We start from the raw sequence: 129,862 nt of genomic DNA, 5'->3' as shown, positions 1-129,862 counted from the left end.
GCAGGTCAGGACGTGCATCCAGGACTATATGTCTGTTTGCTTTTGCACTAGAACGTATACACCAAAATGTGAAAAAATAAAGTAAAGTAACTATTACAGCATCACATGATGTAAATGATTTATAAATAAATGTAAAAAACTGTAAGCTGTCTACATATAAAATAATAAGTCATTGCCAAGAGGGTTTTTTGGGGAGGAGGTAATTAGGTTTACCTTTTTTATTTTTTAATGGAGGTTCTGGGGATTAAAGCCAGCACCCTGAGCAAGCTAAGTGAGTGCTCTACCACTGAGCTATATACCGCTTATACAGTATAAACACGCAGCTGAGTACCTGCTCCAAGAGGCATTTTAAAACCCTAGACTCACAGGAGCTCAGCCAAGCACATCATACCAGAGAAGACTCCGTGTTATGGTGGTTTGTAGAGTTAGTGGAATCCTGAACAAAATCCCCACCGTTTGGGGCAGGAACTTGTCAGGCTGACTCCAAAATTGTTATGAAAAAACAAAGGGCCAAGAGAAGACCGGAAGGACCGGGTGGGGCTTGCGCTGCACAGGACCCCAAGACTCCGTGCAAACGTGCAGTGGCAGCAGCGCGGGGAGGGGGCAGGCACATCCTGGACCAGTACTGCCGGCCAGTCGGAGGGGAGGCCCGCCGGTGGCAGAAGCAGCAGTGGCTCACTGAAGAACACACCGAAGTTAAGATAAAATTTGATCCCATGTCACACAAAACACAAAGATCAGTGGCACAGTGGGGAGCAGATCTAACTATGCAGCCAAATACGCGAATAATCCAGATAATCGTGTTCTTCAACATGATGTGGGAACACGCCTTCCGGCCCTCAGGGATAAGAAAGGGTTTCTTAAAAAGGACACGAAAAGCAAGAAAAGTCAAGGACAGGAGTAACACACATGAAAACATGAAAATTGAGAACATCTTTTCATCAAGACACCACCAGGCGAGGGGGAAAGTAAGGCGGAAGGAGGTCCTTGCCACACACACAGCAAGGCTCATGTCCAGAATTAACAGGGCACTTTACAAAAGTCATCCAGGAAACGCAAATTGAAGTTGCCATGAGACACCGCTGACAACAGTGAACGTTGGTGAGTACCGGGGTGACCGGGGCTCTCCCCTGTGCTGGGGATTGGGGTGCAGCCTCTGGGAGACTGTGCAGCCCCTTAGACCCAGATGCCACTCCAGTGTATATACATGATTCCGTTTCCTGGAGCTGCCCTAACAAAGCACCACAACCGGGGCTTGAACAACAGAAATGCATTCTCCCACCGTTCTGAAGGCCAGCAGTCTGCGGCCACCTTCCCCGTGCACCTTCACATCCCCTTCCCTCTGTGTATGTCTATCTGTGTCCAAATTCCCCATTTTCATAAGAACACCAGGCATATTGAATTAGGACCCACCCCAATGTCCTCAGTTTAACTTGATTGCCTCTGGAAAGGACTGTTCTCCAAATAGGGTCACATTCTGAGATACTGAGGGTTAAGACTCTACCGTATTAATTTGGCGGGACACAGTTCAACCCATAACAATACCCAAATTGTTGTGCATGCACCTGGGCACAGAGGTGTGGGAAAAATATTAAAGGCAGCATTACTCACAAGAGCAAAAATCATGAAAACAAATCAAATGTCCATTGGTGTTATGGATAAACAAAATGTGGTAGATTCCTAAAACAAAATGTTTGCAGGAAGGAAAACAGAAGCTAGACATGTTGATGGACCTCGCACACATAACGCTGATCTCAGGGCCCAGACACAAAGTAAAGCCATGACCCCATTTACATGAAGTTCAACCCCAGGCAGAAGCAAAGCAGGGGGCAGTGACAGTTCCAGAATGGGGGGCTGAGACTAAATCGCTTCCCTAAAATGCTACAACAGAAGCAAAAATGTCTGGGCTTTGGAAATTGATCAAAGGCACTGAGAGGCATTTATTCAAGAAAAACAGGCATCTCTGGGAAGAGCTGCCTTCCTTGAGTGACCTGCAGGAGCTCTGTTATCAGCCAGAGTTGCTATGATACATTATCTAAAATGTCTGGTTTTTGGAGGGGGCACAGTTCAGGAGCAGAGGGCGTGCTTAGCATGCTCGAGGGCCTAGAAGTTGGACTTAAAGATGTCACAGCAGGTATTTTAAAAATTTTCAAAGATGTAAAGGAAACTATGTAAAAAGAATTAAAGGAAAGTATGACGAAAATGATCCACTAAATAAAGAATCAATAGAGAGAAATTATTTTTTAAAAAAAGAAAGACATTCAGTGCTCACTTTGGCAGCACATACACTAGAATGGGTGCCTGTGCGAGGATGACACCCAAATTCATGAGAAAAAAAAAAAAAGAAAGAAAGAAATTGAGACTTCCGTGGAAAACAGTTTGGCAGTTACTTAAAATGTTAAAAATACAGGGGCGGGCACAGCTCGGTGGCAGAGCGCGTGCCTAGCACGCACCAGGGTCAGTCCCCAGCACTTCCACTAAAAACTTATACATAAGTACACCTGATTATCCACCCCCACCAAAAAAAAATAATATTTTTTTAAGTTAAAAATAGAGTGTCCACATGACCCAGAAAGTGTATTACCCTTTTCCAAGCTCAGGTGTTCACCTAAGAGAAATAAAAAATGTGTCCACACAAAAAACTCATACAAAAGCTCATAGCAGCACTATTCATGCTAGCCACAAAGTAGAAACAGCCCAAATGTCCACCAACTGATGAAGATACAAACACAATGTGGAATATATATGCAATGGAATATTATTCAGCCATATAAAGAATGAAATACTGGTACGTACTTGAAAATTAATGCTGAAAATGCTAAGTAAAAGCAGACAGACACAAAAGGACAAATACTGAATGACCCAGTTACAGGAATTCCCTAGGGCTGGCAGTGGGGGCAGCAAGAATAGTGGGGAGGCACAGAGTTTCTTTTTTGGAGGGCGTTGTTGAGGGCAGTTAATTAGGTATTTATTCCTAATGGAGGTGCTGGGAATTGAACCCACGACCTCATGCATCGCACTCTACCACTGAGCTATACCTTCCCCCCTCACAGGGTTTCTTTTTGAGGTGACAAAAATGTTCTAAAATTAGATTATGATGATGGTTGCACAACTTTGCAAATATACTAAAAACCACCGAATTGCGCACCTTTGATGGGTAAACCGTATGGTATGTGAATGATATCTCAATTTTTAAAAGCTTTTTTAAAAATAGATTTTTATAGTTATATGCAGTTGTCATCAGATTATTACCAAATACAGACCATCGCTAGAGAGGGCACATGGCTCCTTCCTGCTGTGAGTCTGGGTTTAGAATGTCAACTTGGTGTTAAAAGCTACAGCACACGGAGGACATCAGGGCATGGAGCACACGGTGTTTCTGCAATTCGGACATTGTGGAGTGATGCACGTACCCAATGATGCAAAACTCTTGTATCTGAAACCACTTTTGAGACACACTCAAATGTTCGTCCCCTAACTTTACAAATTGATGCCCAAATGTGTCATCAGACTTGGTCCTCAGTGACTTTGGATTACTTCAAAACCTGCAAAACATCTTCATAGGATGATGAGCATGAAGGACATGCAGAAGAATGGGCCACGGTTTGTTAAGTCCATTCCACAAAAAGTTTGAAGCATTTTGTTTATTCCTGGAAAAAAATGTCCACACAATGTTCTTTTGGGTGCATAAATTCCATCACTTTTAGAAAAAAGGTTAAGATGCTATACAGCTGCCCAGTCACCTTCAAAGGCAAGAGGGTGGAGACCAGCGGCTCAGATGCCCGGCCAGTCGCCATGTCTGGGGCGCTCTTCCACTCCTCCCCTCTTGAGCATCTTGTAGCAGAAAAGCTGCAGAAGGTCAGTGAGGAGACCCGCAGCAACGCGTGGCTGGTGCGTCTGTAGCGGAAGCCTGAGCAGATTTTGAGCTGGCGGAGGATCTGATTGCCGCTTCTCTTCCCGGGCTGTACTGACCCCTTCTGGAAACACTGAGTACTTTTGCCCGTAAAGACCTGCAGCTGCCCCACTGATCACTGCCGTCCATCTATCACAAGCTGCGTACCATCAAAGACCTTGCGCTGGTTCTGTAATACCTTCCAGGTGGTCAGGATTTGTGTGAAGAACTTTGCACTGGAAAGACCAAGAAACATCACTGGTTCCACTTCAATACGAGTCATTTTGGCTTTGGTTGATCCCTGTATCATGTAATAAGTCACATCCATTGTGATAGTGCAGCAAGTCCTGACCTCAGCTCTGGCATTCTAAAGAAAGCTTGGCTGTGCATTCCTTTATCTCAGCCACTGATGTTTCCGGAGACAAATACGATGCTTTTCCTTTGGATTGTCAGAACATTTTCGTAGGCTTCCATCATTTTCCACTGACTGCAAATATTTAAATTCTTCAGAAAGAGAAAATGCTTTGCTTCTAAAACTTTCAAGGCTGAAAGTAATAGTTTTTTTGTAACAAATAATTGTAAGATAAAAAAATCACCAAATAGAAAGTCTGGAGTTGAAAAGCACGACTGAAATGAAAAATCACAAGTTCTGATCCTAAAACAACTGGACATCCATATGCAAAAAATTAATCTAGAGTAATAATCTATAATGAAAAAAATCTAAAAAGAATACATGCATATGTGTGTATATATAACTAAATATATATATATATATTCACACACATATATAACTGAATCACTTTGCTAACACTAAATAGTTAAAACTAACACAATACTAGTTAGTTGAAACTAACACAACACTGGTTAGTTGGAACTAACACAGCATTGTAAATCAACTATACTTCAATTTAAAAATACGTAAGTCAATAAAAATAAAAGAATCAGAACAAAGTAAAAAAAATTAATGTAGGCAATATTGGCAAAATACATGTCTGATAAAGAACTGTTATCCAAAACATACAAAGATCTATTAAAACTCGTCAATAAAAGATAAAACAACCTGATTTAAAAATGAGTCAAAGACCTTTACAGACCCCTCACCAATAGAGATACACAGAAAGCAAATCAGCACATGAAAAGATTCTCCCCACCAAATGTCATCAGGAGAATGCAAATTAAAACAACACAGCACCACTGCATACCTATGAGAATGGCCAAAATGCAGGACACTGACAACACCAAGTGCTGGTGAGGATGTGGAGCAACAGGCAGTCTTATACTTTGCTGGTGGGACTGCAACATGGTACAGTCACTTTGAAGGACAGCTGGGTGGTTTCTCACAAAATTAAACATACTCTTACCTTATAACCCAGCAATGGTGCCTCTTGCTACTACAACCCAAAAGAGTTGTAAATTTATATACACGGAAAATCCACACAAGATTTTATAGCAGCTTTGTTCATAATTACCAAAACTTGGAAGCAACCAAGATGTTCTCCAGTAGGTGAATGGATAAATAAACTATGGTCAATCCAGACAATGGAATATTATCCAGCACTAAAAAGAAATGAGCTATCAGGCTGTGAAAAGACATGGAGGAAATGTAAATGATATTACTGAGTGAGAGAAGCCAATCTGAAAAGGTATGTTTTCAGAAAACATCTCATACTGTATGACCCCTATGATAACATTCTGGAAGAGATGAAACAATGGCAACAGCAAAACAAAACAAAACAAAACAAAAAATCCGGTGGTTTCCAGGAGTTAAAAGAGAGAGAAGCAGGCGAAGCACAGAGGATTTTAGGGCAGGGGAAACACTCTGTGTGATACTATACTGATGTACATATGTCACACAGACTTGTCCAAACCCACAGGATGTACAACACCGAGAGTGAACACTGGTGTAAACTATGGACTCTGAGTGATAATTACACATCAGTGTAGGTCCATCAACTGTAAATAAATGTACCATCTGGTGGGAGATGTTGAGAGTTGGGGAGGCTTTGCATCTTGAGGGCCAGGGGGTTTGTGGGAAATCTCTGTACTTCTGCTCTATTTTGCTGAGAACATAAAACTGCTCTAAATTTTTGTCTATTAAAGAAAAAGACTTTAAAAAAATTCCACTAGAGGGGATTAGAAAAGTCAAAAGAAATAATCAGTGATTCTGAAGATAGATCAATGGAAACCATCCATTCTGAAGAAAATAAAGAAAAATTAATGAAGAAAACACAGCCTTGGAGAACTGTGGGATATTATAAAGAATATCAAAATGTGTAAAAGGTGTCCCACAAGGAGAGGGAAGAGAAAAAGGAAGTGGAAAAAATTTCTGAAGAAACAATGCCCCAAATTCCCAAATTTGATGCAAAACGTTAATCCACAGATTAAAGAAGCTCAACAGGGTCTACACCTAGCACATTGCAGCCAAGACATTGAAAGTCAACGACAAGGAGAAAGCTCTATGAAGCAGCAAGGGCAGGGTGACGGGTGTGCAGGGGGAGCCCACAACGAGGTTAACAGATGACTCCTTGCAAGAAACAACTGGAAACTTGAAGGCAGTGAGATGATTTTTTTAACTGCAAAAAGGAAAAAAACTATCAATCATGAATTCTATATCCATCAAAATGATCATTAAACTTATATACTGAAAACTAAAAATAATTGCTGAAAGAAACTAAAGAAGAGCTACATAAATGGAAAGAAATACCATGTTCATGGATTAGGAGGCTTAACATTGTTAAGATGTCAGTAAACCCTAAAAGTGACCTGAAGAGTCAATGTAACCAAATTACAACTTCCAACAGGCTTTTCGGCAGAAATAGAAAATACAGAATCTGCGTCTGTGTCTACCTACAGAGTCCTAAAATAGCTCAACAACTGTGAAAGACTAGAATCTGATAGCACATCTAGAAGGATGTACTAGCTGAAACAGAAACAAAAATAGAAACAAATTTTTTCTACAAAGATTATGAAAGTATAGTATAAAAACTTTATGCTAATAAAATTAGGCAACTTAGATGAACTGGGTAAGTTCCTAGAAAGACACAAAGCATTAAAACTAACTCAGGGACTTTGCAGATGTAATTAAGGATATGGACCTTGAGATTATCCTGGGTTATTGACATGGAACCAATCTAGTCAAATGAGTCCTTAAAATAAGAGAAATTTTCTTGGCTGTGATTGAGAGACACATGATGACAGAAGAGGGGGTCAAAGGGATACAATGCTACTGGCTTTGAAATGGAGAAAGGGGCTCCTGAGTGAAGGAAGGCAGGTAGTCCCTAGAAGCTGGAAAAGACAAGGAAACAAACTCTCCCGAAGCTTCCAGAAATACACAGCCCTGCTGATACCTTGATTTTAGCCTACTTTGACCCAATTTGGACTTCTGATCCACACAATTGTAAGACTGTAACTTGAGTTGTTTTAAGCCATTAAGTTTGTGATAATTTGTTATGTCACTAATAGGAAACTACTAGTACAATTATCCTGAGGCCAAAGCCAGGCAAAGATATCAAAAGAAAACAAAACTTCAGACCAATATCCCTCCTAGATATAGACGCAAAAGTCCTCAACAAAATATTGCCAAACTGAATAAGCAGCATATAAAAAGGATTATGCCCCACGACCAATGGAATTTAATCCTGGAATGCAAGGTTGGTTTAACATCTGAAAATCAACTGATGTAATCTACCATGTTAATAAAATTAAGGATATCAACCACATGATATTCTCAGTATATGAAGTGACAAAATCCAACATGCATTCATGATAAAAACACTGAACACTCAAAGAATAGAATAAAACTTTCTCAAACTGATGGAGAACACCTGTAAGAAAATCTACAGCTAACATTCTCTTTAATGGTCAAAGACCCAGTGCTTTGCTTCTAACGCCAGGAACATCACTTCTAGTCAACATTGTACTGGGAGTGCTAGCCAGTACAACCAGGTAGGAAAAAGAACTAAAACACATACAGATTGGAAAGCAAGAAGTGTATTTACACATAGAAACATGATACTATCTGCTGAAAATCCTAAGGAATCCATAAAAAATCACTGGGACTAAGAAATGCATTCCACAGGGTCACAGGATCCAAGATCAGTATACAAAATTCAATTTTATATCTGCATGCCAGCAATGAACGACCTGAAAATCACATTGACAAAACAATTTCACTTGCAAGGGCATCAAAAAGAATAAAATGCTCAGGAATCCATAGAAGAAAAGAAGTGCCAGGCTTGCATACTGAAAACTGCAAACACTGCTGAAAGAAATTAAGGAAGACTTAAGTAATTGATGAAAAACTCTAAGTCTGTGATTCAGTATTGTCAAGAAGGCACTTCTCCCCAAATTGATCTCTAAAGACAATGAAATTTCTATCAAGACTTGGAAGTTCATTTGTTTTTTTTGTTTTTTTCAGAAAAAAAGCCAATCTTAAAAATTATACAGAAAAGCAAAGGACCCAGAAAAACAAACAAACAAACAAACAAACAAAATTTGAAAACTAAAAACAAAGTTGAAGGACTCACAATTCCCAGTTGCAAAACTGACTTTATAAAGCTAAGAAATCAAAAGAACGTTGCCTCACATAACAACAGGCATATAGATCAATGGAACAGAATTGGAAGTCCAGAAACAAATCATTGCATTCATGGCCAATTAATTTTTTACAAAGGTGTTATGATGGACAGTTTTAGGTGTCAACGTGGTTGGGCTATAGTCCCCAGCTATTCAGTCCAAACCTAGTCTAGGCATTGCTGTAAAGGCAGTCTGTAGATGATGTGATAGAAAAGAACCAATCTGACTCCAAGTTGATCTGTCCCTTTGGCTTTAACCCTGTGTTCTGTTTCCTGGGCTCAGTCTTGCTGGTTCTGCACCTTTTGTAAAAGAACGTTGCCTAGAGCCTGAAATAGACAGGAGAGCCTGTTCTCAAGGCTATAACCTTTAAGGATATTAACACTTTTCCATTCATAGGAAGATAAAAAGTTGCAGAATAGAAAATAACATTTGTTTTGTGAGAGGTTTACAGGGACACCATGATCTGACCAGTGTGGACAGCTGCAACAATAAAGGATTCTGACACCAAGAAGTCTGCAAGAACCAACCACACCCTCTCCCCTTTCTAGTATAAAAGGAGCCTGAATTCTGACTTGGGGACGATGGTTCTCCAGGACATTATTAGTCTGCCATCTTCTCGGTCTGCTGGCTTTCTGAATAAAGTCCTATTCCTCACCCCAACACCCCTTCTCATAATTTATTGAGACTGAACCCGTAATCATTTGACTTTGGGTAGAAGAGATTATCCTACATGACCTGGGTTGGGTGGAGGGGGGCCTGGTTCAATCCACTGAAAGGCCTTAAGAGCACAGCTGAGGCTTCCCTGAAGAAGAAGAAGCTCTACTTACGGATAACTCGTGCCAGATGTTCAGCCTGCTTTTTCCAGCACCTTCCGTAAGATTTTTAAAATTTTCTCCTTAGCTCCTACAGTCTTGCAAGGTGATTTCTTGTAACAAATTCCTTAATATACATACATACATCTCTCACTGATTGTTTTTCGCTGGTTGAACCCTAATGACACAGGTGTCAAGGCAAGTCAAGGAGGAAAGGGTATTTTCAAGGATGGTGCCAGGTGAGGGGAGAATATAGCTCAAGTGGTAGAGCACATGCTTAGCATGCACAGGGTCCTGGGCTCAATCCCCAGTACCACATCTAAAAATAAGCAAATAAGCCTAATCCCCCCAAAAAATAAAATTTAAAAAGCATTTTTAAATGGTGCTGAGAAAAAAATTAAATAAAATAAAAAATGGTGCTGGGGGAAAAAGGTAGGGTGGGAATTGGTGCTGGGACAACTGTAAAATGATTAACATAAAAAGATTAATTTAGATCCTCACCTCACATCATATACAAAAGCTAGTACAAAATGATCCATAGACCTAAATATAAGAGCTAAAAGCATTTAAAATAAAATATAGAAAATTCTTTAAGATTTTTAAGCAAAGAGTTCTTAGCTATAACATCAAAAGCATGATTGAAGAAAGAAAAAACTTAATAAAAATAATAAAAAAAACTTAATAAATTTGACTTCATAAAAATTAAAACCTTTTGCACTTCAAAAGACATTTTTAATTATGGAAGTTAAAAACAACTTATAGACTGGGAGGAAATACTTCCAAATCATGTATCTGATAAGGGACTTACAGCCCAAATATAAGAAGACCTCTTACAACTCAATGACAAGACAGCTCAAATAATAGAAATGGCTCATCTGCACTTGGAAAGATGCTCAGCACCGTTAGGTATCAGGGAAATGCAAATTAAAACCACACACTAGTATGGCTGTAAAAAAAAAAAAAAAAAAAAGACTGTCAGGAACAGGTGAGGCGGGAAGCCCCATAAAAAAAACCTTCAGGGTCCCCAAGTAGGTTCACTACTCTCCTGCTGGCACCATCCCATTCCCTGGCCCAGAGGCTCTATCTCACTTTTTGCCTCTGAAACAGCTTACTTACCCCTGAAATTCTTCTGGTTCCCTGAGCTCACTTCTGATTGGCTATTTCCTTCACTCCTGATTGGTTATTACTCTCACTTCTGATTGGTCCACTTCCCTAGCTTCTGATTGGTCCATTTGTAGTACTTCATTTGCATGGAGCTCGCTCCTGATTGGTTATTTCTCTCACTCCTAATTGGTCTATTTCTACAAAGCTTGTTCCTGGTTGGTCAACTCTGTTATACTTTATTTGAATATGATTTTGCAAAGTGTAAAACTGGCAGCCTATAAAGGCCTGTGTAAACCCACAGACGGGGTCCAGAGCTTGGAGTGTTAACTCTTCTGGGCCTGCTGGCGTAATAAACCTGAGTTCTCCAAGTCTCCAAGTGCTGCCTGGTCTCTCACCCGGATCCAGGTTGCTGTCACAACTGAGCTGTAACACATTTTTCCGCAACACAGGTTTTGGCAAGGATGTGGACAAACGATCACCCTTAAACACTGCTGGTAGAATGTAAAATGGTGCAGCCACTTTGGAAAACAGTCTGGCAGTTTCTTTAAAATTTAAACAAAAAAAAATTTATATGACTTAGCAATTCCCCTCCTTGGTATTTATTCAAGATAAATAAAAACATATCCACCTGAAGAAATGTTTGGCAAATGTTACTTGCACCATTTATGCATAAAAGCCAAAAACTGGAAAAAATCCAAATGTCCATTAAGTGATGAATGAGTAAACAAAAGGTCTTTGATCCATTTAATGGATGCAGTTTGGAAATAGAAAGAGTTACACCAAATGCCGAAGTGTCCCTGTTGTGTCAGTCTCAAAAACAGATTTTAAGTGAAGGAAGTCAGACACAAAAAGCTACAAAAGCTTCCATTTGTATGAAATGCTTTTTTAAAAAGGCAAACCTATACAGACAGAAAAAGGGTTAGTGGTGTCTGAGAAATGGGTGGAAACAGGGATTCACAGAAAAGGAGCAGGAAGGATCTTTCTGTGATGATGGAGATATTCTAAGCCTGAATTGTGGTGATATTGGACAACTTTGCAAATTTACTAAAAATCAGAAAATTGTCCACTTAAAATGAGCAAATTTTGCAGTGTAGAAACGCTACCTCAATCACACTGCTTTTAAAAATAAGTAAACAAGAAAACTACAACATAGAAAACAAGCTAAGCCAGACTGGTTAGGGTGGTAATGTTAACTGGTTAAAGTGTGAAGAAGACAGGCAGTAATTATTTTGAAAGTTGGGTGGTTGTCGCCTAGGATGAAGCTGGGGTACCAGGGAGGGGCAGGTTGTGGGTGCTGGTGAGGACAGCAGTGGGGGGGCTCTTCCAGGAAACAGATCATTTCCTGTTTCTTGACCTGAATGGTGAGCACATGGGTACTTGCTTTGTGATAAAACTTTAAATATAGATTTTGCTTTATACAATTTTCTTGATATAGATCGTATGACAGTAACCCTCTACAATACCAACCCAAAATACACAGTTTCTGGGAATAAATCTAACAATAATGAGCAAGACCTCTCTGCAGCAAACTCCAGAGCTCTACTGAGATGTTCAATCAGGCCTTGATAAATGTATAGCAGTAAAGGGGTAGTTGTTCCCCAAACTGATTTGTAGAGTCAGTGCCATTCTGATCAAATCCAAAAAGGTTTGTCAAAGACATTGACAAAATCAAGTTAAAAAAAAAAAAAAAAGCTCAAAAGCGCCAAGTGACTTGTCATGAATAACAATATTCTGCAAGGTGCAATGGCTTCTGCAGGCTTACGGAGCCGTCAGGACACCCGGGGTGGGGCCAGAGGAAATAAATGGATCCACAGAAGTCAACAGAGAGCCCAGAACGGATGCCCCGACACACACGGGACCTGGAAACCTGACAACGTAGTATCTGAAAAAGAAGGAACTAGTTCACAAATAAATCAATAAAACAAAATATTAAAGTCAATACAAATGATATATAATAATACTATCTGATATGCAGAGTTTAATAAAAGGGACAGTTAAAGTACTTGATAAGAACGGCCCTCAGGGTGGAGAGGGCCGACTTGGAGCTCAGGGGATGGAAAGTCTCTCAGCTGCCCAGGCGAGGATGTAAGAGGAGTCAGGTTCACGGGGAAGGTACAGCTCAGCGGTAGAGCACATGCTTAGCGTGAATGAGGTCCTGGGTTCCATTCCCTGTGCCTCCACTAAAAATAAATAAATAGATCTCCCTCCCCCAAATAATAAAAATAAAAAGATTGTTTTTAATTAAAAAAAATTTTTTAAGAGATGGGTTGGGTTAGGTTAGGTGCTCATGGCAAACTGCCAGCCAATCGGGGAGAAAAATCAAGCACTGGGCATTTGAGGGCACCACTGCAAAAAGAAGCAAGAAGTAAGGAAAAAGAAACATAGGAAGAGGAGGACAACTAAAAGGCACAAGACAAAGTTGCAAAATGAAGCTTAAAACGTGGATGAAAGGATTATAGAAACTTCAGCCGAAGTGGAAGTCAGGACAAGCCTGTAGGGGACACTCCTGCATCCACCATGCATGTCAATTACCCCAAACAGGAAGGGATCTCGCCTACATTCTGGACAGGAGAGCGCCTCTACTAACCATTCCGGAGGAGGAAGGGAACGTCTCTCTTCTTCTCCCAGGATGGCCCAACCTATCAGAGACCACAGTGGCCCAACCTTTGGGGTCCAAAGTATGGGCTCTTTGGTTGTCACAGCCCCTCCCCACTCCCCCTTTTCCCTATAAAAGCAAGTTCTTCCTCCCTGTTTTCTTGATTTCACTGTGGTCTGCCCCAGTTCATATATCCTGAACTATAGTTCCTCTATTTCCAAATAAAGTCGCTTTTGCTGGTAAAATAACTAGCCATTATAGTATTCAAGTTGACATATATGGTGTCAGAAGTGGGATGTGAAGGGACCCTGGAACTGAGTGAGGGACCCACACCAAGCCCCTCAAGCTCATCACTTCTGTGAGTCTCTTCTTGTGGATTCCAAACTGCTCTGTTTGCATTTGAGCTCTCTGACTTTATTCAGGATCTGGAAAAGTTTTGTCCTTTCAGGGAAAAGGTTTCATCTTTTCTGGTTCAAGGCTTCATCCTCGGTGGGTACTCAGTTTTTTTCCGGGGCATGCATAGTGAGGTTCTTTTAGGGGGAATCAATCTAACTAGAATCCAGTCATCTGTTTTATTTCTTTTGGAATCTGGGCTAGGACTCCAGCAACTTTCTTGACTTTCCAGGAGAACTTAGGGAAAAGAGATGCTCTGAGGGCAGCCCTCCCCCAGGGACTCTGGCCAGGTTCATGTTTAAAAGCTGTGGACCCTGACATGCTCATTTTTAACTAAGTGGGTCTAACAAATTAAAAGTAATTCAGAATTGCAATGGCCATTACGGGGAACTTCCGATCTTCCCAAATTCGTTTTTTCTTAGGACCTAATTGGAGGACTGCGCTGTAAAATTACACAGAATGAATGGTATATTTTCTTTGGTACCTGCAAGCTTCCAAACATGCACAAAAGTCTAAAATTGCATCTACTGAAAGTAACCAGGCCCTGGGAGAGCATTCCTTTTGCAGTGCGCTCCCGGGAGATGGAGACTCCAAACAGCACACTCCACAGCCTGAAGGTTCTGTGCACTGGAAAAGGCACCTCCAAGAGGACTCTTTCCACCCTCGGCAGAAGGGCCCTACTGGTCCTGTTGACTAAGCCTGTGTCACCAAACTCCAGGGAATGGAATCCGGGATCCAGTGTCACACGTAAAGGAGGCACCAAGCCCCACTGGACCTGCGCCCTGTCTGGCCACCTGAAGATAAAGCCTGTTAGGACCTGGAACAGAGGCTGTCTGGGGCCAGCAGCTTTCCCAAGATGCCCGGACCAGGCCTGTACATCTTGATTTCAATACTGTCCCTCAACTGGCTTCTTCCCTCCCTCCCACGGAAGCACAACACCCTCGCTCATATGTCCCAGGCCCTGGAGAAAGGGGGACCCTCTCTGACTGCTGGATTTGCCACCAGAAACCCTAGCCCGTCCAGGACAGCAAGGGCTCCTGGCTCACCCTGTGAGTAGTCCCACCGAGGTTCCAGATGCTGTTGTCTGTCCAGGTTGTTCTGTGGGCCTGCTTTATAGAGTTAGGGAGCCAAGTCCACCTAAATTTATTCTTTGCTCCAAGTTGACCCACCCCTGGGACAGAAAAACAAGTTCTTTTGAATATTTGCATGAAAAGCTCTGCGGAGTTGCCAATGCAAGTTGAGTGACCTGTGAACTTGCTGACACATCTGTCAGGTAGCTTCTTGTTGTGTAACAAAATCTCTGAGCCTTGCTAAGTGATGCCAGCACCTCTATGCCAATGAAGGAATCTGCAGGTACCATCACTCGTGTGGGGGCTTTATGTGCGTACACCCCCCGTCACACTTCCATATGTGGAAGGTCTGTGAGTGGCCCTTATGTTTGGGCAACCTGTTGCCTTGCTGGCCGGAGAGCACAGGGCAGTGTGCCCCGCCATATTCACTGTCCCGTTCTCCCTACATCACTGAACAGAAGCCTCATATGGATCCGTCCCATTAACCCTTTATAACTGCCTTGAGCGAGAACTTCTAGGAGGCATAAGCAGTCCTGGCTTTGCCTCCGTAGGGACAGCTTTCCCCCCAAGGGTGGGAGTGAGCACCAGCGAACCAGGGATCAGGAGCCTAGGAGAGCCAGCTGACCCTGGAGCCCGCGCAGTTTCAGCTGGGCGACCGTCACTCCACATTCTGGTCACAGTGGTTTTGGGTAACCACGCAGCCTGTGATCACCTGCTTGCTGAGAGGTGTCTGCAATCGTAAACTCGTCTTGCTGCAAGTGGTTAGATGCCTCTGGGGAAGCAGAGACCCAGTTACATACACTAAAGGGCAAGCACACTGGCCACAGCAAACACCACCCGACATCCCACTGGCTGTTCAGCTGGGTACCTTCATCTCTGGCTCCTGGTTTAGAACCATCTTGCAAACTGGCCAAATCCCCCCACCTCACCCCCTGCCGCCCCCAGGGAGCCCTGGAGCTGAGAGGCATCTGGTCCTTCTGGGCAGGACGTGCCTCCTCCCCACCCTTCCTGTCCTGGACCCAGGAACTGGCCTGCCAGGCCAGCTGCTTCCTGTCCTGGGACAGACTCCAGGGGCAGGAGGGCTCACTCTCCCTCCCCCTCTGACAGACCTCAGACCCCCAGGTCAGCAGAACCACCAGGGAGAGAATGGGTGGTGGGGAGGAGCTCTAATTACACTGGCCCTCTGGGAACCAGCCTGCCAGTGGCTCTGTTGTCCTTGAGGTCCAGGGGAGGGGAGGGGTTGGGCTGAGTTCAGAGGCAGGGGGCTAGAGCTCCTTGCTCAGCCCACTTCATCCTTGGGGTGTCCCCACTGCGACCGGCCCTCCCCTCAGCCCTCCCTTGGGATGTGTTGTTGCCCAGTTGTGGTGCTGGTGTTCCCCAAGCCCCCAGGCTGTGCCTTGTTCCTGGGTGGGTTGGTCCATGCTGACCCGTGTGCCCATCAGGCGACAACACTGAGGCCTCCCCGACCCGCTTGGGAGCCCATGCAGGAGGTGTCCCAAAACTTGGCACTCACCCTGCCCCAGGCAGTGGGCATGACGCCTGCAATCCTGCTTTGGGAGCCATGGACCTGCAGAGCGAGGGTGGGTGGAGGGGCTGCATGCCTGGAGAGGAGCCGGGACGGCAGGCCCCACTCAGGCCTGGGAAGCAGTGGCAGCCAGGGTTCTGCTTCCCTGCAGTTGAGTCTGCAGGATCCCTACTCAGATGCCGCCCCTCCAGTTCAGCACCTTGGAGCAAGTTGGTGGTCAGGGCCCCCAACTTGGACCCATCTCCTGCTGCTGCCACCCTGAGAGGCCCCCTTCCAGAGGAGTCAGGATCCCACTGGATCAGCTCATTGGGTGGAGCCCTCACCTATCCCTTTGCCTGAGGCTGTGAGAAATCCAGGCAGATCCCCCATGATGCTTGCGGTGGAGAAGCATCTGAGACTTTAGGCCCCCAGGGTGAGCACGTGTGCGGAAGGTTGGGCTATGACCCTGTGAGTAGGTGTGTGTGTTGGCTGCCGCTGCATGACCACATCAGTGCTGCAGGGAACCAGCTGTGTGACCCTGGCGTCTGCACCCCCTCTGTGGTCACCCATCCTCTGTATCGTGGGGAAAGGCTGCCCACCTGCTAGAGTGCTTGCGATGTGGGACAGTGGGGCTGAACCGGCAGGTGGCCCCCTGGGGCTGTAGGGGGTTGGAACTGGAAGGAGCTCAGAGTTGACCCAGCCCACCAGCCTCCCCAGGTCCCAGTGTAACCAGCCAGGGGCCATGGACAGATTTATTAGAGGCCTCAGAAGCCTAGGGCAAATCCATAGGGTCCCCTCCCTCCTACTGCCACGCCCCGTCGTGCCTGCCGGCGTCCACTGCGTCCAGCTGCGCCTGGGCTACAAGAGGTTCACCGTGGCCACCACCTGCTTGCAGCCGGTAACGGCGAACTCGCGTCCAGCGACGCGGTGGTAGCTGAGTTGCGCGGCCAGGAGCTCGGCCCGGGCCTGGTCCGGAAAGAAGCCCTCCCCGGCCATCTCATCCCGGAAGCAGTTGACCACATCTCGCTTGTCCAGCAGCAGGAAGGGCACGATGGCTGCGGCCTGCCACAGCGGGTGCTCGCGGACCAGGAGTGCCCGCAGGCCGGCGCGCAGCTCCTCCTCCGCCTGGGCCGCCGCCGCTGCGGCCTGGGCACCGTGGGCGCCGTCTTGGCGCAGCGCCAGCGCGCGGGACGCGTTCTGCAGTACGAAGCGCGTGACCTCCGCGCCACCGGCACCGCTGAGAAGCACGTAGATAGCGTTGTGGAAGTGGTGCGACCGCTGCGGCTGCAGGAAGCCATGCAGCTCGTCCAGCAGCGCCGGCGGCAGGAACTCCACCTCGTCCAGCACCAGGAGCGGGGTCTTCTCCTCTGCCTCGGCCCGCGCCACCACGTCGGCCACGCGCCGCGCCAGCTCCTCGCGGCAGTCCTGCGCTGCGCGGCGCTGGGGGCAGTGGTGCCGCGCGTGGTACTGCAGCACGAGCGCGCCGTCCTCGAGCACCGCACGGAAGTGGCGCGCCAGGAGGCGGCCCACGTGGCTCTTGCCCACGCCGCTGGGCCCGTGCAGCGCCAGAAGCAGCGGGCGGCTGTGCACGTGCGTGGCCAGGTAGTCCCGCAGCAGCGCCACGATGCGCCCCACAGCCGCCGGCTGGCCGAACACGGCGCGCTGTAGCGCCTTCTCCAGCCCGTCGAGGTCATAGCGCAGCGCATTATCGTCCAGGTTCTCGATGGCGTTGAGAACCTGGAAGCCCACGATGGCCACGAGCAACAGCAGGCAGCGCTGTGCGCGGCTCCGGCTTTCCGCGTGCGGCCGGTACTTGCGCGAGGTCTCGGGGTAGAGCACCACGCGGCTGCGCCGGCGCCTCTTTCGCGGCGCCTTCGAGGGCAGCTCCGCTGGGCTGTCGAAGGTGAAGAACTGAGGCTGGTCCAGGTTCGCGCGCGTCGCCCCGGGCACGTAGCCCGGCCCCACGCCCGGCGGTGGGAGGCGCCGCTTGCGCAGGAGGCACACGCGGCGTCGCAGGCGGACCACGGCGCGCACCGGCGCTATCACGCTTGGGCCGGGGACGCCGGGGACCGCGTCCGGGGGCTCCGGGCTGGGCTGGCCGCGGTCCATTGCGCACGGGTGGCGCTCGGCATGCAGGTCTTCCTTCCTGCAACGAGAAGACGGGGAGGGTCTCCAGACTTTCGCATGGCCGACTGGGATCCTTTCCCGTGGTCTCATCCCGCGGGGAGGCCCCCCGGAGTGCAGCCCACTGCCCCCAGGCCAGGGCCTGGTCCCCGCCTCGCTGGGCTGGAGGCTCGCCCCCTTGACCAGGAAGCCGCTCCCCGCGGGGCCCCAATGCAAATTGTTCGGGTCCTCCCATAAACAGCCTGGGGCCTTGAGGAAGTGACTGGGGGAAGGGGGTGCGCATCTTCTCGGGCGGCCGCCCTGACTTCCTGGAGGAGGAGTCGGTACCAACCGGGCGCCTATCAGGGGTGAAGCAGGGTCAAAGCCAGACCCCGCCCCTCGCCGCAGCTCCGACTGCCGGGCGCCAGGGGACTTCGGCCTCCCTAGAAGGGGGTCAGGGGAAGCAGAGGCCCAAGCACCCACGAACACTTGGGGGTGGGGGGGCGTTCTGGCTGGAACTTATGCTTTTGAGAATGGGCTCTAGCCCTGACCCCAAGCTGAGCCCAGGCTTCCAGCCCCCAAATTAGGAACCTCCCCACATCCCTCCAGTGAACACACTAATGGAGAGGGTGACAGGGAGCCCCTGAGAGACGGGTGGGGGTGGGGTGAAAAGACGGACAGAAAGGTAAGATCCGGACGAAGGATAAAGCTAGTGAGGAGACAGCTGGAGAAAGGTGGAATGGATGCCCCGGCCCCTGACACCCCCGTACCTGCAGCTGCGTCAGGTCAGGCCAGGCTCTTGCTGGCCCCCAGCCCCTCAGGGCAGCCCCCTGCCCACACCAGACACCGGGCCCTGCCACTCAGGAAGCAGAATGTCCAGGCTTCCTGGTGAGGGTCGAGGTGGGGTCAGGAGCCTCACTGGGTCAGCTCAAGCTTGGAGGGGTAGCGACACCTGCGGGTCCCTGGGGAGCGTCCGGAGCGGAGGAAGCTCTGGGGAGGTTTCCGCTTCTGTGCAAAGGAAGTGAGTCAGGGGTGCGGCACGGGCGGGACTTAGGCTGGACGGAGGCGCCAGAGGGGGAGGCCTGACGGGCTCTCCCAGGTCCCCTGGCCACGGCCATGGGTCACCTACCCTCTGCCCTGCAGCCCTCCCAGTCCTCCAGGCTCAGTCCAGGCCCAGGACACCCTGTGAGGCTGAGGGACCTCGCCTCCCCTAGGATCCCATGTGTCCCTTGCACCCCAGTGTACCCTGCACGGACCCCCACCTCCCAGGGTATCTCCTTCACCTGACTCCCCACGGAGTCCACGGAGAAGAGGTGGGGCTAGGTGTGCAGGTTGACTGGCAGCAAGCGCAAAGAGGGCAGGTGGGGTTCTCCGCAGCTGGGGGTTCCCCCAACCCTCCCTGTTCCCCCTTTCCACACCCCAGCCTGGGGGCCCACAGAGTGGGGCTTATTTCCTTCTCCTTTTCTACCAGGGCCTGGGGCTCCATCGGCCCCATCTCCCCCTTTCTCTTCCTCTGTACCCCAGCCTCGAGCCCCCCAAGGACAGGCAGCCCACACTGGGACAGAAGCTCTGGAACTTGGGAAGGACCCCCTCGTGTGGCCCAGGGCCCTGGCGGGAGTGCAAATTTGGAAAGAACTTGGGCCAAGAGTTTGCAGATGGAGGGTCTGGACCCTTCCCCGCCACCAGCTTCCTGTGGCCCTGCCCCCACTGCCATTCCTGCCTGCTTGATTGACCCTCAGCTCCTCTCCCTCCGGCCCAACCTGGAAGCCTCTCACCAAAGAGCAGGTCTGCCAGCCAGTAATGCCCCCAAATCAGTCCCGGCTCTGTGCCCAACTGTCCCGCTGGTGCTGGCAGTCCTGAGTACCCCCCAGATTCTACCCTGCCCGTGGCCCCCATCCTCCTGGCATCCCTATGCTTCATCCTCCACACCTTTGCCCACAGGAGTCCCTCTGCCCAGCGAATCTCTCTCCTCTCTCTCAGCTTTCCTCCACCTCCCTGCATGACCCACATCAGGCAAATGGTCATGGGCTCGGGGGTGCCTGTGCTCCCCAAAATATAGAATTCATGGCTTCTTGTCGGCACGTGGGAGTTCCTGTCTGTCCATCTGTCCACTGCCCTGGGGCAGGATCACCACACAGAAACCACTGCTTCTCTGCATCCTCCTCTCCAGCTGGGGGCCTGGCTCCCTGGGACTCGCTGCCCTTCACTGTGCAGGCACTTATGAATACCTCATCCCCCAGTAGCCTGGAGGTGCTTTCAGCCCATACCCAGGCCTTCCAGGGACCAGGACAGAAAAACATCTGTCCAGGCCCCTGCTGGTGCCCCATGGCTCTCAAGCTTCCTATAATGTCCATGTCTTCTGACACAGGGCAGACCCCAGGGGGGACCTTGAAGGCATTGCTGGGGTTGGGGACGGGGGATCAGTCCTAGCTCTGATTGATCAGCAATTGCTTCTGCCGAACCCTCTAGGGTCCAGAGCCCCATCGCTGCGGGGAAGAGGGGGCTTGTACGCAGGGTGTAGCAGTAGTCAAAAAAGTCCTTCCTCGGAGGGCCTACCCTCAGTGGGGTCAAGGGTGAACCTGAGGTCTGTGCTGAGGCCTTGCCTCCTCTGTGCTTTCTCCCCCGTCTCCAGCGGTGAAGGGGGCCCCAGGACCCCACCTCTCCCTGCTGAAGGACTAATCCCACCCACCCCATGCTCTACTCTGGGGGGCCTCCCGTCACACCCTCATCCAGCGCGGGCCCCGTGATCCAGCCCCAGCCCCGAATTCAGGTCCACGTCTTCAACTTCTTCTCTGTAGCCTCTTCACCTCGCTGCCCACACTGCCAACCCCAACAGCCCATTGGGGCTCCAAGGCTCCCAAACTGCTGGCCTGGAGGTGGACAGGTTACCCCACCACACACAGGCCCCTCCCCTTACCGAATCCCCAGCGTGGTCGCTCTCTTCCTCAGACCAGACCTCCCTCATTTCCCCACGGCTGCTGGGGTCGCTGTCTGGTCTCAGGATTCCCACCTCACAGCCTCCCAGGGCCCCTGGGCTCAGCTGCCTCCTACCCCCGTCCCTCCCAGGGCTCTCCGTTGCCCATGACTGAAGCCCCCACCCCATCCTTGCAGCTCATACCCTCCACCCAACAAGCCCCCACCCACTGGGGCCTCCAGTCCCTGTTCCCTTCATCTGGGCTGGAGGAGCCTGGCCGCACTGACTGGTCTTTGTCCCGACTGTGAGCCTCAGGTGGGTCACGCGGGTCCCTGTCCATCCACTTACTCGCTCCTCCCACAGCCAAGTTCCTTCCTTGTCCTCTCTCCTTGGCCCCGGCTCCACCCAGTCCTGCCCCCCAGCCTGGGACCTGGCTCCCTGCTTCCTAGAGGAAAAAAGCAGCAGCTGGAAGGGGACCTTCAGCGTCTGTACCCCCAGATCTGCCTTCCCTGCTCCCGGGAAGCCCCGTGGGCCCTGGCACCGCCTGCTCCCACCCACTCCGTGACACTCCAGCCACCCCACCACCCTGTCTACTTTTCACTCACTGGGTCATTGCCACCAAACACAAACGTGTTTCTCCCATACCGGTTCCTGTGGCCCCCAACACCCATGCCCCCAGGTCCCTACTTTCCCCAGTCTTCGTCTCTACCGGGGTCTCCAATCATTCCCTCCTTCTGTCCTTCCACCTGCAGAGCTGTGCCTGTCAAGGTCACGGTGACCTCCACGCAGCCTGACCTCCAGTATTGTCACCACTGACGATGGGAGCTAGGGCCCACCCAGCGCCAAATGAGTCCAGTCTCGTGGCCCCAAGTGCAGCCAGGCCCAAGCCTCACCACCCACGGCTGCTCTCCTGGGCAGGGCTGGGCATCCTGACGGTGCCCACAAAGACAGAAAAGCCAGGAGAGCGGCCACCCAGCCTGCACTGCTGCCAGCCTCGGGCATGCATGTAAACAGCTCACTGTGGATTTACCAAAATGCCTTTTATTTACGTAAGTAAAAGTCTCACTATGTGCAACAGCCGAGACCCTGCAGCCGAGCAAGAAGGAGCAAGCCCAGCGCAGCAGGGTGGGGCCTCCCTCTGCCATGCCTGCTACACGGGGTTGTCACCGGGGAGGCGCTCCTGCAAGAGGGCAGGGCTGGACTTCACCTGTGGCACCTGGCCAGCAACCACATGATCCTGTCGATCTGTGTCAACCCTGCCCACCCGCCTTCACTGCCCGCCTTCACCGCCTCTGGCCTGGGACCCTGCCCTCTCCCCTTGGAAAACGGGTGGCTTTTTTCTAATTTCAACTATTGCCCTTGTCTGACCAGCAACAGCAGAAACCACACCGCAAGGCAGGAAAAAACAGAAGCTCCCGTGGCTCGGATGCCCAGGGCCAGGTGGGGTGTGGCAGACACAGAGCAGGGCCTGCGGCACCACGGAGCCGGCCAGGGGCTCACAGCAGCAGGGACACAGGTCACAGTCACACAGAAGGCACACACCTCCTGGGACCCAGTTCTAGGAGAGGCTGAGGCGCAGAGCAGGGGTGCCCTGCCCACAGGACGGCCCCGGGGGTCTAGCTCAGCCCACCCACTGTGCTGTGAACCGTCCTCTGCCTCTAGGAGAGCCGGGTCCTGGCTCTCACTGGTCCAGGGGCCCCACCCACCCCTGAGCAGCCCCAGGCGGAGCCTCAGAGCACAGCTGGGGCAGGCACGGTGGGGAGAGGTAGCTCCAGGGCTGGGGCCTCCGGGGCCTGGGCTGGGCTAGGCTTCCGATGGTCCAGCTGCTCCAGCTTCTCACCGAGCTGGGAATAAAGTTCCTTCACCGCCTCTCCGCTCTGTAGGAAAAGCGCAGGGTTCTGGGGCCGCCCAGGCCGCTTGGTGCATGCGCCCAGATGACACACACATGGGCAGGGTCGGGCCAGCAACAGGGGTGCGGGCTGGAGAGGGGCACTCACCTGGCCCGTGGGCTCCAGCGCCTTCTGCAGGGCTTCCAGCTTGGACGGGGCCACCCGGTGGTGCAGGTGGATGAGGAGCCTCAGCACGTGCCGCTGCACGTTCTCTTTCCTGGAAGAGGCCGTGCGGGGCTGGGCTGCAGGTGCTCACAGAACCACCCACCCTCCCCAACCGTGCCTGGCACTCTGACCCCACCGCCCTGGCTGCCATGGATGTGAATCAAGAGGACGGTACCTCGGGGAGGCGGTGAGGAGGAAGCCGTCGAAGAGGCTGCTGCAGAAGTCCTCCAGGGCGAATTCGTCAGCCAGCAGCGCCAGGTTCCCCGTGAGCAGATGCAAAAAGATGTCACTGAACGCCAGGTCACCAAAGGTCTCCACTGCAAACATGGCAGGCGTCGGCCCAGCCTGGCCTGCCATCCACACACCCCGCCCGGCCCGGGCCCTGGGAATCGTGACAAGATGGCAAAGCAGCACCAGCTTCTGAGGATGGGGGGGCGGACATGGGCCTGGGCGCCAGCAGTGGTGCAGGGCGACAGCACGGGGGTGGGGGAGGGCGTGAGATCCCATCACACACAGCCCTGCCCTGTGGCCAGGGGACCGAGGACTGAGTGGCCTCCAGCAGAGGGAAACCTGAGCAGACCAGTAATTACAGAAAAACAGAGAAGTGCTGTGGGCCGGCCCAGCAAGCCCACCAGACCGCCGCCCGTGCTGGTTGAGAGGAGAGAACAGAGAAAGATGGGCCTTCTTTTTTGAATCTGCACCATCAAAACTCAAAAGAGATAGCCAGAGTAACTACTGAGGAGTCGCACTTGTCACCAGGGACAGGGCTGCCTGTGTGCACAGCCGGCAGGCCGTGTGGGCACACACACCCAGGCAGGTGGCTGTGGCAGCTGCTACAGAACCGCCAACAGGGGACTCTGACCAAGGATCTGAGACGTCCCCTGAGCCCACAGTGCACCCAACGCCGGGCGGGGCCGCGGCACCACGGGGTGTGCCCCACCGCTTAGCTGGCCAGTCCTGGCTGGCCTCACAGTCACCAAGGGATGCCACCACCAAAGTCCCGCCTGGAGAACAAATGCCCCGGTTCAGCCAACAAACCCCAAGTAGCCCTACAGACTGCGAGAGACCCGAGGCAGCCAGGAGAAGCAAGGTGGAGGGGGCCCTCGTCTGAACCCTGATTTGAACAAGCCATCTGCACAAAGATGCTATGACAGTCCTGGGAGCACGGCCACCTCCGGAACCTAGACCCAGAATAAGCTCAGCCGCGGTCGTGGTAGGTTAGAGCATCCATCTTTAGTCGAGATGCCGGCTGGGGCCATCACCGAGGGGACGGTGGCATCTGTGGACCCCACAGAGGTGGGCGATGGGCACTGGGCCTTGCTGCCCCGTGCTCTTTACTTCTGACTTTACCCAAAATCCCCAAAATAAAGACAAAAAATGAAGAGAATGTAAAGCCTGACACCTGTCCTTCCCAGAATGTACTAATAACACAGAGAAACAAGAGCGCCCTCCCTGAATGTGGAGACCTGCAGCCCAGCCCGCCGGCGGCAGCGCGTGCCTGGTGGACACCGATGCGCCTCTCACAGGACACCCCGTTCCCACAGACACAATTCAACAAGACGTGTGCAAACATTTGAAACCGAATAGGAAGGATGAGGCAAATCAAGGTTCCTTTCGACTGCACCCCCGGAAGCCTCCAAAAACAGACACGCTCTAGCCAGAGAGGCGCCCACGCCTGACCCAGAGCCTGCGAACGCGCCACCTAAGCAGGAGGGCGGGGGCCAGTCCTGCACAGCCCGGCTGGGCCCCCAGGCCGCGCAGGGGCCTTGGGTGAGGAGGTGGGAGGGCCAGAGTCAGAGAGAGACCCGAGGACGGGAGAAGCGGGAGGCTGGAGGAGACAGGGAAACGGGACCCTCCCTGGAGTCTCCAGGAGAAGCCAGCCTGCCCGCACCTTGACTTTAGCCCTGGGAGAGTCCTTGCAGACTTCTGACCTCCAGCACCACAAGAATAAGTTCGTGTTGTTCAGTTAGATGGCGGCTGGGCAAATTAACACCCACAAATACAGCATCCTCCACACAGGTAAGTCAGGAAACAGCACGTGCACCACCGTCAGACACATTGATGATTCAGAAGCACCCTTAGCAAGTAACGTGTGAGACCTTTACGCAAAAAAAAGCCACAACATCCCAGAGAAAATCTGTGAGGAGGCCCTGGACCTGCTGTGTGGCGGGCAGGCTGGGTGCTCCCAGAAGCTCCTACCCCGACTCAACCTGCAGCTGACTCTTGAAGGGATCCACTCAGACCCCTCCCTCTTCCTCCTAGCGTGTGGCAACACCTCTGCCCCCACCCGGCTCGGCCAGAGGTTCCCAGGGAAGCGGCCTCCTCACCACCTTGCTGGCGGGGCTCTCTCGATTGTCTGAGGACTTGAGGGACTCCACCCCCCTCACCAGTTAGGAAAAGGTTATGGTGGCTCTTCCACAAATGTGGACTGTGATGAGAAGAGGGTGCCTGTGAAAGGGCACCGCTGAGTTCCTGCCGCTTTTGTACCCGAATAAGCACCGGGGACAAAGACCTAGCGCGGGAGGCAGGCAGTGGGCAGAGGGCAGGCAGGACGAAGGCGCTGCCCACAGACTCCCGGAACCCCGCAGACGCCCCGAGCCCCGCAGACTCACCCAGCCCCGGCAGCAGGCGGAGGAGCGCGTTCTTGTTCCTCTGCTTAGTGATGTGCAGCACGTAGTACAGCCCCACCTCGCAGGCCATGCGCTGCTCCTGCAGGAACCTGCCCCCCACCCCACACCTGTCAGCTCTGGGGAGCACCACCGCCACCCCCCCCCAGTGGCGCCCGGAGCCCGTACTTAGTGAAACTCTCTGGGAGCGTGTTTGGGTATGTGACCGGAGCTTTCTCCTCAGCCGGGAGCTTCTGATCCACGTTGAAGGTGTGGTCGTCCACCACGAAGGACATCAGCGTGGGCAAGAACCTGGTGATGAGCTCCACCTCCTGGGGCGGAGGCCAGAGAGCTCTGTCCCGCACCGTCCCTGGGCCTCGCCCCCTTCCTCCATCGGCCTGCCTGCCCCTACCCCTGCCCCTACCCCGGTGTGGGCCTGGGGGCAGGGCCTCCTTCCCAGCCCCCCGCAAGCGCCACCCTCCTCCTCCTCCTCCTCCTCCTCCTCTTCCGCTGCCGGTGGGGCTGAGAAGGCAGCAGGAAGGACCCCTGCTGGTCCTGTTACCAGTCTGGGCTCCTTGAAGACCTGGCTGTCGATCATGTCCCACGCCCCCTGGCCCAGCGCCAGCAGCCGAAGCAGCAGCAGCAGGTCAGGGCTGTCCTGCAGGGACACGGGCCTCAGCAAGCGCTCACCTGAGCCTCCCTCACCCGGGACTTCCGCTCTCTCACAGGCTCCACCTGCCCTCTGCTGGTCAGACGTGTGCCCACCCAGGCCAGCGCAGACCTGGATGCCTGGGGTTCGCACCCACATCCACCAGAGCCGGCGTGCAGCCAGCGGGGCACTCACCCTGGGCAGCGTCTCCTGGCCGACCAGCTCCTGCAGGTGCCTGACGGTGCTCAGGGACAGGGTGTTGATGGCAAAGGGGTCACACAGGATCATGGACAGGTCCCTGTGAGGATGAACCCGGCGTGAGCAAGGGGAACCCCGACCCGGGGAGACGGCCCTCCCACGCGGACTAAGCCACCTGACCCCGGGCTGCTTTCAAACGGCTCGCAGCCCTCAGCTGACTCGGGAAGCTGGAAGTCAGACGTGCTTTTAAACCCTGAGGTCCCGTTTTGTCTGGGGAACGTGACCTGGCTCCACAGACTCAGCCAGGTGCCCTCATGGACGACTCCAGGGAGAAGCAGTCGGAGACGGGCCAAGCAGAGCCCACTCGGGGAGGGCCGTCTGGGAGCCGGGCCCCAGAGGACCCGCCCCTCAGCCCGCAGGCAGCCCCACATCACAGCAGATACCGGAGCCCCAGCCCAGGCACTCAGCTTGCCCGAGACCGCAACAGCCTCGTCCCCAGCAGCCACGTCCCTCAGGCGGTTTTCCTAAAGACACGCCAGAAGAAACAGCCCACTCCCGACTGCAGACACAGCATTCTCGACCGGAAGCCTGTGGACAGGACCCTGGGGGGCTGGGACACCACACCAGGCCAACCCTCACCCCAGGACTTGCTCCTGTCCCTTCTTCACCCCGTCCAGAAACCCCTGCAGCTCTCGGGCCCTCTTGCTGTCCACGAACCGCTCTCGGATGCAAGCGTCCAGGCACCAGGTGAACTGTGGGGAGAAAGCGCAGTCAGGACGTGCCGGAGACCGTGGCCTCCAGGCAGCACTCACCCTCACCTCCTCGCCCAGGTGCCACCGCTGCCTGAGCCTTGAGGAAGCCTCGGGACCCACCCCTTCACGTGGCCCAGGCCCGGCCTGCACCAGGAAAGGGTGGCACAAAGGAAACTGGCCCAGGGCCTGAATCCCCACAGGTCAGGCGGTACAAGAAAGAAGCAAGATACATGTTTTGTTCTAAGGGCCTCTCCAGGGACCCCACTGTGGGGAAGGGCAGTGCGGTCTCAGAGTGACACCACCTCTGGCCCCACTGTGTCCATGTTGGGACAAGGGCAGTGCAGAAAGCCCTGCTCCTGGAACATGGAGCTCGCTGGTGAGCAGCCCCGGGGGCCCCGGGGCAGGGAAAGGCCAGAGGCCCCGGAAAGACCACAGGAGGCAGAGCAAGGGTCCAGGAGCGGCCGCAGGGCCTGCCCTGGCTGGAGTGGAGGCAGAGGGGGAGCGGGCGAGGGAGGGAGACGTAGGGCAGCTGGCTCCGGGTCAGGCGCTCAGAGGACACCGCAGGTGGGCAGAGGCAGTGGAGGGGTCGGTGCAGGCAGGTGGCCAGGCAGGCAGCGGTCAGAGCCCAGGTGCTAGGACCGTAGTGTCCGAGGGAGAGGGGCAGGCAGGCCCCCACCTTGTGGCAGGGGTCTACGGAGCAGATGTCGCCGACATCCAGGTCGTGCAGGGACATGAGCAGCTCGGCCCGCAGGGTGCAGTAGTGCACGTTGCGTGTGCGCAGAAAGAGGGTGCGCAGGAACTGCAGCACCATGTCGTACAGCTTCACGTTCTTGCCCACCATCTGCGTCAGCTTCTGCACCACCTGTGGGGAGACAACCCCGCCCGCCTCGTCCCACTACATGTCTGGTGCTAAGGCTCCCCTCTGACAGGACACTGGCCCACGGGGGTGGGGCGTCCCTGGTCTTCATGGAGGTGAACTCCACAGCAGGCCCCCAGATCCCCAGCATAGCTGCCCAGGGGGCCGACCCCACCACGAGGTCGACGATGGGGAAATTCGGTCAACGAGCATGTGCAGTGCCACCAGGTGAGGCCCAGCTGCGGCCACCCACGCCTGCCTCCTCTCAGGCCCCCGTCCCGCCTCCAGCACCACACCCCGCCCACGCTGCAGCAGCCCACAGGAGGGGCTCCCCTCGGGGCTCAGCGGCCGTGCAGATGCACAGGGTGAGACACTAAGGAGGCCCAGTGGGCTGGACATAAGGAGGGGAGCAGTCAGCAGCCCACCTGGAGGACCCCTGCTGAGGACCCACAAGCAGGCCTCAGGAACCCCGACGAGCAGAGCAGCTCAGAGCACAACCCGAGTCCAGGCACCGAGTCCCAGCACCTCTAACACCGACGACAGGAATGCACCAGCCTGACCCGCCGGGCTCGCCTCACATCCGACAGGAGGGTGCGAAGCTCAGGCAGAGGACCAGGGCCCCGCAGCCGACCCACCCCTGCCACTGCTCCCTCCCCAACCCCTACCGAAGGAAGGACCCAGCCCCCAAGAGGGACCTTGGCCTGGAGGGGAGAGTGAAGCAGGGGCAGGGCCAAATCCCACAACCCTGAGACAAGGGGAAGGCAAGCAGGAAGGGCTCAGACACACTCAGCGGCCTGATCAGGAAGTGGTGCTGCAACCACTGGCCCAACACCTGAGAAGACCCTGGGTCAGAGCCCACCTCGCACCACCCGCACAGGAGACCCTGGGTGGGAAGGCTGACTGTGAGAGGCCACAGCAGAACAGCAAATGCTGCTCGGCCCACGTCTGGACTCTTGCCATTGCCTCCTCCTGGGTTGAGGGGCATCCTGGAACCAAGCCAGGGACCCCCACTTCACCAGGAAAAGTCAGAGTGTCCACAGTGGCCTCCAGACCTCCACCTCCCCCGGCCCCCTCCCCAGACACCCTCACCTGCCCACCTCAACGCCTCTGCTCACAACACCCCCCAACCGGGCCCTTCTTCCTCAAACCCCAAGACACCACCCCTACCTGGCCCACCCTGCTCCACCGCTGGAGCTCCGAGACCCACACGTGACACCAGACTGCAAGTACCCGGGCAGGCGCCCTGACCTTGGGTTACTGAAGGGTCCAGACACCTGTGGCAGTGGGTCAGCGCTCAAGAGACACGTGTTGAAGAAGGAATGACTCAAACGCAAGAACAGACAATTCCAGAGACCTTAACCAAAAAGGCCTGGTGGGCAGTGGAGTACAGAAGTACATAAGGATACCAAGACCTGCAGGGTAGTGGGCGGGACTTCACAAGCCCCTCCTGCAGCCACAGGTCAGAGCCCACCCTTCCAGGGGTGGAGGAAGCCCACCCCCAACACACAGTCCTCACCTCGCCCTGGCGCCTGGTCTTGGGGGAAGGACTGAAGAAGTTGTGCAGGACAGAGAGCTCCGTGCTGAAGAGAGCGCTCTCCTTCTCCACGATGTACTGCTTCAGCAGCGGGGAGACCTCGTCACCAAAGAGTGCCTGGTTGTCTTGCCAGATCTGCCGCTTCACCTCCACAGCGCAGGCCCGGTACAGATCCTTGTCCGCCATCACCAGCTTCAACTTCTTCTCAGGAACCTACACGACCCCACAGGCCACCTGTGAGCAGTGCCTGCCACCAGGGTCCCCCTCAAGACGAGTCAAAAGCCCTCAGTGCCCCACAGCAGAGACCTCATTCAGCCCAGCCCCACCAACAGGGGCACCTGTGGCTGGCCCCTCAGGCCCCAGCAGGTAGAGCAGCCACGCTGACCACACAGCTTTTTCCCAGAAAGGACTCCACGTGCCAAGCTCCAGGCTCTGCGAGGCTCCTCCGGGAGAAGTGAGCACAGAGAACACGCTCTGAGGCTACCCCTCCTCGGGTGGCCAGCTCAGAGAACCTCCCCGTCCCAAGCAGACGCCCAGCTAAGCGTGTGCTTGACCTCCACCAAGCAAGCGCCATGCAGGGAGGCCCCGGGTTGGGAGGGCCTTTACCTTAGGCAAGTGTTTCATGACGCACATCACCACTGGCTGCAGGGATGGCATCTTCACCAAAGAAAAGCTCTTCTCCAGAAGGTCTTCCAGTTTCTTGTACCTGGAAAGACTCGCACTCCTGAGGGACTAGCACAGGACCAAGTCATCGCAGCTGCCTGCCTGTCCCCAGACAGATGACGTCCTCAGGAGGAACAATTAGGGGAGAGGCCCTTCTTGAGTAGGGTATGTGTAGCCACGGGAACAGTGAGTCCTGCTGATGTAGACCCCAAGCTGGTAAGGGGCTGCACATCTTACCTGCCCACTTACCTTTCTTCAGCCTTCCCCTCTGAAGCAATGGCTGACACCCGCTCCAGCAGCTTGTCCCGCAGCTCGTCAAACACAGACTGGTGGAACTCCAGCCGGGGGGTCCCGTGCAGGTCCAAGAAGGGCAAGGCGGACTGCAGGGAGGGCAGCAACACGCCATTCTCTGTCTGAGGAAGCAAAGGGTCAATGTGAGGTCGACTTGGCTTCCTCCCGCGACGAGAGAAACCTCGGAGGCAGCCACGTCTGGCCAAGCACGTGGATGCCCTGAGTACACAAGGAGGCAGGTGCAAGGAACGTCCCCGCTGTTCCCAGCAGCGCTGGTTTTAACTGCAAAAACTGGAAACCACTCAGATGCCCGTCGACGGGGTCCTAGCTCAGGACACCTGGTTCCTCCATCCCGGGGAACAGACGCGCTACCAGGACGGAGAGAAATCTGCCCATTCCTCACGACCCCGCCCCGCGCCGGACTCACGCCAAGACGGCCGGCCCCTCCACCCGGCTCCACCTGGAACTGCTCGATGGCCTTGAGCGGCTCCGTGCAGTTGGTCAGCGTCTCCTTCAGGTCCTCGCCGTTGGCCACGCCCAGGTCCTGCAGCCCCGCGAACATGGCCGAGGCCCCGGCCCCCCCCCGACTCGGCGCCCCATCCCCTCCGCGCTCCACCGGCGCCGCAGGGCCCCCAGCTGCCCGCTCGCCCGGGCCTCGTGGTCCGCCCGAGCTCCGCTCCCCGACGCCCTCCAGCTCGGCCTGGTCCCGGCCGCAGCGCGGCTCCGCTCGGACCGCAGCAGCCCACTTCCGCCCCGCACAGCCGGGTCCGCCCGCCAGCCGGCTCCACGGAAACGCCGCCGCCGCCGCCGCCGCCGCCGCCGCGCAGAGGCTCCCGGGAGCTGCGCCGGGCCGGCGCCTGGCAGAGGCCGAGCGCGAAGACGGCGCCGGGATGTCGCACAGGCCGTCGACGAAACCCCGCCCCGCACGCCGGGCCACGCCCTCCTGCGCGGCCACGCCCAGCCTCACGGCAGCCGCGGCCTCCGACCTGTGCCTCTCGTTTGGCGGAGAACCCGGGTGGGCGGGAGCAGGAGGGTAGGATCCTGTAGGTCCCTGCTTTGTCCTTTGCAGTGCAACGAGCTCCTATAGGGGCGGTGGGCACTGCCTGCTCTGTACCCTCTGTGGGCTCCCCATCGCCAAGTGTGCGAGTCCTTGGACCACCCCTCCCGCCCCTCGAGGCTCAGGTCTCTGCAGCTCTCCCTCCCTCCAGCTCACCTACTTCCATCCCACCAGCCCTGTGTCCCCTGCAAGCCTGGCCACAGCAAACATTACACCCTCTCCCCTTTCAAGTGCCTTGGCTTCTGAGGTTTGTTCTGCTAGAAATTCCCTTTCTGCTTCCCGGTAAAGTAGCTCATCCTTGAAAACCCATTCCTCCACTGCTTTCTCCAGGAGGCCCTCCTTCCTCCGGGATTGCTCCATCCTTCCTGCTGCTCCCACTCCTGGCTTTGAGCCTTAGGGGTTGCTGGTGGTGCAACTGGGAGCAAGGCTCCTGGTCCCCCTACCCTGGGCCAAACTCCTAAGGCCAGAGCTTCCACAGCTCTGTCTCTGTTGCCCGCTGGCCAAGCTGGTCGGCTCAGGGCCCAGTGACAATAGTCTGCAGTCCCACTGCTCTGATTCCTGGGAGTGCTGGGACTCAACCCCCAGCTGGCTCAGCCCCAGAGGAGGTCACAGGTGCACGGCGCTTAGACTCCCTTGTCTCTGGCTTCCCTGCAGAAAGGGATGATGCCAACACCATGGGAAAAGCTCTTGCAGTCCTTTTTGAAGGGGTTGAGCTCTGGCAGAGGAGGCAGAGGAGGGGGCCTGGCCCGGGGCTGGGGTGGCACAGGGAGGACGCCTGGAGAATTTGATGCAGTGATAGGAGCCACCACAAGCTGCAGGGGAGGCCCCTGCATGGAGGCAGTCTTGGGGCCAGCCCCTGGGTGGGAGGGCAGGTCAATGGTGATAAGGCTGCTGCTGTGGGCAGGGGCAAGGCCCCAGTGGGTAAAGTCCCGGGGAGTCAACTGCCTGCAGCTTGGCCTGTATGGCCCTGGATGAATCACAGGGTCTTTGGGCAAGTGCTGGGAGAAGAGGGGCCAGGCCCTAATGAGCTGGTCCTCTGGGCCCTACCTCGTGGCTGGGCAGGTTGACCTCAAGGTGGCAACTCAGGGAGTCTGTCCACCCGCCCCCCCATCTCCACCCCAACAGTCAGTTCCTCGAATCAGCAAGCAGCCTGACTGTTGGGTAGATTGGCAGCTAGGCCTCTCCCATGGGTGGCACGGCTAGGTAAGAGTGTCCTGCACTGCCCACAAGGCCCCTCCCATCCTGTCCCAGACCAGGAAGTCTCAGGTTGCCACCCCAGCCACCCTAGAGAGAGGGCACTGAAGGGGAAGTTAAGGGAGACCCGTGGCCAAGGAAAGCCAGACATGATAGGTCAGTAGCAGGACAGCTCACTGGGCAAGGGACAGTGGCCAAGATATAGTGTGATTCGGAAGAACGAACAGCATCCCTACATAGCAAGGGGGTGGGCAGGTGGGGGGCTTCAGGCTGGGCTTCCTCATCCACAGCCCACAGAAGGGTCAACTGGTCAGAAGGGGGGTTGGGGGTACCCAGAGGGTCAGAAGGCCAGGCTGTGGACACTGAGTTCCAGAGGAAGGCCTGATCAGGCCCCCAGGGAGGCAGGGGTCTCGTGATCACTGGGGTGGCGGCTCTATATGGCGCAGAAGGGGCCAGTGTCATGGCGCTTGGGTCTTCGCACGCCTTGGATGAGCACTCCGGGCACGGAGAGGAAGCGTGAGTTGTAGCAGTCCTCCACATGGTAGGCAGCCGGGCCAGGGGTGCACGCTGCAGAGAGAGACGGTGGGAGCCCGCCATGCCACGGGTCCCTGCTTTCCCAGGGCCCAGCCCGACCCCATCGAACCCCAGCCCCCTGCCTCCTTACAGGAGCTGACCCAGGAGGCAAGCAGCGGTGAACGGCTCATGGAGAAAGCTGGCGGGCATGGACTCTTCAGGCGGCACCCAGGCAGGATGTCATAGGTGTTGGGGCTGGGGCCGGTCTTGCCAGCCGGGGCTGGCAGAAGGGCCTGAAGTGGGGGCTGGGGCAGCATCCTCAGGTGGGCTCGGGCCTCGGGTGTCCTTGAGGCAGGGCGGCCCCCAAAGCTGGAGGCCCGGCAGGCATGCAGGCTTGGCTGCTGGTAGTCAGCGGGTGATGGCCACTGCAGGGAGAAGTTGCCGCAGGCCCGCCCTCAGAGGACCTGCCCCTGCCGCCCTAGGACCTGCCAGGCCAGCCGCCAACCTTTTCCTCTCGGTTAAACTTGGCTTTCAGCGTGAAGGGGCTTTCGCTCTGGAACCACACCATCTGCCACGCCCTGCGGCTGCTGCCTTCTGCAGAGGGGACAGCATCACTAGGGGAGGCTGGTGGCAAGGGTGCCACCCCTGGGGCGAGGGGTCAGGGCGGGGTGTGGGGGAGGGCGCATGGAGTGGACACGCACCGTGAGTAGGGTGCTTGCGGCCGATGCTGAAGTGGGGGTGTGGGGAGGACTCTCGGATTGAAGCATCTGGCACCTGGTACTTGGTGGGGCCAGGGACGTCCAGGTCAATCATGATGGGGGGGCGTCGCTCCAGCACTGGCAGGAAGCAAGCTCTGTGCCTGGGTCCTCCTAGGGAGCAGCCCCCCAGCCCTGCCTACCCTTGCCTGCCTCCCCAGACCAGTCGGGGGTTGGGGGGGGTTGGGGGAGCAGGAACCCTCACTCACACAGCTCCCTCAGGCTCTGGGTGCAGATGGGATCCTGGAGGGGGCCTGTTTGCATCCTGAGGCCTGCTGGGAATTCCTGTATCCCTAGGGGACGCATTTCATCCAAGGTGGCCCCTGGCTCCTGCTCCAGGCCCGACAAGAGCACAGCAGCATTGGGTCTGCAAGAGAGACAGCCAGCCACCATCCACCCAGCCTGATGGCCACCCCATTCGGGCTGACCCCCCAGCCCACCAAGCACCCTGGGAAGTTACGGGGAAGGCACAAGGGGCTTCTGCCTCAGGGGGCCGTGGGTCCAGTGTTTGCCTCCATTGATGTAAAAATTTGCCAGGAATTTCACAGACTTCTGGTCAAAATTCATTGTCAGGGTCTCTGGCTCCCTTCCCCAGAAATGTCACATGGCTCTGTGACCTCACTGGCTGGTCCTGCCAACGCCCTGTTGCCTGGGGGAGCAGCATTGTCCAGCCCTGGCGGGGCCCCTCCCCTGACCTCCCAGGTGGGTTGCCCTGGGATCAGCCTTGCCAGAGGCTCCCCAACGTGACCCTGTGACCCCTGGCTTGGCCTCCTTTCTTCCCCTCCCCCATTCTTGTCCTCGCCCTTCCCCACTCCTGGACTGGGTCTCCTCGGGGGCTGGGGTCCACTCTCTTAGGGCTTCTGGGAGGACTGAGGCCCTGGCAGGGGGTGGAGAAGGCAGCAGGTGCTGTGGGATGCCTAGCCATGCAAGGCCAGTAGAAGGTGGGAGAGGGGTTGGTGGAGCAGTCCCTGGAGACTCCCCAGAGGAGGAGGAGCCCCTGCTGGAAACCCAGCCCTGGAAAAAGCAAACCAACAGAGGGTGGGTCTGAGTGGCCTGAGCTGACCCCAGAGGCAGCCCAGGCATGGCGGAGGCGTGGCGGCCTGTCTTCTCGGGGCACAGAGGCTGGGAGGCATCATCAACAGTTGGCGCTGCTAGGGCTGAAGTGCAAAGGAACAACGAGGCTGAGCGAGTGAGAGTCCACCTGGGCACTGGGGCCCTCGTGGTGCCCTCCAGAACTGACCAGCCTGCCAGCCCCTCCCAGGCAGGGCCCGGCCAAGAACGTCTCATCCTTCGCACCCCTGTCTCTTCTCCAGACCTTTCCATCCACACTGAACCTGTCTGGCCTCAGGATGGACAGACTGATAGAGACTTGTTTGAGGAAACACACATTTTATCAGGGTGAGGGGCTCCCAGCCTGTCACTGGACATGAGTAGCTGGATTTCTCCCTAGATGACACGCACATCCGTCTCCAGCTAAATGTGGATCATCTCCTCGGCTGGACACGTTGAGTGGAAGCAGTGGATCAAAGCACGTGTGGTCTTGGATGCACTTGACCTGAGTCCCAAATTACAGGTGGTTTTCACGCTGGCATGGAGCATTAGAAATCGCCCACATCCACACCTCATCAGTGTTTATTTGACTGAGGCTCAGCCTTCTGTCCGTATGTTCGCTGACGGGGCTCTTCCTTAAGACTTTCACGCTACATGTGCATTTTCCTGTTGGGGTGTTAATTTTTCATATGTTTGTTTTATAAGGTTGTTTCTACTGATATCATATCTGCACATAACATTTGTTGCAGACTTTTTGCCCAGGCTGTCATCTGCTGTGCAGGGTGGTTTAAGCTGTGTTTTGACGTGTACTTGAACCTGCTGATCTTTTCCTTTATGACATTTTTCTTCGTTTTTATGGTCCTCCCTATACAAAAAAAAAAAAAAAAAAAAAAGGAGAAAGAAAGAAAGAGGGAGGGAGGGAGGGAAGGAGGAAGGAAGGAAGGAAGATGGAAAGAAAAATCGAGAGTTTGTTTAAAATGGAAAATAGAGCCCAGCTCCAGGGGAAAGACCTCCAGGACAGGGTCCCGGCAGCTCTCTAGCTCAGGAACCTCACTGCTGAGACTTGTGACAGTGCCTCCCAAGCTTCCAGGTTCTCTCATCTGAGGAGGGGCTTAGGGTGGGACAAGGGCTGTTTTCCAGTTGGCTCTTGCCCTCCCATGGGTAGTAAGAGTCCAGAGCTCCAGGCCCAGCCCTGCCCCTGGCTTCCTTGCAGGGCCGACTCAGATGCAACTACAGTTCTAATTTTCCAAGATGTAGGTCCTCAGTGTGCCATGTCCCCAGCCTGTGCCCTGTCTGGGCCTCACTGTCCCAGCCGTGAAATGGGAGTGCTCACAGGGTTTAGGAAGGGGCCTGGCTCAGGTGCTGCCCAACAATGCAGGGCCTCTTCACAATGGTTGCCAGGCAACGGGGACTCCTCTCTGGGAGGAGCCAGCTGCACAGGCCGGGGCAGGAGAGGGGCTGGAGCCAGCCAAGGCAGAGCTGAGGCAAGATGACAGCCATGCAGAAACACAGCCTCTTCTCGCCAGAACCTCACTATATCCCTGGGTAAGCCCCAGAACGCTGGAGCAAGGCTGGGGTCGCCAAGGATGGGGCAGCAGGGCTGGGGCCTAAAGGCTCAAGGCCGGCTGTGAGGGGAGCCCCAGAGCTGGTCTCCGGGGAGCTGAGACCAGAAGGTGGGGAGCTTGAGCAGGAGCCGGCCTGTGGACCTGGGAGGCCGGTGAGTGGGGGTGAGGCCGAGGCCGGGGCCTGGAGCAGGTGTGAAGGGCCCAGGCCCCCTCTCCTGCCCGTACCAGGGAGCCAGGCTGTCTGTCAAGAGCAGAAACTGGGGACGGCCCGACAGCAGGAGTCTGGCTGTCAATGCTGGGCTCTGGCGTCGTGGAGGGCCCTGCATTTTAAAGACGAGATAAGCGCCCAGTAAACTGACGGCACAGGCGCCAGGCTGCGTCGCTAGGTGTCCCTCACATCCAGCGTGGGCCTGGCCCACAGCATGTGCCCACCCCGGCACACACCCAGATCCACGTGAAAGGAAAAGGCCAGGAAGAAACTGGGCCCAACTCCTGGGGGAGGTGACACCGAAGAGCCTCTTACTTTCACGTCTCAGCCTTGCTAGTCTCGCAAACTGACAGACCTGCACTCACTTGAGTCATTTTTAGAAAGAAAACAATTCACACCCCTTGGGTGCCACCCCCCCCCCTCACTGGCCGCCCCTCAGGCTTAGCCCTGATACTTAATGCACTCAACTTCCACCAGCAGCCCGCCCACCAGCCTCTGCCTCTGGGCCAAATGCCCTCCAGGCCTCCCTGGTGGGACCAGCACGTGTACAGTCAGCCCCTTGTGCCTCAGCCCCAGACTCAGACCCTATCACCATCCCTGCAATGCTTTGAGCGGGCAGAACAGCCCATCCTCTCATCTTTAAGCCCCTCATTGTTGGAAGATGGCTGGGTGCTGGGGAGATGGCGCCCCAATAGTGGTGATGACAGCTGGGCTCCCTTCCTGGGGGCCAGGCCCGTTCCTGGTGCTCAGTGTGTGCTGCTGTTCAAGCCTCAGGAGCCCCAGGAGGCAAGTGCTACTGTGACCCCCATTCTGCAGGTGAGGTCGAGTATCTTGCTCTGGCCAGCACACTGGATCCAGGGACCTGCTCCCAGGGGCCCTGCTCCCCCTCTCCCTCCACAGCTACGCGGGCTTCTATCCGCAGCTGCGCTACCAGGTGGGGAATACCTACGGGCGCACCACGGCACGGCTGCTCACGGACCCCAGTGTGCGAAAGAGCCCCTGCTCCGTGCTGTCCCCCACAGCCAAGCCCAAGTTCATCGAGGACTTCGGCAAGTCCAAGCCGCCTTGGATGCCCTGCCGTGAACTGACCGAGCCCTATGTCCCCGACTACACCGGTAAGCCGCCCGCACCCGGGCCCTGCCCCTCCCGGGCCGCCCTCCTGCCCACTCGCTCACGGCGAACCTGTCCGTACAGGTCTGAAGCTCTACAAGAACTTTGAGATCCTGGGCCGGTTCTCACCCCATGAAGTGGATGCCCAGGGGTCACTGGGGGTAGAAAATGTATCCAGGCAAGTCCCACTGCCTGCAGGCATCATGCCTTACCCGCCCTACCCGCCATGCCCGCCGGGCAGGAAGGGGGACTCCAGAGACTTTGGACACCCAGGCCTGCGGCTAGCACTGGAGGAAGAGGGCTGGAAGAGCACCACTCCTGCCCAAGAGGCGCCCGGGCAGTACCAGGTAATTGGGAGGTGCACTGAGATAGAGCCTCACCCTAGCCAGGCCTAGGTGGGGCTGGGGCGGTGACCTGCCCCTCCCCATTCCAGCTCTACCACTGCAGGAGGGACGAGTATCCACCCCCAGCCCACCAGGAGGAGACACTGGACGTGGGCAGGTTCCACAGGCTGCCCCAGCTGGACCACCCCAATCTGATCCAACGCAAGGCCATATCAGGTGGGTGCCGGGGGCCCAGCCAGGACCAGGAAAACAAGTGAGGAGGGCTGCTGGGAGGCCCTTCCAGCTCCCCAGGGGAGCTCCTGCGGCCCATTCCCTCAGTCAGCAACGTTCGGGAAGGGAGAGGGGTCCAGGCAGAGCTCCCTGACACCCCTGGAAGCAGGTGCGTGTGCCCAGGGGAAGACGGGCAACAGGGCGGGACCCTGAACACCTCCTCCCCCAGGATATGCTGGCTTTGTCCCGCGGCTTGCCTGGGTGACGGGGATGAATTACCGTGATGGAGTCACACAGGCTATGGACGAATTCGACAAGAACCAGGTAGGCTTGTGGACATCATCCCTGGGCCTGCTCCCCAGGGTTCAGCCCAGCTTGCGTGGCAGTCTCCATGCCTCTGAGCGGGCAGGAACAGAGACAGAGCTCAGGAGGCTTTCCAGAGGAACCCCCTGGAAGGGTGGCTCTGCCAGGCCCAAAGAGACTGCCCTCCCCATCCTTCTGACCAAGCCCAACTCCTTACACCCACCAGAACACTACTCACTGGTTACCAGCTGGGAAAGGCAGCACACAGCAGCACATGCCTCTTTCCCCAGTTCCTGTTCAGAAATCCCATCTGCGCCCTGGGGGAGAGGCTGCCCAGAATGCACTGGCCCAGCACCACCGTCTACAGCAGCCAGGGCCTGATACCTTTCTACATGGGGTTCATTCCATGTGAGTACCGTGGGCTTCTCATCCACCACCCAGACAAGGTCATGGTGATGGCCACTTCGGGGAGGGGTGGTGGCTGGGCCCCCTTACCTATGCTGCATCAAAGGTCCATGGCCAGCCAGGTGACCACAGGGTCCCCTTGGGGTAGGACTACTCCTAACACTGAGTCCTAGACAGAGGTCAGCCACCTCCAGACCGTGGGGACCCCCCAGGTTTACCGTGCACAGGCTGGGCCCGCCATCAGGAGGCAGGTGCGTGGGGCAGCTCCAAATCCCAAGGCACCTGCATGTTCACAGGCTGTGCTAAGCCCTTTAGCAGCCACCCGCACGCTCCCCTGAGCACCCTGCAGCCTGGCTCAGCTGCGGCCCCACCCCCCGCAGCCATGCAGGACAACTACGCGCTGACATTTGGCAACAGCACCCGCAGGGCCTATCAGAAGGAGCTGGAGAGGCGACGCCAGACACTATGAAAACGCTTTAATGGTGGTGTCTGTACAGCATGTGATGTCAAGACAGGAAGAACAAATACACACACAAGGAGACAAGGCTATCAGAGAACAGGTTGTGAGTGAATAAAGAGTTCACACGGCTTCCACACTTTACCGGCTACCAGACAGCTTTAGGCCACCTCCTCCTCTGCCTCCTCCTCAAACTCGCCCTCCTCCTCGGCCGTGGCGTCCTGGTACTGCTGGTACTCGGACACCAGGTCGTTCATGTTGCTCTCGGCCTCAGTGAACTCCATCTCGTCCATGCCCTCGCCCGTGTACCAGTGCAGGAAGGCCTTGCGCCGGAACATGGCCGTGAACTGCTCGGAGATGCGCTTGAACAGCTCCTGGATGGCTGTGCTGTTGCCAATGAAGGTGGCGGACATCTTGAGCCCCCGAGGCGGGATGTCGCACACGGCTGTCTTCACGTTGTTGGGGATCCACTCCACGAAGTAGCTGCTGTTCTTGTTCTGCACGTTCAGCATCTGCTCGTCCACCTCCTTCATGGACATGCGGCCCCGGAAGACGGCGGCCACGGTCAGGTAGCGGCCAGTGGCGCGGGTCACAGGCGGCCATCATGTTCTTGGCATCGAACATCTGCTGGGTGAGCTCAGGCACTGTCAGTGCCCGGTACTGTTGGCTACCCCGGCTGGTCAGCGGGGCAAAGCCGGGCATGAAGAAATGCAGGCGGGGGAAAGGGACCATGTTGACAGCCAGCTTTCGCAGGTCAGCATTGAGCTGGCCCGGGAAGCGCAGGCAGGTGGTGACCCCACTCATGGTGGCTGACACCAGGTGGTTGAGGTCACCGTAGGTAGGCGTAGTCAGCTTCAGGGTGCGGAAGCAGATGTCATACAGGGCCTCGTTATCTATGCAATAGGTCTCATCTGTGTTTTCTACGAGTTGGTGGACTGACAGGGTGGCGTTGTAGGGCTCCACCACGGTGTCTGACACCTTGGGTGAGGGCACCACGCTGAAGGTGTTCATGATGCGGTCGGGGTACTCCTCTCGGATCTTGCTGATGAGGAGGGTCCCCATCCCGGACCCAGTCCCCCCACCCAGGGAGTGGGTCAGCTGGAAGCCCTGCAGGCAGTCACAGCTCTCCGCCTCCTTCCTCACAACATCCAGCACGGAGTCAACAAGCTCCGCCCCTTCTGTGTAGTGCCCCTTAGCCCAGTTGTTCCCGGCACCACTCTGACCTGCAAAAGAGGGCAACTGGTCACTCCTTGGCCGAGCATGCGGTCACCCGTGCCAAAAAGGCCAAATAACAAGGTGAGGTGACACACAGAACTCATCCTGCAAGTAGAACAGACGGGCCCCCAAACTGGTAAGGCAGCATCCTACCCCACTAAAAAGCAAGCGGTCAAGCTAAAACAGCTGAACCATCAGCCCAGTGGCTCCCCTGGGAAGCCTCGGCCCATTCCCAAGAGCAGATGAGCTGCCACCGGCTCCAACTCGGCCTTCACTGCAGGAAGATTACATCTGTCTGCTCCTCCCCTGTGTGCGGACAGCTGGGCCTTCCCCCTAAAGCCGCTTTAGGCGAGGGGATTGAGTGACTCGAGAAGGGAGAAGAGCGTCCTGGAGCATAGCTGCTGACGGGGGGGGGGGGGGGGGACAGGGGGTACAGAGTGGATCAGGACCTCGGCTCTGCGGTCCTTAAGGTGGCGACCTTGGCACCCCTTGACCTTTGAGTCGTCCTATCAAGCCGCCACCCATCCCCATCCGCGGCTCACCGAAGACGAAGTTGTCCGGCCTGAAAATCTGCCCGAAGGGCCCCGAGCGCACAGAGTCCATGGTGCCGGGCTCCAGATCCACGAGCACAGCTCGGGGCACGTACTTGCCACCTGGAGAGCGGGAGAGCGTCAGTCAGCGAGGGGAGGGCCGCGGGGCGGCAGGGGGCGCGAAGGGGCGGGGGTCTCACCGGTGGCCTCGTTGTAGTACACGTTGATCCGCTCCAGCTGCAGATCGCTGTCCCCATGGTAGGTGCCGGTAGGATCGATGCCATGCTCGTCGCTGATCACCTCCCAAAACTGCGGGAGACGCGGGCGGGCCGGGGCCGGGGCTGAGTCACACCGGAGGTGCCCGGAGCCGGCCCCGCCCCGGACGGCGCGGCCCTCCCCTCCCCCGCCGCCGCCCGGCCATCCCCGCGGGCCCGCGCCGCCGCCCCCGCCCCGACCCGGGCCGCGGCGCGGTGCGGGGCCGCAATGCGGGGGCGCCGCCCGCTCACTGCCGCCATCTTTCCCGCCGCCCGCCCGCCCACCTGCCCCGCCCGGAGGACCCCGCGGGCCCCGACACCCCCGCTCACCTTGGCGCCGATCTGGTTGCCGCACTGGCCTGCCTGCAGGTGCACGATCTCCCTCATGGCGGCGGCGGCGGCGTGGGTGGCAGCGGAGGCAGAAAGTCGGAGGCGAAGGCCTACGAGCTGGCGCGCAGAGTGCTACAACCGACGCACCGCCGGTGCTTATATACCCACCGGGCCCGCCCCCGCCACCCTCGTATTGGGCTGCCAGAGTGAGGCTGGTAAGCGGCCTCGTTTGACTGGCTCCAGCCCTGTCAATCGAACCGCCTAACGCCCGCCCTTCCGAAGCCTTTTGCTCTTGATTGGACAGCCGCGGCCTTTGCTCTCCCAATCAAAATCCCCCCTCGCTTTGCGGTGCTCTGTCCATTGGGTGTTTCAAATGATTGATTTGTCCTTTCATTGGCTGGTTTCGGAGGGCACGCCGACAGGCTGGTGCTATTGGCTGCGCGGGGCCAGCGTCCTGGTAACCGCCGCAGTGCCTTGGGGACCCGCGCGGGCGGGGCCGTAGGCTCTGGGCGCGGGCGGGGGCCGGGCAGCGGAGGAGGGAGGGCCGGCCCGAGGGCCGGGAAAGGCAGGCGGGGCCGTTCCCCGTGGGCGAGCGCGCAGACCCGGTCCCCGCCGTGCGCCTTCTCGAGGGCTGCGCGGCGCACTTTGCGGGGTGTCCGAGCCGTGGAGGGGTGCGGGGCCGTTCACAGCAGGAACGCACAGGGCTCAGGGGCCAAGGGGCGGCGGCGCCGGGGCGGGCGTGTCGGTGGAGTCGAGGCCCTCTCCGCAGGGTGGCGGAAGCCTCGCTGCCCCCTGCTCCCCTCCTTGATCCGCACGCCCGCTCCCGTCGCGGGCAGGTGAGGGAGCGTGCGGGGCCTATCCTCCGAGCGGGGGAGGGGGGTGGAGGAGGGGAGAGGTGGGCGCGGGTGGGGAGAGGAGGGCAGGGCTGGGCGAGGGCCCTGCCCTGCCCGGCAGCCGCTTGTTGTGGAGATGACGCTGGCGCCGCGCCCATCACCTTGGTGCCTTGGCCCCAGGAGCGCACAGAGCTGCGTGGAAACGAGGGCGGCGCCCAGCCCTCTGGGCAGCCACGGATCAGGACACCTGGGTGGACAAATGCTTTTACCTCTCCTTGATTTTAGTTTGGGGAGTGGGAGAACTTGTAAAGGAGAAACAGTTAAATTACATGTAGTCACACCTTTAATCAATCATTTTAAAAACAGTACATTTTTGGTATATCTTCATAATAACTTAAAAATAATGAATTATGCTCTTGGGTCTGCCCTGGACAGTCTCCCTTGCCATGGCCACTGGGGCTTATGTAGATTCTGGCTTTCTCAGTGAGCTTCTTACCCTTCCTTTGCTACACAGCCCGAGGGTGTTGGGTGGGGGCTAATGCTTGGCAATTTATTTCCCTCTGGAGAGGACGTGTTCCCTGCTTCACCATATAATCCATAACACCACAGCACCGTGGCAGACTGCGGTGGACAGTGTAGTACGGTATACCTAATGGGTGGGTGAAATCCTTGGGACAAGCAACATGCTGGCATAGAGATTCATCTTCACGTCCCCTCAGAAAGGTCTGCAGCTGCCTTGTGGGGATTGCAGTACTGACCCAGAGGGTGAGTCAGCACCTCGAAGTGCTGGTCGGTCCCAGCAGGGCCTAGGGTACCAGCCCCCTCCCTTACACCCTTCCAGGAAGGTAGGCCCCAGGCCATGGCAAGTGGGATGTGCAGGGTCACTGCCTGGCACCCTGGGTCCTCACAGTGCCCTGCAAAGTAGCTCAGCTGCCCAAGCAGCAGTCTGCAAGGCCCTGGCACTGCAGCAGGGAGGCTTGGGCCTGGTAGCATGGTCTAGTCACAAATCCACAAATCACTGAGCGAAGGAGCAGCTCAGACTTTTCTCCAAGGGAGCTGGCACGAGCCTGGTGAGGTTGTCTTTGAAATGTGTATCAAAGCCTTCCTTCTTCTCCTCCCACTCCTGCCTGAGACCCCCACTGGAAAAGACCTCTGCTTCCTGTGATGGGTGGGCTGGGAGTTCCCTGTGGCATCCCCACTTTACAAGTAACAAAATAGAGATTATGTGGTGACACAGTGTGGAAAGGTGGACCTGCGTGGGGCAGGGGGGTCTGTGGCCTGGTGGGATGCCAGGCAGAGAGGGCCAGACACACAGGGAAGCCTGGGCTGGGGCAGTGGGAGTGCTGGGCACCTGGCCCTCCCGCCCCAGCCTGCAGCTGCTGGAGGCATCCACAAGGACACTGTTTACCGGTGGCCATGGTCCCAGCGGGAGGGTGCCTTACTGCCAGGCAGACTGTCCTTTGCGGCCTCAAAGGACCCAGGAGTCAGCCTTTGTGGGCGGCCTCACTCGCTCCCGGAAGGAGAGGTGCATGGGGCACTTTCTTCCCCTCTCCCCGCCTTCCCACTGAGGAGAGGGGGAGCTCCCAATATGTCCCCATGGAAGTAGCCAGGCCCAGCCCCTCCTCAGGGAACTTTCATGGGAGTGAGGCTTATGTCAGAACCACAGGAGCGTCCTGAGGTCACAAAAGTGGGGGGGAAGCCAAAAAGGGGTACATGAGCCTTCCCCAGGGGTCTTCCTCCCACGAGGCCCCTCGTGGCTCTCAGAACAGGTGGCTACCTCCTTCTGAGGCCAGAATGTGCCTCAGGTTCAGGAGACTTAGTAGCTTGTTGGCGGGCTGGGGTAGGGGAAACTGAGAGGGGTGGGGGGACATGGGGGCGCTGAGAGAACCCGAGAAGTGAAAGAACATGATCGTGGGCAGTAACTGGTTCTGGGGTCCCCTGGTCTCATCTTCCTGGCCGTTCACACCCATTCCCCCACTGGGTCTGGCGAGGCAAACCTGGGGGGGAGGCTGGGAAGGAAAGTGCCCCATCAGGGCAGCATCCCTGGACAGGAAGGAGGTGCCTGGCGGCCCCAGCAAACTAAGACATGGGGCAAATCAGACCCTGAGCGGGGTCAGCCCCTGTGCTTGCGGGTCTGCGCCTGCGCACCCCTCTCAGTGCACAAGTTCGAGGTGCAGGTTGAACGCGCTTCTGTCCCCGGGGTGCCGTGGGGTTGGGCTGGGGTTGTGGGCAGCCCTGGGCTGGAGAGGTGTCCGGTTACCAGCTGGCTGTCACACAAGCCTTCCTGTGTGGAAACCCAGCTCACTGAGAGGGGGGAACGGGGCCCGGGAGCGGCCCCCTCTCCAAGCAGGCCACCGCCAGGTGGGCACGCGGACCAGAGTCCTTTGCTTGCCTCCCGGTGGAAGTGTTTTACACAGGTAAGGGCCTCTAGGGCGAGGGCTGCCAGGAGTCTCTGGCAGGACCGGCTTCCTGCTAGGTCTGGGTGGGGAACACTGAGCACCTGCTTTGCCCAGGCCCGCAGGGTGATGCCCCTGGCAGCCGGCCAGCTGCAGGCCTGCAGGCCGGTGGACCCCGGAAACTGCTTGCTGGCTTGCCCCCATCCCCCCCACCCCCACAGCCCTGCGCTCTGCAGCCCTGTAGGGGGAGAGAGAGGGAGGTAGAAGGGTGGTGGGGAGGAGTAGGGCGCCTTGGTTCCAGCAGGCTGTTACCCGTCCCCTCCCCCAATCCCCCACGCACCTGCAGGACTCTGGCCCCGCTGCAGCCACATGACTTCCTCCAGGCAGGCTGCTGACAGTGGCGCGGGACCACACAGAAGCTGCCCACGCGACCTTGGGGTGGCGGTGGGTGGAAGCCAGCCACCTTTCCTTCCTACACCCACAGGAAAAGCCCCGGCCACCTCCAGACTCCCTGGACCCCCAGCTTCTTGCTGTGGCAAGTCCGCTGCTTAGGGCCTTCTGTCCCTGGTGGCCGCTGAGAAGATCAGAGTTACAGCTTGGGGCTTCAGGGTCAGCTGTGTACCCGCAACTCCAGGGGCGGCCAGCTCCCTCCTGGGCTCAACGCCCTCACCACGTGCCCACTAGGGGTCAGCATGGGTGCGGCCTCACCCCAGCTCCCTGCAGAGGCAGGAGGGCACGGGTGGCCCTGACTAGCCCTGGGTTATGGAAGGGAAGACCACCCACACCTGGGTGCTGCCTTGTTTATTTGCAAAGAGGGTGATCCAGGCGACTCACAAGTCCACAGTGACTGGGATCACCCAGGGCACCCAGAGGTCAGCTGAGTGAAGGGTGCCCACCCCTCACAACTGCTGGGAGGCCAGGATCTCAGGGTTCTCGTAGCAGTGGGCCTCCTTGGCCGTGGCCTCAGGGGGGCTGCAGGCCTTGCAGGGGCAGCAGTGGCTGACCAGGCGGTCCCACGGCTCCAGAGAATGGAGCCAGAGGGGCAGCCAGGCCCAGGAGCGCAGGCATCGGGGCAGCCAGGCTGGCCGGCGTTGCTGCAGGATGGTGACCAGGATGACGAGGAGCACCAGCACCACCAGAGGCCCCCCAACTGCGGCCAGCACTGTGCCCCCTGCCAGGGAGAGCCCGAAGGCGGCCAGTGGCAGCAGCAAGAAGCTCAGCAGCAGGTAGGCGACGGCCACCCAGCGGTAGCGGGCGGTCAGGTCCCCGAAGCTCTTGGCCAGCGGGATGGGCAGCCGCAGGATGGGCACCATGTACCACAACAGGATGCCAGCCAGGTTGAAGAAGAAGTGGATGAGTGCCACCTGGAGGGTGGGAGGGCAGGCAGAGGTCAGGAGTCTGGGCCCAGGGTGCCGGGCCCCCCCTTCCTGGCAGAAAGGGAGCTAAGTCCAGAGTCTGTCTGGGTTCCTGCTTGTTCACCAGGACAGCCACCCAGGAGGGCAGATTCTGGCCACGTGTGGTGGGCATGCTCCTCCCGCAGCCCCTACACACTTGAGGGTGGGGAGCCGTGTGTGTCAGTCTCCATGAGGTAAGTACATCACTTATGACCCCGTGGATTTGACTTTCCCCTGAGCTGGCTCAGCTGTCAATGCCTTGTCCACAGCCACCCTGCTCATTCTCATCCCGGAGTGGGCTTGGCTACCCAGCCCCGGGCTCTGTCCTGGCTCCTGTGGGGAGGAGTTGCAGGGCCACACATGGAGGGAACACATCTCCTGCCAGGGGTTGCCAGAGAAGGCGTGGAGTCCATGTGGTGGGTGCAGTCTGGAGGGCTTCCTGGAGGGGGTGGAGCAGGGCCCTGCACTGGGAGCTTCTGAACAGACAGAGGCAGAGCCAAGGCAGAAGAGTCAGTGGGAGTTGGGAAGGGCTGGGGCTTCTCCCGTGGGCAGCAGCCCAGAGAGATCCAGGTTGTCAGGAGCTGCACCTGTTTGGGTACCAGGGCAGAGGCAGTGGATGGGGGAAGTTCGAGTCAGAGCAGTGGACCACCCACCGAGGGAGTGATTTGGAAAGAATGAGCAGGACTATGTGGGGCTGGTGCAGAGTTGGGGGCTAGAGGGGGGTGTCCTAGAGGCAGGATTGTGATGCCGCCAGGGTTTCTGGAGTGCCCAGCATAGGTGGGGCGGTCCCTCCCAGGAGGAGGATGAGCGGTCCAGGTAGGGATCTGTTGGGTTAAGGCCAATGAGGGTGGGAGCATCCTGAAGGTGGTGGCACAGAGGGGCTGGAGGGCCCCCAGGAACAGAGGGCCTCAAAGGAACACAGCCGGGAGTACGCAGTGGTCCTTGGGGGAGAAGCTGGGGAGGAGCTGCCAGAGAGCAAGGGGGGAGAAGGCAGCCCGGGACTACACTATCGTGGACATGTTTAAGTTGCAGAGGAAGAGGAGATGGTCTGGGGTCCCCAGAGATGCCCACGGGTCCCCTGGGGTCTGAGGAGGTTTAAGTGGGCAGCCAGTGGTGGGTCCCAGAAGAGTTTGAGCCTGAGACCCCAAGGCAGGCCTTCCACCCCCAGAGCACAGGGCTGGACAGGAGAGAACTGAACCTGCGGGGAAGCCCCAGGCCTCTGTTGGGAGTGGGAGGGGCCGGGGGAATGGCCGGGGTGAGGGGGCCGGTACCTGGACGGCGCTGAGCAGCATGTCCGCAGGGCTGGCCAGGGCGGCCAGCAGGGCCGTGGTGGTGGTGCCGATGTTAGAGCCCAGGAGGAGGGGGTACGCACGCTCCAGGCTGATCACCCCGAGCCCTGGAGGAGCCGGGGTCACATCGGGCCCCGGACCCCCGCCCCCAGGGCCAGGCGCCGCCCGCCCGCGCGCTCACCCATAAGCGGCACGATGGCGGCCGTGAAGACGCTGCTGCTCTGCAGCACGAAGGTCAGGCCGGCACCCACGAGGATGGCCATGTAGCCGCCGAGCCAGCTGAACGGGAAGGGGAAGTCTGGGGAGAGGAGCCAGTCACCCGCAGCCCGGCCTCCTCGGCCCCGCTCCTGCCCGCCCGGCTTTGAGCCCCGGCGCACCAGCGTTGACGACCGTCCTCACGGCCTGGGCGACACGCCCGCGCAGCACGGAGTTGAGCAGCTTGACGATAAGGACGAGGCAGGTGCAGAGCACGAGCAGGGAGGCGGCCAGCAGGATGAAGCCCACGGCCAGGTCCGTGAGCGCGGCGCCCACGAACAGGTGGTGGCCTGGGGGCAGGGCCGGGTGGGTGAGCGGCGGCCGGCGCGCGGGGCGGGGCGGGGCTGGGGCGGGGTGGGGCGGGGCGGGGCGGGCGGGGCGGGGGGCGGGCACCAGGCCTCACAGGGCAGCCGCTCGTCGGCGGCAGAGCTGTTCCTCTCTGCGCAGGGGCTGAAAGCGGCCGCTCTGCAGTGGCTGCTGTTCCCCACAGTCTGGGAAGACGACGGACGTTGGGCTCAGGGCGGGCTCAGAGTGGCCAGGCCTGGCTGATTGAGCGGGTCGGAGGTGGGGGGTCAAAGGCACCTCACCGTCTGCCCCCTGGTGCGGCACCATCGCTTAATGAGGCTGCTGTTGGTGGCGTTGCCTGTGGCGCTGCCGGTAATCACATCAGGGTCCAGCTGGGGGACAGAGGCGTCTACCTGGCCTTGGGTCCTCAGGACTCACCTGAAGCTCAGATGCCCGCAGCCCAGCCCGCTGTGCGCGCTCGACCCCCGCCCAAAGCAGGGCCCAGGCAACGCCTCCATCCCCCACGTGCCTGGGCACGTGGGCCCTGCCCAGAGCAGCAACCGGGCTCACCTGCACGATGAGGTGTGTGAGTGGCTGTGTCAGCACCTTGAGGATGTCGGGGGCGTGGCCCCCAGGCTGCAGGCTGGTGGCGCCCAGGGCCAGCGCGCTGAGCCTCTCCAGTGGGGCCATGGCGCCCTCCAGCGGCAGCAGGATCAGCACCGTCAGCCAGTTGAAGATGCCGTGCACGGCGGAGCCACCGAAGGCCCTGAGTTCACATGGAGTGGCCCGGTCGGAGGCCTCGGCCACAGCCGCGCCTGCAGCCCCTGGCCCTGCCCTTCCCCCGACTCACCTCCGAAACTCATCCCGGTCCCCTGACTGTGCCATCGAGACAAGAGTGCTGGTGATGGATGTACCCACGTTGACGCCCATGACGATGGGCACAGATGCCCGGACGGTCAGCACTGCGGGGGTGCCACGTCAGCCTCCCACACCCCACCCAGCCACCACCATCCCGGGAGGGGAGGGGGCACTCACGCTTGGAGGCCACCATGCTGACCACGATGGAGGAGGACGTGCTGGAGCTCTGCACGAGGACCGTGACCAGCACGCCGATGACCAGTCCAGCCACGGGATTGGACAGCACCATGTTGTCCTTGAAGATGTCTCCAGCTGCTTTGCCTGCACCAGGGAGAGAGGTGCACTGAGGCTGGGGAGGGCTGGCTGCCTGCCCCGCCCGCCCCCAGCAGCCTGGCTGGCCACTCACTGCCCAGGAGCTGGAAGGCAGAGCTGAGGATGTCCAGGGAGCAGACGAAGAGGTAGAGGCTGCCCAGGAGCCCACATGCCTTGAGGAAGCTGACGGCTGCCTGGACCACCCTGCCGGCCACGCTGAGCTCTGAAGACGCAGGGAAGGGCTGTCCTCTACCAATCCCAGCCTGCCCTCCCCAGCACCCTCCAGGTCCCTTGCTCCTCTGCCCCCCAGGATAGGGCCCGAGTCCCCCTCCTCTGTTCCTTGGGAGAGTGGCCCAGCGACAGCCCCTCAGGGCCTCCCAGAAGCCTGGCTGCCAGCAGCAGGAGGAAGAGGAGCAGAGTGGGCGGGGCATGGCAGTTGAGCTGTGGGACAAGGTCCCCCTGCAGTGGTCTGCATGGTGGGTTTCCCATGGCCTGTGGGGGAAACCGCCTCCTTGCTTTCTTCCCAAGAACCCTCTCCTTGCTCAGACCCTGGTAAGTCAGAGCCTCTTTCGGCCAGTTACCCAGCATTTTCAGACCTACCTTTCCAGGACTGGCCAGTGTCCTTCAGCTGAGGGAGGGCCCAGGGGTCCGTGTCCCCCTCTTCCGAGATGGGGGCAGAACCGGAGTTCCCTGCAGGGGTTGGGGTCAGGGAGGGCCAGGGACCTAGCTGTTTCCTGGAGACCTTCAGGTGGGGGAACTGCGGCATAGGGGCTTGGGATGAGGGACCAAAGCAGGAAGCGGGAAGGGGAGAGGGGTCCACCAACTGGTCTGGCCCTGACCGGAGTTGTCATGAGCCCCCATGGGCTCTCATGAAAACAGGCTGGAGCCCCTCTCCCGGCTTACCCAGAGCCATGGTTTAGGGGCCAGGTGAGTGGGCAGGGAGGCAGGCCGAGCTGGGGACTCTGGGGCTCCTGGTACCTGCATTTCCCAGACTCCGGTCCACCAGTCCAACTGTGTCCAGAGTAGGGGTGGGGACCTGGCCATCAGTGAGGGAATTCGGCATGGATTTCAGGCAGGGACAGACCCAGGCCCAGGTCCAGATCTGCTGGGGAAAGGGCAGGTCAGACAGCTCTTCCCCCTCCCCACCAGGCTCTAGGGTACCTCACTGCTGTTCTCCTGTCCCACTCACTGTTGGCCTCGGTGACCTTCCCCTTTCTCCATCCACAGGGGGATGGCTACATTGCCTCAAGTGGCTGTCAGGCAGGCCTGGTCCAGCTTAGGGGGGCAGAGGTGAGGGAGCCCTAGATTTACTGCTGGTTCTGGCTGGAAGGAGGCCTGGTGGGCAGCCCAGGGTGCTGGGGTGTGGGCCGGAAGTGGCTGGGAGCCGGGGGCCTCTCCTATCAAGGGTCACGGAGGCCACTGCCGATGGTTGCCGCAGAAGCTTTAGCATTTGACACCCGATGGCAACGTCTCTGCCTGGTGAGGGCCCTTTGCCCGCTGATGGGTGCAGGACAAGGGGCTCAGGAGCCCCCAGCCAATCCTCAGGGCTCCCCCTTCAGCCTGCTGGACCTGGAGCCCCCGTCCAGCCCCTACCTTGACTCCCAGGCCCTGGGGCCCAGGTCCCCCTCCCTCCTGCTGCCCCTAAGCTGGTCTCTCACCCTCAGCACCTGGAGGCTCAGAGGGGAGCCGCAGCCCTGGGCCTGGAGGTCACCCAGCCCTGACCCCAGGGGCCCCCCTGGCTCTAGAAGCTCCTACCTGTGTGGGTAGTGAGGGGCACCTTCGGGGAGGAGACTCAGGGTAGGAGCAGCTGCAGGTCAAAGATCCGCTGGGCGCACACATGACCCGCTGTGTACTGAGCCCCATTAATGTTTACCCAGGAGCTGAGGCCCCCGAGGGGTACCATCGAAGCTCCAGGTGTCTGCCTCATCCAGGTCCCGCTGTCACCCAGGGTGTTGCAGGGCTGAGCAACTGGCCCTTCCTGCTGGACCTCCACAAGCAGACGCCTCTGTGGTACTACTGGACACTGCATGCTGCCTGCCAAGGCCTGGCAGGATGCTGGCCTGGGGACCCCTGAGGAAGTCTGCCCTGAGCCTTGCAGACCTTATTGTGGTCTTCCTGCCCCGGTCAGATGGCACCAAGTGGGTGGGGAGGGCGGGCCTTTCCATGTGACCCGGGAGGGCACCAGCCCCGGAGGTCATCCAGTTCAGGTCTGGGTTTGGGCAGGGCTGGCCCTGGCAGAGCTCCCAACAGGCTCATCCCCAGTGGTGGCCAGCAAGGGTCACATTCATGGGTGCCGTGCCTCTGTCTGCCAGTGGGAGGGCGAGGCCCCTCCCCAGGCCTCATTGCTGCCCAGCCCACTGCCGGACCCCACCTGGACCAGAAGGCTTGGCCCAACCTGTTCTCTCCCCGGCTGACACCTGACTGGCCCTCTTGCTTGTGGGATGCCCCCTATTGCGGTCAGTCCCCTTCCTGCCCCTGCTGGAGCTGGGCACCCCCGTCTCAGGCCTAGTCTTCCAAACACCTTGCTGGCTGCCCACCGACCGCTGTGCCCAGAGGACTTTGACCCCTGGAAGGAGGTTTCTGAGTGTCCTCTCAGCACATTCTCTTTTCCGTGTCTCCCATCCTGCCACCCACTGCCCTGGCCCAGCCCAGCAGCCCTCCCAGGGCTCCTGAGTGACAGCTCCTTCCTGTGTGGGGGCGGGGCTGTTGCAGCCGGGTTGGTGGGTGTCTGCATCCGTAGTCTCCGGCACCTGCTCTGCTCCTCTTGAACGGTCTGCATGGTGGCCACTGGGAGGTAGAAGGAAGCCGAGAGCCCAGCGTGGGGGTGGGTGGCAGCTCTGAGCAGTGCCATCTCGGGCCTGTCCCCACCTCGCTGGGCCTGGAGCTCCTTGGACACCTTTTACAGCGGTGACTGTGCCTGCAGACGACCCTCCCGAACCAGCGTCCGGCACACGGTGGGAGCTCAGTGAGCTCAGCCGAGTGAATGAACTTCACAGGGCTGCCTCACAGGCCAGAGGTGAAGGAAGTGGCCCTCCCTCCGCTGCCAGCTCACACCTCTGGGACATTTCGTTGAGGAGGGAAACTGCTCCAACATGACCAGGACTAGCCTTTTCTGGGCCCCGGCCCTCCGACCTGCAGCCCAGACCCCAGGGACTGGCCATCAGATCCTTTCAGGAGCCATGCTCTGCATTTGGTCCAGGCGAGACTCTGACGGCAGTGCCCCACCCTCTGCTGCACACAGGGGCCTGGGAATCCTGGCTGGGATTCCAGCCTCTGCAGAGTCTCCTGGTACTCTGGGCACAGCTACAGGCCTTAGGCTGTGGCCCCCGAGGGGTGGCACCCAGGACACTCTGCTCCCAGGCTGCTCCCGGCTGCCCGTGCCGCAGTCAGAGGTTCTGAGGCAGGCCTGGCGCAGGCAGCAGCTCCCCTGCTGGGAGCTCAGACCTCAGGACTGCCCAGGGGGGCCCAGCAGAGGCTGCTGCAGCTCCCGCAGCAGCATCTAGGCCGGGGGAAGTGGGGCTGGGGGCCCAAGCTGGGGCAGAGCCCGGCCGGCTGCTGAGTGATGGCAGTGCTGCCTTTGAGGGGTGTGGGTGGCTGGGGTTCCACGCGAGACGGCTCCCACTCCGCCTTGACGGCCAGGAAGGCGGCCAGGTCGAGGTCCAGCATGGCCACCCCTCCTCGGGGCGTGGGCGTGCTCTGGCGGCACTGAGGGCAGGGGATCCAGCGCTGCTCGTGGGCTGGCGTGTCAAGCCGCCGCACACACGCCTGGCAGAAGGTATGGCCACAGTAGAGGCGGCGTGGCAGGTGCCCAGCGAGGTCATAGGCCGAGTAGCAGATGATGCAGTCACCTCGTGGGGTCCCTGCGGCTGTGCCCTCTTCAGTGGCCCAGGGACCCTCTGGCTGCAGCATCCTGGGGGAGGCATGCAGGAGAGATGCAGTTCCCCCTCCCTGCCTCTGCAAGTGCCCTACATGGTTTGGGCCTCAGCACCGGGAGCTCACCCTAGAGGACAGGAGCCCAGGCCTCCACAGACCTGGAGGCTGAGTGGTGGCCACTGGGGCTAGCAGACGCCAGGGTCTGGGTGCAGCCTGGGTTCCCGTGGCTGCTGGCTGGGCAGCATCCTGGCCTGCTGTTCGCACCATCTCCGGCCCCCACCCACCCACCCCAGCCTGCCTGAGCCCCAGGCCTCTCTTACCTGCATCCGCTCTGCTGGGTGCCTATGCCCAGCCAGAGGGTGGCCAGGGTGGGGTGGAGGGGACCCAGGGTGCCCTGCGGCTCCCTCCTTGGGGCTCGCGTTACTGGTTGAGCACAGACCAGTCAGCAGGGAGGCAGGTGGTGGCTGCGGGCAGACATGGGCTCCCCTTTCAGCCACAAAGAGCTTGCAACTAGATCCATCGGCACCACCAACTCAGCAGGAGATAAGGTGCCCCCTATTCCAACCGCCCCGCCCGTCTACGCTCAGACCCCGCTCCACTAACCCCTCACCCAGGCCTCAGTGTCGCCCCTCAACACTGCCCATTTTCTCACCTTGTCCAAAACCCGCGCACTCATGCTCACTCGTGTCCCATTAACCCCTACCCCCAACAATGGGAGAGCTTTTTGTCTTTCAGTTCAAGCTCTTAATTCAGGCATCACTTTCTCCAGGAAGCCTGCCAGGACTCCCACCAGTTCAGCGCCCTGAGGGGTCCTGCTGCTCCGTGGCTCAATCACTTTGTGCATGTCCCTGTGGACTTGTCCCAGTGCCTTTGTCCCTGCCTGGGCTGGGCCTGTTGTGTTCCCATTATGGGGCAGTGGCCAGCCCCACAAGGCTCCAAGGAGGCCTTCAGGCACTGGTGTGGAGATCCCCGCTCACACACACACAGACCACCCAGAAACTCCCTGAGAGGGAGGGCACCATAGGAAGCCCTGGACGCCCCCATCAGAGGCTGCCTGCCCCTAGCATCCACCTGGCCAAAGCCCCTGGGCCAGTCCAGTTACAAGGACTGTGTGCACAGGATAATAGGGTGTGTGGGGAGGGGTTGGGACGGGGTCAGGACCTCCAGGACCCTCTCTGCCCGGCTAGGGAAGGCCAGGGGTCAGAGGGGCCCTCTCTTTATTCCTAGCACCCCAGCAGTCTGTCCCCAGCCTCCTGGACTGGTCAGATGGGTTTTTGTGGCTGGCCTGAGTAGGGCAATCTTCTTGTAGGGGCCAGCCATAGGGCAGGGGCTTGGATCCTGGCATACCTGTGTCCCTTTGCAGTCAGGCCACTGATGTGTCTGCCCACACCTGAGACCGGTCCTGCCATGTGGCCAGTCACCAGGGGTCAGAGGAGGGCCAGCACCAGGACCAGTCCTTCCTGCAAGGCCAGCTCAGCTTCCTCCTCCAGCTTTCTCCGCCTGGCCCCAAAAATGTAAGGGTGCCCAGAGCCGCCCCCCCACCGCTCACACTCCACACCAGCATCCTCGCCTCACCCCGGTGCCGAGCTGCTCAGCTCCTCCCACGTCCCCTGACACAGTTGTGCTACGCTGCTTGGACAGGTGGGAGGCGGGTCTGGTCCCACATCTTTGCCCACTCGCCCACCCCGCCAGGAAGCCCGGGCCCCAAAGGCAGGACAGCAGGGAGTCACACACAGCAGTTGTTCAGAAACTGGATGTTTTGAGGGAAACCAGAAAAATGCCCAGCTGAGGTAGGGCAGTGACTCACAGGTGGGCAGGGCTTGGTGCTGGCCGCCTGGGCACCCCTCCCAGAAACCTGCCAGTGCTGGTCCCTCCCACCACTTGGCCGCCACCCTGGTCCTCTTCCTGGAGGCTTCTCCTGGGCTCTACCCACCCAGGACCACGCACAGCATCCTTCTGCTGTCTGACCCACTGACTGACCTGTCTCCCAGGCTCAGCCTTGGCCCGGGGAACGCAGTGCAGCTCAAACCCAGGCCTGTCCAGCTTTTCTCAGGGCAGACCTGAGACCTGCAGTGCAGGTTAGGTGGTCAGGAGACAATGGCTTCCCCACCCCCAAATGTCCCGTAGAGGCTGGCAGCCCGTGATGTCTAGCCTGGGAACCCTCCCAAAAGGGGCAGCAGCAAGGGAGAAGAGTCGCCGAAACAAAGCTCACTCTGCTTTATTGCCTGGGCCCTGGGCCTTGAAGGGGTAGTCAAGAGTGTCCCCAGGGCTGCCACTGCAGCCGGCACTCAGGGCTCTGTTTTGGGGGCATGAGCTGAGATGTTAGCCTTCTTGGCAAGTAGGTGCCCCTGGCCAGGGTGGGGTGCGGCCAATGCCCATGACTGTCCCAGTGGCTGTCCCAACAGTCTGGGCACCACTGTGGTCGCCTGAGCAGAGGCCAGCCCGGCTGCTGTGCCAGGGGTCCAGCGGCAGGCCCCACGGCCTGGCGGGGGCCAGGCTAGGAGACGACGCAGCAGCAGCTGTGGCAGCGGCAGAAGCGGGGGCAGTGGCAGCAGGAGCAGCAGGGACAGCAGCAGCAGTGGTGAGCGATGTCATCGCCGCGCCCAACTGGCGGCAGGTCCGCATATGTCAGTCCTGCTGGGCGCTGCCCACTGCTGTAGGGGTTGCCGGGTGGCTGCCAGGCCTGCTGGCCCTGGATGGAGGTGGCCCCCTTGGCCCCCTTGGGCCCTGGGGCCTCCTTGGCGGGTTCCAGGGTGCAGGGCCCCAGAGGCACAGGCTGCGACTCTGAGGAGAATGGAGCCGCCTCCAGCTGCTGCCCCAGGTCAGGCCTCAGGTGAGCCCGCGGGATGCTGATGTGGGCATACGGGTTCTTGACCATCATGTCGTGGGGGTCCATGGCCCAGCCTGGCAGGGGTGGCAGAGGCTGTGGAAATGCCAAGAGTGTTCAAGGCCTGTGTGTCAGTGCACGTGCAAGGAGGCGAGTGTCTCCCAGCTGTGCCCCAGGGGTCCTCTGCCTTCCCTGAGAGGCAGTGCCTTGCGATGGAGCTGGGTTGGGGTGGGGGAGGCTGGAAGATGCAGCTAAGCTGGTCCTGGGTGGGTCGGGGGAGCCCCTCAGCTCAGGACTCACCTGAAGTGGTGATGGTAGCAAGGAGTCCTCTTGTCCTCTGGGCCAGGTCCCAGTGTCTGTGAGCTGAGGGACTGGCTGCTGCCTTTTCCCTACTGGGGAGGGGCGGGGCCATGGGCGGGGCTCCCAGACGGGGTTCCCAAGATCCCAGGAGGCCCAGCTCTTCCAGCACAGTGCCCACCCACCCTTCCTTTTTCAGATGGGTGGTGGCCAAGGCCTGGGCTCTGAGGGACATTGCCATTCGGGGTGACTCAGACTCAACGCATCTGGGGCATGTCCTGGCCCTCCTGGATTGCAGGTCACTGGGGTCAGGCCCGCGGAGGTCAGGCCCGCAGAGTCCAGGCCTGCAGGTTGTCTGGGGTCCCCGGGCAACACTCACACACCTCAAAGCCCCTGCTTTGAAGCAGAAGGAAGAGGTGCCCACTGTCACTCACAGCTTCGACCTCGCAGGCAGAGATCAAGGTGTTTGTGAACAGACTGCGCGGAGCTTTGCTGTTTTTTAACTGATAAAAAATGTTTGATTTACTTACTTTTGCCAATAAAACGTACTTAAGATTGGCGACATGGGCTTCATACACAAGTGACGCTTCTAGCTCATACAAGAAACTACGGTTTCCCTTTGCGGTCGGCTCCTGGGCCCCAAGTCCCTCCTCAGCATCCCCGTCCTTGGCCCTTGCACCCCCTCCCACCTTCATCTGTAAGGTGGCACATAGCGTGCGCCATACAGGGTCGCTGTAGACGGGGGTGACAGTGGATGTGAGCACGTGAGTTTGGGCCTGGCACTGGTAAGCTCCCTCTGGGGCGACCGGGGCAGTGGGGTGCGGCCTGGACCCACACCCCTAACCCGTGGAGCTCGCGGGGGAACCCCCAGGAAGGGTGGGATCAAACCAGACGGGGCCCAGAGGCCAGGTGATCAGAGTGGCCTGTGTGGGGCCGGTCAGACCGGTCTGGACACAAGTTCTACCGATGGGGCACCGGATACGGGGCGAAATGGGCCAGGAGACCCGGACTTAGAAGGAAGGCGACAGAGGCCCACTGCGCAGGCGCCGGAAACCCCGCCCACCACCCCTACAGACTCTGCTCCTCGCTGAGAGGCGGAGGCTGGCGCATGCGCAAAACAGATCGGGCTGGGGGTGAAGGAGGCTGGTGGGAACTTTATTCCCCAGAAGTCTCCGCGCTCGACGGTTGCCCCAAAGATCCGGTTCGGGGTCAGCTGGCCTCAGACCGTCCGGGATGGGCTTGGGCCGCCCAGCTCTGAAACGCCCGGATCGGGAGGCTTGCATTGGGCTGGACCTCATCCCTAGGGGCGGGGCCGCGGTCAGGGAGTAGGGCCTGGTGGCCGGTGCCACTTTGAATGCGTTCCCAGAGTGTGCATGAGATGAGCAAAGCCCTTGGCCGAGGCTGGACCCCCGGCCCTCCGCTGTCCGGGGCTGCCTCGGTTGCCCTATCTTCCTGCCAGGGCCCCATAAGGCCCTCGCCGCCCCTCCCACAGGCACCTGCTCTCCCTGAATGGCGGAGTAAACTGAGGCACAGGCCTGAGGTTGCAAAGAGCCGCAAATTCAAACGCTATGGGCGAGGGCTACCTCTCCAGCCCAAGTGGGCCCCTTCATCAGGAACACTGATCTCTCTGGGCTCTGCCGCTCTGCAGGACTGGGAGCTAGGTCTCTAGCCAGGTGCAGTTTGGACTGTACAGAGGAGAGGAGCTGTGGCCAGAAGAGGCTGGGGCTGTTCAGAGTCAGGTGCAGGGCCCAGTGCCAGTCAGAGGAGTGCCAGCATGCCACATGGTGGCCCTGGCAGGTCAGGAAAAGGCACTCTAGAGGCCCCTGCAGCCCTGGCCCCCTGCCCTGTAGTTGCCAGCATGTTCTCCCTCTCACTTGAGGGCTCCTCACAGGCAGAGGGTATATCCCAAGGGAGCTGGGGAGGCTGGCCTGAGGAGGAAGCAGAAAGGAATGGGGCCTCTCTGCTGGGTGGGGTCAGGTTAGCACACAATTGTGTGACAACCCAGCACTTGCTGCCCTGACGAGATGCCAGAAAGGGCCACCCCACCCTGTGTAGGTACGTGACCTCTGTGAGCTGGCCGACGGTGGCCTGACCGACTGTCTGACCTTCTGCAGACCTCTCACACCACCCATCTGTCCAGCTGCCCTGCCCTGGGAGCTTGCTCCCAACCACTGTTACTCCCTCGATGCCACCCCTGCTCATGCTCATACGGTCACATTGCCCTCTTGGAGCCTGCCAGCGCTGGAAACACCCCGGTGCACCTGTGAGCCAGAAAGCCCCGGAAGCATTCCCACTGGTGGCCAAGTGGAAAGACAAGCAGAGACCGTGACTCTCTGGCGGGACACAAGGCAGTCCCAGGGTGGGGTCCTGGGAACCAGCTTTCCTGGGACCACCCCTGGACTCTCTTCTTCCCTTCCTCCCTCTGGCACTGTGAGACCTCAGAGCAGGATTTCCCCTCCAGAACTGGGGTGGGGGTCTTGACCAGGACCCAGGGTCAGCCAGGCAGGGACGGGGTTAGGGAGACTGGAGGTGGGGACGCCGCGGGGGTCCTGACTCGCACGCTGCCAGCGGGGGTGTGGGGAGGGGGAGGGCGACCCCGAGAGCCGGCGCCAGGCCCGCGGTGGATCGAGGGGCGGCTGAGAGACTGGCCCCGCCCCGCGGACCCCGCGCGGGTCCCCAGACAGGGGGTGGCGCTGCGGGCGCGGGCGGGCGCCGCGCGCACTGCGGTCCCCGCGCCTCCGCCGCAGAGCGCGCCACGCTCCGCACGCACCTGCCGCCGCCGCGCCGAGCCCCGTGCCCCGCGCCCCCGTGAGCCGCCGCGGCCACGCCATCGCCCGAGGTCGCCGCCTGAGCCTCCGGAGCCGCCGGGCCAAGGCGCGGGCGCCGCATCCGGGCCTGCCTTTTGAGACAACCTCTGCGGCGGCGGCGCGCGGCCGGGGGACGCCAGGCTGGGGCAGGTGAGTGCGGGCGGGGCGGGACAGCGCGGGGTCGCCACTCGCCGGCCCCCACTCCTGGGCAGAGGTCGGGCTTGGGGGGCGGGGGTTGGGGAGGGGGCTGGGTTCGGAGTCCAGCGAGGGTCAGGGTCAGAGGTCGGGCGCCCTGTCTTTTGTGCAGGATGAGGGTGGGCCTGGGCGCTGCCCTCACGCTGTCTCTCACCTGCAGCTCAGGCCTCGTCCAGGCCTCTCCTCTGCTCCCACCGCCGCCCGGTTTCCTCCGCAACCAGGGCTCAGGCTAGCTGCCTTCCCTGGGCGCCCTGTCCTGGAGCCATGGGGCCCACCTAGCCCCTGCCTGCCCGGATGTCCCGGCCCCGGGACTGCTGATCTCGGCTGCAGGGGGACCCCCCCCAACGCCCCCTCGCCAGCCTCGGCAACTGGAGACCCTGGGTGAGCCCCTGGGCCCGACTGCCAGCCCAGGGCAGCCTCCCACGCCCCCCTGCCCCTGCTCCTCTCCCCCTCCCCCGCCCCTTTCTCCTCCTTCTAGGACTGGACCAGAGAAGCCACTGTGGCCACTGGGGGGGGCCCTTCCCCCCAAGTTCTTGCCAGCCACCCCCAGGAGTCCACAGGGCGGCCAGGGTCCCCACCAGGCCTGGCGGGACCAGGATGCTGCCCCCTCCCCTCCCCCCCGGCCCCACCCAACTCTCCCATCCACCCGAACACCCAGTCTGACTGGAGACAGCCGGATGCCGGCTGACCCTGGGCCAGAGGCGGGCAGTGGCTGGCCAGGGTTCCTCATGTCCTGCCTGAAGGGCCCCCATGTCATCCTCAAGATGGAGGCCATGAAGATCGTCCACCCTGAGAAGTTCCCCGAGCTGCAGGCGGCCGCCCCCTGCTTCCCACCTGCACCCCGGCCCACCCCGGCTCTGGCACCCAAGCGAGCCTGGCCCTCAGACACAGAGATCATCGTCAACCAGGCATGTGGGGGGGACATGCCTGCCTTGGAAGGGGCACCCTGTACCCCACCCCTGCCACGTCGGTCCCGCAAGGGCAGTGCGGAGCTGGGCTTCCCCCGAGTGGCACCCGCGGACGAGGTCATCGTGAATCAGTATGTGATTCGGCCTGGCCCTGCTGCCTCAGGGGCCCCGGCAGCAGCGGCACCAGCCGCGGGTGAGCCTCTCGAGTGCCCCACCTGCGGCCACACGTACAACGTCACTCAGCGGCGGCCCCGCGTGCTGTCTTGCCTGCACTCTGTGTGTGAGCAGTGCCTGCAGATTCTCTACGAGTCTTGCCCCAAGTACAAGTTCATCTCCTGTCCCACCTGCCGCCGTGAGACTGTGCTGTTCACTGACTACGGCCTGGCTGCGCTGGCTGTCAACACGTCCATCCTGAGCCGCCTGCCACCTGAGGCGCTGACCGCCCCATCCGGTGGCCAGTGGGGGGGCGAGCCTGAGGGCAGTTGCTACCAGACCTTCCGGCAGTACTGTGGGGCCTGCGTGCACCTGCCACGTGCGGAACCCGCTGTCTGCCTGTTCCATCATGTAGTGCCCACTCACCCACCGCCCACCGGTCCTCGCTCGCTGCTTCTTCAGGGATCTGGCCCTGCCCTGTTGCCCGCTGACCCCTTGCCCACCACAGCTTCTGGCCCCCACCTGCGTGGCATTGTCGCCGCAGCCAACTTTGCCATTAAAACTCTTTGCCAAAGTTTGCACCTTGTTCCCTGGACTGAAGCCTTGGTCTGTGCACGGGCCTGGGCCAGGGTGGGTACCCAGGGCTACCGCCCAGACAGGGTCCCCGCTGGAGCAGCCAGAGGAAGGCCCAGTGCTGCTTGGGGGTAGGCCTGCTCTGCTCGCTGGGGGCCAGGCTGGGCCAGGCGTGCTGCTTGGGAGGGCTGGGCCTGACTGTGTGCGTGTGTGCGTGAAGGCCCTGTGCATCTGCACAGAGCCAGCTGCTTGTATGCACCAGGCAGGACTGTGTGGGCAGGTGCGCAAAGCAGGCCCAGCCAGGCAAAGGGAGGCCATCTCCTCTGTACTGCCCGCTGAACGTGAGTGCAGCCCATAGGCAGACAGCTCCGTCCAGCCGGCTCCTGGTGCCCGCCTGGCCCTCTGAGGTGGTGTGAGAAGGGCCTACGGGCCAGTCTGAGCCGAGGCTGGGACACAGGCTGGCTGCAGTCACTGTCAGATGTGAGGCCCCCAGGGCCCTGGGTCTGGCACTCAGACAACCTGGATTTGGGGAAGGGGCTCTGTCGCCTGGTTGGTGGAGGCAGGGTGATGACGATAAGGACTCAGGACACTGTCAGGAGCAGCTGTTTATTGACAGCATCTCTTGTGCTGGGCATAGGGCTCGGCGTGCCACCAACGAGCCCACGAGGGGGGTGCTGTGACTGCGTCTGTCTCTCAAATAAAGGCCCCAGGCTCAGCCATGGGGGGCTGTAGGGGAGTGAGGGTGCCTTCGGCCCCAGGGCCCGCCCTGGTCCCTTGTGGCTGAGGGGCATGTGCTGCCACTCTCCTCCACCCCTGGGGCTGCTCAGGGCCGCCACTTGGACCCCAGCCCGGCGGCAGAGGAGGCCCTTTGTGGGCCGGGCCTGTGCAGCAGGGGCCCTCCCCTCGGCTACCCTGACCTTGGAACACACACTTGACTCTCATCTGGAACGTGGGCTGGTGCCTGCCGAGGGCCCCACCCATTCCGAGCACTTGACCCAGGCCTCTGTTCATTTTTGTGTCCGCGGTGTCTGTGCCCCTCTTGCAGACAGGCCAGGCTGGAGAGCGGGGACAGCCCAGTGTCAGCATGGGGCCTGTCCCTCGAAGGGCACTTTGGGCCCTGGTCACAGACCTCCTCTGGTGCTGTCCTTAGGCACCACTGGCTAGCGTCTGGGCAGCAGGGCAGTGTGGAGTCTCCGGCTGGGTCAGAGGCTTCCGGGTGGCCCTGGGTCCGAGCCTTGGGTCTGGGTTGAAAGTTAGTGCCCTGATCGACCTTGGGTTCTTCAGCCTGGCCATCAGGCCTCAGCGCACAATGCTCCCCAGGCCCCACGGCTCCAGGGGCTGGGCCAGTCTGGGCCTCCCATCCGTTGGTGGCCATGGCTACCTCAAGCCCAGGCCGTGCTGGTGGCAGACCTGGCGGGCTCTTCTCAGTGGCCGGAGCCGTCCAGCAGCACGAAGAGCAGCCCCAGCAGCATGAGCGGCGTGAAGATGAGCAGCAGCCCCAGCAGCTCGAGGGCTAGCAAGCCCAGCAGCGCCATGCGGCGGGCGCAGGGCCCTCGTTCCCGCAGGGCCCAGAGCCAGGCACCCAGGCAGGGCGGGCAGGGCAGGAAGGGCAGGCAGCCTCGGCCGCCTAGGGGCCTCGTCAGGAAGCGCAGCTGGTAGCGGTGCTCTAGGCAGGCCCAGGGCCCGGGGCCCTGGAGGAGGGGCCCGAGGGGAGCAGAGGGTGCGGGGCGCTGGGGCCCGTCGGCCTGCAGCAGCTCCTCCTGCAGCCGGCAGATCTCCCACTCAAGCATGGGTGTTTTCTGGCGACACAGCGGGCAGCGCACCCGGCCCAGGTCGGCACTGGGGGCCGCGCCCAGCAGCCGGTGCAGGCAGCCTGCACACAGGTTGTGACCGCAGTTCAGCAGGGCCAGCTGGTGCTCGCCGGACCGGTAGGGCTCTGTGCAGACAGGACACTCCTCCTCCTCCCCCTGCTCCCCGGCCTGCTCCTCCTTGTCTTCGTCCCCGTCCTCTGTGGGGGCCCAGGGGCAGTCTATGACTGCTGCCCCCAGCAGGGGTTCACTGTCCAGAATCCTGGCACCATGGAGGTTCGCAGGGGCCCTGCTGTCTGACCCGTCGTCTGCCAGCACCTGGCACAGTGAATCCAGGTGCTCAGGGCCCAGAGAGGCCGAAGGCGGACCGGTGAGCCCAGAGCTGAGGTCAGTGGGGCCATGAGTGGGGGCCCTAGGGCACAGTTCAGGGGTGGCAGCCCCAGGGCAGGAGTCAGGATGGGTGGGCGGGGACTCCAGGGCTGCGATGGGGGTGGGTAGGGCCATGAAGTTCAGTGTGGCCCTCTGGGGCAGGGTCTGGCACTGACCTTACAGCAATGGCCGCCTCCTCCTGGCTTCGGGCCTCACTCAACGTGAACTTCACTTAGTCCCCAGCTCCTGGGCCAGCTCCTAGGCCCTACGTTCCGTCCCCAACAGGATCTGCCCCAGCCCCGCCCCAGGTTTGGGGATCTGTGTGTCAGGGAGTGACTGCCAGCCAGCCAGCCAGCCAGCCAGCCAGCCAGCCAGATTCTAGGTGGAGGCAGGGTGCGTAGGCCCGCCCAACTTCTTCAACAAAAATTCCCCTCCCAGGGGCGGGGACTCCACTCCCACTGGCACCCCATCTTGGGCCACGCCCCTCCCGGCCCAGGGCCCAGGGCCTCTGTTTTGGGGCCCGTGGGTTGGAGCACCCTGGCCTGGTGCCTCAGGCCTCCCGCTGCTTGGCTGTAGGGGCCAGAGCGGAGCCTGTATAAGGTGGGCAAACAGCTGGACCCCAGCACGTCAGAATCAGGCACCAAAGCGCCTGGCTGAGCGGCAGTATACTTGTGCCCACCCTGGGTGGGCTATTCCCATGCAGTGAGCTGTGGGCCCACCTCCCACCTGAGGACCCTGACAACACCAGGAGGAGCAGGTGGGAAGCAGCCACCCAGAGGCCATCATTTATTGTGGGGTCTGTCCTGGAACAGGGCGACGAAGGGGTGTGCTGCTGGGGGCCTCCTCCGGCCGCTCAGGTCCTAAGCTCTGGGTGGGGTGGTGCAGCCCAGGGCGCCAACCTGACCAGGACCCAGGAACCCTAGAAGTAGGGGAGGGGCAGACTTGGAGCCATGGAGTAGGGGTAGGCTGGGTGGTGGACAGGTAGCAGGGTCAGGGTGAGGGTGGGAGCTGAGTCAGCTGTAGTGCAGGTGGTCTGTGCAGAAGAGCTGACAGTCCTCCGGCTGGGATCAGACGGGGCCCCCCTGAGACCAGTGGCGGGAGTGGCCACGGCCAGCAGGACGACTCCTCAGGCCCACGTCTCCATCTGGAAACGCAGTGTCCGCTGGAGCCGGGCCAGGTAGGCGGCCGTGTCAGGGCCAGAGAGTCCGCCCTCCTCCTGGATGATGGACATCAGGGCGTCTGACACATCTGCCGGCATGTACTTGGCGTTGCTGGAGGGACAGGCAGGATAGGGCTCAGTGTGACCGGGTCCCGGGAGGACAGATTCCCACCCACAACCCACAGCCAGGACTCACCCAGCCAGGTAGAAGTGGGCCCCCTGGCGGTCCAGTAGCTCCCACACCAGCGGCCCCAGCTCCCGGAGCCGGTGCTGCACGTACACCTTCTGCTCCTGTGGGGCAGGGGGTGGGGAAGTGAGTCTGTGATCCTCCTGCGACCCCTCCCCCTGCCCCCACCCCCTACACCCCAACCTGCTCCCGGGAGAAGGCTGTGACAAGAGTCAGGCAGCCCTGCTTCTCCAGCTCCTTCCACTCGGCCTCCCAGTAGAAGTCTTGGTCCCGCCGGCGGCAGCCAAAAAACAAGATGTTTCCTGGGGAAGCATGGGACGGGGTTGAGGGGGCCCTCGAGCCTGGACTTGGGTCCTCAGGGCTCAGCCGGGCCTCCTCCCCACCCCAGATTGTGCGCTCACCAGTCTGACCCCGGGCCACACGCTCCTGGATGGCAGCTCGGAAGGGGGCCACACCAGTGCCAGGCCCTACCATGATCACAGGTATGTCTGGCGTCTGCGGGAACGTCAGGCCTCCAGGCTGCACCCACAGGGGCACCCGGACAGGTCCTTTTGGGGGAGGGAGGTGGCATGAAGAGCTTGGAGGCGCAGGGCCCAGCCCCAGACCTGCAGAGAGCTAGGGTCACCTTGCCCAGGGTCCAGGGATGCCAGCCAGGAGGAGCAGAGGCCCCGGCGGGGCTCCTTGAGGCGTGTCTGGTACTGCACCACGGCCACGAGGATCTGCAGCCTCGAGGGGTGAGCCTGGGGGAGGGGACAGTGGGTGCCCTACCCCACTGGGCTCCCCCTGCCTGCTGCCCTGGCTTCAGGCTCCAGGCACTTCACTCAGGCAGGGTCCCCGGGAGACACTGAGGGTTGTGGGCAGCTCACTGCCTGCACGCCGGGTCCTGCCGCCCAACAGGGATGCCCCAGCCCCAGCTCCCCGGAGGCCAGCTCCTCACCAGCTGAGAGGAGGCAACAGAGAAGGCCCGTGGCCGGATTGGGGGGATGAGGTCCAACAGGTAGTCTGGGGGGATGGCGCCAGCCGTGTGTGGGAAGTCGCACAGCACCTGGGCAGAGACAGCCTCAGGAGGGCTGCGGCCAACATGGCTGCACGCAGCTATGGCCCAGAGCCCAGGCCCGCCCGCCAGCCCCTGTCCACACCTCGAGGATGTTCCTGCGGGGCCGGGTGCAGTAGCTGTGCAGCTCCTCGTGGCCTTGGGCAGAGCTGAACTCTAGCAGCTTCTCCCGCTCCCGCTCGTGGGGGGACAGACAGGCCAGGAGCTCAAAGAAGGAGCGGCGGGGCACGCTGGTGATGTCCAAGTACCGGGACACGAGGCACTGCACGGAGCAGGGCTGGGGCAGCCACTTGGGGCAGGGGACATCTGCAGCAGGGAACGGAGGCCGTGGGGGCCAGGGACATGGGTGAAGGAAACAAGGTGGGCGGGGGACATGGGGGAAGGCAGAGAGGGGGCAAGGGTGGCGGCGGCTGGGGCTCACCTGGCTCCCGGGGCTGCAGAGTGAAGTGCTGGTCAGGTTCCAGGCCCAGCACCTGGCAGAACTGCCGGATGTGGCTGGCCGCGTTCTCAGGTTGGATCAGCACCACGTCCCCGGCCGCAAAGCTGTGTGGGAAAGCAGCCAGAGGGTGTGGGAAGGACACCGAGGGCTTGGGGAGGGCCTGCTTGTGGGAGGAGGGCGCTGAGAGCTCTGGAGAAACTGCAGAGGAGGGAAGCAAGTGTTGGGGGGGGGGCGGGATGACAGTGGGGGGGTCCTCCCATCCCTGGCCTCTGTCTCCCCTCTCTGCCCTGCTGAGTACCTGCTTTGGGAGAGGATCTGCTAAACCCCGGACCACAGTCCCCCTTGCCTCGGCTGTGCCCTCCACAGGCCCCAGGACAGACCCTCACCTGAGCCCAGAGCCTGCGATGTCAAACTCGATCAGCCGAACATCCTGGAAGTGCGAGGGTCCTGTGACCCTCTGGTTGGCGACCATGGGTGCCAGGAACGGCTGTAGCTCTGAAGGGGGTCCCTGAGGGTCTGTCCTGGCCACACGCAGCTCCTCAGAGCAGGTCCTGGGGGCCTCCTGAAGGAACTGCAGGGTGAACTTGGAGGGCCAGCTGTGAGGAGGGCGGACACCTGTCAGACCTGGAGGAGTGGCACCTCGGGAGCCCCTGAGGCCAGGCCCAGCTTGCAGCGCTGACCCATGGCTCACACTTACGGGACTCCAGGTGGGTCAAGGGGCACAGGGTATGGCCCCAGCACCTTCTCCCACAGGTTGTGCAGCCAGGGGTCGATGGTGGCATCCGGCCTGCAGAAAGTATGAACACGCCAGTCTGGGGACCCTGTTCACGGCGGGTCTGTGGGAGGGCGTACCCACACTCACCCCAGCTCGTGCTGGTCATCGCCCAGGCAGACAGGCAGGAGGGCGCTGCCTCCGAGCTGCAGCAGCCGTCGGTACAGTTTCTTGGCCACAAAGTTGAACCTATGACGAGATGGAGAACGGTGTTGGCCTGGGCGCCCGGCTGGGGCGGAAGGAAAGTGCTTAGCTCGCTGCACGTGGTGGGGGGTCCTATGTCTTCCTGGGGTCACTCCCTGAATGACAGCTCCTCCTGGGGACACTGTCAGCAAGAGGGCCTCCTACCCCTCCCGTGGGTGCGCGCACCAGCGGGGACGATGGATGTCTCCATTACGCACAGAATAGAGTTCCAAAACGCCCCACAGGCGAGGGTCAGGATGCCACCCATTTTCTGTCCCGTTCATCTTGGTGCCCTCAGGCCTCATGCTGCGTCTGCCCCCTCCCTCAGCCTGTGCTTGGGAGACTTAATGCCCCGAGAACACAGAGTCCTCAGAATTTCTCTGGGAAATAACGCACGATACGATCTCTGCTTAGGACACAGGTGTGTCATGAAAACGTTAAAAGGAAAAAAGAAACACAAAGGCGGGCAGTCATGTGGCCATGCCCAGGGAACTGGGGGTGGGGGCTTCCAGGGCCTGGGGTCTCTAGTGGCCACTGCCTGTTCACACGTCACTGTGTGTTCTCTGTGCCCTCTGTGAGCCCAAGTATCTAGGGAAAGGCTTTTATAAAAGAAGGGGGAGAGCCAGGTGGGCCTTTGTTGCCCTCAGTCACATACTGACAGGTAACACTGGCTGAGATCCTGGACGTCCCGTCCCAGACATCACCTCCTGCCCTGGAAGGTATGGCCCAAAGCCAGGCCCCCTCACTGCTGCCCTGCCAGCTTCCTGTGTGTGCCGCAGGGCCTCTGGCCGTGGAGGAGGTGCCCACCAGGGAGTGTCTGTGGGACTAGGACACGTGGCCAGGGTCACATCCCAAAATCTAGGGGGAGCCCTGGGGGTGCCAGGACACCTTGTCTCTGAGCCTGAGCACAGGCCCCGCTGGCCAGCAGCTGGCCTGCCCCAACTCACCTGGCATAAGAGGAGTCCCCGAGGCCCAGGACGGCGAAGTCCATGTGGCAGAGGGAGGCCGCCGGCAGGCTCCTCCGGAAGATGAACCTCCAGAAGTTCTAGAGCCAGAAGACACCACGTTCCAGGCTGGCTCTGTGCCGCCAGGGCCCAGGCAGGGAGAGGGGCTGCCTCCTGGACCATCCCAGGGCACCGCTCTCCTGCTCCTGAGTGGCTTTGTCATTAAACAGGACTTTTTTTTATTCTATCACAGTGGAAAGAAACTTGGAAAAAGGCAGAAGTTGGCAAAGGAGAAGCGAGCTGCCCCAGAGCCACCAGCACAGAACCGGGCGCCGCTCTGTCCTGGGCAGAGGGCGCCAGGAGGAGGCTGCAGGCTGCAGGGCCTTCACCAGCCAGGCCACCGTGGCCTGTGCTCCGCCTCCCTCCGAGGGAACACCTGCCCTGAGGCAGCTCCCCCAGGGCCTGAGCAGCTCTCAGCTGCCAGCCTTCCACAACCTCTGGCCTGACAGGTCAGCCACCGAGGCCCGTCTTTGGTCCTCACTTCCCCCCAATCAGCGGAATTTTCTCTCCTTTGGAACTCCTCTCCCAGGCCCTAAGCTACCATCAGGCTACTCTGGACGCGCTCTCCACCCCCAGGGCTCCCGCTTGACCCGAGTGCTGGCTGAGGTCCACACCTGTCCCCTCTCCCAGGGAAACCCCACCTCCATGCGTCTAGCCATCCCAGGGGACCTGACACCAGACCCCCCGAGGTCCAAGCCCTCTCCTTCCCTGACCATAGGGTCATGCACTGGGCGGCCCCTGCTGCAGCGTGTCTCATTCCACACCCTGCCCTGGCCTCCCTGAGGGCCTACAGAGGCGCTTCTGAAATACAGCCCCACTTCGCCTTCGGCCTGTGGGCATCTGAGCCCTGAGACGCTGGCCCCTGCGTTCGGTCCTGACTTCGCCTCATAGCCCACCTCCCTTAGGCCTCCTGCCTCACTGGACAGAGGCCCGGTCGGCACGACTCCGGCCACCGGCCGTTGACTGCACCCTGGGCTCCTCAAGACCTTGGTGCACAGGCCACTGCTGGGGACCATGCCCACTCTGCCTCCCGAGACTCCCTGCTCACTCCTGCTGAGACCCTGTTTCCTGAGGGCTGCAGAGCCCCTCCAGGACGCCTCCTGAGAAGGGATCTTATGTCTGAAGATGCCTGGACCCTCCCTGCACACTGACCAGCAGACCGCTGGGGCACACATTAGGCTGAAGTCATCTTCCTCAAGAACCCAAGGTTTGCTCCGAGCTGGTCCAGATGGGCGGTGCTGCTAAGAAGCCAGTATCCCTCTGTGCCCTGCTCTGTCCTCCACCAGCCACCTGGGCACTCTCTGTCCCCAACAGCTGAAGCCCACATTCGACGTGAGTCACTGGGAGCTCTGCTCACGGCAGGCCCTTCCTGGGCACACGGCGGGCTCTCGGGCTGCAGACCCCTCTGTCCTTCAGTTTTGCTACTTTCCTTGATAATTCTCTCCCTGCTCCTCTTCCTGTTTTCAGGCTATGGAAGGGTCCTGGAACTCTGGTATCATGTTTCTTGTTTCCTACTTTTTTGTTACACTTTCTGGGAGAATTTCTCAACATCATCTTCTGATCTGTTATTTTAAATGGTGTTTCCTCTGCTCCAACTCATCCAAGTCTTGTGTTTTTATCCCAAGACCTCTCTCCCTTCACACGTGGAATCCTGCCTACTCTGCCTCCGCTCCTCTGGGTTCTGCTGTGTTTCTCTTGGTCTCTGTCTTTCCCAGGGGTCTTTCCTTGAAGAGTGTGTGGTGGTTCTTTGTGGCCTTTCTGCTGAAGAAGCTGAAGGGAGACTCCAAGTTCGGACCTGTCACCACTGGGTTTCATGGCTGGGAGATGGGGCAGGCCTCTGGCTGCCTGGGAGGACACGCCTGGCCGGTGTTCTGAGGGCCATGACAAGGAGGCTGGGGGCTTCCTGTTCAGTGTGTGCCCAGTCCGAGCCTGGCCTTCAGCAGGAACTGTGCCCCTGAGCCCCTGGTCTGCAGCCTCTTGAAGGAGCCTCTGATCCATGCTGTGTGGGGGAGGGCCCCCACCCTGATCACCTCCATGGGGGTCCAGCCCCACACTCTACTCTGCTTTAGCCACCCTCGACCGGGGTGACTGTCACTACCTTTGTGCTGTTGGCTTCTGATGTCAAGTCTGCACCTCTGCCCTGACTGCCCAGCCCGCTGACCTGATGGAGGTCTTCACACCCCACCTGCCCCCATGCCCTGCGTCCTGGGCATCTACCATCCTCCTGCCTGTGATCTCCCCAGACTTGCCTCCTCTCCTGTCCCTCTTCCTGTCTACAGAGACCCCTCCTGCCTGTGCAGGGTCTCCCACCTCATCCCCACTCTGGTTCCATTCATTTATCTGCTTCCCTTCCCCTAACCACCACTTAAACCCACCTGAGTTCCTCTGTCTCATAAATACCTTCTATTTAACACCCTAGCCCCATTCACAGCCAGTACCTTTTTTGAACTGTTTAATGTGTACATGTTCTTCAAAGCTTCTCTTCTGAGGTCACAGTTCCTTTTGCTAATAAACTCCACCAAGCCTCTTAAGACATGTCTTACTTTGTTCCCATCCTCTCGAAACAGTCACCTCTCTGCCCTTGACCTTGGAGATGGTGTGCTTCGCCTTCCTACCGCTGGGCTGCTTTCCTCCCTTCAGGGCTTTTCCCCGCCTTCCACGCCCCGAGTGGTTAGGATGGCCTGTCCTGGGGGAGGGAGGAGCTTCCTTTGTCACACCTCCATATTTTGGTCACTGCAACATCTCCCTCCACCCAGGATCCTCACCGGAGCTCCAGACCCACACTGTGCATCTCCACCTGGACCACTTCTAGGCACCTCACCCTCCTTACTCTTATTTCTGTGCACAGAACTACCCCCCAACCCCAGTACCTGAGCCCAAATTCCTGTCTTGAATCCACCTCCTTTCTCATCTCAGAGATGGGATTCCATGTCCTAGCAATTCTACCGTCTCCTTCTTCTTCTTCCTTTTTTTTTTTAATTGAAGTGTAGTAAGTTACAGCATGTCAATTTCTGGTGGCAATTCTACTTTCTTAATGTCTCTGGAATGTGTCCGCTTTTCTCTGCTCTGCCACAATCCTGGCTCGCAACGCCAGGCTCTTGACTGCATTGTGTACCCCCCTGGTGTTGCTCTTGCTCTCCTACAACCTGTTCCCCCACTGCAGACAAGTGCTGATTCTGCTAGAACTTACGAACATGACTGTGTCACTCCATGGATTCTGGGGGCCTTCCTTTCAAGTCCATCTGCCTCGCTGTGGCGGCAGGGCTCCTTGGGATGGGGCCTGACTTCCTGCCTATCTTCTCCCCTCCAATCTCAATTCACTCCTAGGCTCGACCATCCTCAGTGACCTTCTGTTCTTCCCAGAGGCTGCTCCCTCTTTCCTGGTCCCTGGCAAGCCCCCACTTATCCTTCAGGACTTAATCTACACTCCTTTCTTCCAGAAAGCTCTCCCTGAAGCCCCAGATTGGGCTAGACAGCCCTTATTAATGCTCCCCTAACACACAACACTTTCCCCAGCAGCAAGTATTTCCTGGCGTTGTAACTGCCTGTTAAACTCTTGCTTTTACTATATTTTGGGCTCCACAAGGATAGTTATGTGATTACTGCATTCATAGCTGGATTCCTAGCACTAGATTACGCTTAAAATACAGTATGTGCTCAAAAGATGGTCAAAGAATTGAAGAATGTCCCCTAAAGGTCAAACAGTTTTGAAATACACACAAGACCCATACCAGATTTATATATAGGCCTGAAAAAATAGGAAAGCTTAAAATGGTGGCCTGGGAAGAGTTTATTAGGGAGGACAACCAGGGCCCCCAGCTCCACCCAAAGATATCCTCCCAAATCCACAGTTAATGTGCAGCAGCCACAGGAGGGCATCTGTTTATTGTGCTTCTTCCTAGGCAATGAAAATGGGGATCTGAGCTCCCGAGAGAGATAGCCACCTCAGGTCAGCCTTACCTTCATGTTGTCAGGGGGGTCTCCTTGGCCTGTAGTTGCACAAACAAATATCACCAGGGGCTCATTAATCAGATTCACCTCAACAGAAAAACACACATGTAAGGCCTCAGGCTGTAACGGCCAGGCATCCCCCCAGCAGCCTGGCTCCCTCTCCTTCACATAGGGTGACGGGGCAAAGGGACTCCGCGCACACCCGCGAGCGCCGGGATGCCTTCTCTCTTTCAGGCTCCACCCGCCTACCTTGCCCCCTCCTCCATGTGCTACGCTGTCCGCTGTTCCCACCTTCCCCGTCCCCTAAACCCGCCGTAATGGAAGGGCCTGCTCTCAGACAAAACGCGGCTCCCTGAGGTCGAGGACTTTAAGGGCCGGCGGCCCGGGTCTGCTCGGTCTCCCCTCCGAGGCCCAGGGAGCCCTCACCACCGGGTAGGAGTCCAGGGCCTGCACCCGGCAGCCGAGCCGCCGGCGTCGAGCCTCGCGGCCCAGCCTCTCCGATACATCCTGGGCTGTGCCTGTCTGGCTGCCGAAGAGCACCAGAAGTCGCGGGCTCGGCATCGGGGCTCGCCCCAGAGAGCCCTGCATTCAGGGACCCTCCCAGCAAGCAACTCCCACAGGCCCCGGCGGCCGGCCCCGGCTCCGACTTCCGACTTCCGGCATTGACCGGAAGTGACGCCTTTGGGCCGCGCCCGGCGGGGCATGGCGTCCGAACAAGGCGGGCGTCCGCTGGCGGCCAGTGCTGGGTCCCGGGCCGGGGCCGGGGGATCGGCGGCGCGCCGGGGCCGAAGGCCGGGGCAGGCGAGGTCGCTCCCTGCCTCTCGCACGCCGCGGCTGCGACGGCGGCAGGTGCCAGTGAGGCCCGTGGGGAGTGGAGGCGCAGCCCGGCGGGTGGGACGCTCGGCCGGGCCCTGGCCCGCGCTCAACCGGCGCGATGCTTTTCTCGCTCCGGGAGCTGGTGCAGTGGCTGGGCTTCGCTACCTTCGAGATCTTTGTGCACCTGCTGGCCCTGTTGGTGTTCTCCGTGCTGCTGGCCCTGCGTGTGGACGGCCTGGCTCCCGGCCTCTCCTGGTGGAACGTGTTCGTGCCCTTCTTCGCTGCTGACGGGCTCAGTACCTACTTCACTACTATCGTCTCCGTGCGCCTCTTCCAGGACGGAGAGAAGCGTCTGGCCGTGCTCCGCCTTTTCTGGGTCCTCACGGTTCTTAGCCTCAAGTTTGTCTTCGAGATGTTGTTGTGCCAGAAGCTGGTGGAGCAGACTCGGGAGCTCTGGTTCGGCCTGATCACGTCTCCGGTTTTCATTCTCCTACAGCTGCTCATGATTCGCGCCTGCCGGGTCAACTAGCCTCGCAGAGGACATGCTGGACCCCAACCTGAGGACCCACTTCTGCCGCATCAGAGGAGAAGTCTGGGTCTGAAAGCCAGCTTGTGCCCTGCTGAGCGCCCAGTTTTCTCTATACAAATCATATCTCAAATTGTTTCCTCAGCAGGGCTAAAAAGAGCAGCCTTGATCTTTAAAATGTATTCTCTCTTATTTCATGCTTTGAATAGCTAATCCTGGATTGAGATCCTAAGAAGGGCCCCAGGCCAGACAGTCCTGAACTCATCTGACAGTTGGAAACTGCATACAAGTAAAATGTCCTGATGGACTCTTGAGTATTTTCATGGATCCTGGGAAAGTACCCCCATGCAAAGGCTGCAAAGCTGGACTCGGGGGGTCCTCTGGCCAGCAGCACTGACCTGAGAGCTAACTAACCCCATCCCTTCAGACAAGACTTCCTTAGATGCTTGAGCTCTAAAAAGTTGTAAACCAGCTTGTGTCTTCTCCTCTGTGCTACTGGGGAGGAGAGCCCTTTCTTCATTCCAACCCAGGCAGACAGGAATATGTTGAATAAGCATGATTGGGACCCTACCTGGAGAACTGTCGCTGGAGAAAAGAACTTGTTTTCATGGTGCTGCTCGGCTTCCTGTCCCAGCAGTTTGCAGTATCGCGACTTTCCCACCACCTTGTGGCCGGCGCTGTTAGTGCACCTGAGACAGATGTAGGCCTCCTTAAGGGACCAGAGAGGAACAGGTGCTCTGATGCTCACAGGACTTGAGACCTACAAATGAGAAGTTTGCAAATGACTTCAGCCCACGTTAGTCAGCCTGAGGTCTTTGGTCTGATGCCAGGCAGGTGCCAAATGAGAACATTTGCTGAGATAAAAATAAAATAAGAGAATGTTTTGCTGAAATGCATAGTGTTTGCCTGACCTCTTGAGGGTGAAACACAATGAATGCTGAGATGCCCCCTGCTCTGTCGTGGCGCTGGTTACAGAGCTGAGGTTGTAAGGAGGGCTGGAACTTGGCTAGAGTTTCATGGGCAGATGGGGGGCAGTTCCCCCAGAGAATCCTGGCTTCCTGCCTGGGGAGCCAGGGTGATGACAACACGGGGGAGGCCTGTGTTGAGAACCTGCCAAGTAGTTTGTGTGATATTGGAATCTTGGCTCTTAGCAGTGTGGTCTTTGTGGGCCTTGCTGATCTGCAGAGCAGGGGTCAGCAAACTGTGGCCTAGTGCCTGTTTTTGTACTGCCCATCAGCTAACGAAGATGTTTACATTTTCCAAGGTTTGTAAGAGCAAAGAAGAATCTGACAGCGACCGAGGGGCTGCGGTGCACAGGGTCTCAGTCTTGGCTCTGCTTGACAGCGACCCGTGGCCTGTGGTGCACAGGGCCTCAGTCTCAGCGCTGTTTAACAGTGACTCGGGGCCTGGTGCACAAGGTCATCTGACAGCGACCTGGGGGCCTGGTGCACAGGGTCATCTGACAGCCACCTGGGGCCTGGTGCACAGGGCCTCTCAGTCTCGGCGCTGCCTGCCTTTTAGGTTGGATCGTTCTTTGTTGGGGGAGGGGGAGGAGGGGTGCTGTCCTGAGCACTGTGGAAGGTTTAGCGGCGTCCCTGGCCTCCACTCACTAGATGCCAGTAGTACCCTTCACTTAATGACAGCCCAAAATCTCCAGACGTTGCCAGGTCTCCTGGAGGAAAACTGTCCCGGGTAGGAACCACTGGGCTAAAATATTTGTTGTCTGGCCCTTTACAGAACAAGCTTGTGGACTCTAATTCTAGCGAAGCAGCTTTGTGACCCTTTTCCTGGGATGGTTGCCGTGTGGCATGGAGACCACTGAGATGCCTGAGCTGGAGACTAGTCTGGTTTGTCCCCCTGCTACGAGAATGTCTCCTACCCAGGATTGGCATAATGTGTCAAAACCAGATACAAGCTGACCATTGGGAGTGGGTTTCCTTCTATTATTTTTATGTTGTGTGTTTCGTTGTTCCCTCGTTTTATTGTGGTGGCTCAGAATTAGGTAATCCTGTCGGCATAGCGTGAGGAGCATTAGAAGGACTTAGCTCCCTCTGGAAAGGTGATTTGAGGAGAGTCCTGAAGGAACACTTGAAAGGTTGAAACCCAGTTTCTCTTCTCCAGCTTAACAGACAGGGCTGTTAAAGTAGTGGTAGCTGTAGGCTGCCATGGGAGCCACCAGCTGAGAAGGGCATGCCAGGTTGAGACCAGCCCCTGGGCTCTGCAGAGCCCCATGGGCTCGTGGAGCCTAGTCCCTGAAAGGGGAGGGGCATGAGAGGCAGTAGTGTCATTACTGAACAGTTGCTGACTGTAGGGCAGGTAACAACTGTGCTCAAAGAATTTCCCTTCTCTCCTTGTGTCCAACAAACCTGAAAGAATGTGGTGGGCACTGTGCAGCCCTCCATGGGAAGTAAGCTTCCTTATGGCAAGCGAGCAGAGCAGCTGTGCCCTCAGGGTCAGTGGCACTCCTGCCAGTCTTGGGATGGGGGCGATTCAGCAGATGAAGAAGGAGTAACATGGAAAGGCAACGGTGCAATACACGCCCTGGCTTTTGTGGCTCTGTCTGCATTGGAGAGCTGTGGCCCTGCTTGTGGCCCTTCCTCTGTACCTACTCACAGCTTCTGCACTGCGGTCCGTGTTTGGTGGGCCCTGGATGACAAAGTGTGGGCAGAGCTCACTTGTCTGAGCAACAGAGTGGATTCTGGGGGTTGGGCAAAGGCTAGGGATTCCTGAGAAATTTCTCAGCACTGGGTACGGCTCCCGCATTTGGCATCTCCGTTAAGTCCCGTAGGGGACCGAGGACCGCAGGTGGGCAGTCCCTCGCCCGAGAGGGACCAAGACCGGGAGGCGGCAGGCCGGTGTGTACAGCCGGTGCACTGCCTACGGGAGCGGGACAGCCTTCTGGTCCTAGGATGGCCCTTCCTTCACCTAGCTTTCTGGAGAGGGGTAATAGGCGGGCTGAGTGCTGGCACGAAAAGGAAGGACTGAGCCCGGTCAACGGCACCCGCCACCAGGTGTCCAGGGGTATAGGTCCGCCGGCCGGTCAGGGCCCGCCTCCTCCGGGTACCGCCCCGCGGCAGCGGCGGGCCGAAGGAGCAGAGGCGGAAGTGGGGGCCTCCAAAGAGCGCTGTGAGGCGTAGGGGGCGTGTCCAATGGGGCCTCCCCAATGGGGGCCGGCTCCGGCGACGGGCGCTGTCCAGTGAGGTCTGCGGGAAGACGGGGTCGGGAGAGCTCTCCAATCAGCACCGCCGGCCATCCTACCCCGCCGTAGGTGGGCCCTCCGGGTGCGGGGCGGGTCTGAATGGGCCTCTTCCAATGGGCTGAGGCCAGAGGGGCGTGGCCGGGGCGCGAAGACCGGCGGCGGGCGGTGGCCGCAGTTCCCGGTGCGCGCTGGCTCCGGCAGCCGCTCGGCAGCATGGCTGGTTTGGGGCGGCCAGGCCCGGGCCCCCGCACCGCGATGCCTGCCTGGAAACGGGAGATCCTGGAGCGGAAGCGGGCCAAGCTGGCCGCCTTGGGTGGAGGCGCGGCGCTGGGCGCCGAAGCTGGCGAGGCGGAGCCCGCGGGGCCTGCCGCCGAGAAGCTGGTGCTGGCGGAGAGCTTGGGCCCGCTGCGCGAGAACCCGTTCATGCGGCTCGAGTCGGAGCGGCGGCGAGGGGCGCGGCGCGGCGGCAGCGCGGGCGCGGCGGGGCCGGGGGTGCGGCCGGCTGAGCAGCTGCTGGAGCTGTATCGCCTCGTGCCGGGCGTGCGCACCATCCGCGCGGACAACATCCTCATCATCGAGTCGGCTCCCGGCTTCCCGCCGGCGCCAGCACCCGCGTCCGGCCCGGATCGGAGCCCCAGCCCGGCCGCCCGCATCCGCGCTGCCGAGGTACTCGTGTACGAGGCACCGCCGCCTCCTGGCCGCGTGAGCCGCCTGCTCCAGAAGTTCGACCCGCCGGTGGTACCGCGCCGTCGCGGGAGCCCGGAGCGCGGGCGCCCCGCGCCTCCGCCCTCCCCTGGCCCCGCCGTCCCGCGCGTGGGCGAGCGCGCCGCCTGCTTGGAGCCCGAGGTCCGCGTCGCAGGTCCCGGCCCCGGGCCCCGGCGCAGCGACTTCCTGCACAAGACCAGCAGCAACTCCTTCACTGTTCATCCTCGAGGTCTGAACCGCAGCGCGGGCACTCGCCAGCTCCCCAACGGGCCCGCATCCTTGGAGTCCCGGGCCGGCGCTGCCAACGTTCTCGCGGGATCCGCGCCTGGGACGGGCGAGTGGAAGCCAAAGGTGGAGTCCGAGGAGGCCCCCGCCCACCCGTCCCCCAGTCCCGGGACCCCCAGTGCCACTCCAGCCGCGCCCCCGGCCTTGCTCACGCCCAGCCCTGCCAGTGCCACTCCCAGCCAGCGCCAGTGGGTCTCCTCGGCCACCAGCGCCAACGACTCCTTCGAGATACGGCCGGCCTCCAAGCCAGACGTGGACACGATCCCCACTGGGGACCTCCAGGCCCGGGCCCTGGCCAGCCTTCGCATGAATTCCCAAAACTCCTTCGTGTTCATCCCCAAGTGCAAGGCTTCCGGAGCCCACCCTGGGGAAGGGAGGCAGTCTGTGGGGCCTCCAGAAGGAGAGCTTGGCTGGGCCTCCCAGCAGGAGCGTGAGGCCCAGCAGGTGCCTGGAGAGGATGGTGTATTTGTCTGTGGGAGGAGCCCCTTGGAGGCTGAGGAGGGGGGCTGCCCCAGGCCAGCCAGTGCCCTTGTGGACCCGGCTGTTAGGTGGCAGAGGCCATCCTCACCACCCCCGTCCCCACTGGACGCCACTGAAGCTGAGCCTACCCAGGGCTTCAGGATTCCCGGCTTGGCCGAGAATGGTGGGGAGCCTGGGAGGCCAGGGCTGCCGGTCACCTTCATTGACGAGGTAGACTCGGAGGACGAGTTCCCCCAAGAAGCCAAACTGCCCTGCTCCGGGGCTGGTGGGCCTCCCCAGTACCACCCACAACCCACCAGGCCTGAGCAGTCCACTTTGCTCCAGCACCGAGGGAGCAACACGTTCACAGTGGTGCCCAAGAGGAAGCCAGCGGCCCGGCAGGCCAATGGGGAGGCCAGGCCTAGGGAGGCTGAGGAGGAGGGGCCAGGCAGACTTTCGGAGCCACCTGCTGCCCTGGGGACAGCACTGAAGAAGCGTTACCCCACCGTGCACGAGATTGAGGTGATTGGCGGCTACCTGGCCCTGCAGAAGTCCTGCCTCACCAAGGCTGGCTCCTCAAGAAAGAAGGTCAGTGGTGGGGCAGAGTCACCAGCAGGGAGGGGGCGAGGTGATGGGTCACAGAGCTGTGAGTGTAGCATGTACCTTGTTCCCAGGACACCTAGCCTGGGTGTGGTATAGCTTCTGTGTGGACAGAGGGGAGCTGGGGCTGGTGGCCATGCAGGCTCCAGGGGAGGCTGAGTTGGCAGGGAATCTCTGGTCTGGATTCCAGTGGAACCCTAATGACCCTGGGCCCATGGGGACAGCTTGCCTGCTCTGTACCTTGAGAGGCTGGTGGAGAGAGTCAGTCAAGCCAGTGCCAAGTCTGCCTGTTGGTTCCTGAGGCTCTGTCTGGAATTGGCTGGGCAGGCCTGTCCCATCGTTGGTCCAGCTGTTGGCCCTGCCCTCATGTGGCTTTGAGGGGGTAGCCTGGCATGTTCTTCTGGAGTCTTGGCCTATGCGAGTAACAGGTGCCAGGATGGAAGGGGAAAGGGGCAGGAGACCTTTGATTTGGGTGGGGTCAGATTCCTACCTCCCTCTCAGCCTAGGGGCACAGCACTGGGAGCCGCTCAGGATGGCTCTCAGCTCCCAGAGGCATAGTGGCCCAGAGGTTAGCAGGACTGGCCTCTTGGGAGTGTTTATCCCGCTCCTGGTGTGTGCCAGGCCTGTCTGAGCCGGGGTGTGATGCTGGGCTGTGCTGAAGACACTCCCCTCATTGGGGGGGAGAGACTTTAAGCCAGAGAGAGCCCCAGGTGCAGGGCCAGGAGCCCTCTTGGAGCCTCACTCTCCCAGCAGGGCTGCCTGGTGGCCTGGAACCCTCTGGGCACGAGGAAACGTTCCTCAGATTCTTCCTAGTCACTCTAGCAGCTAGTTCCTCAGTCTGGCCCTGGGGCAGATTCCAAGGCCATCCCCACATGACTCTAGTCAGCAGGCGCACTGGGCAGATGCACCTTCCCCTGGAGCCAAGATGGTGCCTGGCCGGCTTTTCCTGTGGCTGCCCACACCTAGGCCAACTTTGCCCCCAGCCTGTTTCCTTGGGGCAGTGGGGGTGATGTGCCCTGTGTCACCAGAGCCCCTTACCTGCTGTTCTGCTGTTGCTGTCTACTAAGACGTGCCACCTCCTTCCTCTGCTTCCTTTTGACTTCCTGCCTCAGAGTTGGCCTTGGCCCTTCCCTCTCTCCCTGTATCACCTGCCCCTTCTTGGGTGAGGGCCTTGGCCCTCCTGCCAGCTCCATCTGCCCCATCGGGCATCCACGCTCATCGCCCACAGTGCTTCCGGTGGCCCCACCCCCACCGTCCTGCGTGCCTAACCTTGCCTCACCCTCTAGGCAGTGCTGTGGTCAGCCAGTAGCCATGGTCACCAGCCCCACCCCCTGTCCTCTCCACCTTGCCTGCTCCTCCTTCTGCTTCCTGACCCTTGACCGTGGATGCTCTGGGAGGCCGTCCTTTCCCACATTGGCCTCAGGCAGTGGAGGTGATAGTGCTCCCTGCTTGGTAGATGAGGCTGCGGGGGCCGGAGGAGGTCATGGAGCTTGAGGGGCAGGAACCAAGTGCAGCTGTTCGAGGCCCTGTCCTCACCTGGCTGCCCTTATCCTGTGAGCCCGGCTGCTTTCTGGGACTGGAGGGCTGCGGCCTTAAGCCTGGTCATTCTCTTCCCAGCTGGGGTCAGAGCTATGGGGGTCACTTGTGGCCAAGTTGGGGTTAAAAGGTCAGGGCAGGGTCCTGATGGTGGTTGGGGCAGGAAGACGTGATAGGAAGAAGCAGGCCGGGCTCCAGTCTCCATGCCAGCCTGTGTGGTCGGGGGTCCAGATGGATGAGGCCTGGCATGGCCAAGCGGCCTGGCTAGGGCCCTGCCAGAGCATCGTGAGCTGCTAGGGGTGATTTTCTGCCTGGGCACGCACCAGCTGCCCTGCCCAGGAAGAGCCTGAACACCTGTTGGGTGGGATGGAGGCATGCGGCTGCCCAGCCATTCAGGGTGACCTTGGGCTGCCCTTGGGCTCTGCCCATTCCCTGTTGTCCCACTCGCCTGCTGCTCCTCCAGGCCTCGGGCTGAGGGTCTTCATCCTCACCCAGACCACCCCTGCCAGCCTGTGATTTGGATCACCATCCTGTTCCTCCAGTCCCACACTCCAGGGACGTGGTGGCCTGGAGGCCAGCAGGACCTCAGGGGCCACCCAGGACAGTGGTGGGAGGCGCTGGTGCCTTTTCCCGGGGGCAGGTGGGGTGCAGCTCTCTAGGGGTGGAGCCTTCCCCTAGGATGGCACCTCAGTGGAGGGCGCAGTGCTCTCACCTGGCCTTGGAGGGCTGCCGCCCTGCCCTGGGTGGTAGGGGCGCCCAGCCAGCCAGGCACACATCCCCACTTAGTTATCTCTTGGCAGAATTGCAGCGGCCCTATCTCCCTACCTGGATGGCCAAGCTGGCTGCTGCAAGGCGCTGCCGCCGCGCCCCCTCTTGCCCCTGCCCCTCACTGTCCCAGTGGCCGGGGCTGTCCCACAGCCCTCCACACCTGCCTCCTGTGGGGCTGGCGCTGTGGGCGTCTCCCCTTTGTGAGGTGCCTGCTGGCCAGGCTCCTGCCTGTCTGGTGGCTCCTTCCCCTCCTGTCTGCCCTCCTCACCCTCTTCCTTGGTCCTCTGCCGAGCCCAAGCAGGCCACGTCCCCAAGGCTTGAGCCTCAACACTGAGCCATTATCCTCACCTGCGGTGTAACAGCCACCCCCACGCAGACCACTCTGGTCCTCAGACCTCCCCTCAGCCCATGCTGCTGCCCTCAGGGCCTGCTCCGCACCTGCTCTTCCCCGGGATGCCGCTGCCCCTCCTGCGTGCAGCTGCATCTCCTCTCTGTTCTCCTTTTTCACCCTTTCTGCTCCCCAGCCTTTTCCTGCAGGCCACCCCACAGTGGTCTTTCTAGAGCCCCAGGACCACCGGAGCCAGCCTGGGCCTTCTGCCACTCAGCTTCCCCACCAGCGGGGGCCTGCCCTGGGCTGGGGGCTGCCCTCGACCCCGGGCATCCCACCTGGTGGCTGTGAGAGCTTTGCAGGGACTGCGTGGGGTGGTCCCGCGGGCCCCTGAACTCAGGCTGAGTGGGGGATGGGAGCAGGCTGGGGAGTGCAGGGTGGGGCAGATGTTCAGCCCAGCCTGGGGCTGGTGGAGCCCAGCTCCCAGCCCAGAGTCCAGGGTGGACGCCCTTCAGTAACCCAAGCTGGGCGTGCATAGGCAGGGTGGGGTGAGGGAACAAAGGGTGCTCTTCCCGTGAGAGGCAGGAAGTAGGCCTAGCCAGGACCCACCTGCTGGCTGCACCTTGCAGCGGGCAAAGTCCCCAGGAGCTGAGTGACAAGGTGTGTACAGGCGCCAGCTCCTGGCCACGCCCCCTCCCATTCTGTCTGCCTGGGGTCTGGAGGCTGGCCCCTGCCCATAGCATGAGTCATGGGATGTCCTGTGACCCACAGACTTGCACTCAGAGGAGGGAGACCTGTGAGCCTGGCCGGGCGGGCTCATTCAAGGAGCCTGGAGATGGAAGGGGAGGTGGGACGTGACCTGGGCCCCGGGCCCCAGCTGGGTGCAGACTGGCCTGTGAGCACTGCCCTGTCTCTGCCTGGCCAGGCTGTGCCAGGCTCGGTGCCTGTCCTCACCCAGCCCCCTCAGCCTCGCTGCTAGGCGCTGGTCACGTGGACTAATGAGGGCATGTTAATCCAGCCAGGGCCTGGCAGCTGGCCCTACCCGCCTCTTCAGTGGCGGGGGATGGGCCTAGGGGACTCCAGGTCATCAGGGACAATGCCGCATGCCCAGGAGCACCGTTCCCTGCAGGGACTTGGGGCACGGGGACATCCCTGTGCTGGTGGCCCCATCCTGCCTTGGCTCCTCCTGGGGTCTCTGTCCCTGCGTCCCAGAGGTCCAGGGTCCGAGGGGCCAGGTGACTCCATCCCTGGGCTGGCTGGCAGCAGGTGGGCTGCTGCAAGCTCTGGTGATCACCCATGCCAGGCCTCTGCCCTGCTTGGCCTCCTGTGGCGGCAGCTGGAAGTTCGGGTAGGGTCCGCTTCAGGGCAGGGCAAAGTGAGGGGGCAGCACACCTTTGAGAGAGAGGAGCGAACGTCTCAATCCTGGTTTTGCCCACCTTGGTGGTGGTCTGCCAGTCTGCTCAGGTCCCTGACTGTCCGTCTGTGCAGATGGCCAGGTCAGGGGGAGCTGTGGCTGTGCTAGTGGCTTGCGCGGTTAGTGTCCGTGTGGGAGCCGTGCTGAGACGGGGTGGTCCGGGAGAGCAGTGGGCCCTGGAGGTGCCCATGGCAGTGTGGGGCTGTGTGCACACGTGTGGCTGTGGGGGGAGCGTGGCGGCATGGCAGGAGTGTGTGCCCTTGTTTCTGGATGCTGGCACTACGGAGCGGGGCATCCTGCTCCTGGCTGGCCTGCCGTGTGTCCCCTGGGGCCAGGGCCCTTCTGCCGCCCAGGGCTGTGAGCCCAGCCCTCCTGCAAGGCCCCTGCCCGTCCTGCTGTCCCTGGGCCCCCAGATTCTTTGCCTGAGGGCCTGGCTCCTGCCTCTGGCTCCTTCCAGGGGAAGAGGAGGAACTTGAGCTGGCTGCCGGTGTCCTGTGCCCTGGAGTTTAATATTTCGAGCTCCACCGGGGCTGCTCCCATCTGCTGCAGGCGGGCAGCTCTCATGTTCATTACCGACCCGCGGGGCCTGGCTGAGCCTTGCTGAGCAGACCTCGAGGGGCGAGTGGCTCTGGTGGGGAGCCTAGTCCCGGGGCGCCGAGGGCGAGGATCCTGACCCTCAGAGCCTGTGGTCCCCCTGCTGGTGCCTGTTCCCACTGCCCCTCAGAACCAGCAGCCCAGTCTGGGCTCCGAGGCCACGGAGAGGGGGAGGATTTGCCTGGGCATGAAATTCTGGAGCCTGTAGGGTGGGCAGTGTGGACGGGGGCCACATGGGCAGCTCGGGTGGGAGGAAAGGGTCACTGGTGCAGCCCCGAGCTTCCTCTGACTCAGGCTGTGAAATGTGGTGACAGCACTTGGTGCCAGCTTCCTGTGGGGCTGGCACATGGTGACCACCTGGCTTCAGCACTTCGCTGGGCCCTTGGGGTCCTGGCTCTGACTCTGCTGGTCCCTTGCCCAGCAGCAGCGGTCCGTGTGGCGGGCAGGATCGTCCAGGTGCCCGGCTAGCTGGGATATGAACTTGGCCCTGGAGAGAGGCCCCTGCCAACAAGAGGAGCTTCTGGAAGCTAAGGCTGTGGGCTCCGCTGGAGACATAGGCCTCCCGCAAAGACAGGGGCTCCGAAGTGCAGCCTCACCTGGACCCTGCTTCCCTGAGAAGGCAGACCTCCAATCCTGGGAGGGGCCTTTCTGGAAACCCCAAGGCTTTGGGCTCCTGGTGTTGGCTGGGGTCTGCTCCTTGGGAGGGGTGGGCCACTGAGGGTGATGTGATCCTGGGGTTGGAGACAGGGAGGGGTGGCCCTGGGCCTGCACACGCTGTGTTCTCTGGTGAGGGGCAGCCCCCCACCTCTTGCAACCTCTGAAGGGCTGATGGTGGGTTTTGCTCCTGCACCCCCCACTGCACGCTTTGTGGGTCGGGGTCACCGCACCCGGCTCTGTCTGGCTGGAGGAGCCCTAGGGGCCGGGCAGCAGGGCCTTGGCTGACGTGCCTCCTGCCCCTAGATGAAGATCTCCTTTAACGACAAGAGTCTACAGACCACATTTGAGTATCCCCCAGAGAGCTCCCTGCAGGAGGAGGAGGGAGAGGCTTGAGGAGAGCGAGGAGGAGGAGCAGGAGGAGGAGGAGGACGAGGAGGAGGGGTCCGGCTCAGATGGGGCCGCGGAGCAGCCCTTCATGCTCTTCCTGCCCCGAGCCTCGTTTGTGAACAGCGCAGGGCCTGAGAACCCTCGGCCGCCAAACGGCAGCTCAGGTGGGTGCCCACCTGTTGGGATGGGTGGCCCTGTGGGAGCCTGGGCCACATGTCCACGCATCCACACATCCACCCATGTGCCACTTGGCCCGCAGGCCTGTCCAGCTACACTCCAAAACACTCCATGGCCTTCAGCAAGTGGCAGGAGCAGACGCTGGAGCAGGCTCCAAGTGAGATGGAGCCACCGTCCAAAGAGGTCATGGTGAGCAGGGCGGGGCGGGGCGGGCAGATGCCCAGGGCGGGGGTGGAGGGGGGTTCTTTAAAGTCTGGACGAGCCCCTTTGGCTGCCTCTGTGCCTTTCTCTTTCAGCTCACCCCTGCCAACCAGAACGACCTCTCGGACTTCCGAAGCGAGCCAGCCCTGTATTTCTGACTCCGGCCCTACCAGGACGGGCAAGGCTGAGCCCCAGTGGTGGGGCCCCGGGAGTTGGGCAGTGCCTGAGAGCACCACACTCATTCTGCACCCGCCCTCCCCCACCGCCCTGACCTGCCAGGCCCTGCCTTCCCAGCTCGCACTCTCTCTTCCTGAGGTCTCAACCAGGCTAGTAGTAGGGACTTGATCCTTAGGAACCTGGCACAGCTTCTTCCTATGGGGCTGTCTGGGTCTCGTTCCCTGACCCTCGTTTGGGGACACTGCCTGTGAAGGAGGGGTGGTGTCCTGCTAGACACCATGCCCAGTGGCTGTCAGGTGTGTCCAGGGTGGGGGGCTGACCCGGCTGCCTGTCCTCTGTAGGACTGCAAGGCCCTAGCCCACACCCCCAGCATGAGCCACTCCGCTTCTGGTGAATGGGAAGTCTTCCCGCCTCTGCTGATGGACTCAATAAACAGCACTGGACGAGGCTGCCTCCACCTTCCCTGCATGTTCTTCAGGCTGAGAAGGGGGAGCAGGAGTGGGGTCTGCTGGGCTACATGGAGGCACTGGCAGTGGGGAGGAGGCCACCCACACGGTGGGACGGAAGCCTAGCTTGCACTTCTGTGCCCGGGGGAGCCTGCCCCCGGCAGCTCGCAGCCCCAGTAGTCCAGGCTCTCCCCACCCCCATGGTCCTAGGTGTCCTGCTTCCCTTCCCAGCCACCCGCTTGGCCGGAATAGGGACCTCATTGTGCCTGCCCTGTTCCCTAGAGGTGGAGCTGTGGTTGGGGGTGGAGCAGCTGCTCTCTGGGGCCTGGGACTGCATGTGCAGGGGCCTAGGCTCTAGGTAACAGGGATGGGAGTGCAGGCCAAGAGCCTAGGAGTGGATCGAGAAGGTGGGCGGAGCCTCTGGGATCTCGCCTCCGGGATCAGAAGGTTCCCTTGCCCACAGGAGCCTGTGGGAAGGCTGTGGCAGGCAGACCACTCCCCTGGGGTTGTACTAGCCTGGAAATCTGATGGATTTGGAGAGGTGACAAGACAGAGCTGCCTGCTAGGGACCTGGTGCCTGGCTGGGCTGGCTGCCTCTGGAGACGTTCTCAGCTGCCTGTGCAGAGCCAGGCTGCTTACAATCTGAGCACTGGATACAAGTCTTTTCCTCTTGGAGAGTCAGGCCCATGGGAGATGCCACCTGGCCAGGCTTGGGAGGGAGCGCATTTTCCTGGGAGGGATGGGCCCAGGTTTCTCCAGACCTTCTCAGCCAACACATGCTTCCCAATCTGCCTGGCCCAGCTCCTGCACCTCCCAGACCATGGTGGCAGGAACCCCGTGGGTGCCGACAGGTCAAGACAGATGGACCCAGAAGTGACTCAGGATGGGGGGCTGAGCCCCAGGCTGCCTGGGAGGCAGGCACAACCGGGGAGGCTGCTGTGCTGTCTCGCAGAGTCGAGTTTGGAATCACAGAGCTGGGGAGCAGCCCTTGTTGGAGGACTTGAACCCAGGAAGAGCCTCTCCCTGAGCCAGGCTTCCTGCAGGACACCAGGGCATGGCAGGGAACAGGACCAGTGGCCCTGGCAGGGAAAGATAGTGGGTGATGAAGGTCACAGGAAATGCTTAGGGGCACCCTTAGTTCTGTCCCCAAGGCCAGCAAGGCCAGTCACAGGGAAAGCCACTCCAGGCGCCCCTCTCCCCTCCCAGGAGCTGCACTGTAGCTAGGTAGGGATTCTGGGTCTGGGGGTGTCTGGCACACTCCTGACACAGGCAGCAAGCCAGCACAGGTCTTTACAAACACAACTTTTATTGATAAGTCATATGCCCCGAGGGCAAGCTCTCAGGTGAAGGAGGGCCCCAGCCTGTCCCCCATTGACCTGGGCACTTGCTGGCTGAGGAACAAGATGAGGGACCTCCTATGGTGCTGAGACTAGAAGCAGGTCCTTCCTTGCAGCCCAAGGGAATGTGGGGGCCTCAGAGAGGCCCTGAGTAGGGCTGACCCAGCACCTGTGTGAGGGCAGGGCCAGGACCCCCACTTGCTGGGCCACACCAAGGGCTTTCTTGTCACCCAGAGCCAGTGGAGGTTGGCAGCTGCCTCCTGCAGCACTGAAGACACTAAAGGAAGGAAACTGCTGCCATGAGGGACCGGGGCTTTGAAAACAGACTTTCTGGGGGCTGACTACAGTGGAGGTGGGCCCTCCATCCGGGGCCCATCAGCTGTCCTTGCCTCCACTGCTCTTCTGCTCTGAAGCTGTGGCCTTGGTCAAGTTTCCTGCTTCCCTCTTCAGGACACTGAGCAGGGTCTGCGAGCTCTCCAGGATCTGAGAACAGAGATGTGAGACAGCTGTCACTGTTCCTCCTGTGGGAAAGCTCTGGAGTCCAGCCCTCATCCTATGCTGTGCCAGGGGACAGCAGGACAGGGGCTGTGGGACAAGGAAGCCTGAAGGGACGGGCGGACAGGGTCTGCAGGGCCCTTTTCCCTTTGAGTCTAGCTCAAAGTCCCTTCCTTACACTTTGGGAAGCCAGGCCCAGGTTGGCTCTGGCTCCTGCTGCCACTCTGTTGCTCAGTGTCTGGTAGAAGTGATGCAGTAACAAGCATGGTGCAAACAAAAGGACCCGGGCCACACTGACAGCCATGCTATATCTCACTCCACAGTGGGCCTATGGCCTATATGGGGGCGCCCCAGGCCAGAAAGCCTTGAGGGACTCTGCCCAGCAAGCAGGCCCCCAGCCCCACCTTGAGGTAGGCTGCCTCTGTCTCCGCAATAGTCCGATCAAACTCGTTCCGAGAGGCGATCTTGCGAGCCAGGTTCTCGTTGACTCGGGCCAGCTTCTCGGTCAGCTGTCTCACTTCATTCTGCAGCCGCTGCTTCTCATCCTCCTCCTGCTGGATCTGCCGGCACAATTCTTCCCGCTTCTGACACAACTCCTCGATGCCTAAGGTAGGCCGAGAAGGGCACGCGCTGTGGGCCCAGGGCTGGAAGAACACCACCCCTCCCACTCTGGAGCCCACCGCTTTGTGGGGAAGAGGATAGTGGAGGGCCTCAGTGCCAGCTGAGCCACCTTCCGCCCGAGCCAGGCCAGTGTCCTACGTCCCGGGGTCTCGGGGTTAAAGAAGGCACCGCGCGCGGGTGCGGGCCCAGGACACCGTGCGTGCTCACTCTCCAGATACCCAGCACTCGGGGCGGGCCACGCTGTGGCTGTGCGCTGGACAGCGCCAAACGGCGTCCGCGCCGCCCCGACCGGGACACCCACGCACGGACCGTACAACACGCTAGACCGCGCGCTGCGGGCCACCTACTGCTCAGGCCCGCAAGCCGGCGAGCCCCACTTCCTCCCAGTCTGCCCGGTGGGCCCCGCCGCGCGGCTGCTCACACTTGACCAGCTCGTTGTTGTAGTTCTGCAGCGCCGCGCCCTGCTGGGTCATGGTCGCTGCCCGGGGTCCCGTTCCCTCCAACCGCCGCTACCGCATCGCTTCCCGCGCACGCGCACGGGGGTCACCACGGCTGACGTCACCGCCGCGCGCCTCTCGCGTGCGTCATCGCTGCGCGCGCGCGCGCGCCCAGGCCTGCGTCATCACCGCGCGCCACGCCGGGCGGCTCTGGGAACTGGTGGGTGCAGATGGCGGCGGCGGTGGAGGAAGCGTCTGCTGAGGCGCACGACGACCCCGGGCCCGCACAGGAACTGCTGGTGGCCTGGAATACCGTGAGCACCGGGCTGGTGCCACCGGCCGCACTGGGACTGGTGAGGCCCGGGAAGAGGGCGGCGGGTTCATACGGCTTCCTCCGTCGTCCGCTTGTCTCGCCTCCTCTCTTTACGGTCCCTCCGTGTTCGACAGCCCTTCCCTAGCGTCGGCCCTGCATCCGTGCGAGCAAGGGCAGCGGGGTTTCCGCAGCCTCCCCTTCGCTCCATCTCTTCCTCGCCTCTCCCCACCTATCACCGCCCTCTCCACCTCTGCGCTGTATTCCCTTCTCCCCACAGTTTTCTGTACTCCAGGCATCCTCCCGGACCAGCGGCGCGGTCCCTCCAAAGGAGGAGGAGCTCCGGGCGGCGGTGGAGGTTCTCCGAGGCCACGGCCTGCACTCGGTCCTGGAGGAGTGGTTCGTAGAGGTGCTGCAGAATGACCTGCAGGCCAACATCTCCGTAGAGTTTTGGAATGCCATCTGCCAGCGCGAGAACTGTGCAGATGAGCCCCAGTGCCTTCTGCTGCTCCTTGATGCTTTCGGTCTGCTGGAGAGCCGCCTGGATCCCTACCTGCGGAGTCTAGAGCTCCTGGAGAAATGGACTCGCTTGGGCTTGCTAATGGGCACCGGCGCTCAGGGGCTTCGGGAAAAGGTCCACACCACGTTGCGGGGCGTCTTGTTTTTTTCCACCCCCAGAACTTTTCAGGAGATGATCCAGCGTCTTTATGGGCGCTTCTTGAGAGTTTATATGCAGAGTAAGAGAAAAGGGGAAGGAGGTACAGATCCAGAACTGGAGGGAGAACTGGACAGCAGGTATGCCCGCCGCCGGTACTACCGCCTTCTGCAGAGCCCCCTGTGTGCAGGCTGTGGCAGTGACAAACAGCAGTGCTGGTGCCGCCAGGCGCTGGAGCAGTTCCACCAGCTCAGCCAGATCCTGTGAGTACTCACACCTGCGTGGCCAGGCCCCTGTTCCTCCTGACTCCTCCTTGCTCTTCTGGGTCCAGCTGGCCTCTGTGGAGAGCTGGTGAGACAGGTGGCAGAGCTGGGAGTCTCTGCTACTTGTCGTGATAGCCAGGAACATGACAAAGGGAGAGTCCTCAGCATCCATGTGCTGTGAGTTTGTACCTTTTGTCCTGAACACAGGTGTGTTTCTGTCTGTTACACTAGCTCAGAGTTTCATATTTTGCTGAAACTTAGATTTAAGGGCTTCAGATTTAGATGACGTGATTCCAAATTTCTTGGGTCTTGTAGAATTCTGCTGTGCTTTTTGTAGTTTTTTGGTGGAGAAATGATATTTACTCTATTCTGTAATTGTAAAAAGGGGCTTGCTATTTCTTTTGTCTACAGCAAGTCAGAAGTTAGACCAACATGTTAGATGAACAGGTTGCCCTTCTGACCTTTTGAGGAGGAAAGGATTTTGTTGTTAGAGTCGGGTCCTGTTGTGTGGTCCCTCTGCTGCCTGACCACGTGTGATGGTCTTGTCCCATTGAGTGAAGTGGCAGCAGCGCAGCTGCTAGTCTTCCGGCTGGCCGCAGGGTGTGGCCCTGTTGCTGGCTGGGGCCGGGGAGTCCCTGAGGGCTTTTGCTGGGTGTCTTCCAGGTGACAGTTACACGGAAACGTTCTTTGTTTTCTCATGAGTCTGCAATTACTGGCCGTGGTCTGCACTGAAAAGCACAAACAGCTGCATCTCTGCATGTGTGGCCAGAGTAGTAACTCACTTAGCTGCTGTTTTAGGAGTGTTTCTGGGAGTGTTCCTGCAGCTTTGGTTCTTGTAGCTAGATATGCTGGTCCCGTGGGGAAGGCCAGTGCCCCAGCGTGGGCATGGGGGCCAGCTGGGGAGGGCAGGTGGCCCCTTGCCAGCCCTCTGTCCTCCCAGGAGCTTTTCCTTGGAGCTCTTGGTGCAGCTGTGTCCCTGCCAGGAGGGCCGTGGGGAGATATGTGCTGAGGGTGGCGGTGGGTGCCTGTTGGTGTGCTCTGTGTGCTCCATGGGCAGGGCTCTCCTCTAGACACAGGCTCAGTCTGCTGGAGCGGGTCAGTGCCGAGGCCGTGACCACCACCCTGCACCAGGTGACCCGGGAGAGGATGGAGGACCGCTGCCGGGGCGAGTATGAGCGCTCCTTCCTGCGTGAGTTCCATAAGGTGAGGACGCCTTTCAGGCCCTGTCCCTTATGGACTGGAGAATAGGTTTCTGGCAAAACGGACATCCTGGCTGTAGAAGTTGCCAGGGCATGGAGACCTGGGTGAATCAGGACCTCGCTGGTGGGTGAAGCTGGCCCTCGCTGGTGGGTGAAGCCATCTGTCTTGGTGCTAGGTGCAGGCTGGTCATTCTGGGCCCACCCTGGTGACAGCAAGGAAGAGCCCATGGTGTGCTTAGTGAGGTCCGTGCGGGATCACATGGCTGGAAGCAGTGTCACAGCCTGGGGTGTCCTGGGGGGGCCTCAGGGTGTCCACGCTGTTGGGGTGTAGTCTGAGGCTCAGCTCTGGGCTCCACAGAAGCTGGGCCCAAGCATGGGGGCTGTCAGCCTGCTCCTACCTCCCACCTGTCGTCTTTCACCACTTCCTAGCCCCTGTTTCTTGAGACTGGAGAGAAGCTGCAGTGGTGGGGAGGGGTATGCTATTCAAAGCAGGTGTATCTGTGGCAGTGGTCAGGTGCGAGCCCGGAGGCCCGTGAGGCAGATGTGCTGTCCCCAGGCGGCAAATTGGGCGGCCTTGTCAGCGGCCAGACAGCCTGTGGAGGACGTGCCCTCCCCGGGTCTGTGTGGCAGCGTCTCCTGTAGGCTCATGTGTGCGCGCTCGGAAGCGCCCTCACTGAGGGCTGCGCTGCCTGTGTGTGGAAGGGGTGGCTGTGCGTGTGCCTCCCAGGGTGCGCCTGTGCACTCGGACCTGCTGCCCTACCTCAGAGTCACTGTCACCAGAGATGAGCGTGGGCCCTGGGTGTGTGGAAAGGGCCTGGGTGTGCGTTGATGGAGGCCCTGGGAGGCCCCCTTTGAGCCCCTCATCCTGCTGACTTCGGTGTACTCTGGGCCTCCAGAGCAGGTGGCCCTGGGGCCAGCCAGCAGGGTGGGTAGCTGCGTGGCTTTTCCGAGCCCCTGTTCTGGGCTCAGCCCCCAAATCCCCACACTTGTGCTCTCCTGACAGTGGATTGAGAGGGTGGTCGGCTGGCTGGGCAAGGTGTTCCTGCAGGATGGCCCCAGCAGGCCCACGTCCCCAGAGGCTGGCAACACACTGCGCCGGTGGCGCTGCCACGTGCAGAGGTTCTTCTACCGCATCTATGCTGGCCTGCGCATCGAGGAGCTCTTCAGCATCATCCGAGGTGGGCGAGCCTGCCGGGGAGCCGCCTCCCCGAGCCTCTGCCCGTCAGCTCTCGGGGAGTCGGGGCGGGTGCACCTGGGACGTGGTGTCTCCCGTCCTGGCTCTGGGCTGGCCCTTGGGAGTTGCTGTCTGCCTGCCCTACAGGGCAGTCATGGTCAAGTGTGTGCGCACGGAAAGGTGCGAGAGCCACACGAGGCCTGCAGCAGGCGCCTCTCCCTGGGGTCAGGTGGGGGCGTGGCTGCTCACCCCCCAGCCCATCTGAGTGTCTTCTCACGTGCACAGCGGCTGTGTGCCCTGTGTGCACGTGCCAGGACCCGCCCTCTTCCTTCAGACTTCCCAGATTCGCGGCCAGCTGTCGAAGACCTCAAGTACTGCCTGGAGCGGACCGACCAGAGGCAGCAGCTGCTCGTGTCCCTCAAAGCTGCCCTGGAGACACGGCTCCTTCACCCAGGTACCTTTTAGCCTCAGGGTCCAGATCCAGGAGCCCTAGGGTCCAGCCTCCCAGCCTTGGGGCCTGTGGAGGGAATAGGTTAAGAAGCAGTTTGTGCAGTCTATAGGGAGCAAGGGCAGTGCCCGATCCCTTCAGGACAGACCCCACTCAGCGCAGGGAGAAAGTGCACGTGAGCGGGTGGGAGGTGAAGAGTGGCAGCTGGCCTCCTGAGGGGTGAGGTCACAGTGGCGGCTTGCCAGTCACCTGACCAGCGTGGCTGCCTCCTGTCCCTGTGCCCTCCCGGCCATAGGAGTGAACACGTGTGACATCATCACCCTCTACATCTCAGCTATCAAGGCGCTGCGCGTGCTGGACCCCTCCATGGTCGTCCTGGAGGTGGCCTGTGAGCCCATACGCCGCTACCTGAGGTGAGTGCTGGGCTGGCTCCCGGGAGCTGCTCAGACTCGGGAGCACTGGGCTCCCAGCTCCACTCAGCCGAGCTGCCCGCATTGGTGGTGGAGCCAGACGCGGCCCAGGGGCACCAGGGCTGCTCCATCTCCCGGGCCAGGGCTCCTCCCTTTTGCCAGTGCCGGCTCCTGTGCCCGTAACCCAGGGTCCCCATGCACACCCCCACCTCTCTCTGCCTGGTGCTGCCCCCATGGGGCCAGGGCTGACACGGAGGAGTGGACCTTTGTGCCTGGCCCTCCCTACCACAGGGAGCAGAAACCCTTAGGCTCTCTGTTGGAGAACGTGTTTGAGTGGGTGCCGTGTCTCAGCCACCCAGAGACCCCAGGGTGGGCAGTAGAGGCTCAGGACCTGGGCTGGGTAACATCTGGAGCTGCCCTGACTCACACCTACTGCCTCTTGGTCACAAATGAGTCTGTCTGATCATCTCAGCTCCTGCCCTCAGAAAATGGTGGCTCTTTGACTTTGAAGGTCATGGGAAAGTCTACTGGGCTTGCTGTTAGCATGTGGCTGACCGGAGCTGGCTGCATGGGTCAGGTGGGGTCGTGTGGTCAGGTGGGACAGGCAGTGAGGAGTCACACTTGGCAGGACACGGGAGGACACGGTGCGGCAGATTGTGGCGGGGCTGACTGGGGACTCGGATGGGACCGGGGACTTGGCTGTTGAGCTGTCCAAGACAGACCCGGCCAGCCTGGAGACCGGCCAGGACAGTGAGGATGACTCTGGCGAGCCAGAGGACTGGGTCCCTGACCCTGTGGACGCAGATCCAGGTCAGTGCCTGCCAGCCCTGCTGCGCTCTGGACTGTTGGGGGTTGTCTCCAGCTTGTTGCTGCATGTGCTGTGGTGGTGGACTGTGTCCCCATCCAGACCTGTAGGAGGGCACCCTGCCTGCCCCACCCGCCTCTGCTGTTTTCGTGGGGTTGGGGGAGGAGCAGATCTCAGGGCAGCTGGTGCACCCCCCACCCCAACCTGGGATCCAGACCTGGGCCTCATGGGCTCCGCTGGGCGGGCCCTCCCCGGGCACAGATGGCTCTGCCTCTGTCTCTGAGAGGTGCCAGTGGTGCCCATGCTGTGCAGGGAAGTCCAGCTCTAAGCGGCGCTCCTCCGACATCATCAGCCTGCTGGTCAGCATCTACGGCAGCAAGGACCTCTTCATCAACGAGTACCGCTCCCTGCTGGCTGACCGCCTGCTGCACCAGCTCAGCTTCAGCCCTGAGCGGTGAGGCCTGACAGGCCACTCTGGGTCTGGACGAGTTGTGGCCTTCAGTCCCGAGGGTTGCCCTCTGCCACCCCAGTGGTGTGGGTGACGATCTGGGCCTCCTGGGGAGGGAGTGGGCCCAGGGATGTGCAGGCTGGGTCTGGGCGGTGCTCCCTGGCTCTCCTCCTGGCTGAGGGGCATCCCTGCACTGGGGAGGGCAGTGAGGCACTGCTTCAGGTGCAGGTGGGGACGGGGGCATGCCACAGCCCTCAGAGACGCACCCTTCCAGGGAGATCCGCAACGTGGAGCTGCTGAAGCTGCGCTTCGGTGAGGCCCCGATGCACTTCTGCGAGGTCATGCTCAAGGTGGGCTCTTGGGGCTCCTGCCACTGCCCAGTCCCCGCCCCCACCAGCCCAGCCTTCAGGAGGCCTGGTCTCCCCCTCAGGACATGGCGGACTCTCGCCGCATCAATGCCAACATCCGCGAGGAGGACGAGAAGCGGCCTGTGGAGGAGCAACCGCCGTTTGGGGTCTACGCCGTCATCCTGTCCAGTGAGTTCTGGCCGCCATTTAAGGATGAGAAGCTGGAGGTCCCCGAGGACATCAGGGAGGCCCTGGACGTCTACTGCAAGAAATACGAGAAGCTGAAGGTACTGCTGCGCCTCCAGGGGGCCGATGGGGGCCGTGTCCTGACTGGGTGTCCCTCCCCGGTGCAGGCCGCCCCAGTGTCTGCGTCCTGCACTCCACCCACACCCGCCCCTCCCCTCCTGGGAGTGTGTGTGCACATGCGCTTTCTCTCCAAAAGCACTTGGGTGGGCTTGCCCCCTGGGCTGCTTCTTCCACAGTCCACACTCTTGACCTCAGGACCAGGGCCTGGGGTGCTGTGCTGTCCCGATGAAGAGTCAGGGGTGGGGGCCCCTCTGGCATGTGCCCGGGGCATGTCCAGGGCGCGTCCAGGCTGCTCTTGAGGTGTTTGACTTCTGTGCCCATCCCGCCCCTCCCCTGGCTTGTTTCTCTGGAAGCAGCTTTCTGGTCCTGGGGCACTCAAGGACCAGGACTGTGCCATCTGCTGTCAGGGCCCTGGGCCACAAGGCTCTGGTGAGGAGGAGAGAGGGGGCAGTGCCACAGGGTGTGTGGGTGGTCAGGGCCATGGGCTCAGGGTGGTCCATTGGCTGAGTTTATCGCTTGTCCCTCCGGCGGGGCCGAACCCAGCAGTCCCGGGGCAGGGGGTCCAGGCAAGAGGTGTGGGCGGATGGAGCCTGGCATGGGCAGGGGTCAGTGGCACAGAGGACCTTTCCTTCCAGGTGATGCTTAGGTGGAGGCGTGTTGGGAGAGAGAAGGGAGTTAGGACGCCTGTCTTAGGTTTCTGGGGACAGGTGGAAAAGCAGGTTCTGGGGCATTTAGTCTGAGGAGTGGGGTGTAGGGCCCAAGAGGCCACAGGCCTGAGGGGATGCAAGGCACCCGAGCAGAGAACGGAGCCACAGGTATGCAGGATGCATATCTTGAGCCCTGGGGGGACCTGGGACACCCCTGGAGGTGAGGAGCCAGAAACTGAGGCTCAGGGAGCCCTCGGGATGGAGCCCCAGGAAGGCAGCAGGTGGGGGCTAGGCCAGGCCTGGCTGCAGGAGGGGTGACAGCTTCTGGAGGTTTGCTGTGAGGTGGCCCTGGGTCTAGATGCAGCTGCTATGAAGGCCGAGGAACCTAGCATCTGAGGGTGGAGGGCTGAGCACAGGACGGCCAGTCCCTCGAGCGGCCTTACTTCCAGTGACAGATGAGGGCGGGGGGCCCCGGGGTGGGGAGGCTGGGCAGTGGCAGCACCGCAGGAGCCGGCCTGCAGCCTCTGAGAGTCTGGTGGCTCCCAGCCACCCCCTGCTTCCTGCCCCCGCTCCCGCCCCCGGAGCAGCGCCTCTGTGGGGCCTCAGCACTGCTCCCCACCTCTTCCTGGTTGAGAATAGGTACACGGCTGGCCCCACCCATGCTCGGTGCCCTCCCCCAGCCCTCTGGCTGCCCTGTTGGCACGCAGCTTCCCTCTGCTCTCCAGCACCCCTGCTGGGAGCGGCCCTGCTGGCTTCCACCTGAGTGTGACCCTGGTTCTGGCAGTATCTCAGACACGGCATGCTTCCCAGCCTGATGGACCCGACATGCCGGCCACTCCAGCACACCTCATCTCAACGCCAGCCGGACGCTGGAGTGGCCAGGGCAGGCCCCAGGGAGGCCCCAAGAGGTCGGGCCTGTGGCCAGGGTGCCTCTGCCTCCCACCGACTGGGCTCCTGGCCTGAGGACTGTGCCAAATGCGTGTGGGGGACCGTGTCGTCCGCCGCTGGGCCTTGCACCTGCCCTGCTGCAGCCTGGAGAGGCGGTTGTGGAGGGCACGGCCTTGGAGCTCGAGTGCCTGGTTATGGCCCAGGCAGGCTCCCAGCCTGGCCTCCCTTCCCTTTCTGCAAAGCGGGGTCAGTTGTTGCTTTCCCCTACAGGTTAGGGTTAGGGTTAGTGGAGGGACTCAGTGGCGCTCGGCCCAGTGGCTTTATCTGTGTCCTGGGGATGGCCACAGCTAAGTACCATGCCGGTAGGCCTTCAGAACACAGAAATTTATTGTCTCGGTGTTGGCAGCCAGAAGGCCAGGATCAAAGTGCTGGCAGGACCATGCTCCTCCTCCAGCTGCTGGGGGTGGGGGGGCGCCAGTGTTCTTGGCTTGTAGGCGCATCCCTGCAGCCCCGGCCTCTTGTCACATGGTCTCTCCCAGCATCTTTGTGTCCAGGTTTCCCTCTTCTACCAACAGACCAGTAGTAACTTGAAGAGGGGCCCACTCTACTCGCGTATGACTTCGTCTTAACTAACTACATCTGTACTGACCCGATTTCCAAATACAGTCACTGACGTTCTGAGGCCTGGGGACTAGGACTTTACTTCTTTAGAGGTCACAGTTCAACCCATAAGAGTCCACCCTCTGGCCTCCAAAATTCATGTCCTTCTCACATGCAAAGTACACTTAGCCAAGTTCAGCATCCCCAAAAGTCAGCTGTTGCAGCCCCAGTGCAGAGCCCCACAGCTCAGCGTCTAAGTAGCGTCCAGGTTGGGGCAGTGTGAGCACTGGCGTGCAGTTCTTCAGCTATGAAGCCAGGTAAGTATCTCTCTGCTTCCAGAGTCCAGTGGAGGGACAGGCACTCCCGTGGAGAATCCGGAAGGGAACAAAGGGCCCCAGGCCTAAGCAAGCCTGAAACCTAGTGGAGGAACTTCCACTCAGCTTTGTGGCCCAGCTTTGCCCTTTGAGCCACACCACCCCTCCCTTTCTGTCCAGGGCGGCATGAAATCCTCAGAAACCTCGTTGGCCTCTGTATGGCTCACGGTGCCCAGTCTGCTAGACTGGGGCTCTCACACCATTCATGGACCCTCTCTGTCCCAGCTTCCCGCACACTGCTGGTTGGCGTCACCTTGACACAGCTCCCCACTGGGACCACGCTCTTGGCTCTGTCCATGGAGTGTGTGGGCAAAGGTCCACATCACCAGGTGCTGGTTCCTTCTTGCTCACCGGCTCCTTCGGTTTCCCTCTCAGTTACTGCAGGCAGTGGGGAGAAACCAGGTTGCACCTTCCACTTTTTACTTGGAAATCTCAGCCAAATATCCAAGTCCATCCCTCAGAAGTTCTGCTTTCCACCCAACAGAACAGGTCTCTTCCACCTCTTAGTAAGGGCCACCTTTACTCCAGTTTCCAGTGATACGTTTCTTGTTTAAACAGACCTCAGCAGAATGACATTTATTGTTTGTGTTTCTACCAATAAGAGGGCATCCCAGGCTTGAGACACGTGGCCCAAAACTTTCCCGGCCTCTTCCGATCCTCCAGCACCACAGCCCTTTCCAGGTTTTTAAAAAAGGATTATTTGTACAGCAGCACCCCCTCCCAGGGCTGAGTTCTGTGCCACTTCCCTGCAGCTACTGTAGCAAAGTGCCACTAACCAGGCGGCTGAGACGGCGCTTAGCTCTGGAGGCTGGAGTCGGCTGTCAGGGTGTCAGGGCTCTGCTCCTGGAGGCTGTGGGCGAGTCCTTCCCACCTCTTCCAGCTTCTGGTGGTGCCTGCGTCCCTCCAGTCCCTGCTGCTGTCTCCCTGTGTCTGCCTGCACACCGTCTACCCTCTTACAAGGGCACCGATTGGATTAGATTAGGGCCCGTGTGACTCCAGGGTGACCTCATCTTTATGACCTCTGCAAAGACCCAGTTTCCAAGTCAGGTTCCATTCTGAGGCTCCGGGGATTAAGACGTGGACATCTCTTTCGGAGATACAGTGGCTCTCAGTAAATTGTGCTGGTTGAGGATGTGGGAACTGGAGCCCCGCCACGTGCCTGTCCACCTGCCTGCTCAGGGATGGGGAAGCAGGTCAGGGAGCCCCTTGCTCACCCGGTGCTGCATAGCCAAGCCTAGTTCAGCCAGCCCAGCCTGGCTGCCTGTGCTAACCCCAGCGCTCCACAGGCCATGCGGACGCTCAGCTGGAAGCACACCCTGGGCCTGGTGACCATGGATGTGGAGCTGGCCGACCGCACCCTGTCTGTGGCTGTCACTCCTGTGCAGGCGGTGGTCTTGCTGTACTTCCAGGACCAAGGTGAGCCCACCAGGGCACTGCTCAGTGTCTGGCAGAGGGTGGATGGCCTGGGGCCACCCCTCCCAGGCCCCTTTCTGGGCGGGTCCTGCTGAGCGGAGCTGGCGAGGCCGAGGGAGGCCCAGCCCCGCCCAGCGTGCCCACCCCTACCCGCAGCCAGCTGGACCCTGGAGGAGCTGAGCAAGGCGGTGAAGATGCCCGTGGCGCTGCTGCGGCGGCGCATGTCGGTGTGGCTGCAGCAGGGCGTGCTGCGCGAGGAGCCGGCCGGCACCTTCTCGGTGGTGGAGGAGGAGCGGCCTCAGGACCGGGACAACATGGTGCTCATCGACAGTGACGACGAGAGCGACTCGGGCATGGCTTCCCAAGCCGACCAGAAGGAGGAGGAGCTGCTGGTGCGGGGGCGGGGCTGGGGGCGGAGCGCTGGGTGGGGCGTGGGGGTGGGGCGTCAGGGGCGGTGCCAGGGCGTTGAGGCGGCAGCCAACCTGGCCGCTGTACCCCACAGCTCTTCTGGACGTACATCCAGGCCATGCTGACCAACCTGGAGAGCCTGTCGCTGGAGCGCATGTACAGCATGCTGCGCATGTTCGTGGTGACCGGCCCCGCGCTGGCCGAGATCGACCTGCCCGAGCTCCAGGCCTTCCTGCAGAAGAAGGTGCGGGACCAGCAGCTTGTCTACTCCGCCGGCGTCTACCGCCTGCCCAAGAACTGCAGCTGACCGTCCCCGCCGGGCCTACCCTGCCCGGTCCCGCTGGCGGGGGCATCCCTACATCCCGCGCAGCCCCGAGTGCCGAGTAAAGCAGGTGGTTCTTCATCCTTTCACTGTCCTGGTGGCTTTGTGGGCCCCTCGTGGGCACGTGACCGAGGTTCTCCCACCAGACCGGCCTCTCCACGTCAAGCTGGCAGAGCCTGCCCCCTCCTCCCAGGGGCAGATGAGGGGAGCCGCACACTTGTGTTGGACCTCCCACCAGGAGTCATGGCACGTGGCTTTCCCAGGCCACTCCAGCCAGCCAAGGCGCATGCCGGGCTGGTGGCTCAGGCGGGAGCTTGCTGTGGGTTGGCTGCCTGGGAGACCTTCCTGAGCTGCCCTCCAGAGGGGCCTCCTGCTCCAGCCTCACCCTTCTGACCTTTGAAGGGAGATCTATGCCTGGCCTAAGGGTCTGGTGGCCACCTGCTGGGCTGAGAGCCCCAAGGCTGCTGCTGGGACTCAGCTCCATCACCACGTATGAGGCAGCCCCTGGTGAGAATTTCTCAGTTCCAGCACCAGGGGCTGCCTGGGACACGCCTTGTGGTGAGAGGGACCAGGCATTTGCCCACCTGTCCCACACTAGTGTCAGGCAGCGGCGGTGCTCAGGGCTTAAAATGAAGTGAGCTTTCAGAAAGGCCAGTTCCTTCCACAGCCCTAGATGTGGGGCCAGGAAGCACGCCTGGGGCCTCAGTGTTCCCAGCACAAGGTGTCCTGCTGCACAGGCCTGTTGTGTCCAGGGTGCAGGGTCCTGCCAGGCCGGCACTGGGGGCCTGGCACGGCCCTCGCCCTGAGGTCCCAAGAGGTGGGGAAGGTGTTGGCTCTGCGAGGCCTGAGGCCTTCAGAGCTGTGCTGGGTGCCACAGCCTCCGTGGCCAAGACCTTTGCTTGTCTGGCGGGAACTGCTCTGTCCTGGTGGTGCTGTCCCTGCAGGTGACAAAAACTCTTTGGAACGAGTGTCTCCACTGTCCTGCTCCTGCCCTCGGTGCACTGCCAGGCCTGAGCCACGCCCGCTGCCCCCACCCTCCCTCTGGCTCCAGCCAGTCCTCTCCTCAGTGCTCACCCACACCTCTCCACTTTGGCCTGCTCTGCACAGGGGCCCTTAGTGTCGGTCTGGCTTCTAGGCCTTTCCTTCTTACTCCAGAGGATTCTGCCTGGGGGTGGGGTTGAAGGAGGAAGTGGCAGGGGTTAGGCACGTAGCCTTAGTGATCTGAGGGCAGGCTGATGGCTCTCTCCCTTGGGGTCCACCTGTCCATCTCCTCTGAGGCAGGCTGTGCCCTGGTTACAAGAAGCGGGGCTTCCTGCCTGTACCGGGCTGAGTGTACCTTTGTCACCCTAAGCAGGTTGCAGACCTGCTGGACTGGCCTAGCAGGGTGGCAGTGCCAGCCCCCGGGCTCCTGGGCCTTTGGACTCAGCTTGCGAGCGAGTGTGGTAAAACCCAGCGTCTCAGGTCACAGCATCACTCAACAGTTGCAGAGGTGTGCCAGGCACTGCCACCAGAAGAGGACACTTGTGTGAAAGTCAGGGAGGTCCCCAGTGGTGAGGACTGGCTGCGGCCCAGCTGTGCCCTCCCCCAACCCCATCCCCTGCGAGGACAAGGCGGGTATTTCCTCCTGCTGCCTAGGCGGTTTGATTGGCATGTCCTTAGGGACAAGGGAGGAGGCCTCAAAGGGGAGGAGGCAGGGAGGAGCTAGGTTAACCCCAACCATGCCAGCCTGTGACAACTCTGGGCACCACTTACCTGGTCAGGGGAAGTGGCACAAGAAACAGACCTCCGAGGGGCAGTGGGCTCTCCCCGTGAAGACACACTCGAGCCAGAGCCTCAGTTGCTGGCTGCAATCATTTCTGAGCCACCTGCTCCTACAGGGTGTTCTGGGAACATCACTGGGACCAGCATGGGGGCAGCGGGTGCAGGCCCGCCCCGGGCCCCTCAGCCCCTGCTTGTCCCAGCCTTTGGGGATGGGTGGTGACAACAGGTAGCAGGACCCCAGGCCCTGCCTCAGCTGCTGCAGCCCTTATTCTGACAGGGAAACTAAGGCCTGGGGTTGCCCACTGTGGACCTCTCTGGGTTTCCAGGCCACTTCCTCCATGAGCCTAGGGGCCTAAGTGCAGGCCCTGCCCCTTCACCACAAAGCGCCTTCCCCTGGAGGCCAGGGCAGCCCTCCAGAGTGACGCCCCATCCACCCTACCTGCCCTACCCCGGGGCTGCCTGCCCAGGGCTCTTAGGCCTAAGGGCATTGAGGCACCAGATGAGGCCCTGCCCCCACCCACCCTGCCTCACAGCTCCACTGTGAGGTCAGCGCCTTCCGACAAGTTCCGTCCAGAGGTATGGCGTGGGGCCGGGGGCTGGACATGGCCCCCTGTCCCCAGCCTGACTCCTGCCTGGTCGGCAACCCCCTCGGCCTGATATGTTTGTCCCTTTTGCTCATCCCTGCTGCAGGTGCCTCCTCATGTCCCCAAGCTCTGCCCCCCCCCCAGCCACGGCCTCTCCTATGTCCTTCTGGTGGCCGCCAGGGTGGGGGGTGGCCTCAGGAGTCAGCCACTGGCAGGTGACTACGGCCCCTTGGCCATGTGGACCCTGTCTCTGCAGCTGGAACCTACTGTGAGTGCAGCCTTGGCCTCAGCCGAGAGGCGCTCATTGCCCTGCTGGTGGTGCTGGCAGGTGTCAGTGCCAGCTGCTTCTGCGCCCTGGTCATCGTGGCAGTTGGCGTCATTCGAGCCAAGGGGTGCGTGACCCCCAGGGCCAGGGCGGGTGGGTGAGGGCCGCAGGGCCATGCTGTCCACGCTAGGCCCTTGGTCTGGCCACGAGAGGGCCCTCCCCTGGGTTGGGTCACCAGGGGCTTGGGAACGGCGTTTCCCAGACTGTGGGTTGGGGAGAGGGGTGGGGTGCGCTGTTGGGCTCCGGGGGACCAACTCCACTGTTCTGGGATTCACACCTTACCTTTTTCCCCCAGTGAAACATGCCCCGGACACGTGGACAGCAGGTGAGTGACCCTAGGGGAGGATCCAAGGGCGAGTTGTACCCCTGCCCTGAGGCGGTGTGGTTCACAGAAGTGTCAGGTGTCCTGGGTGGTCGAGGCCTCATGAGCCCACACTGATGGCTACTAGCAGCTGGCCTAACCTGGACCATGTTGTGCAGGTTGGTGGGGCACTTTGGGGTCCAGGAAGATCACATGGACCTGCACACGGTGCACGTGGAGTCCCACCTCATGGACCCTGAACTTGGGGTCCCCATGATGCCACCCCTGGAAGATCAAGGCCTCATGACCATCGCCGTAGACTCAATGGCCCCCTCCATGACCCTAGAGGATTCACCCCCTACAACCCCTGCCACCTGAGTAGGGCTTCAGGCAGCTGGGGGATGGGAAATTAAATGATATTTAATGATTCTGTGCTGTCCTCCCTGCGCCTGTGCAGATGCATCCTGTGGTGGGGGAGGGGGCTGCGCACCCCTGGGTCATCTCCTGGGTCTTCAGTGGGGGTGCCCAGTGCTTATGCTGGGCCCCTGCTGTCCACCCTCCAGGGCCGGGAGTCGCACCCTGTGTTTCCATTTCCTCCTGTCCTGTTGCGCCAAGCTCCTCCCTGCATCTTCCTGCTGCTTTGTCCCATGAAGTTGGCAGGCCCCCTGGGTCCCTGTCCACCTCACCCCCACTCTCACCCCAGCAAAGTGCCACGACAGTACCTGCAGCTCTGCTGACTCCAGAGGGAGAAGCATCTGACAGAAGGACTTGGAAGCTGGTGCCCCATCCCACCTGTGCCATCTCCTTGAAGTTCTGGGAGAGCCCTTGGAGGGCGGAGTGGGGCCAATGTGACTCTACCTCCCCTTTCTCAGGTGTGCAGCCCCCCTCCACCCACAGCCTATCCCCTGGGCTCAGGCCCCTATCCTGTGCTAGTGCCTGAACAATCGCCACCACGGGCACCGGACCACCCCTAGGCGGGGGCTACTTGGTGGGAGCTACTGGCTAGAATCACTTTGCTAAGCTGGAGACAGGCAGAGTTGCGGTGAGGAGCAGGCTGCACTGTGTTCCATTCTGCAGTCGCATCCATGAGTTCGTTGGGAGGTGAGGGGCAGGGGCTGGTGTGGTTCAGTTGCTCAGGCCTCACCTGGGCACTGGGTGGTGGACCAAGCAGGTGAGGAGGGGTGTGGAGGCTAGTCATGCTGCTGCTGGCACGGAGCCAAGAGGAGCCTGGCGCTTTGGGACAGGTGGCTGGCAGTGCCGGGTGCTGGCTAGGTGCCCAGCCTCCGCCCTAGGCGCGAGACCAGTCGTGGGACAGGAACTGAGGGTTCTCCGGTTGGAGAGTTAACATTTGTGCGGACGCTGCCGGGACGAACGGTCTCTGGGGACACGCAGGCAACTGGCCTCCCAACTGTTGCCCCCATGCGGAGACCCTCCTTTCTCTCGCAGCGGCCGCTATTGCTGCTGCTGCTGTCGCCGTGGCCAGTCTGGACCCAGACGCCTGCGGCGGCCTCCCGCTGGGGAACTCAGGGCGCCCCCCACTGCCCCGAGGCGTGCGCGTGCGCGCCAGGCGGCCAGGCCAACTGTTCGGGGCGAGCGCTGCTCGCCGTGCCAGCGGGCCTGAGCCGGCCGGTGCGCGCGCTGCTGCTGGACCACAACCGCGTGCGCGCGCTGCCGCCTGGCGCCTTCGTGGGCGCTGGCGCGCTGCTACGCCTGGACCTGCGAGAGAACGGACTGCGCTGGGTGCACGCGCGGGCTTTCTGGGGCCTGGGCGCGCTTCAGGAGCTCGACCTCGGCGCCAATCAGCTGGAGGCGCTGGTGCCCGGCACCTTCGCGCCACTGCGCGCGCTGCGCGTCCTCTCGCTGGCGGACAACCAGCTGGCGCGCCTGGAGCCCGCGGCTCTAGGCGCGCTCCCGCTGCTGGGCGCGCTCAGCCTGCAGGATAACGATCTGTCTGCGCTCGCGCCCGGCCTGCTGGCCGGCCTGCCCGCTCTCAACACGCTGGGCCTGCGCGGCAACCCCTGGGCCTGCGGCTGCGCGCTGCGCCCGCTCTGCGCCTGGCTGCGCAGGCACCCGCGGCCCGCGCCAGGTGAGCCTTTGGGGGCGAGCGCGGGCCGGCGCGGGCCGGGGCGGGCCACTGCGCGGCTGCCGCCTGACTCCGTGCCTGTGTCCCGCAGAGGCCGAGACGCTGCTCTGCGTGTCGCCCGGGCGGCTGACGCTCAGCCCCTTGACCGCCTTCTCCGAAGCCGCCTTCAGCCACTGCGGGCAGCCCCTTGCCCCGCGGGACCTGGCCGTGGTCTACGCGCTCGGGCCCCTCTCCTTCCTCGCCAGCCTGGCTGCCTGCATGGCTCTGGGCTCCGTGTTCACCGCCTGCCGCGCGCGCCGCCGCCGCCGCCGCCGCCGCGCCGCCGCCGCCCGCTGCCCGCCGAGGAGACTGCCGGATCCCAGTCGCGGCCCGGCCTCGCCTGCGGACCCGGGGAGCACGGAGAACGCCGCTGCCCAAGCCTGAGAAGGCCGCGGCTGCCCTCGAATCTTTCCCTACCCCGTGCCCACCTCCACACTCCCTGCAGGCATCAACAAGCGACACAGATCGAAATTTTCGTGACATTCCTTTAGGCATCACCACTGCACACACCGGATCGGGGCGGGGGTGGGCGGTGCGCGCCCGGCCCCTGGGGCAGATGGGTGGCCCGCGGCTGCACACAGGCTGCTGGGGGAAGGCACGCGCCGGGACACGGGAGGGGCTGGGCCTGTACAAGGTGGGGCGCAGGGCTGAGGACAGTCCTGAGCCAGCGTCTGGGGAAGCCCATCCTGGGCTGCAGGCCAGAGTAGGCAAAGAGAAGGCTCAGCCCTTGCAGAGTCCAGAGAAGGTGGGAGGCAATGGGGAGCCGGAGCACCCCCTGGGAGGCGGCTGCCAGCTGTGGGGGAGGGTCAGGGTCTGCAGAAGGGAAAAGGCAGGGCAAGCTCGGAGGATGGGGTCAGGCGGAGGAGGGGCGTGAGCAAGAAGAGGAGAGGTGGAGCAAGGCGGTGAGGTGCGGGTGCTGTGGGAGGGGGTGGCCAAGGGCCCCCACTGTGGCTCTGGTGGTGGCTGGGGGAAGGATGGGGCTTCAGTCTCTGCTCCAAGCCCCTCCGCCTGGGGCCAAGTCAGCCCGTCTCCCCACTGCTCAGAGACCCCAGGGCCCTGCCTCTGCCGGAGTGCCCTGCGGCCCTGCCCAGCCCGCTCAGCTCTGGCCCGTCCTCAGCCGCTCTGGTCCGTGCCTCAGTCCAGTAGGGGCTGCCGGCCAGCAGCAGGGCAGATGTAGGGACGGGAGGCCCAGGGTGGGCAGTCTCTGGCGGGTGGGCTTCCCTCGGGCCTTCCCGAGCTGCAGGACCCATCAGTGTCCTTGGCCGGGCTAACTGGGCAGGTGGGCGCCTCCGGGGGCCTTACACCACGGTGCTGACCGAGGGATCTGAGAGGTTGAGCGGGCCCGTGATATCAGTGGGATGGTACTGCTGCAAAATAGAAATACACAGACAAGGCGCCCATTAGCCCGACGCTCGGGGGCACGCGCGGGGCCGGGACGGGTGGACCGGCCAGCCGGCCGACCAGCAGGCAGGCGGGCGCGGCCTGGGGGAGGCTTGGGGGGCGCTCCTCCCCTGACCCCGTCGTGCTCCGGGACTCTGCGTGGGCCGGGCCGCTGTCCCGTCCGTCTGTCTGTCTGTCTGCGGGGGAGGGGGGCAGAGGAGGGCGGGCAGGGCGTCTCAGCTCTCCCTATGACGGGCACACATCTGCAGCTGGCCCTCCTCCCTCTCAATAGCGCGTCGCGGCAGCACTGTGTCTTTTTGGTTTTGCAAAGCGCCGCGTCCACCCCCGGTGCTCTATAAATAAGAACCAACAATCAATACCCGCTAACCCCGCCGGCCGCCAGGGACCCCAGCCCTGAGCGCCCAGTGCCGCCCTGGCCCGGACCGGCCACAGGACAGGGGCAGAGGATCTCAGCAGCCGGACTGACCCCACCCCTCCCGACAGAACCCCCCACCCAGGCCTCCCTCCGAGCAGGCGCCCAGCCTGGAACAGTGGGAGCTGGGCTGCCCTCCCCCACCCAGCCCCAAGCTGGCAGTGTCCCCAGTCACCCTTGCAGGGCAGGCCAGCCCCAGATGCCATGTGCCACCAGAGCTGGCCTGGAGGAGGATCCCTGGTGCCCAGGGAGGCTTGGGCAAGGAGTCTGCTGGGAGCGTGTCCCCGGAAAGGCACCGTGAGTGTCTCTGAGCTGCACCTGGACCAGCTAAGGGGCGTGTGTGTCTGCTCCAGGCTGGGGCTGGGGGGGGCACTCAGTGATGCCCTCAGGGAGTGGCTGATGGCCTGCAGGACTTTCGTGCTCCCCCTTTCAGCTGCCTGCCCCCAAAGTGCTGTCTGCTGGCGTTCTTTCTCCCTGGATTGCCTCCCCCCAGCCCTGCTCCTCTCTGGTTCTGCACCCCCTGGTGGGGTCCCTGGCTCAGGCTCTACCCACTTTCCTGGGCTTAGACAACCCCAGGCCTGTGCTCCCAGCCCCGTAGACCCTCATTGTCCACCCACCCTGCCCGTGCTGAGCTCTGGGAAGTGGAGCAGCCAGGCCTCATGGGCCCCTCTCAGTGCATCTGGTGGCTTCACCCTGGACTCACATGGCTGTGCCAAGCCCTGTCTGTGTCCTGTGTCTGCCCCTCTTCCCATGAGCTGGGGTGGGGAAGGAAGCTGCAAATCTTGCTCCCACCTTTGAGCATGACCCTGTGGGGTGATGCTGCCTATGAACTGGGGACTTCCTGTGGGCTGGAGGCCAATCTGCCCCTGGACTGCAGGGAGGCCACTGGGCTGAGGGCAGTGCTGGCTCTGGTGGCCCCTTCCTCACCCGGGGATGCTTCTAGTGGGGCTGGGTCAGGTTTGGGGTTCAAGTGCACACATCTGGGGCAGTGAGGGGCTGCCCAAGGCAGGGCAGGGAACATTGGCTCAGGCGGGAGGCCTGGCTATGAAGAGGCCAGGGGTCAGGAGATGAGGCGCTGGTCTTCTCCGGGGAGGCCTTTCCTTCCCAGGCCCCTGTCTGGGAGCCTCAGTGCCCACGGCTTGCAGGGCCACCCCTGCCTGTTCTCAGACCTCTGGTGCTGCCAGCACGCCTCTGGCAGGGCCCCTGCTCGGCCTGGGGTGGGAGCCACCCACTCAGGTCCCACCCATTCCCACCTGACGGTCCCCTGTGGCCAAGGGCCTGTTCCCACTCCAGGCCCCAGCCGTCCACCCAGATGGAGCCAGGCCCGGCCCTCAGCCCCGGCCCACACAGAGACCACATGGAGGGGGTGCAACAGGCATGGCTCTGGTGAGACACGTGAGACAGGTGTCTGGGTGGCGGGGCTGGCAGCCAGACAGATGGACGGATGGGACATCACAGCCACCCCTCCACGGACGTCGCAGGGAGGGAGAGGGCGGCGGGCCCCTCTGGGAGAGGCTGGAGAAACGGACGTGACAGAGAGGTGGTGTGGCCTCCTGACAGGTGAGGAGCCTGGAACAGGGTGGCTCTGGGCTCCTGGTGCCCCGGGCACAGCCCCGAGGCGATGAGCCTGACTGGCTGACCAACAACATGACACAGCTTCAAGATGGTGCATGGTGTCGTGGCATGGCGGGGCAGACTGACGCAGAGACACACGGGGAGAGGACCCAGTGAGGGCCAGCAGGAGAAAGGACCAAGAGAGGAAGGTCTAGAGAGTCAGAGAGAGAAGACCTAGTGTGCTGGGCAGATAGAGGTGAGGGCAGAAGGGCCAGGGCAGTCAGCGGTGGGGGTGGTGGGATGGCGAGGGAGGGGAGAGGGCACGCCTGATGCACGGGACACAGACACGGAGGGCGGGCGAGATCAGAGTTGGAGACGTGGAACTGGGCGCTCTTCCCCTTACCGTGTCTTTGGAGGACCTACGTCTCTTGAAGCTGGAAGCCAGGGTGGAGGTGATAGCCCTAAATGTGGCTTTCTTTTTAGGGTCGGGCTCTGCTCTACCACTCTTTCTATCCTAAAATGAATATGTATAAGTGATTAGACGGCTAAGGGTGGCGGCCACACCTGCCCTCGCCTGCTCCTGGGGGACTGCTGCCTGGCCTGGCTGGCCACTCAGGCCCTCGCGCCTGCCTGCCTCCATGTGCTGGATAGACCGACCGACCATTGGACATGCGCAGGTGGCCTCTGCTCCTGCCCACTTCTTGGGCCTGACCTTGCTTGAGCTGGGGCTGGGCTTAGGGTGTCCCATTTGGCTTTCTTGCTGGGAGATCCGCCTGGCTCCCTGGCTCCTAGGGGCCCCTGGTTTCCGGGCATCCCAAAGAGGAGGAGCCCTCCGAGCCCTGAAGGGGTTGCCTGCAGGCCCCACCATCGATTCTGACCCCCAAGGAAGCACACTGAGATTCAGGAAGGGGCTGAGGGGCCAAAGGCAGGTGGCGAGATGAATTGGAGCGATAGAGAGACAGAGGCAGCTCCGGGGACACTGGCCTCAGGTCTGAGGGCCAGGATGGCCTGTGCCTGCCAGCGAGAGCAGCGGGCAGCGGCCAGGTCCCAAGAGCAAGAGTGGGCAGATGAGAGGTGCAGGGGCTCTGGCAACCCCGTCCGCCCGTGGCCCTCCCTCTCGGCATCACCAGCTTCTTCCCAGGACGCGGGCTCTGGGGAGGCACCCAGAGAAAGAGAAGAGATGGGCAGACTGGGGCTGGACCATGGGGCACAAGCCCAACCCAGGTGGGCTGTGGCCACCCCACACACAGCCTGACACAGGCTGGGGTGCCAGGCAGGACCAGCCGGCTAGTTAAGACTGGAGTAGTAGGCAGCACAGGACACAGCAGGGCATCAGGGGAGGGGTCCCCAGAGGGTGCCAAGGAGGGGCTTGGGCGGCGAGGGCAGGATGCGTCTTGGAATCACGTGCTACACCCAGGTGGGTCCCTGTCTTACCCTGCCTCAGTTTGCCTTCCTATGGAATGGGTGCAGGTGGGCGACTCTGGAGACAGAGGGGCCAGGCAGATGCTTGGAGCCCGGCTTTGCAGTGGCGGCCACCTGCAGGTGGCCCTCCACCAGTGCTGCCCCTGGCTGGGCTCCTAGCTCCAGTCTTGCCCACATGGGCTCCTGGGAACCAGAGCCAGTGCTTCGGCCTGTGGGGATGGAGGAGGGCCGGGGCCAGGCCGGGCCATGGGCACCAGGCCTCAGAGGGTGTCCTGCCCTACCTGCAGGTTCTTCCTCCACACGTTCACCGCTGCGAAGGCCAGCTGCATCTGCTTCCGGCGAGCGTCCTTGTGCCTCTTGTAGGCGATCTCGATAAAGATCAGGAAGATCCCGGCCACGATGCCCCCAGCCACCAACATGAAGACCCCTGCGGGCCAGGACCCAGCGCCTCAGCTGTTGGCCTGCCAGGCTGCCGGCCCCCTGGGGCACCCACCCAGGACCAGCATGGGTGTTGAGCAAAATGGGGGGACTCACCTGCCATGTTCTCAAAGGTCAGGGTAGCAGGGGCGTTGCTGCGCGAATCACACTCCTGGTACCGTACCCACGTCTTGTCCAGGTCTTCCATGAAGCCGTTCTCGTGCGACCTGCGTGGGCAGAGCGTGTGAGCCGAGTGGAGTCTGGCACTGGGAGCCGGTGTGCCTGGGGCAGGGCTCAGGAGGGGGTCTTCGTGGGGCAGAGATACAGCAGGTGAGGAAGACTCACTTGAGGATGGACAGGGAGACATTCTGCTTCCAGGGGCTGTCCTTGCGCATGCCGATGCCAAAGCCGGAGCGGAAGAACAGCTCACCCGTGGTCACCAGGTCGCACTTCTGCGAGGCCTCAAACTCCAGCACCGCGGAGTCCCAGATGAAGGCATGCAGCTTGCTGTGGGCAGGGGCAGGGGTCACCGGAGCCTGAGCAGTTGGGCTGCCCTGGCTCCTTCTCAATCTTTCCTCCTGCCAGGCTGGAAACCTCGTTTCTAGCCCCTGCCGTGGTTCCCATCTGGTCTGGACATTCCGACTTTTACTGTAAAGGTGTCGCCTCACTTGTCCCGCCCCGCCCGGTGCCCCTCCCCCTCACTTGTCCCGAACGGCCTGGATGGCCTCGGCCGCGCTCTCGTAGTTGTGTTTCTCCATGTGCCGGTACATGGTGCTCAGCTCCACCTGCCGCCGGAAGTAGATGTCCACCGAGCTCTGCTTCACCGTTGCGTAGATGAACTTGTCAGAGGGATTCCTCAGCTGCGGTGAGAGACGGGGCTCGCAGCTACTCCCCGGCCCCACCTGCCGCAGCCGCTGACCTAACCCCCCTCCCCCTCCGGGTCGGGCCGGGCCTCACTCGTGGGTCGTTGATGCCTGTGATGCGCTCTTCCGGCCGGTCCAGCACCAGGAAGGCCGCCAGGTTGGCAGTGTAGGAGGCCACGATGATCATGGCGAACCCAGCCCACACCATACCTAGGATGCGCGCGGAGAAGCTCCGGGGGGCGCCTGCGGGCAGAGAACCCTCAGTTCCTGGCCGGTGGAGGTGGGCGGAGCAGGATGGGCCCCGGGCATGGCCTCACCTTCCCCGATGCCAGAGTTGAGCAGGACGCCCCAGGAGAACCACATGGCGGAAGACAGGGTCAGCGCGTCCTCCTCTTCCTCCTCGCTGTTCACTTTGAACCGGCCGAAGGGGCTGCGGGGCGCAGAGGGCGGGCGGGAGAGGGCGGGAGAGGCAGCCTCGCCCCACCCTCGCCCGCTGCGCCCAACCCGCAGGTGGAGGTGTCCGGCCCCCAGGCTTCGCTTACCTGAAGCGGTCCAAGAGGTAGAGCATCACGGCCACCACGTGCACTGACAGCCCGACCAACAGCCACAGCGTGCTCTGGAAGGGCTGCATGAACGAGTCCAGCGTGCTCCGGGGGATCTCCTGCAGGAGGACAGGCGGTCAGCTCCGCCCAGGCCCTCCGAGGGCCGCGCCCCACTCCGCGGGCCCCGCCCACCTTCTTGACCAGGATGGTCAGGCCCTGGTACTTGAAGGGCTTGGAGAACTCGATGTACTGCGCGCGCTCGTTGTTGATGGTGAGCGGCGCCACGATCATGTCCGCCTGCCCGCTGAGCAGCTCGCCCATCATCCCGTTCCACTCCTTCTTATTGCTGTTGTTCACCTGCGGGGCAACACAGCAGGTGGGGACTCGGACCCCGGCGGTCCCACTCCCGCCACAGGCGCCGGCCCTAACCCATCTTAGGGTTCGCCCACTCCAGACTCGGCCCCAGCTCGCAGGCCCCGCCCACCCAAGGCCCTTCCCCTAGCAAGGCCCGGTCCGCCCCACCCGGTCCCACGCCGGCTCCCAGCGGTCCACACGCACCCGCTCCTGCGTGCCGAACTTGCCATCGGCCACCAGGTGCACCTCATAAGTGAAGTTCATGGTCCGCGCCAGCTTGATGAGTAGGTCGATGCAGAAGCCGTAACAGCACTGAGGCACCGTGTGGCGTGCTGGGGGGGCAAGGGGAGGAGAGGTAACCGAGGGGCTCGCCGCCGCCCCGCCCCGCCGCGGCCCCGCGGCCCGCGCACCAGCCCGGCACTCACGACTGCCTGGCGACGTGTCGTTGGGCCCCGTGCAGATGACCTTCTTGACGGGGTCCCCATTGACCGTGAACTCCTCCTTGCACGTGCCGTCGCTCAGCGTCGGCTTGACATACACGAAGGGCTCCTGGTGGATCGTCACAATCTAGAGGGGAGAAAGATACCCAGCGTGGCCCACCCAGCCTGGGCTGCCCTGGGAGTGCTGTCCTCTCAGCGCCCAGACTCCCCTGGAGCCCCTCCAAATCTCCCACGTGCCCCCCACCCCCCACCCAACAGTGCCCCTTTCTGGAACTTCAGGGAATCAGTCCGCCTGCTGCCCGTGCACTGCAGCCTTCAGAAGGCGCCTGCCCCTCTGAAACACTGTGCTTTTGTCTCCCCCACTTTTCCTCCCTTTCTTGGCTTACACATCACTCCCTCCGTTGGAGGCACTTGCTGGAATGTCCAGTCTGCCCTGGGCGCCTCCTCTGACCTCTCAGGGACAAGAAACTCCCTGTCCTAGCCCAGGGCCTGCCCCGTCGTGAGGACAGGCGCACGTCCACTCAGAGCCTGCGCAGTCCCAGGGACCCAGAGGGTTCCCCTTGTCTGATCCCTGGGCCTCTCCCGGCCCTCAGCCTCCCCAGCAGCGGGTCTTGGTCTGGTGGTCTGTCTTTCCTCCCTTCCTCTTCCCCCTACGGAGGCTGCACTCTCTTCTGCGACCTGCCTCTTCAATCCAGGGGCTCCTTGCGGCCCGTGCTGGAACTCTCTTTCCCCCCTGTCCTTCAAGGGCCTTTAGCCTGGGGGTGGGGAGGACACAGACAGGGCAGAGGGGACTGGACCAAGCCTGGCAGAGGATGAGGAGTCCCCGGAAGCAATGCTGGGGTTAAGCATGCAAAGTAAACAGGGCTCAGCATGAGAGGTCCCATCGCCTGCAGGGTGGGCAGGCCCAAGCCTCGGCTAAGGGGTAGCATTTTGTTTTTTTTCCCGCAGGGGATTGGGAGCCCCTGAAGGAGCTTATTTGCTTTTAAAACTTTCATCATGTTTTTCTATTATACAAGCAATATGCCTGTGCTTGTAAAAACTCAGTGAAGCCCCCCCCCCCAAAAGTTATAAATAGCCATTTGCCTCGCACAGCCTGTGTGGGACCATCTGGCCATCTGTTTTGGCTGTTTTACTTTCAGACTTTTCAACATGACATGTCTGAATGGCACGAAGAGGTGTGCCAGTCGAGAGGGGTGGTGACCTGTGGGCAGGTGCTCACAAAGGGGTCCAGGTGAGCGGCCATGGGGGTGGGCTCAGAAACCAGAAAAGATCCAGAGACATTTGAGGACCTGGGGACCCCAGGAGAAGGCTGACTGAGCACATTGCATGTGAGGTCCTTGCCTTGGGTGAGCTAAGATGCCAGCTGGATCTTGTATGGGAGGGACTCACAGGAGAGCACCCTGGGAGGAGCAGGGGCCCAGGGATGAGCCCAAGGGGCATGGAAGAGTCAGGCCAAGGCAGAGAAGCTGGGAGAGATAAGTCCAACCAGGAGAGGGGGCTCCCAGAGGCCCAGAGTTATGGCGGGGACAGCCTGCCGCGGGGAGTGCTGCAGGGAGGCCAGGGTCAGAGGGACAGCTTGACCCAGTGTTGGCAGGGGGCCACGAAGGCTCGGGGGGTGAGGACCACCTGGGGGAGTGATAAAGAGTATGGAGGTCCACCCCCAGGAGCAGGACTCAGGATGGAGCATACTGAAGCTGAAGTCCACAGAATGGCCACCCATCTGTCCCTCTGTCCCCGATCAGCTCATCCCCAGGGGAGTCCTGTCCCACATAGGGTGGTCAGGAGGGACACTGGAGAGGGTCCTTGGGATGGGGAGCCAGCGGCTTCCTCTCCTCCCTCCACTCACTTCCCACTCCCCGGCAGGGCCAGGTGTGCACCGTGGCAGCCAGGCCGGTCCTGCTCCCAATTCCTTCAGTCCCTCTCATGGCCTCGCTGTCCTCTCATCTGCGCCTGAGGGGCTGGAGGGAGAACACAGGGTACGGAGGCTGTGGCACAGTGGCGGGCCCCCACCTTCAGTCTGGTGGACATCTGGTAGCCTCGGGGCTTCTCTGTCTCTCCACCAGGCCAGATGATCTTCCTGTCATTGGGGATGACCTGGGGGTGGGAGTATGAGATGGAGGGTGGCCACGCAGGGGTCTTGGCCCCAGGACCCTAAGGCCCCAGCCCCCACCCCCTCATGACCCCCACCTACGTGGGTGCCGTTGTAGACGCCGACTTGCACCAGCTTGCGGTTCTGCAGGTTCATGATGCTGTAGTTGGCGAACTTGCGGTCCCCGTCCTCATTGAACTCCACGCGGCCAGTCACTCCTTCCGCGTACTTGGAGGACATCAGTACTCTGGAGAGGGCGATGGGTTGGAGTCTCCAGGGGCACAGTCGGACCCTCGCAGGGTGAGCCTGACGGGTGGTGTGCCTGTCTGCCAGCACCGATGGACAGCACAAGCAGCTCCCGGGGTCAGGACCCTGTCTGGAGGGCTTTCCATGGGTTGGAATGTTTGATTCCCAATAGCTGTCCTGGCTGTAAAGACGAGGAGGCAGCAGCCCAGGGAGGATGCTGCAGCCCACTCAGCAGCAAGCAGGGGAGGCAGGGTTCAAGTCCTGTCTCCCTGTGTGGTCGCACCTGTGTGTGTGTGTGCGTGCCCTATATGTGTGCACACAAGGTCTTTGTGTGGGTGCAACATGTACCTGTGGCACATGTGTGATGTGCCATGTGCCTCTGAGTCTGTGTACACACACATGTGCATGTATGCACATATGGTCCCTTTATCTGCAGTGGTGTGTGTACTCCTCTTGTGGGCACCAGAGACCACGGCTCTGCACATGATACATGGGGGTGGGGATGTTGGTGATTGGTAGGGCCTCCCCACCCTAGTGGCATGGTGTCCAGGATTCTGTGAATTAACTCCTGCCCCACTGCAGCCATCCACCTGGGTCTCTGGCCAGCCCTGCCTCTCTACAGGCTTGTGTGTCATCCCTGGACTTGTGGTCTGACCTCCTGGGCCTGTAGAGTCTCACAGTCCCCCCCTGCAGCAGGATTCTCCTCCCCAGGGCTATTAGCCACCCTGGTGAGTGGGGTGGAGTCTCACGGTTGGCTGTAGTGTGAAAAGGTGGTGGCAGGAGCAATGGAGGCAGCCATGACTTCAGTGACATTCAAGGCGTGGGTGCCAGCGTTGGAAATGGGGCAGATAGATGATTATCACAGTGGAAGTGAGGGTGCAGGGGAGGTGGGGGCAGAGGAGGAAACTGGGGAAGATGGCTGTCTCTGTAGGATACAGCAGGCTGGGCTGGAGCACTGGGCGAACAGCGACTATTCCCAACCCTGGAATGGTGCCCCCCCTACTTGAGGAGAGTAGTTTTCCCGCCTTAGAAGAGCGGCCACGCCCAACTCAGAAGATTGGCCCTGCCCACTCAGAAGAGAGGCCCCGCCCCCCGGGGAGAGGCCCCGCCCACCTCTTGAAGAGCGGCCCTGTCTTCCAGATGTTGGTGTTGCCCACGCAGCCCCGTGGCGGGTCGGTGATGTTCTCCTTCTCCAGAAGCTCGTGCACCGCCTGGGCCACCACGCCCACGGCGTCGCTGATGTGAGCTGACTCGTTCTTGCCGTTGATGAGCTGCAGCCCGATGATGCCTGGGGCGAGCGTCTGCTTAGAGCCCGTGGGGGACCCCTGCCCACCGGGACCCGGGAGCCCAGCACTCACCATCCGGGGCGTAGCGCAGGGCATTCCCTGAGATCTCGCGCTCCCCCACCAGCCACACGTACCCCGAGCCCGTCATGTTCAGCATTGCGGCTGCGCGGTACACGGTGGCAGCGTCGTCCTCGCTGTGGGGCAGAGAGGGGTGACGGGCCAGGACTCCAGTCCTCCCCACCCATGGCTGGCGGCAGCTGCTCCAGATTCCCAGGGCCTCCTCCGCAGCGTGGCCTGCCCCTGCCCCTTCCCCAGCCCCTAGCCTGCCTTGAGGCCTGCAGACACTGCAGAGATGGGGGACAACTCCCATCCCAGGCCCCCGCTCTCAGCCTGCACTGCTCCTGGGCCAGGAGATTCCCACAGAAGTGATGGGGGTGGGGCAAGACCCCCAGAGCTTCACAGGGGTCTCTTGCTGGCCCCTGCCCTTGGTGGTAGGGACACATGGGATGATGATGGATGATAATTGATGGATCAGTTGCTCAGCATGTACGAGGCACCATTCCGAATGCTGCCGTGGACTATCTTATTTAATTCTCACAACATTCCTGCGAGACGGGCTTTAGTACCATCCCCATGTCAAGAGGGGAAATTGAGGCCCCCAGGACACACCAGTGGTGAATGGCAGAGACACTGTGCCAGGACAGTCCACCCCTGAGCCCATGCTCCTGCAACTTCCTGGACAAGCCATATCCTCTCTGGTCCTTCATGTCTAAACTTGTGAAATGAGGGGCTGGGGGCTTTCTGGAGGGTCAGATGCTGCTGGGGCCGAGTGCCTGGGAGCTGCCTGGGCATTGCAGCAGAAGCCACTGGAGAGATGAGGGCTTCTGCTCTCCCATTTGGATTCTGCACAAGTGGCCGTGCTGTCCCTGCCTCCCAGGGCTCAGGCCACTGGCAGGACAGAGCACAGACCTCGCCTTGCAGGCACATGTGGTCCTGAGCTCTCGGTGTGTCCTCACAGGTGAGCCCCTGTGGACCCGGTCCTCTAGGGCTGGCGTCTCCCTGGTCAGGAGAAGGACCGTGGGCCTGGTGGCACTCCCACCTTCTCTTCCCCTTTGGGCCAGACCTGGCCCCAGGTGGGCCTGGACCACAACTGGCCCTTTGCTTCTCAAATACATGGGCATTAGGGTACTGATGTCCAGAGAGGCTGGACAGATTGTCCAAGTGGTGGGTTATTTTCACAATGGCTGACTCTGGAAACCAAGGTGACTCTAGGTTCCCTAAGAGGTCTGCCCCCAGTCTTCTCAAGGATTAGCCAACGAAGAAATGCAAATCTCCAATGTTTGCTCTCAAGAAGAATGCTACTGTTGGATGTAAGCCACACAGAATAGGGTTGCTCCAGGCAGCCCCCAGCCAGGATTGCCCGGCAAGACCTACACCGTGCATGTCAGGGCGCAATGTGCCCACTCTCAGCGGTGCCCACTAGGCCTGGCAGAGAAGATTGCCTGCTTGACACCATTCAGGTCTGTGATGCTGGGTTTGGCAGCAGGAGCACACGCCTCTGCTCAAGTCCAGGGAAACTGATACCTTTAGTAAAACAGTTCCCGACAAAAGTCCGATCAACCCATCAAACTGTTTTATGAAAAGAGCGGATCCCAGTAAAGACAATTTCAGAAAGTTTTTTTTTTAAAGTTTTGGAAGCAAATTAGAAACTCGGAGGCTCCCTGTAGCAAATTTGTCAAGGACTGATCGGCTTGATGAGGCCTCTCTGCAAAACGCTCTCCTCAGCCCTCATGAAGGCGGAGCCAACATGTGCTCATTCAAGAAGACCTGTCTCTGCCCTGCCCAGGGGACAGCCTGTCTTCCTGGGCTCCCGGGAACTGGGCGTGCTGGGCAGGCACGTCTCCCTCTGCCGTGCGACTCTGGCCTCTCTGAGCCCAGCGTGGGAGGGGAAGGGTCCCTTCCTGCCCTGACGATCCAGAGGCCTTTCGTGGATTCAGGAGGGGCCATGCTGTGCCTCTGGGAACAGTATATGTGCATGGGTGGGGTTGTGTGTGTCTGGAGGGTGTGGTATGTACATGGTGTATGTACACACGTGTGAGGGCATGTGTCCTGTGATGTGCAGAGCATGTGCGTGTGGTGTGCATGCACACGTACATAGGTGAACGTGTGTCTGTGTGTAAGCGTGTGTGTTGTGTGTGTATGCCTGGTAATGTCCTGTGTGCTTTGCGTGTGTGGTGCACACACATGTATACGGCACGTGCGTGTGTATACAGCACATGCATGTCGTGTGTTCATGTGTATGCCTGTGAGTGCGTGTGGTGTGCCCATGCATGGAGGGCTGTGGGGGATCAGTGTCTGTTTGCCACACCCGGCTGGCCCCCTGGAGCGTGAGAAGGAAGCTGCTTCCTGCTGTCTAGCGCGAGGAGCCCTGGGGAGCCCTGGGAGGGCCCACCCTGTGCTCTGCCTCTGGGGGAGGGGCGCACCTGGCTCTGCACCAAAGGTTTGTTGACTGAATGTGCAAAGGACACCTGCCTGCCCTGCTACTCAGAGTACTGCTGGCTCTTTCTGGCCTGCTGCGGGGTGACCCCTGCTGTTTTCCCCTGCTTTGTTGGAGACTGCAGAGCTTCTGGGATAGGGAGACAGTGTGTGTGTGGGGGTCCACACAGGCCCTCCCATGTCCCATGGAGCAGAGCTCTTCCTGGTGGCCAGGCCTATCCCTTCCCAGGAGTTCACAGCCACTTGCAGAAAGGGAGGCTTTGACTGTGGGCTCGTGCCCACGGTCACAGCAGGGCCAGGCTGCAGCAGCCTGGTGTTACGGGTCCCCATCTGCCTCCCCACCTTATGCTGCCCATTCCAGCTGTTCTGCCTTCAGTCCCAGGACACCAGCCCTCTCCCTGCCGTGGGTCTCCCCCTCCATGCCCACAGGTCACTTCCTCGTCCCTTTCCCAGATCCCAGCTCCCAGAGCCCCGTGTCACCCTATGTATTACCTGGGCCACGTCTGCATTCACAAGGGCAGGGGCTTATCCATCTCCCATCCCCAAGTCCCGGTGTATGTGGGCGGGGGCGGGGACTGTCCTTGGCAAGAACATCTTGGAAGTTGGGAAACTCAGATCCAGCCCAGCAGTGCCCAGGCCCCAGCCCAGCAGTGGAGCAGGGGGAGGGGCGCAGCCTGGCCTCACCTGGCAGAGAGGATGATGACCCGGGCCTCCAGCTCCCGTGCCTCCATCAGTAGGGCCGTCACGTTCTTGGTCCCCGGGTCGAATTGCAGCACCTTCTCAGCCTGTGGTGTGAGCAGAAGTGTTAGCAGGTGGCCGGGGCTGGGGACATAGCGCCTCAGGGGCGAGAGTCGAGCCGCAGCTGCTAGAAACCCCGAGGCAGCTTAGCTAGGGCTGCCGCGGCCTGCACCTGCCACCTGTACTGTCCACCTGCCTTCCTGGCTCCTCGCCCAGCCGGGCCTGGCCTCGCTCGTCCTTTCTTCGGCCTGCTTGCTTTCCTGCGCTGCTCTCTGCTCTCTCTGTGTCTGTCTCTCCACCTTTCACTCCTGGCCTCACTTTTGCACTGAGCATGCAAGCTGAAGTGGACCGAGATTCAGAAAGAGGCGTGCAGCGGACAAGAAACAGAAAAGAGTTTTGGAATGCAATCGGGAGCGGAGACGGGGCCGACTTTTCCAAAACCACGGGAGTTCCTCTCAGGCCTGGTCCGCAGGCCCTGCGGGAGTGGCCCCGACCGCAGGCAGGCGGGCGGCTGGGCGGGTGGGCTCCCTCCTGGGCTCCACGAGGAAACCCGGGGGGTCCCAGAGATTCGCATGCACTTCCCAGAGAGCAGCTCCTCCTGCGGCCGGGCCTGCCTCTGGGGTGCAGGCCGAGGCCGAGGCCGCCGTGGGTGGGCCGCAGGTGCCCACTCGGCCTGCACCTGCCTTCTCCTGCCTACGGCTGCTGCCTCACGACCTCGCTCTCCTCACTGCTCGGGCCTGCGGCGCGGCGCGGCGGGGCCGGACTGCGGCCCTAGTGGCCGAGGCGCCGGAGGCCAGGGCTCCCTAGTCGGTGGGTGGCGTGCACGTCCATGCATATATACCTTGGGTCCGCGCTTGTTGTCATAGGACAGTTGGTCGAGGTTTTCATAGTTCCTTTTTTTACTCTGATGAATAATGTGCACAGAGAAAATATGCAGACACAGAAGAAGATTATAAACGGTTGAAAATGACGGCGCTAAAGCAATCACACCACCTCCTCGGCACGTCTGCAGACGGGCACGTACCTGGAGCTCGCAAACACCTAGGCCCGGGGCGGGGCTGGGGGCCGGGGTGGTGCTGGGGGACGAGGCGGCCTGGGGGCCACTGAGTCTCCCTGCCGTGGAGCTGTGCTCTTGGAGAAGGTCACACTCAGGACAAAGGGAGGCCCTGTCTGCGTCCAAGCTGAATGTGTCCCTCTGGGGTGCCACCTGCCCCCCCACCCCTGCCATGAACCTGCTACGTGGCCCCAGCAGTACCCACCCCTCCCACATCAGTCCTGAACGGGGGTGACATCCCCTCCTGGCCCTGTCCCCTCTTTCCCTTCCCTCCCAGCAGCCCCTTCTGCCTCTCTCAGAGGTCTGGGTGTTCTGCTTCCGCTGACCGGTGTGTGACGGGTGCACACTGTCTGTCAGTCTGCACTGGAGAGCTGGTGTGAGGGAGTCTGGGAGAGCACATGTCTGTGGGCATCTGCATAGGAGCGGCAGCCCACGTTAGCCTGTGGTGGGGGTGGGAGTGGGGACCAGGGCTCTCTGAGCACTTGTGTGTGTCTGTGTGTGTGTGTGTGTGCCCATGTGTGGGAGTCTGGGTGAGACTGCCCGCGGATGCATGCTGTGTGTGAGCCTGGTTGGGCCGTGGGGAGGTGTGGAAGGCACCTGTGGTCTGGTCTGTGGCAGGAGGTGTGGAGTGTGGGGCAATTGTCTTGGGGAGGGTGGCGTGTCCTTGTGAGAGTGAGTGCGTGTGGTTGGGTCCCAGGGGGTGTGCCTGATGAGCGTATGTGTGCCCTGGGCATGTGTGAGGCCACAGGTGGGCCCACCAGGAGGTGACATGCCTGCCTGGTGTTGAGGTGCTCTCTCTGGGTGGGCGGCCTGCGGTCCTGCTGGCCAGCCGCGCCTCCTAGACTCAGCCAACTCCCCCCAGCAGGACCCCCCAGGGCCCTCTGGGTCTGCTCTCTGGCTTCACCCCCACCCGGGACCCTCTATTCCCTTTGGAGCCTCTGGTGCCTTGGAGGGCCCGGGTTGGCACTCAGTTTATTGAAGCCAACTCTAATTTCACAGACAGAACATGCGCCCTGCCACCCCTTGGTCTGGCCTCCCAGGGCCCTCCCCAGCCTGGGCCTCCCTCCCTCTCTGCCCAGCTTGGCCCCCACCCAACCCGGGGGCCACGGCCTGGGTGCTGAGCGCCCAGGCCTCTGGGCTGGGTGAAGGCGGGACCCTGGGCCTCCTGTGGCAAGCACCTGCTCTTCCTCAGGCTGGCAGTGGTGGTGGGGGTCACCTGGACCCCCAGAAGTAGCACTCCAGGCTATTTCTCTCCACGCCCCCCAGATGGGGACTGGGCTGGGGCAGAGCGGTGAGTGAGAGCCAGGCGGCTAACTGGTCCCCAGGAGGAGCCTGGAGCCCAGCCTCCACAGTGGGAGGTGAGGAGAGGAGGGGCAGGGCGCTCAGTGGGGGAGCAGAGGCCTGAAGGCGCAGGGCCCAGACTCGGGGTGGGAGGTGGCAGGTGTCCGTGGATGGGGTTCCGGTGAGGGTGATGGGCAGCTGTGAGGTGGCGGCTGCGACGGAGGTGAGGCCAGCGCGAGGACATGGAATGGGTCACAGCAGAGAGGGGACTGGGTCCTGTGGGAAAGGACGTGGTGTGTGGTTCCATCTCACTGAGAGCGCCGCCCGAGGGGAGGCCGCTGAGGACCGGAGCAGTGTTAGGGGGCAGAGGCAGCGCCCGAGTTCCGAGCCTGACCTCGGCCTCGGCCTGCGTGGGCTGGGGACTTGCGAGCCGCCCGCCGGCGCTGCGGACCCGTGTGAGGGCAGGGGGCGGGGCGGGGCGGGGCGGGGTGTTTGCGGAGCTCCAGGTGGTCCTGCCCTCGCCCCGCAGGGACTGACACGAAGGAGATTTCGACTAATGGCAAAAGCGAGTGAAATGAGCCGAGGACAGGCTGGGGCGGGCGCTCGCCAGACGTAGTGGTGCTGACCATGCACGATGGAAAGAGAAGGGTGTTCACACGGGCCACAGACACAGCGGCGGCTCGCCGGCTCCTGGATCTGCGCGAGGCGCCCCGGCCCGGGCCTCACCTTGGACTCGCGCTCCTCCAGCAGCGTCTCCAGGCGCTTCTGCGCCGCCCGGCCCTCGTGGTCGTCGCTGACCAGGAGGATGATGTGGTTCCAGCTGTAGACGCGCATCATCTCGAACCAGACGCTCGACTGGTGGGAGTAGGGTGGGACGGTGCGCAGGAAGCTCAGGTGGATGCTCTGCAGCGACATGGGGAGGCTGAGGGGCCGGGCCGACACCGCCGCCAGGGGGCGCTGGCGGGCCGGCCGCTTCCGCTCTTCGCTGCCTCACCCCGGACCCCGGGACCGGCTCCCCCACCCCCACACTCCTCCCTGTAAACATCTGGCTTCTCTCCCCACCGTGCATCACCTAATCCGAGACACGGAGGCTGCGTTTTTGCCCTGCAGCACCCTGACAGAGACAGTGGGTCTGCAGAATCGTTCCTGGGGTGGCTCCCCTCCTCCCCAGCAGCTGCTCCTCGCTGGGCAAGCTGGGCTCAGAAAGTCCTTGCTGACACTCAGCATCTCAAAGATCCCCACTGGATCCTTCCCACGTTTACGGAACCGTAGTCTTTTTTAGGCAGTCTTCGCTCTTGGGGCTAAATATTCCATCTAGTCACCAGGGCGAGGATGGACCCTGCCTTGGTTCTCTGAGTGCGCTAACTGGAGGGGGCGGACCGCAGGCAGCAGGCTGCGCCCTCCTCAGCACAGGCCCTTCCTGTCCTTCCAGGCAGCGCTGATCCTTTCAGGGCTCCTGTGGACCCACACTGATCTTGGGGTCCTCTGAGCCCTCCAGATTACTTTCACCTGCTCCCTCTGTGTGCTTTGGGATCTGAGTGCAAGCGTGCTCCTTTGCCACTGTCTGTTACCCACCAGGTGACATGGCTGCAAGGGGGCTGTAGGTGGGGTCTTGGACTGGCTCTGACTCATGGGTTGGGCACAGATGGTCTGTGGGTTGGGATGAATGGAGTCAGAGTGGAGCTCTGAGGTGTGGCCATTAGGTTTGTCCTCATGCTGGACCAGAGAGTCGGGCCACAATCTGGACCTGGGGTGAGGGCACTTGATGGGCTGGTGTCCTGCCCTGGGAGGGGGTGCCCCCGCCCAGCCTCTCCTGTGCTCCACCTGCTGCTCTCCTTTGTGGAGGTATTTTTCGCCCATTTGCATATGAGTGGACTGGCGCCCAGAGAGGGGAAGGAGGCAGTGGTGGAACCTGTGCGTCTGGGAGCAGTTGGGGTGCCTCAGCTGTGTGCGGGGTTTCCAGAGCCTCTGGAGGGGGTGGCTCCCTCCCTTGGGGTCCATCTCAGAGGACCCTCACTTTGGCCTCACTTTCCCATTACCTCCAGGCAGACCCATCCCTGACCATCACAGACACCTTGGGCCTGGCTGAGATGACCTCTGTGCCTCAGGCCGTGCTATCTAGGACTCCGGGCTCCCAGCAAGATGACAAGAAAACCGGGAGAGCTGGGAAGCATCCCGCAATAACCTAGCCCTCTGGCCCCTCAGCTCAGGCACCAGGCTAGGGTCCCTGCACAGCAGGCTGTGGGACGTTTCCAGCCTTTTGGTGGCCAATTTGCATCCCCAGCTGACCAGTCCTCCCCGAATCATGGGCAGACACTGCTGGGGAGCTGCATGACCTAGTGCAAGTTCCCCACTGCTATGGGTGTGAGTTTCTTGCAAAACCTACTTGGTGACCTCCTGACTTCCCCAGCTGCTACTTCAAGACTGGACAGCTCCAGCCAGACCCCCCAGCCAGAACCCCCGGCCTGTGGGCCAAGATGCTGAGCAGTGGGACCTGCAGCTCTGAGACCTGAGACCCCCAGGCCAGTCCCTCCAGCCACAAGCTGCCTCCGCGTTCACCTGACACAACGTGGACATTCTCTTCCATCTGCGCCCTCCGGGGGGAGGGGCTGGTAACCAGCCCTCATCATTCCCTTGTGTATCGACCTCTTCTAGGCTTTTCCTCCTCCCGGAGCCCCCCTTCTCCAAAATCCCCTCGTCCCGCTGTCTGGGAAGCTGCCCTGTCTATCCCTTCTTCTGGCCATGAGGACCTCTGGTGCTTCCAAGGGCTGGCTATTGGTGCCTGTCTCCTGTCAGTGGGCCAAGTGTGCGGGTGTGTGTGAGCATGTGTGTCAGTGAGTGGGTGTGCATGTGACTCTGCCTGAGTGTGGGTGTGTATGAGTGTGTGACGCGGGATGAGTGTGGAGGGCAGGGAACACGTTAGTGTTATGTGAGTGTGTGCGTGAGCATGAAGGAGTGGGTGATGGTGTGAGTGTGTGTGTGCATGTGTAAGAGCATGTGAGTGTTCTCACGAGTGTGTGTGGATGGCTGGAATTGTTAGTATCTATGAGTTTGTGTGCTGTGTGTGTTGGTGTGCACGTGCATAAATGTGGGTGAGTGTGTCTGAGACTGTGAGTGTGTATGGGTGTGAGTGCATGAGTGTGCTTAAACAGATCACTGTGTTGCACCTGGAGCCAGAGCCCAAGGTCTGAGTACCTCTGCCCGTGGCCCCCACCGCTGTCCTGGCATAGCACCTACCCCCCCACCCAGCCTCCCGGGTGGCTGCTGGTGCCCCTGGGCTGCAGGAATGAGCCGCCAGGTCTGAACAACCGGAGCAGAGCTGGCTGGGTCCCCATCTAGCTGCTGGGCTTACCTTGTCTGAGTAGATGGACATGCGGGTGGTCAGCCCCAGGACAGGGATGCGGTAGAAGCCGGCTGTGTAGGAGACGGGGGTGGGAGTGAAGTGGTCGTTGGGGGTAGGTGGGTGGCTAACTAGGATGGCGTAGACCTGTGGACACAGGGGACAGGATCAGCTCGCGCAGGGGAGCAGGTGGGGCCCTGCCCTGGAGCTGGCTATCCAGACTCAGCAGAGGTGGGGCGGGGGCTGTCCGGGGGCGCTTGTGCTCACGCAGCCCCAGGAGCACATATCCACGAGGCAGGGGCGCAGGACTCCCTAACCATCTTCTGAGTGTAAATGAATCGTGAGTGTGAGTCAGAAGTGGAGAAAGACCACGAAGGCACGCAGGAAGACCACAGACCACCCCATGCGCCCCCTGTCCTCACACAGGAGGGCTGCCCGGAGGTGTGTGGTGAGACCCTGAGACCCCAGTGCTGGCTGTGGGGACTCACACCCAGACCACCCAGTGACCTCAGCCTGGGTCAGAGATGGGTGGGGGCCAACACTCCAGAGCTGGAGGGCAGCGCCAGAAGGTCTGTGTGGAACATGGCAGACCAAGCATTGGCCGGAGGAGCCGGCAAGGAGCCACCCAGAGGCCACTGCTTGCGTCTTCCAGGGCCAGGCTGAGCTCTGCCCGGTTTGGGCAGGCCCCAGTGCTGACTTGGGCACTGACCACATCCTCAAGGATGCCTGGCCTTCCTGCCTGCACCAAGGCACCTGCAGGCAGGTCTGAAGCTGGTGGCTTGGTCCCCGAGGCAGGGAGTCCGGACAGGTGGCGTGGTGGTTCCCTGATGCCCTCACATTAGAAGGACCGGTGTCTGTCCCAATCTGCCTTCTCCTCTCTGAGCCACAGGGCCCACAGCACGCAAACAGGGTACAGGCTGCACGGACCCCACATGGTGTAGGCATGCACAGTGCCTGGACCACAGGGTGTGACAGTGAGTGACAGCTGCTACTATCACCTTTGCTCCTGGCATTGGCTGTTCCCTGTGGGGACTGTGCCCACAGACAGCAAAACTGAGTAAGTTGGAGGAGGGATTCCCAGAAGGGGCCCTACCTGGATTCCCTATCTCCACCTCTTCGTGTCCCTCCCCCACCCCAGGTGGGGCATGTGACCGAAGTTGCTGGCTACAGAGACTCCACCCACTCCTGTCCTGTGGTGCCCTGGGCTGGAGCATGGGGAGAGGCTTGTGAGACGGGGAGTTTTCCCAGCAGAGCTCTGGCCTGGCCTCACAGTTGGAGCTGTTTGGACTGGTTCGCCCTCCCTTGGCCCTTCCCTCCAGTTTGCACCCAGAGGTGCCTGGTCAGTCTTTGCATGAGCTTGTGTGTGCACACGTGTGACCATACAGATACTCACAGTGTGTGCTGGGGCATGCATGTGTACACTGCGTGCCAGCATGTCTCTACATGTGCATGTGTATGCATGATTGAATGTGTGTGAGCGCCTGTGTTGGCATGTGTGGCACATGAGGGTGTGTGTCCACGGATACGCACATGTGTGGGGGCAAGTGTGTGTCAACGAGCATGCGCAATTGCCTGGAATGCTGATGTGCATGTGTTAAGTCTGCATCTCTGGGCACAGACATGGGTGAATATGTGCACATGTGAGCGTGCGTGTCTGTAGATACGGCGTGCCTGTCGGAGGGGCATTGTGAGCAGCACTGGCACCTGGGTCAGTCCTGCCTCTTACATAAAGGGCTGCATTGCAGTGATCCCGTGGCTTCATTGGAATTCAGCAGGCAGCACAGCCCAGGGGCGGACAGCTCCGACAGGCAAAATCCCGGAGCCGTGTCCTCCCCCGCAGCGCTGGCTGCTGGTGGCTGCCATGCTGTGCCCGGATGCCTCCCACACTCGGAGGGCCTGTTCCTACCCTACGGAACAACACCCTGCTTCAACGCCTGGGCCATTTCGCATCTCAGGCAGACCTGTGGATGGGGGAAGGGGAGGGAGGAAGGGAAGGAGATCTCGAAGCAGAAACAAAGATGGCCCCAGGCCTCATCCAGTTTAAAGCCCTGCAGTTGTGCCTGGGGCTGGGACAGGCACCAGAATGCCCGCCCACAACACTGATACACAGTGACCAAACAAACAGGCCACATGTCTGCACATGCCAGTCTGGGCCTTGAGCCCTAGAACCCTTGTGAGGACAAGCCAGGATGACAGGTGACCAGTCTGGAGCTAAGATGGGGAACTGGCAGACACCGGTGTTTGGCTGCTAATGAGACCAGCCCTCCGGGGGTCCTCTCCTAAGGGGAGGGAGCTGGCTAGGAAAGGATGGAATGAAACTGGGACAGCGGGAGGGATGGAGGGTGAAGGAGGGAGGATGGTGGGGGGAGGGGCTGGAACTGGTGCAGTGTGAGCCCTGGGGGTGCTGGCACCTGGCTGGAGATGAGGTCTTCGCACACGGACAAGGCCATCTGGATGGCGTTGGGCTTGTGGGTGACGGAGGTGGCGTTGAGCTGGATCTTCCAGGAGCCATGCCGCTTGTTGGCCTGATTCACAGCCTCGCGGAACATCTGCTCGTGCTTCCGCGTGCTCAGTACCGCTCCGATGTTAACGATCTTGGGGTCGCAAGCGGCTCGGGCGAAGGAGCAGGAGAAAAGCAGGGCGAGAGTCAGCAGGCGCATGGTGCTCATGGGCTCCGGGCAGCGCCCTGGCTCTGGGCAGTGCGAACGCGGGGCTCTCGGCACATCCCCAGCGGGACGCCCCGGCCGTCCTGCGCGCGCCCGATCCCGCGGGCTAGGGTCGCCACGTCTTCCCCGGGAGCCTTAGACCCGGGACGTCTGCGAGAAGGAAGGGGACACCCGAGCCTTCGGCCAGCGGGGGCCGTCCTGGGCGCGTGTGGGTTCCCCGCGCTTCCCTCCGAGCAGCTGGCGCTGTCCACGGTGCTGAAGCGGGTCTCGGCGCTGCTCTGGGCGCCGCGCACCGAGAGCACACACAGCTCCTGCGGGCGCGGGCTTCGCTGGTCCCGGTCCCGACGCTGCGGCGACTGCGACAGCTGCGGAACGGCGAGCGGGGCCAACGTCTCCTACCCCTCCCGCCGCCCCCGCTTCCCAATACGGAGCCGAAGGTGGGGCGCCTCCCGCTCCAGAGTGTGCGCCTGCGTTCGTGTGAGCATTTTCCAGCGCGCGCGCGAGCGGGGGAAGCCTATGTGCGCGTGTGTGTGCGTGTGTGCTCTCGCGTGTGGATGGGTCACTGAGACAGTCACCTGGGCTGTCTCGAACCTGCAGGGAGCCGAATTTGGGGAGATTAGAGGGGTCCGTGTCACCGGGTGCAGCCTTGCTTGTCTTTTAACATGACCGAATGTCTGCCAGTTAGTGTGTGTGCGCGCGTGCGCGTGCACGAGTCCTCACCCACAGTCAGTGGTATTTCAGGGCCTGACTCCGCCGGGTGGAAACTCAGGTGGTTGGAGAGGCCCTAAGCCATGCTTCTGGGGGAGGGGCAGTGGGGTTACCCTCTCCAGAAGTCTCAAAAATGGGACATCAGCAGCCCCACCATGTGACTTGGACTCCCCCCGGAAGGCTGAGAAGAATAGAAGGGGTGACAGTGGTCGCCCCATGTTGAGCTGGATCTTCCAGAAGAGTCTGGGGGTCTGAGCCCAAACCAGCTGTAGGGAGACCAAGGCCAAAGGGAGTTGGGTCTGCAGCAGGTGAGACTAATGCTAGACGTCAAGAAGCACTTGCCCCAGTGAAGTGTGTCCCTGGATAGACATTCCATGTCTATCCTCTGTTTCCACTCTTCTCCCCTCTGCAGCCCCTCTCCTAATTTACTCCAAGCAACCCCTTCCACCCCTTTCCAGAACCTCCTTGTCCTTCTGGTCCTCATGATCCCAATTCTTTGTCCTCATCACCCGTGGAGTGTGCCTCCCCCTCCCTAACTCAAAGGATGGTTGAAGCTCCACCTCCTGCCAGTGACATCACCGTTTCCAATAGCAACCGAGGATTCTGCAGATCCAACAGCAGAAGCCCCCAGTGGGGACAAAGCAGGTTGTCCCCACACCTTAGTGATGTCCTGAGCAGTGGAGAGGGGAGGAGCCATGTCCCTCACAACAGGGTCACACTCCCTGTCCCCCTACAATTCTCACAACTAGGCTGACCTCCCCGTCTTCAGCCCAGAATAGACACTGCAGAATCCCCTAGCTCTGAGGCCGGGGCTGCAGCGCTTGGTGTACTGGCCTTCTTGTCATTCTCTTGCAGTGCAAGGAAATCGCTGCTTGGGGGCTAATCTGCCCACATCCGGATGCAGCCCTCCACCTCTCTCTGTTCTGGGATTGAGGTCCACAGTGGAAGGAGAACCAGCCCTGGTTCTCTGACCTTGACATGGTCAGAGTAGTTACGTGGAAACTACCAAACCCTGCAAATCAGGGCTTTTATTTCTCCTGCTTTAGTTGCCAGTTTACCAGCACACCACTGCCTCCCCTAGGCTGTTGGAGCTCAGGCGTCTGCTCCTTGCACGTCACGGGCCTCAGCCCCTCCCATGAATGAGTCTGTCCTGGGCTCGGCTTTACCTTGTGGGTTTCGTCCACACCCCCACTGAGGGGCGTGCAGCTGTGGAAGGCGTTGAACTTGCTTTGCCCTGCTATGAAAGAGACTGCTGGGACTTGGACCCCTCTGAATCCTGGTTCATCAAACTCTGTGGGGAGGGCCAAGGAGACCTGGGTGCTGCTTCTGGCCCCTAGTTGGGAGGAGGCCCTTACTGCCCCAGGGAGAGGTGCCCTCTGAGTGTACAGCCTGCCTCAGTGCTCACTCATTCCCTCCACTAGAGGGAGCTGCTCCTCCTTCTCCCCAACTGCAACCAAGGGGCTCTAGTAAGGGATGTCAATCATAGATACAGCCATCCTTGGCCTCAGTCGATTGGCCGAGAGGTTGTCACATGACCCAAGCTGACCACTCAGGATTCTTCCCTAGGATTCTGGCCAGATCAGAAACTGGGACAAGAAGCCGTTTCCACATCTCCTCTGGAGGTGAATCTGAGTGCTGGGCTGCCCGTGGAAACATTTCTGCGGACACACTGACAGGAGGAGAGGAGGAGAATGACTGGGAGGCAGGAGCAGTTGTGCGAGAGCTGTGCCCAGACACCTGGCCTGTGGCTGGCCCAGCGGGCAGAGGGTGGCCTTTGGCTGGCGTCCCCCAGCTGCAAGGGCCGGCCTCCCAGTCAGGACTGGGGAAGTGGGCTGGCTGTCAGCAGGCCTGGCCACTGGGACCCCGTCCTGATCTGAGGAGCCCAGGGGCCCTCACAGGGAGCACTTGCAGCCCCTGGTACCATCGTGCCTCCCTCTTGCTGATTCCCACTCGCACACTCTCCGCACGGTTCTACCCCCGCCTCCACCACCAGGTCCCTTCTACCCCTGTCCCTGTCCTCTCTGACTTTGC

At 60.7% G+C, this 129,862-nt stretch overlaps 18 protein-coding genes across 31 annotated transcripts; 7 read left to right on the top strand and 11 right to left on the bottom strand.

Moving 5' to 3' along the window:
- Positions 1-16,684: 16,684 nt before the first annotated feature.
- Positions 16,685-19,508, bottom strand: TOR4A (torsin family 4 member A). Its single transcript, XM_032479005.1, has 2 exons — positions 18,820-19,508; positions 16,685-18,092 (listed from the first exon to the last, which is right to left on the bottom strand). The coding sequence occupies exon 2, from the start codon at positions 18,053-18,055 to the stop codon at positions 16,805-16,807; it is 1,251 nt and encodes a 416-aa protein (XP_032334896.1). The 5' UTR covers positions 18,056-18,092; positions 18,820-19,508; the 3' UTR covers positions 16,685-16,804.
- A 2,476-nt stretch (positions 19,509-21,984) lies between these two features.
- NELFB (negative elongation factor complex member B) lies at positions 21,985-31,407 on the bottom strand. 2 transcript variants are annotated; one of them, XM_032479001.1, is made up of 13 exons: positions 30,994-31,407; positions 30,525-30,688; positions 30,219-30,318; positions 29,595-29,825; positions 27,899-28,084; positions 27,110-27,222; positions 26,468-26,570; positions 26,186-26,281; positions 25,813-25,955; positions 25,630-25,736; positions 23,193-23,334; positions 22,961-23,069; positions 21,985-22,840 (listed from the first exon to the last, which is right to left on the bottom strand). In XM_032479001.1, the coding sequence occupies exons 1-13, from the start codon at positions 31,126-31,128 to the stop codon at positions 22,694-22,696; spliced, it is 1,776 nt and encodes a 591-aa protein (XP_032334892.1). In that variant the 5' UTR covers positions 31,129-31,407; the 3' UTR covers positions 21,985-22,693. The 2 variants fall into 2 exon arrangements, with proteins under 2 accessions (XP_032334892.1, XP_032334893.1); XM_032479002.1 differs by having other exon boundaries at positions 31,027-31,406.
- A 1,267-nt stretch (positions 31,408-32,674) lies between these two features.
- Positions 32,675-35,808, bottom strand: STPG3 (sperm-tail PG-rich repeat containing 3). The gene is made up of 5 exons (XM_032479006.1): positions 34,295-35,808; positions 34,032-34,166; positions 33,836-33,924; positions 33,482-33,755; positions 32,675-33,384 (listed from the first exon to the last, which is right to left on the bottom strand). Exons 1-5 carry the CDS (start codon positions 34,476-34,478, stop codon positions 33,251-33,253), a joined length of 816 nt encoding a protein of 271 aa, XP_032334897.1. The 5' UTR covers positions 34,479-35,808; the 3' UTR covers positions 32,675-33,250.
- Positions 35,809-35,810: 2 nt separating this feature from the next.
- Positions 35,811-39,749, top strand: FAM166A (family with sequence similarity 166 member A). Its single transcript, XM_006177839.2, has 7 exons — positions 35,811-36,680; positions 37,809-38,023; positions 38,103-38,365; positions 38,452-38,578; positions 38,802-38,896; positions 39,166-39,283; positions 39,661-39,749. Exons 1-7 carry the CDS (start codon positions 36,625-36,627, stop codon positions 39,747-39,749), a joined length of 963 nt encoding a protein of 320 aa, XP_006177901.1. The 5' UTR covers positions 35,811-36,624.
- On the bottom strand, positions 39,742-42,226 carry TUBB4B (tubulin beta 4B class IVb). The gene is given in 5 exon segments (XM_032479004.1): positions 39,742-40,315; positions 40,317-40,960; positions 41,495-41,605; positions 41,683-41,791; positions 42,067-42,226. Coding segments are annotated over 5 exon segments (1,338 nt in total). The 5' UTR covers positions 42,124-42,226; the 3' UTR covers positions 39,742-39,898.
- A 998-nt stretch (positions 42,227-43,224) lies between these two features.
- On the bottom strand, positions 43,225-51,696 carry SLC34A3 (solute carrier family 34 member 3). Of its 2 annotated transcripts, XM_032478999.1 has the most exons (13): positions 51,444-51,696; positions 50,667-50,790; positions 50,289-50,378; positions 49,783-49,911; positions 49,554-49,697; positions 49,369-49,480; positions 49,089-49,284; positions 48,821-48,910; positions 48,637-48,724; positions 48,356-48,523; positions 48,160-48,276; positions 47,961-48,085; positions 43,225-46,659 (listed from the first exon to the last, which is right to left on the bottom strand). In XM_032478999.1, the coding sequence occupies exons 1-13, from the start codon at positions 51,549-51,551 to the stop codon at positions 46,195-46,197; spliced, it is 1,956 nt and encodes a 651-aa protein (XP_032334890.1). In that variant the 5' UTR covers positions 51,552-51,696; the 3' UTR covers positions 43,225-46,194. The 2 variants fall into 2 exon arrangements, with proteins under 2 accessions (XP_032334890.1, XP_032334891.1); XM_032479000.1 differs by lacking the exon at positions 49,783-49,911.
- RNF224 (ring finger protein 224) lies at positions 51,386-55,606 on the bottom strand. 2 transcript variants are annotated; one of them, XM_014553408.2, is made up of 2 exons: positions 53,882-55,606; positions 51,386-53,598 (listed from the first exon to the last, which is right to left on the bottom strand). In XM_014553408.2, the coding sequence occupies exon 2, from the start codon at positions 53,595-53,597 to the stop codon at positions 53,127-53,129; it is 471 nt and encodes a 156-aa protein (XP_014408894.1). In that variant the 5' UTR covers position 53,598; positions 53,882-55,606; the 3' UTR covers positions 51,386-53,126. The 2 variants fall into 2 exon arrangements, with proteins under 2 accessions (XP_014408894.1, XP_032334898.1); XM_032479007.1 differs by having other exon boundaries at positions 54,909-55,606.
- A 157-nt stretch (positions 55,607-55,763) lies between these two features.
- Positions 55,764-56,798, bottom strand: CYSRT1 (cysteine rich tail 1). Its single transcript, XM_014553409.2, has 2 exons — positions 56,689-56,798; positions 55,764-56,484 (listed from the first exon to the last, which is right to left on the bottom strand). The coding sequence occupies exon 2, from the start codon at positions 56,455-56,457 to the stop codon at positions 56,059-56,061; it is 399 nt and encodes a 132-aa protein (XP_014408895.1). The 5' UTR covers positions 56,458-56,484; positions 56,689-56,798; the 3' UTR covers positions 55,764-56,058.
- Positions 56,799-58,885: 2,087 nt separating this feature from the next.
- Positions 58,886-61,336, top strand: RNF208 (ring finger protein 208). The gene is given in 3 exon segments (XM_032478998.1): positions 58,886-59,642; positions 59,848-61,111; positions 61,113-61,336. Coding segments are annotated over 2 exon segments (798 nt in total). The 5' UTR covers positions 58,886-59,642; positions 59,848-60,364; the 3' UTR covers positions 61,164-61,336.
- Positions 61,337-61,913: 577 nt separating this feature from the next.
- On the bottom strand, positions 61,914-64,104 carry LOC116663336. The gene has a single exon (XM_032478995.1). It carries the CDS (start codon positions 63,631-63,633, stop codon positions 62,746-62,748), a length of 888 nt encoding a protein of 295 aa, XP_032334886.1. The 5' UTR covers positions 63,634-64,104; the 3' UTR covers positions 61,914-62,745.
- Positions 64,105-64,256: 152 nt separating this feature from the next.
- On the bottom strand, positions 64,257-72,920 carry NDOR1 (NADPH dependent diflavin oxidoreductase 1). Of its 4 annotated transcripts, none has more exons than XM_032478992.1 (14): positions 72,674-72,920; positions 72,257-72,285; positions 68,240-68,337; positions 67,200-67,298; positions 67,035-67,124; positions 66,724-66,933; positions 66,320-66,441; positions 65,984-66,204; positions 65,782-65,889; positions 65,470-65,584; positions 65,246-65,392; positions 65,028-65,146; positions 64,854-64,948; positions 64,257-64,769 (listed from the first exon to the last, which is right to left on the bottom strand). In XM_032478992.1, the coding sequence occupies exons 2-14, from the start codon at positions 72,260-72,262 to the stop codon at positions 64,625-64,627; spliced, it is 1,575 nt and encodes a 524-aa protein (XP_032334883.1). In that variant the 5' UTR covers positions 72,263-72,285; positions 72,674-72,920; the 3' UTR covers positions 64,257-64,624. The 4 variants fall into 4 exon arrangements, with proteins under 4 accessions (XP_032334883.1, XP_032334881.1, XP_032334884.1 ...); XM_032478990.1 differs by having other exon boundaries at positions 64,270-64,769; positions 72,257-72,334; positions 72,674-72,909; XM_032478993.1 differs by lacking the exon at positions 72,674-72,920 and adding an exon at positions 72,497-72,604 and having other exon boundaries at positions 64,270-64,769.
- TMEM203 (transmembrane protein 203) lies at positions 72,920-74,481 on the top strand. The gene has a single exon (XM_006175004.3). It carries the CDS (start codon positions 73,182-73,184, stop codon positions 73,590-73,592), a length of 411 nt encoding a protein of 136 aa, XP_006175066.2. The 5' UTR covers positions 72,920-73,181; the 3' UTR covers positions 73,593-74,481.
- Positions 74,482-76,872: 2,391 nt separating this feature from the next.
- TPRN (taperin) lies at positions 76,873-85,207 on the top strand. Its single transcript, XM_006175002.3, is given in 5 exon segments — positions 76,873-78,825; positions 84,438-84,514; positions 84,516-84,685; positions 84,781-84,887; positions 84,995-85,207. Coding segments are annotated over 5 exon segments (2,355 nt in total). The 5' UTR covers positions 76,873-76,887; the 3' UTR covers positions 85,058-85,207.
- Positions 85,208-86,809: 1,602 nt separating this feature from the next.
- On the bottom strand, positions 86,810-88,551 carry SSNA1 (SS nuclear autoantigen 1). The gene is made up of 3 exons (XM_032478997.1): positions 88,397-88,551; positions 87,759-87,958; positions 86,810-87,342 (listed from the first exon to the last, which is right to left on the bottom strand). The coding sequence occupies exons 1-3, from the start codon at positions 88,446-88,448 to the stop codon at positions 87,235-87,237; spliced, it is 360 nt and encodes a 119-aa protein (XP_032334888.1). The 5' UTR covers positions 88,449-88,551; the 3' UTR covers positions 86,810-87,234.
- Positions 88,552-88,596: 45 nt separating this feature from the next.
- ANAPC2 (anaphase promoting complex subunit 2) lies at positions 88,597-99,513 on the top strand. The gene is made up of 13 exons (XM_032478989.1): positions 88,597-88,765; positions 89,018-89,640; positions 90,711-90,843; positions 91,843-92,017; positions 92,348-92,467; positions 92,757-92,874; positions 93,500-93,681; positions 93,989-94,130; positions 94,399-94,474; positions 94,555-94,758; positions 98,573-98,702; positions 98,856-99,091; positions 99,202-99,513. The coding sequence occupies exons 1-13, from the start codon at positions 88,643-88,645 to the stop codon at positions 99,412-99,414; spliced, it is 2,475 nt and encodes an 824-aa protein (XP_032334880.1). The 5' UTR covers positions 88,597-88,642; the 3' UTR covers positions 99,415-99,513.
- GRIN1 (glutamate ionotropic receptor NMDA type subunit 1) lies at positions 97,933-127,582 on the bottom strand. 8 transcript variants are annotated; one of them, XM_032478987.1, is made up of 21 exons: positions 126,869-127,582; positions 124,470-124,604; positions 121,844-122,020; positions 119,624-119,686; positions 118,729-118,829; positions 115,621-115,742; positions 115,376-115,550; positions 114,119-114,263; positions 113,938-114,021; positions 111,913-112,054; positions 111,692-111,819; positions 111,326-111,490; positions 111,134-111,252; positions 110,909-111,021; positions 110,686-110,834; positions 110,431-110,588; positions 110,074-110,235; positions 109,846-109,955; positions 109,593-109,738; positions 108,293-108,403; positions 105,740-105,889 (listed from the first exon to the last, which is right to left on the bottom strand). In XM_032478987.1, the coding sequence occupies exons 1-21, from the start codon at positions 127,124-127,126 to the stop codon at positions 105,821-105,823; spliced, it is 2,832 nt and encodes a 943-aa protein (XP_032334878.1). In that variant the 5' UTR covers positions 127,127-127,582; the 3' UTR covers positions 105,740-105,820. The 8 variants fall into 8 exon arrangements, 5 of the variants coding, with proteins under 5 accessions (XP_032334878.1, XP_032334879.1, XP_032334875.1 ...); XR_004319604.1 differs by lacking the exon at positions 119,624-119,686 and adding an exon at positions 106,039-106,255 and having other exon boundaries at positions 105,754-105,889; positions 126,869-127,126; XR_004319603.1 differs by lacking the exons at positions 105,740-105,889; positions 119,624-119,686 and adding an exon at positions 97,933-97,943 and having other exon boundaries at positions 108,045-108,403.
- On the top strand, positions 99,840-102,969 carry TMEM210 (transmembrane protein 210). Its single transcript, XM_032479147.1, has 5 exons — positions 99,840-99,936; positions 100,761-100,979; positions 102,031-102,166; positions 102,395-102,424; positions 102,580-102,969. Exons 1-5 carry the CDS (start codon positions 99,840-99,842, stop codon positions 102,776-102,778), a joined length of 681 nt encoding a protein of 226 aa, XP_032335038.1. The 3' UTR covers positions 102,779-102,969.
- LRRC26 (leucine rich repeat containing 26) lies at positions 103,690-104,993 on the top strand. The gene is made up of 2 exons (XM_032478994.1): positions 103,690-104,486; positions 104,575-104,993. Exons 1-2 carry the CDS (start codon positions 103,820-103,822, stop codon positions 104,904-104,906), a joined length of 999 nt encoding a protein of 332 aa, XP_032334885.1. The 5' UTR covers positions 103,690-103,819; the 3' UTR covers positions 104,907-104,993.
- Positions 127,583-129,862: the final 2,280 nt, after the last annotated feature.

The sequence above is a fragment of the Camelus ferus genome, chromosome 4 (assembly GCF_009834535.1).
Source record: "Camelus ferus isolate YT-003-E chromosome 4, BCGSAC_Cfer_1.0, whole genome shotgun sequence".
NCBI lineage: Eukaryota > Metazoa > Chordata > Mammalia > Artiodactyla > Camelidae > Camelus > Camelus ferus.
Note: the sequence above shows the minus strand (reverse complement) of the source record. Positions and strands in the feature narration are given on the sequence as shown.

Coding starts and splice junctions, on each gene's coding strand:
- TOR4A (XM_032479005.1), bottom strand. CDS start 18,055: ATGGACCGCGGCCAGCCCAGCCCGGAGCCCCCGGACGCGGTCCCCGGC.
- NELFB (XM_032479001.1), bottom strand. CDS start 31,128: ATGTTCGCGGGGCTGCAGGACCTGGGCGTGGCCAACGGCGAGGACCTG. Junction 27,223..27,898: donor CCGTAGACCCCTGCCACAAG/GTGGGGGCCTGC, acceptor TTCTCCCCACAG/TTCACCTGGTGCCTGGACGC. Junction 26,282..26,467: donor GCCAGGAGACGCTGCCCAGG/GTGAGTGCCCCG, acceptor GTGTCCCTGCAG/GACAGCCCTGACCTGCTGCT.
- STPG3 (XM_032479006.1), bottom strand. CDS start 34,478: ATGGTGGCTGGCTGTCTCTCTTGCAGACCCAATGCTGCTGTGCTCTTG. Junction 34,167..34,294: donor CCAGAGCCTGAGGGAGCTGT/GTGAGTGAGGGT, acceptor GCTTCCTGCCAG/TGCTGGAGCGACGCCCCCCC. Junction 33,385..33,481: donor TGCCTCCTGGGTCAGCTCCT/GTAAGGAGGCAG, acceptor CTCTCTCTGCAG/CGTGCACCCCTGGCCCGGCT.
- FAM166A (XM_006177839.2), top strand. CDS start 36,625: ATGACAGCCATGCAGAAACACAGCCTCTTCTCGCCAGAACCTCACTAT. Junction 38,366..38,451: donor AGGCGCCCGGGCAGTACCAG/GTAATTGGGAGG, acceptor TCCCCATTCCAG/CTCTACCACTGCAGGAGGGA. Junction 38,897..39,165: donor ACGAATTCGACAAGAACCAG/GTAGGCTTGTGG, acceptor CTCTTTCCCCAG/TTCCTGTTCAGAAATCCCAT.
- SLC34A3 (XM_032478999.1), bottom strand. CDS start 51,551: ATGGGGCTCAGTACACAGCGGGTCATGTGTGCGCCCAGCGGATCTTTG. Junction 49,698..49,782: donor TGCCTTCCAGCTCCTGGGCA/GTGAGTGGCCAG, acceptor TCCCTGGTGCAG/GCAAAGCAGCTGGAGACATC. Junction 48,086..48,159: donor CGCCATCGTGCCGCTTATGG/GTGAGCGCGCGG, acceptor CGGCTCCTCCAG/GGCTCGGGGTGATCAGCCTG.
- RNF224 (XM_032479007.1), bottom strand. CDS start 54,970: ATGGCAGGACCGGTCTCAGGTGTGGGCAGACACATCAGTGGCCTGACT. Junction 53,599..54,908: donor CTGACTGCAAAGGGACACAG/GTATGCCAGGAT, acceptor TGCCTCCCCCAG/GATGCTGCAGCCAGAGGGTC.
- CYSRT1 (XM_014553409.2), bottom strand. CDS start 56,457: ATGGACCCCCACGACATGATGGTCAAGAACCCGTATGCCCACATCAGC.
- LOC116663336 (XM_032478995.1), bottom strand. CDS start 63,633: ATGGCCCTACCCACCCCCATCGCAGCCCTGGAGTCCCCGCCCACCCAT.
- NDOR1 (XM_032478990.1), bottom strand. CDS start 72,835: ATGCAGGGCTCTCTGGGGCGAGCCCCGATGCCGAGCCCGCGACTTCTG. Junction 72,335..72,673: donor CCCTGGACTCCTACCCGGTG/GTGAGGGCTCCC, acceptor TTTTCTGTTGAG/GTGAATCTGATTAATGAGCC. Junction 64,770..64,853: donor GCCCACTTCTACCTGGCTGG/GTGAGTCCTGGC, acceptor CTGTCCCTCCAG/CAACGCCAAGTACATGCCGG.
- TMEM203 (XM_006175004.3), top strand. CDS start 73,182: ATGCTTTTCTCGCTCCGGGAGCTGGTGCAGTGGCTGGGCTTCGCTACC.
- SSNA1 (XM_032478997.1), bottom strand. CDS start 88,448: ATGACCCAGCAGGGCGCGGCGCTGCAGAACTACAACAACGAGCTGGTC. Junction 87,959..88,396: donor CAACAACGAGCTGGTCAAGT/GTGAGCAGCCGC, acceptor GGCCTACCTTAG/GCATCGAGGAGTTGTGTCAG. Junction 87,343..87,758: donor CAGAGGCAGCCTACCTCAAG/GTGGGGCTGGGG, acceptor CTCTGTTCTCAG/ATCCTGGAGAGCTCGCAGAC.
- ANAPC2 (XM_032478989.1), top strand. CDS start 88,643: ATGGCGGCGGCGGTGGAGGAAGCGTCTGCTGAGGCGCACGACGACCCC. Junction 92,875..93,499: donor CCCATACGCCGCTACCTGAG/GTGAGTGCTGGG, acceptor CACACTTGGCAG/GACACGGGAGGACACGGTGC. Junction 94,759..98,572: donor AGAAATACGAGAAGCTGAAG/GTACTGCTGCGC, acceptor AGCGCTCCACAG/GCCATGCGGACGCTCAGCTG.
- TMEM210 (XM_032479147.1), top strand. CDS start 99,840: ATGCCTGGCCTAAGGGTCTGGTGGCCACCTGCTGGGCTGAGAGCCCCA. Junction 99,937..100,760: donor CACGTATGAGGCAGCCCCTG/GTGAGAATTTCT, acceptor TACCGGGCTGAG/TGTACCTTTGTCACCCTAAG. Junction 102,167..102,394: donor GGCGTCATTCGAGCCAAGGG/GTGCGTGACCCC, acceptor TTTTTCCCCCAG/TGAAACATGCCCCGGACACG.
- LRRC26 (XM_032478994.1), top strand. CDS start 103,820: ATGCGGAGACCCTCCTTTCTCTCGCAGCGGCCGCTATTGCTGCTGCTG. Junction 104,487..104,574: donor GCACCCGCGGCCCGCGCCAG/GTGAGCCTTTGG, acceptor TGTGTCCCGCAG/AGGCCGAGACGCTGCTCTGC.
- GRIN1 (XM_032478987.1), bottom strand. CDS start 127,126: ATGAGCACCATGCGCCTGCTGACTCTCGCCCTGCTTTTCTCCTGCTCC. Junction 109,956..110,073: donor GTCTCCCTGTCCATCCTCAA/GTGAGTCTTCCT, acceptor CTGCCCACGCAG/GTCGCACGAGAACGGCTTCA. Junction 105,890..108,292: donor GTAGGTCCTCCAAAGACACG/GTAAGGGGAAGA, acceptor TCTATTTTGCAG/CAGTACCATCCCACTGATAT.